This window comes from Carassius auratus, unplaced genomic scaffold (genome assembly GCF_003368295.1).
Source record: "Carassius auratus strain Wakin unplaced genomic scaffold, ASM336829v1 scaf_tig00025095, whole genome shotgun sequence".
Lineage (NCBI taxonomy): Eukaryota > Metazoa > Chordata > Actinopteri > Cypriniformes > Cyprinidae > Carassius > Carassius auratus.
The window spans coordinates 1-105,314 of record NW_020525397.1 but is presented as its reverse complement, the minus strand read 5'-3'; the positions used below and the strand labels follow the sequence as shown (position 1 = coordinate 105,314).

At 39.1% G+C, this 105,314-nt stretch overlaps 3 protein-coding genes across 3 annotated transcripts; 2 read left to right on the top strand and 1 right to left on the bottom strand.

The window, feature by feature from the left end:
• Positions 1–2,459: 2,459 nt before the first annotated feature.
• On the top strand, positions 2,460–12,566 carry LOC113078286 (ras-specific guanine nucleotide-releasing factor RalGPS1-like; the record flags this gene model as incomplete). The annotated part of the gene is made up of 10 exons (XM_026250611.1): positions 2,460–2,562; positions 5,852–5,978; positions 8,283–8,437; positions 8,800–8,848; positions 9,106–9,186; positions 9,376–9,481; positions 10,673–10,765; positions 10,889–10,994; positions 11,686–11,777; positions 11,862–12,566. Coding segments are annotated over 10 exons (942 nt in total), but the record flags the coding sequence as incomplete, so codon positions are not given.
• Positions 12,567–44,158: 31,592 nt separating this feature from the next.
• LOC113078283 (glycosyltransferase family 92 protein F13G3.3-like) lies at positions 44,159–51,879 on the top strand. Its single transcript, XM_026250609.1, has 2 exons — positions 44,159–44,214; positions 50,107–51,879. The coding sequence occupies exons 1-2, from the start codon at positions 44,175–44,177 to the stop codon at positions 51,438–51,440; spliced, it is 1,374 nt and encodes a 457-aa protein (XP_026106394.1). The 5' UTR covers positions 44,159–44,174; the 3' UTR covers positions 51,441–51,879.
• A 1,586-nt stretch (positions 51,880–53,465) lies between these two features.
• On the bottom strand, positions 53,466–104,141 carry LOC113078284 (hemicentin-1-like; the record flags this gene model as incomplete). Its single annotated transcript, XM_026250610.1, is given in 65 exon segments — positions 53,466–55,022; positions 56,907–57,033; positions 57,141–57,260; positions 57,589–57,900; positions 58,044–58,172; positions 58,254–58,379; positions 58,981–59,100; positions 59,290–59,424; positions 59,666–59,785; positions 59,924–59,983; positions 60,252–60,492; positions 61,095–61,216; positions 61,360–61,497; positions 63,966–64,118; positions 73,070–73,240; positions 73,326–73,407; positions 73,542–73,732; positions 74,059–74,193; positions 74,269–74,482; positions 74,580–74,770; positions 75,894–76,163; positions 76,253–76,387; positions 76,552–76,686; positions 76,792–76,899; positions 77,011–77,175; positions 77,426–77,547; positions 77,674–77,830; positions 77,961–78,088; positions 78,177–78,321; positions 79,321–79,462; positions 79,554–79,690; positions 80,505–80,586; positions 80,685–80,878; positions 81,262–81,540; positions 81,662–81,759; positions 81,859–82,042; positions 82,125–82,249; positions 82,654–82,813; positions 82,930–83,073; positions 83,182–83,313; positions 83,404–83,485; positions 83,934–84,130; positions 84,218–84,331; positions 84,432–84,593; positions 85,112–85,208; positions 85,388–85,575; positions 85,691–85,804; positions 85,956–86,183; positions 86,263–86,413; positions 86,645–86,787; positions 86,869–87,147; positions 88,634–88,791; positions 88,872–88,998; positions 89,165–89,312; positions 89,797–89,927; positions 90,288–90,485; positions 95,663–95,746; positions 96,085–96,330; positions 96,958–97,085; positions 100,754–100,913; positions 100,990–101,149; positions 102,485–102,597; positions 103,588–103,732; positions 103,833–103,960; positions 104,046–104,141. Coding segments are annotated over 65 exon segments (10,082 nt in total), but the record flags the coding sequence as incomplete, so codon positions are not given.
• Positions 104,142–105,314: the final 1,173 nt, after the last annotated feature.

Here is a 105,314-nt window from a genome sequence, read left to right as displayed (position 1 = left end):
ACTTCATAAACGTCTATGCCAGCTTTCACTTTAAACTACCCACATCTGTAAGACCCCCGTAAACCCAAGACCCTCCCTGGTTTTAACACTTCATTTTTGCACAGCTGCCTATACTGTTTATTAAAACATGTGCTGTCTGTGGAGTTTATGTCTTCTTGGTTTGGATAAATGGCCCACAGGCCAACAAACACCTAATTTACCGGAGACAGCTGCACCAGCTCGGCATGACTTTATGACTTTATACTACAATATAATCCCTGTTTTCCTTTACCTCAGGCTTCATAAACATGTGAAGCCCATAATGTATTTTCCTAGTACAGTCTTTTATAATATGGTTTTCTGAAAATTGTGCTATGTGGTAAGGTATGACAAATGAATGTTATGAATGAGATTTCGAGAACAGAATTTTAAAAGTATTATTTTTTTTAATGTTACATGCTGCGCATGTTATGAATTATGCATACATGTGGCTTTCTGCCTCTACAAAGACAAGCATAGCATTGATGTTTTCATTATTATTAAATGAGTTTTCCCCTGTTTCCTCCGGAGCTTTCTTCACTCCTACTGTGTGGTCCTGTCTGTCTGTCTCACAGAAAAGGGCAGGTGGTTTTATTGCGGTCCAACTTCTTGCCGTCTAGACACTTATAAACGCAACATCAGGAATTGCAAAACTCTGGATCCCAATATTTTTTTTCCCCCCATATATTTCCACGTCGAAGTGTCAGAGTTAATTTTCAGTTAGGTGGCTCTTACAAGTGGTGTGTTGAAGTGTTGTTGAAAAATATTCCTAAAATACTTTATAATATAATTTTTACTTATAATTGTTTAACAATTATCATTTTATAAAAATGCATATATAATTTAACCTACAGTAATTTAAACGGCTGTTTTGGCACCAAGTGTTGGTTTTGTAATTACTGACAAATTATTTTCTAAACTAGGTTTATATATACATATTGTACAATAACTTGTACAATATACAGTACATATCAAATGGTTAAGCTTCCCATATGTCACAAGATGTTATGCTTTATATCAAATTATTATATTATCAAAGTATTATTTTAATAGTTGGATACATTCAAAAAGGTCATGACCTCTGAAATGTAACAGGCCCAAATCAACATTTTAATGGGGAATGCAGATATCTTATCTTATTTTTTCAATGTCACGTTAAATGAAAAAAAATGTACCACTTTTGTGACAAGTGTGATGTTTTTATTCTAATCTGATTTATGCAGACAGATAAAAGACTGGAACTCAGTAGAGACTGTGATATATATCAAGATCTTGAGTCGTTTCATTTGAGAAAAGCTGGATTATTTTGCCTTGGTGTAATTTTCCTCACTGAATCATTTCTGTAGCCCCATTCTGACTGGCAACAGTAATGAGTTAAAGCTGTTGCTTCTGGTAAAACTTTCAAACACGTCTCCATATGAGAAAATAAAGAAAGGCACATTTTTGGCAAAGCGACATAATTCACGCATCTTTTCCATGCTTCGTTAAAAAATGACTTGCCTGGTTTACTTCAGTATCAGGTGAAACCTCTCAAGTGAAACTAGGCCATGCAGAGATAAACGTTTACATAGAGTCTGAACCATAATGAAAACCATGTCGTATCAAGGGTCATGGTGTAAATAAAGATATTTGTAATTATTGTATTTTTTTAATCTTCATCTGGTTCTCCAACTTCAGTCAGACAGTGACTGAGCTCCATGTGAAACTGTCTCAGACACTTTGAACACCAAAGGATACATGGCTGCCAGAGGAGGATGGGTTTGGTGGAATAGATGGGACTGCAGTATAATAGTTGTGTTTGGGGGAATGACATCATCGTCTGGCAGTCTGTGGGGTTGGAAAACCTCAGCGATCCTGGGTCACAGTCTTAAAATCCTTAGTTCATGCTTGCCGCATGTCCTGCCATCTGGCACCACTGTTACAGAGAGCTCTGTGGAGCTGGGCTCAAGTAGAGAGGACTTTTTCTGAAAGCAGTACCGGTTATGCATAATTTTTTGTTGCTAAAACCTCAAATTTTGGACAGTCACGCATTAATTTAATTAGTTATGAAAAATAACATATTTTAATGCAGTTAATGCACTGACTCCACCTACAGACCTGTACTGTACATCATCTTACATTTCATACAGATGACTGTTGACAAATATAATGCAGGGCAAAATTTCCATAAATGCAGTTAAGGCCTACAAATCAAGATATTGTTGCAAAAAATGCCCATGAGTTTTTGTCTCATGTTTATTACATATGATAAGCAATATCACATGAGCAGTGAGAGCAGTATCACACAATTTGTTATTTTTTATTTTTCATTATATTGTCCTTTTTAAACACAATTATTCAACTCTACTGTATGTATGAGCATAATGAAATACAGATGAATACAGTGACTGTGAGAGAAACTTACTAAGTTTAAACCATGTTGTCAAAAATGGTGACGTTTTATTGACTATAACCTTGTCACAACTCTTTTGTACAGACTGTCATTGAAGATTGAGCCTGGGAACAGCTCACCTCGACTGATATCCTCCAAAGAAGACATTGGAGGTAAAGTTTTTATCCCTTCATCCTTTCAGTTTACTTTCCCCAAAAATTCCTCTTTGAAGTGGTTAACTCCGCTCTTTTTTTCTGAGTTTTGATTACCAGTGGAAAAATGGAGGATCATCAGTAATTCAGCTAAAGTACCTCAGCTGTACCTGACTGGGGAGGTGCTGCAATGACTGCATTACGTCTGAAAGTCATTGATAGTTAGAGAGATTCTGCAGATGTGAAAGTTGGAGGGGCAATGAAAGAGTGAGACCCATGTAACCTAGCATTTTCAGGATGATGTAGATCAGCCCACAGACGCTTGTTTAAACAGTGACTTTTCTTCAATTATTCCATGAGCTTATTCTTCTCAGTCTGGCAGATCAAAACCATCTGCTGTCAGTAGAGTGGCTCTGGAGGAGCCGTCTTTCTGGATCATTGTGGTCTTTGGTAACTTTCAGAAAGACCTTTGAAGGTTAAAGTTAACTGTTGACTTAAAATGCAGAAGCTTAAGTCTTGTTCTCACAAACACTGAAGTTTGTGGCTGTGGTTCTTTCAAAGTATACATCCAAAATATAAAAACACAAATTGTGTGTAAAATATATGGGTAAAATATATCTGTGCCTGGAAATTACATGTTTACTGCTTCAAGAACAAGTTAATATTTTATTACTGTAACTTGGTTAATTTGTAAATTAAATGTATAAAATAAAATAAAATGTCCTAGCTAACATGAACAGAAATTAGTAGTTTTCAGTTTTATGCATTAATATCAGAAATTTGGCTTATGGATGAACGCCAGAGCAGTATAGAGTAGAAATAGGTTTTAAAAGTGTTTGGTCCTTGTACTTCAAGACAAGCATCTGAGGTTAATTGAGAGTTTGAATGAGATCATGGTGTATGTCAGTTCCTCTCATAAGAGGCAGAGCAATTAGGATGTTTCCTGTTTCTGACTATCAGATGGTGGAGTGGGAAATTGAACTGCACTGAGCATTTTATGGTTGTAACAGCTGTGGCAGAACTAGACAAACACATCTAGGTGGAAATTGGTTATGGATTTTTTTTTCCTTTTTTTTTGTGCAACTGCAGTTTTTATGTATAATTTGTACAAAGACATCATTGTCTTTCTCATAGACTCAGAAAGCATTGTGAAAATGAACGTATATTATATATATATATATATATATATATATATATATATATATATATATATATATATATTATTTTTATTTTTTATTTTTTTTTGGTAAAACTTTAGTATAGGAACCAATTCTCACTATTTATTAGTTGCTTATTAGCATGCCTAATTTTAACATATTGCCTGTTTATTAGAACTTATAAGGCATTATTAATCCTACCCAATACCTAAACCAAACAATTAACGTAATAACTATTACTAAGAACCAAATTATGAATTCATTGAGGAAAAAAAGTCATAATAAATGGTTTGTTAATAGTGAGGATTTCATATTAAAATAAAGTGTGACCAATTAAAACAATTCAGGGATGCCAAGTTTAATTATTTGTGATTGATTTACATAAAATCCTCCTTCACATCATATTTTTGTTATGGTATATGATTTGACAGTGTTTAAAACTAAGCATGTAATATAAGATACTGTTCGGAAGACATGTCCAGGTTGCATTTTTATTCTAATATCGGCAACATTATATTATATTTTACTTTTATTTTACTATTTGTGACCCTGGACGACAAAACCAGTCATAAGGGTACATATTTTGAAATTGAGATTTATACATCATCTGAAAGTTGAAATAAGCTTTCCATTGATGTATGTTTCTTAGGATAGGACGATATTTGGCCGAAAATCACCTTTAAAGTTGTCCAAATGTGTTCCTTAGCAATGCATTTTACTAATCAAGAATTAAGTTTTGATATATTTACAGTAGGACATTTACAAAATAACTTCATGGAACATGATCTTTATACCCTAACGTTTTTGGCTTAAAATAAACATTTATAATTTTGACCCAAACAATGTATTGTTGGCCAACGTTACTTAAGACTGCTCCAAGGTCACATTTTATTTAAGAATTACAATATTTTATATTGTGTGTACTAAAACCATGTGAAACAGAATACAGTATCATTCTGATTATAATTTATTAATTTGTGCATTTATTACATTTATGCATCTTCGTTTATCTTTCTAATGTGAAATCTAGAGTCAGCTGATCATAAAATAGCCCTTGACAGGTTAATCAGGTCCCCATCACAATAAAATCAAGAAACCACATACTAGAATTGCTAATACTAGAAACATTAACTTGAGATATCACTCACTTAGATTAACATTTGGTCTGGTTGTACAGATAATTTCATTTCATTTCATTTCACATTCATTTGAATACTAATGACAAATTGATTAAATATTAAAATTGGATTAACATTAAATATATTGAGGTTGCCATATCTAGTAGTAATCATATCTGAGTAATTATATCTATCATAAAAAGGTAATTAGGATTTTCTGTTGCTAAAACATTGCACTCTTGCTGTTGAATGTGTAAATATCCTTTGGTATTTCAGAAGATATTTATGCTGGTATTACTTTCTATTGACACTCTTGTAAATTCTCTGTTGGGAACTTAACTAGAAGTTTTTTGGACCCAGATATGTTTTAAAGGCCTCTAATATGTTATTTACAGGCATCTCTTAGAACTAGTCACTTCTGATTGTTTGTTGGGAACAAAGTCTGTTCTCATTTAGGTTAAGGCTGCTCTTACCCATTATGAGACTTATTAACCTACTATAAAAGACAGTGGGGAACGTCATAATTAACATACTCCTAATAATCCAAAGCCATTTCCATCATTGCCACACATCCTCTTCTGGCCTATTTTTTTCATTGGAAAAGGCCTGCAGGGAACATTTTCACTGGCTGTCCACTTATGTATTTCTTTTTTGCTACTTTGTAGTGGTATTCTTGTTTACCAGGCCGGTAATACTGTGGCTGAGTTGAGAAACTGAGCCATCCTTTTTGACACAATGCCTAACTTTCTGCTGTGGATCTATGGGACTGTTTTTTAAATGTTAGCCTTCTGAAAGCCATAATTATCCACATGCATGCTTTAATAGGTGCTAGTAAGCATTTTATGGTCGTTAGTTTTGAATAGCACAGGAATGGGCTTTTATGATTGCAGCTACATATAACGTTTTCAATAAGCAAGTAGATCTATGACTATTAGTATGTGAGTTTGTGTATCTTACTTACTTGGAGGTGTAAGTGCCATCATGAGTTTAAGTCTGTGTGTGTGTGTGTGTGTGTGTGTGTGTGTGTGTGTACAGGACCTTCAGAAGAGTCTGTCTCAGTGCGGTATAACAGACGACCAACCTGTCCTGATACATCAGTGGCTGCCCACCTTCCAACACCCTCTCTTGCCCGACACAGGAAGAGCCACAGTCTGGGTAACAAGTAGGTATCACACGAAAAGTTCACTCCTCGCAACACATATGACAACTGTAAAAAAGTACACATTAACATATGTTTAAAAAGAGTGCTTATTTCAAAAATAGTATACATGTCATATACAAACCCGATTCCAAAATAGTTGGGACACTACAAATTGTGAATAAAAACAGAATGGAATGATGTGGAAGTTTCAAACTTTAATATTTGATTCAGAATACAACATAGATGACATATCAAATGTTTAAACTGAGAAAATGTATCATTTTAAGAGAAAAATAAGTTGATTTTAAATTTCATGGCATCGACACAAGTTGGGACAAGGCCATGTTTACCACTGTGGGGCATCCCCTCTTCTTTTTATAACAATCTGCAAACGTCTGGGGACTGAGGAGACAAGATGCTCAAGTTCAGGAATAGGAATGTTGTCCCATTCTTTTTAATACAGGTTGCTCAACTGTCTTACAGTAGGTCTTCTTTGTCACATCTTCCTCTTTATGATGCACCAAATGTTTTTTATGGGTGAAAGATCTGGACTGCAGGCTGGCCATTTCATTACCCGGATCCTTCTTCTACGCAGCCATGATGTTGTAATTGATGCAGTATGTGGTCTGGCATTGTCAAGTTGGAAAATGCAAGGTTTTCCCTGAAAGAGACGACATCTGGATGGGAGCATTTGTTGTTCTAGAACTTGGATATACCTTTCAGCATTGATGGTGCCTTTCCAGATGTGTGAGCTGCCCATGCCACACGCATTCATGCAACCCTGTACCATCAGAGATGAAGGCTTCTGAACTGAGCGCTGATAACAACTTGGGTTTTCCTTGTCCTCTTTAGTCCGGATGACATAACGTCCCAGTTTTCCAAAAAGAACTTCAAATTTTAATTCGTCTGACCACAGAACAGTTTTCCACTTTGCCACAGTCCATTTTAAATGAGCCTTGGCCCAGAGAAAAACACCTGCGCTTCTGGATAATGTTTAGATATGGGTTCTTTTTTGACCTATAGAGATTTAGCTGGCAACAGCGAATGGCACGGTGGATTGTGTTCACCGACAATGTTTTCTGGAAGTATTCCTGAGCCCATGTTATGATTTCCATTACAGAAACATTCCTGTATGTGATGCGGTGCTGTCTAAGGGCCTGAAGATCAAGGGCATTCAGTATGGTTTTGCGGCTTGACCCTTATGCACAGAGATTGTTCCAGATTTTCTAAATCTTTGGATGATATTATGTACTGTAGATGATGATAACTCTACATTTTTTACTCACAATTTGTACAGTGTCCCAACTTTTTTGGAATCAGGTTTGTACCTAAGTGTGAACTGAACAGACATATTGTATATTAATAGAAATGTGAGAATGTATGTATTATAGTTTACATTTATGTTAAATGCAATTAGCTGAACTGTAGTGTGCTTTATTGACCCACTTAATTGGGCCCTACATTAAGAACTTTTTAAAAAAATAAAATAATTTCATAATTATTTCACTTATCTTTGAAACATGGTTAAAGGGATAGTTCACACCCAAGAATGCAGATTCTGACATCATTTACTCATCGTCAGGCTATAAACCTATGAATATCTTTCTTCTGCTGAACACAAAATAAAATATTTTGATGAATGTAACCAAACAGTGGCTGGTGGCCTTTGACTTCTATAGTATTTTTGTCCATACTCTGGAAGTCAGCGGGGACCAGCAACTGTTTGGAGACCAACATACTTTAAAATATCTTTTTTTTTTTTTTTTTTTTTTTTTTTTTTTTTTTAATGTTTTTTTTATGTTTGTTTTTTTTATGATCTACAGAAGAAATAAACTCATACAGGTTTGGAACAACTTGAGGATGAATACATGACTTAAAAATAATTTATATATATATTAAATATATTTGTAATTACAAAGTTGTAATAACGATGTTGCAGTTTAGTGCTTTTAAAATATATTAACCTCAAATGTATCATCTAACATTGTGCTTTGGTATGCTAGTCAACACATCAAAATAAGTTTACTTTAAAGAATGACAAAAGCATAATGAAATTAAAGCATAATGATTTAAAATGTACTTAAAGTAAATCTTTTAATTTTATATTATTACAAAGTACACTTTGTGTGAAGTGAAAGTGTGCTCTCTTTAGGTTCTAAGAGGCCTTTTATTGAATCAATCTGTAAGTAGAAATATACTTGAAACATCTGAAGTACACTACAAGTACATATTCAGTGCAGCTAAGTGCACTTCTTTTTCACAAGGGAACACGATGCCTAATCTGAGTGACTGTCTTTGTGTTTCAATTCTGTCGTCTCTTCTCAGTATGATGTGCCAGTATGGTGTGGTGGAGAGTAAAAGTGCCACATTCCCTGCAAAAGAAAAAGCTCGACACCTACTGGACGACAGCTTCTTAGAGTCTCACAGCCCTGTCAGAAACCACACACATGATTCAGTATTTACCAATGGCATCACAGTTGGTACTACAGTTTATTCCTGTTGTACACACCCTCATATCGCAGTCTTTGTCCCACTGACACAAGATTAATGTGTTAATATATCTGTGTAATAATTTAAAGGTATTTCACCTCCATAAAATATGTCTGCCGTGTTGAAACTTGTTTGTAGTTATGATTTTTCTCCACTAGATGACAGTAGTGTTCAAAATTGTGTTATTTCAGTGTCATATTGTCCTTTGCAGACACCATGTTGGTTTATTTCTAAATAGACTTGACATCTTCACCATGGAACATGTCTGCAGTCACCTTTTATTCATTTATTTTAAGAGAAAGAAAATGATTTTGTTTTGTCCTGACCTTCACATTTTTCGGTCTGTCTGCAGGTAGTAGAGAGAGCTCTTTTAGTGATGAATTATCAAGTACAGTTGAGAGGTAAGGCAAATTATAAATCATTATTATAAAGTAGAATAGAAAATGAATTGCATTCATTATATTTATATATATATATATATATATATATATATATATATATATACACACACACACACACACACACACACACACACACATTCTTAAATCATAACACATCTCAGTTAATCTCAGCTGTTAACACGTTTCTTATTTATTTGTGACGCTTTTGTTTTCTTAACACAAATGAGAAACACATTCCTCTTCCTGTCCACTTTCAGAGGACGTATGTATGCCACACTTGGTCCAAACTGGCGAGTCCCAGTCTGTAACTCTCCCAGAAGTAGAAGTTATATTTATAGGTAGGAATATAGCTTTTACTTTTGAAGTTAATGCTGTTGTCTTTCTTAAATAATTATTTTGATCTTCTTACCTTTGTTTCCTTCTTGATTTACTGTACAAAGCCTTATCACATACTAGAGTTGTTCTGCTGCAGGACATCTTAATGTTTTATATGACCTGAGGAAAAAATGATTTTCCTGCTTCCCCAGCACCCCAGGGGCAGTTTCCAGCTATGAATGCAGTTCTCTGAGCAGTATAACCATTGAAGGACCCCTGCGAAGAAAGACACTGCTGAAGGAGGGGAAAAAACCCACTGTACGTGTGCATTTAAATTGACCTGTAAAATGTTTCATGTTAAACATAACCCAGTATTTTTGCGCTTTAGACCACTTATGATCAATAGGTTACCTTGGATTAGATTAGATATGGCTTTTTATGCAGTTGTACATCACTCATTTTTATAAAGTTAAGTTTATTGTCAGTATAAACATGAAATGCATTGTAAATTTTATCTAGATTTATTTCTAGTTTGTTGAGGCTTATACCTACTACTCTTTGTTTTTATCAAACATGCAGGTTTGATAAATAACTTATTGAAACAAGTTTAAGTTTGCATAGTTAAGGGGATAGTTCACCCATAAATCTAAATTATGTCTCATTTGGAACGACATGATGGTGAGTTATCAATGACATAATTTAGATTTTTGGGTGAACTATCCCTTTAATCTAGATTTAAACTGCAAGAGTGTGTCTGCCTCCCGAATAATGTTTTTGATATCTGATTTTGATATCTGAGTTTTGAGTTAGTGTTGGCAGCATGATTATGTTCTGGGCAACACTCCACACGACTGTTCATGCAGCAAGACCAAGATTAATCTTCTACATTAATCATTAATGTTGGTCCTGTTCTGTTTACCCTAGGGGGGTTATTTATGCTCTCCTGGCTCCTATCTAGGCAGGCTGCATGGATGGGCAGTGAGTGTTCCCCAGAACAGAACCATAACCCCAGCCTAAACTGTATGCTAATTGTAAGTCATCTTTGACGATAGTGGTCCTGACAGTGAGGGACAGACAGGTGAGGAGGATCAACTAATGAGGAGGACACAAGTCAACTGACTAACATAATCAAACACAGGGAAAAACTAGGTCACAGAGGAATGAGGAATGAAAACAACAAAAGTTCATGAGAACTAAAAAGAACAGAACATAAGTGTGACATGAAAGGGGAAGATGTAAAATATGTCTCCGATGTCCCCAGAGTGTGAATTTTTATCTCCAAATACCCCACAGATGATGATGTCCAAAACCACTTGTAGTGCTGCCAGTCTTGGCCAGGTCTTCGTTGTTGGAGGTCTAAATTTCAATGTGACTGCCCCAGTTGATAGTTAATAAAGAAATTAAGATGGGTATTGAGTCCATAAAATAGTCAGGTCTGTTTGAGTTTTTAGAGAAGAGAACTTAGTATGTCTCTTAAGCTGATTTGAACTTATAATTTCTTCATATCAGCTCTCATCCTGGAAGCGCTACTGGATTGTCCTGTCTGGCTCCATTCTCATCTATTTTGGTTCTAAAGCTCTAAGAGCAAATGAGCGAAGACATGTAAGTGATGAATTATTCTCTCAATTCAATGTGAAAACAAGCTACTAGGGGAAATTTCAGTACTCTTTTGAAAATCAAGCTTCTTGGCTTAACCTCTTATTAATTCTGCATTTTTGTCTCAAGTATAAATCCAGGCCATGTAAAAAGATCACACTTACAGGTTGGATGGTGGTTCTTCCAGAAAACCCTGAACATCCAAACATTTTCCAGCTCACTGATCCTGAAAGAGGTATCGTTTTCTCATGTATGAACATATAATTTATGTGACTATTTCACACTGTGATGGAATAGCTATAAAATGATGTTAAAATGCTATTTTTCATTTATTGCTTCATACGACATGTGTATGTTTCACATAAAAATGTCTTTGTGCTTTCTACTTTATATTTTGATTCAAAACAATCATTAGTTTCGCAATCAGAAAAAGTGCATTAATTGTGTGGCATTTTAAAACTCTCACCAACTATCACTGAAATGTCATGCCACTGGTGTGAATAAGAAACTTTTGGAGTGCTTTCACCTAGTATAGCATTGTAAGTGTCAGAAATGAAAGAAAACTGGAACATTGTGAAAGATCATCTAAAAGTGATCTTTTTTTTTTCACCAGCTATTGTTGTTGTTGTTGTTTTTTTTGTTTTTTTTTATTTAAATGAAGAGTAACAGGTCATGATGAAGTTTCAGGAAAAAGTTTGAATCAAACCGCACTATCTTGATGTGTTAGCACTTGCTTAATGTAGTCCTAGATATTTTTATAATACAAATGATCTTCTACTGAAGGATGACCAAATCCAGATGGTTTGTTTAAACGTGAAAATATTTGACATAAAAATACATAGATTTGATTCAGCAAATTACTTTTTGGCTTTATAAGTGGCAGATTTGCAATGAATAAACCCACACAAGTTCAATCTGTGGTTCAGGTAATGTTTACAAGTTCCAGACTGGATCACGTTTCTCTGCCATTATCTGGCACAGACATTTAGCCGAGGCGTGCAGGAGTACAAGACCACAGGTAAGGTGACACAAAAAATTATCAAGTCAAATAAATATGTGTTATTAACAGGGATATGGAGGAATGTCACAATGTTTTCCACAGATACCAGCGAACCTCATGTCCTTTGAATAGCTGCTTTTCGGGAACTGGAATACAGATGAAGGGAATAAACTTAATGGAGAAAGACATTGCAGAAGAGTTTATGCGAGGTGCCAGCATGTTGGAACTAACATAGTGTCATAACTTTTTCAGCTCTCTGTTGAAAAAGTCCAAAAATCTTTCAGATATTGTAGATACAGCTGCACTGAGAGAGGATGGTTTTGTGTCTTCAGTGATAATTCTTTACAATAAGGTTCAATTTGTTAACATTAGAAAAGGAATAGTTCACTCAAGAATGAAATATATACACCCTCAGGCCCTACAGTAGATAAGTTTGGTTCTTTAGAACAGATTTGGAAAAATTTGCATCACATCACTTTTTCAGCAATGCATTCTCTGTAATGAATGGGTGCTGCTTCTGGCCAAAATACCAGTTTATAATCCATAATAACACTTCCTTCAGTGAAAATGTCCTTCCCATGTTTAGAAATGTAAACAGCGCTTGATCTAAGCATAGTTCTATTCTGATTCAGAATGCTTCACTGAAAAAGCAATATCATGGCTAGAGGACTCATATTTTAGCTGGAAGAAAGTTAATGTTTGTTTAAAAACGTCTCAGATTACGAATGTATCCATGGTTCCCTGAGTAGGGAACGAGACACTGCATCCTCTAGGGGTCGCTATGGGGAACACCTCGTTGTGACCCGTGTCTAGGGATGGGTACCGAAACCCGGTATTAAACTGGCCCCAGGGCTAAATTATGAAATACCATAGTATCAGTAAGATCTGACAGTATCGGTTCTGCTTTCGGTACTAGAGGGGGAAAAAATAATGTAATATGTATTTTTGCTTAATAATGTTATTGTGCACATTTTATCTCACCAAACATTTCTAATGTGCGATCAAATTAAGACATTTGTCTATGAGATTTGCGAGATCTCTCATGCGCGCTGCGGAGGCTGTCTGTCAGTCACACACACACACACATACACACCACAACGAGCGTGGCGCTCACACACAGTACGAAAACTCCCACTTAATAATAAAGAGTGACAATGGCGAAGAGATTTGCTTAATAATGTTATCATGCACATTTTCTTACCAAACATTTCTAATTTCAGCTGAATTAATAAGACGTTTGTCTGTGAAATCTGCAAGATCTCTAATGCACGCCGTGGAGGCTGTCTGTCAGTCACACACACACAACAAGAACGAGCACGGCGCACACACGCATAAGGGGCCGTTCACATATTGCGTCTTTTGCACGCTCAAGTTCGTTATTTCAAATGTAGGCACGTGGTATGCGCGCTCATAATGGAGTTAAAAACATCTCAACTTTTCAGAATTCCACAAGTGCACTGCAGGTCATGTAACTTCCTCACCTTTTCCGTAACAACGTTGAAAGCTCAGCCAAGATGAAGGAACAGCTGATGATAGCTGTATGTGGATTTTTTTATTAATTTAGTAGCAGAGCTACTGCAAGCAGTTTTTAGTGCTGCAAATCCATTTATCCATTGCTGAAATTTCTGCGTCTTCATGGAGAGAGCAGGTCATAGTTGCTTAGCAATGGCAGAAGCCTCAGGAGCGCAAGTGCTCGAAGGCTTGGGGGGAAAAAAAATCAGAAAGCGGCGTGCCTAGCGTTTCCACGCGTTTTTAGACACGATATGTGAACGGCCCCTTACAGTACGAAAACTCCTGCTTAATACAAAGAGTGACGATGGCGGATACAGTAAAACGTTCCAATGTGTGGTTATACTTCACTAGAGTTGATGCAGACTACGCTGTTTGTCATAAGTGCAACAAAATTTTTGCATGTAAGGGCGGAAACACAAGCAATCTGTCAAAGCATCTTTCAAAAGTGCATTATGTGCAGACAGAGAAATGCAAGAAGTTTTCGACTGCCTAACACAACACAAGGTAACACTACACAAATTACCGATAAGAATACCGTTAAAGTACCGGATTGTTAAGCAGTATCAGTAAGAGTGGTAATACCGTTAAAACCTTAACGATACCCATCCCTACCCGTGTCTGGGGGCTGGGGACAACCTCTGTCGTCATTACCGGCGCGACTATAAATAGGCACAGGGAGAACACGTCATTCACTTCTTCATCTGAAGCTTGCATCCGAAGCATGGCAGGGAGCTAGAGGACGCAGTCTCTCGTTCCCTACTCAGGGAACCATGGTTACATTCATAACCTGAGACGTTCCCTTTCAAGGGAATTTCAAACTGCATCCTCTAGGGGTTGCTATGGGGACACCATGCTGAGGAGAGTGAAGCCGGATGGCTGGTGCTGATGAGTGTTAAGTAAACACTGTAACTGAGAACTGCAAAGGAAACTCACAGAGTTTATTAGTAGACACATAACCACCAGAAATGTATTACACATAAGTTTATACATAAATGGTTTCATACTCACCCACCCTCCTGCGCTGTAGCCCTGCTCAAGGGACGCTTCCTTTTAGTCCGGACCATTAGTGAGGTGGTTGCTATGAACATAGAACCAGCCAAAAACATCATAGGTCCAGTATAGGAGACTGTTATGTGAGAGGTTTCCACCTAACCACGATCAGGTGGAGAGCTGGTGGTTACAGGGGAATTAGGAAGGGGAGGATGAATGCAGAAGTTAAAAATTCCCAAAGGGTATGAGTAGATACCTAGGTATCGCTCTGATTCGGACGAGAGCTCTGCCTCATCTGGATCACATCCCTTAGATTCTGCTTACCTCCTTGTGACCCACGATTCCTCTCACCCCTGCCCGCAGGTGGGGGAGGAGCATGAGTCATGGCATTAGCCTTCTGTGCCCTTCTCTGGTCCTCAGATCGAGACAGGCCAGGACCCAGGACTATGTTGTTCGGGCTCAGACCTGGACCTTTTTGAAACGAAGGATCTGAAAGCAGAGGAGCGCACCTTCGTTTCCCTGAACTTCTCGATCACTGTCTCAACAGAAATACCAAAAAGTTCAGAAAACTAAGCCTGAGCATCGTGATGTCTGCCAGGTTCATCCACAGATGTCTCTCCGCTACCACCATGGCCACCATATTCCTGCCCATGGCGGAGGGGGCCTACTTGGTAGCATAGAGAGATATCCGTGGTGCAGTGCAGCTCAGCTACCTGATCCTCGCCCCTATCCAGGTCTCTTAGCAGATGAGTCTTTTATGCTTGAAGCACCACCCTCATGTGTAATGAAGCCACAGCCTGACCTGCTGCTGCGTATTCCTTGCCATTTAAGCAAGATGTATTTCTTGAGGGGGCTTAGAGGGCAAGGAGGGAGATTAAGAGAGGATATCTCCCCCACAGAAAGAAAGCTCTTTCTAAAGGGACCATCCTCTCATAGCCACTTTTGCGCATCGCCTCGATGTCGGTATAACGCTTATGCCGAAACCGATGGATGTGAGAAGAAATGGCCTCTTCCATTTCTTTTCGATCTCTGTATGGAGATCAGGAAGAAATGGAAGGCTCACCTGAGTCAGTGTTAATTTCGACAGGAAATTCGGATTTAGTCTTAGTCTTAGTCTTTTGAATAACACACCATTTAGTTTTAGTCACATTTTAGTCATCTGAAATCTTTTAACCACAACTAAATATAATGTAACAGGGAACTACACTAACTTTTTCCATTGGTGGCACTTGCGCTACTAACTTTTTCAGTTAATGGCGCAAAACATGATTTGGTCGCATAAATTATTTATAATATAGTAATTACTGGATAACAATGAACAATAATGAAACTGTATTGCATACAGATGTGCTTTTTGTTTTACTTGCCATCTTTTAAACCACATGCCTTGTTCTATTTCTTACAGTACACACAGTGCATTGCTCCGTCTTGTAGCTGGGGTAAGAGGGGCCCATGTGGAAGTTGTACAGTGGGCCCTGTTTAAAAGGGTTTAATTTGTATTGTATGTTCATTCTATTTATTTATTTGTGCTATTTACACAATGTTTAATTTTTTTAAGTTTGTTTTTGTTCATTTAAAATAGCACTGCATAGTCTTTACTGAAAAATAAAATACACAATCAAACCAAAATGTATTCAGACACCTTCAACATTTCTTACATTATCACAGTTTATCTGCTGTAGTTTAGAAATTGGTAATAAAATATGACAATAACTCAGGGTTAAACTGTATCAGAACAACAAATTCATCTTGATAATGCCGGATGCAATGCTTAATTTGGTTCAGTCTGTAGTGTGAAAAGGTTGCATTAGCAAATTAAAGAAAGACACACTTAAGCAAAACATGGTCAGGTCCCTAATATTTTTTTGTTGTTGTATTTTTTAGTCACTAGTAAAACAATATAATCTGATTTTTGGATTGACTTTAGATACATTCTTGTTAAAACTACAAAGTAATTCAATCAAGAGCAGTGAGTGATTTACTTTCATTTTAATACATTAAAGACACCGACAGCAGAGCTAGTAAATTAGGCGCGGTCACTTTAAGAGACAAATGCCTCCATTATAATGATACACATCCGATTTCTTTCTCAACTCTTTACTTTCACTTAAGACATAACCACATACTTTTTCGAACACACTTTCCAAGACGGGTATTTCGACATTTTTAGTATGTATTTGTTGTCGGTACAAAAGCAAGACGACTTTGAGATGCGTCTCTGCTTGCTCCCTGAACACCAGAACACATGCTGAATTTAGCTCTTTCGCTTTTCGCTCTTTTTCTTATGTTTATTTAAACTGCGATTTGTATTTGTTCGTTCAGGTGCAGGAGGACGCAAACGAGAGCCCGGTTCAGTGTTGCGCGAGTAACCAGCTGCTCAGTTCAACTTTCCCGCATCGCTGGGCTGAAGCCAACTTGATGTGTTGAATTCTCGGAGCACGTTATAAAGCGTATTCTTAAAATACACATTTCTGTTTCAATAAATGCTCATATTAAAACATAGCATTACACATAAGTAGGTACAAAAATAATCAGTGATACATTTACGCCCCATTAAAATTTGGGTCGCAATGGCATTTCAAAAGGTCACATATGCAACCATTTTGGTCACAGTGTAGTTCTCTGTGTAAACAACTTAACTGTTATGAAAACATCCTCGAAACTGTGCGAATTTCTGCAAACTCATCTTTGTTCTCTTTTCTGTGTAACTGCTGCTGCGTTTGTTTAGCTGTTGCGCTTGCATTTGCCGCGGCTTTTTAAAATGGCTCGGCTGCTTTTGCATAGATCAACCTACCCTCAAAGATTCACTCTGATTGGATCTCTTCTCCATTCGTCCCTCCCATATATTTTCGTCTCATTTTTATTCGTTGACTAAAGTGTCAGTTATATTTTGTCACGTTCTTTGTCATCATATCTGACTTTTTATTTAGTTTTCGTCCATGAAAAAGGTTAGTTGACGAATATTTTTCGTCATAGTCTTCGTCAACTAAATTAACACTGACCTGAGTTGAAGGGCTGTGGTCAGAAAGATAATGCTCATCCAGAGCCGGATTATCCATAAGGGCACTTGGGCCAGTGCCCAGGGGCACCAACCATTCACAACAACTAGGGGGGCACCACATGACACAAGCTTTAAAAATATTTTTCATAAATTGTTTTATTATTAACTTGAAATTCTTGAAATACCATACATAACTTGTTTATGAACACTAAGTTAACAAAAACAATAATACTAATAAATTATAAATAAATAAAGATTACATGACCACTATCAGTCCCCCCCTTCCATCCCCAATCTGTGAGAGTTGAGTTGGTCCACAACAAGTACGCGCAAATGTGTCTTTTTTTAACGGCTACAGAAAATGAATTAAAATGGACAGACGTCAATTGAGTGGTTTTGCAAAAAGAAAGTTAAAGAAAGACAAGGACGCTAGACGTTTAGCTACAATTCAAAATGTTCCAGGGATCTAAAGTTTTTTTTTAAAACGAGTGAAGAATGAGCTCAGGATGACAATGACACAGAAGCGATCCCTGTTTCCCATTGAAGTTAAAGTTAAAACATTACCGTCTTCAGCCGTGAGAGGGCGCTCTATACTGCTCAGTGCTCCTGTAGTCTACACTGAAAACATAGAGCGCTCTCTCGCGAATGTAGACGGTAATGTTTTATCTTGGTTCTTGGTTCTAAATAAATGTGACTTATAGTCTAGTGCGACTTATGTTTTTTTTTCCTTGTCATGACGTAATTTTGGAGTGATGCGACCTATACTTGGGTGCGACTTGTAGTACAAAAAATACAGTAGTTGGACAAGTTAAAAAAATTACATTTAAGGCACCAGTGGCACCACACTGTCTTAATACGGCCCTTTGCTTATCAAGGTGGTCTCACGGCGTCACCTTGTTAGCGCACTTTTATGGCAAGTCCGACTTGCCATGGCGCAATCCATAACCTCCAACAGCTCTAAATACACAGGGCAAGAGGATTGAGAAGGCTCATCCTCAGCTTCTTTACCATCCTCAAATATCTCTCGCTTTTCCTTGGTAAAAACCAAGCAGAGCACTAACCTCAGGATGAGAAAGTGTTAAAGATATAACATCATCCTCCCAAGGCTCTCTCTTGTCCGCCGCCGATGAGCGAGGTGTTCCCAATAGCGACCCCTAGAGGACACAGTTCAAAGTTCCCTTGAAAGGGAACTACTGTTAGTCCTAACCATTTTTTTTCATAATACATTTATGTTAATTTATACACTCATATATAACTGATGTTAACAAATTGAAACCCTATTCTTAGTTTTACCTGACAAGCCTAAAGGTACATGTGAAATATGTTATAAATAACATTTGCCAATAGATGACTTCATGTGATTAAGTGCCAAAATTACGACCTTTGTTTTATTTAATCACATAGAATTATGTTCAATTCATGTTAGATGTTAGATAGCAAAAGTGAAAGCATTAAATCCCTGGATGATGAGCATGCATAAAACGTTTATGATGACACTTCGTAAGAGGAGGAGCCCTGTATGAAGGGAAATTTGTTACACAAAGGGAATTGCACATTGACACAATAATAGCAGTTTAATGGAAAATGTGGATTAAACATTAAACTTGTAATGTCACAGGGATAAGGAAATAAGTCACAATGTTAATGTGGTGTAGTTCAACTCAAAGTTCTGTAGTGTATTTACTTTTGAGTGTATGTCTTGACATCATAAAGTGGGCAGGACCCAAAAGGTATATAGTTTTGGATGCTGATCAGTTTTTTAGAGATACTTTTGTGAAATGTACAAAACCCAGGACAATGTGAAGGGAAGAAACTGTCTTTTTTTCAGAGACATGTATTTGTTGGAGAAACGTTTTCGTGGATGTTCAGTATTTACATCTAATACTTCAGTGTAGTATTTTTTTGTTATAATTCTTTCTTTATTTAAATGGAATACATCAAAAGGTCTGTAAAAATTGTAAAGTACATGGCAAAGTCTCGTATTTTGCACAGTCACACATTTTTATAAGGTGTAGGAGTGAAGACTTATTCACTGATATTAAATCACTAAATGTGAAGAGTAGAATGCTTTGTATATTGCAAATGTAAAAATGGAGTTTCTGTAAATTGTCCAGAACATGCATGGATGCTTTGAACTAACAGGTTTTCTGTGCCACTTCCGTATCAGTATACATGCGTACACACTATTTACAGGAACTACTCCAGAAAAAGCTGTGAATCTGTTATCATGAAAAAAATTGTATCAGGCTTTGAATCTTTAAACAGTAAAGTTGGCGAACTACAAGAGCCTCTTACAACAAGACTACAACATATGATAAAGATGACAGATTGAATGCTGCTCTAAAAGATTTTGTTCAATTTTGCATCATGTAATAAGCAACCGTTCAGCTGTGGTTATATATAACATCTGTAGTACATCTGTACATACACTGATGTTATCAGCTAGTATAGTATTACTAAGTGGTAGCTACCTCTTTATTCCTTCTTTTTTGGGGGGTTATGGTTACCATACCATCTGAAAGTTCTCATATTTCTGTAAAGTATATTCCTGTCTTCTGCTATTAACTGAGTTTTAGATGTTCTAATCGGTTCTCACAATGTGATGTCATTGAAACTTTATATGGTCTATAATGAACATAGACCTTTACTAACTCAATACTTTTGTGTTTTGTCTTAATGGAAATATAAGCCTAATGAGAAAAAATAGTATGGTTTGATTTATTTCACACGTACACGCAATATGACATATTTCCTTTAATGTATATTGGTTATTTACTTTGTAGCAACTGTAAATTCTTGTCTCATGGTAGTTTTGATTGAAACTAAAAAATAGTTTCTTTTGAAACTAAAAAATAATAATTATATAAACTATATTTATATGTGTGTGTGTGTGTGTGTGTGTGTGTGTGTGTGTGTGTGTGTGTGTGTGTGTGTGTGTGTGTGTGTGTGTGTGTGTGTGTGTGTGTGCGTGTGTGTGTGTGTGTGTGTGTATTTAATTGTCATTTATTGATGCATTCAATGACCATTGCCTTTTTAGAAATCAGAATCACATTACAGTACATTCTTATTACATTTAAATTCTTATCTCATCCGAACACATTTTACTCTTATACTAAATTTAATCCATTCTAATAAATAAATAAAAAATCCCCTAAGAACTTAATGAATTTAGTTTTGAAACAAGAAAAAGTTGGCATACTTCCGTACTCCAAACTACGCGACAGAATGTTAATATGTCTGTATTCACAGTGTTCTTCTTAGGCAAAAGTACCCAGATGACCTACTGCTACCGGCAAGAGGGCTCTTTTTCTGTCCCATGATGCCACAGGAGAAGAGTTGGCAGAGACCTGACACAGTAGGTTACTTGATAATCGGAATATGGGAAATGTAGTAGGCTACACTGTATGTCTGCATCACATTCAGCCACATATTCAAAAGAAGTCCCTGTTCCAGGAAGTACACGCTTTCGGATGCAGCATTTATCTAACCAATTGAATGTATTTTGTTTGTTGGTTTTAACTTTAAAGGGGTCATATGATGTTGCTAAAAATAACATTATTTTGTGTATTTGGTGTAATGCAATGTGTTTATGCCGTTTAAGTTTAAAGTTCAAAAAACACATTATTTTCCACATAATGTAGATTATTGTTGCTCCTCTATGCCCCGCCTTTCTGAAATGTGTACATTTTTACAAAGATCATCTGTCTGAAAAGCGAGGTGTCCTCTGATGGGTCATCTATCCAGTGCATTGTGATTGCCCAAATACCTCACGTGTGTGACGAAAGTGTTACACCCCTTACCATACTGTGATGCTGTCTCCTGGCATGGTGAGACAAAACCAATAAAATCCATTACAAATTAGACATTTGTTGCATTCAGTGGGGACATAATCACTGATTATAATGACGTATACTGTGTTCCCTATCAAAAGCTACTCTCGATGCTGCGCTCAATTGCGCTAATGGGAGAACATTCTTTGTTTGACCGGTTGTGAAGCATGTGTGTCAAATACGGCAAGAATTGGCTTAAATAACCTCGGCAGGTGACGTCACTGATAACGTGCACCTGCAGGTTATAAAATAGACGTGAAACGGAAACATCCTCAGGTTTCTTTGTATTCAGAAACCGCATTGTGTGTGTGTGTGTGTCACGCTGATGAAAGTATTAGTTTAAAAGTAGGTATGTTCAGAGAGAAAAAAAAAGGGAAAGGAAAGTTCTAACTATTCTTACCGATTCTATAAGAGATGCATGCCTCGCTCTCCATGGCCGATCGCTGAAGAGAAATCGAATGTCTATTGTTTGAAAAAAACTGGTGCAGTGACCAGATTAAAGCCTTAAAATTTGATTTTGTACATTATGATTTCATAGGTGAGAGAGACGCTAGCGAGAAGCTTCAGAGAAGCTGGCAGCGTGGAAGCTACTGCCAAATATCTCCCCATGAGTCGAAAAAACTGTAGTGAAGGGCTAAAGGATTCAGTTTGCACATCGTCCTCTGCGTTTCAACAGCGTGGTCCTATGTGAAACCGGCACGTGCATATCTGTTGACACAGGAATCACAGATTCTGCTGGTCAAAGGGTCCATAGAATGTATTCCCCTGCCGGACAGAGAGTCAGGCTATTACAGTCTGTATTTCTTGATTCCCAATCATAGATCTAATGGACATGTATTTTCATTTTGAAATATTGCCACAACTCAGGAGGTCCCTGAGGTTCGCTTTCGGGGTTTTTCAGGTTTTTCCATTCGGCCTAGCTTTGTTATCCTGCACTTACACGAAATTCATGGATGCAGCTCTGGCTCCTCTACGACTCCAGGGCATCCACATTTAAAATGTATATAAATGACTGGCTGAATCTGACCCAATCTCAAGAGCTTGCGCTTCGACATCAGCATGTCGTCCTAGCTCATCTCGAATGTCTGAGGTTGAGACACGACGCCAAGAAAAGCGTTCTCTCTCCTGCTCAGAGGACAATGTATTTGGGTGTGGTATGGGATTCGATCACAATGCAGGCACAGCTGTCTCCTGCATGTGTCGAATCCATTCTAAACACCCTAAAGAACATCAAGCTAGGCCAGAAAGTCACTGTTCATCACTTTCAGAAGGTTTTAGGTCTCATGGCAGCTGCATCCACGGTGATACCTTTGGGCCTCCTGCATATGAGATCGTTTCAATTGTGGCTCAGAGCCAGGGGATTTCATCCAAGGGCCAATCCCCAGAGGCAAATAAGGGTTACGCGCCAGGGGCTTCATACCCTATCTATGTGGTTCAGACCCCGGTTTCTGACTTTGGGTCCCACTCTAGGTCCGTGTTGTCATCGCAAGATGCTAATAACAGACGCTTCCCTCATGGGCTGGGGAGCGGCCTTAGTTGGCTGTCCAGCCCAAGGGATCTGGAGAGGTCATCTTCTCGAATTGGCACATCAATTGCCTCAAAATGAAGACTGTATTTCTGGCCCTGAAATACTTCCTCCATCAGTTGAGAGGCTACCATGTCCTAGTGCGTGTGGACAACACATCTATAGTGTCTAACATAAATCGCCAGGGCGGACTGCAGTCACGCCGCTCGAACGAGTTAGCCCACCAGGTTCTGCTTTGGGCACAGGACAAGTTCCTGTCCCTCAGGGCGATTTACATTCCTGGGCATATGAATTCTGGGAGCGGACTTGCTGTCCAGACAAGCTATGAAACACGGGAAATGGAAACTCCACCCCAAAGTAGTGAGTCAAATCTGGGAAAGATTTTAAGTAGCACAAGTGGACCTCTGTGCTTCACAGGAGATGGCACAATGTCCCCTCTACATCTCTCTGACTCATCCAGCTCCCCTGGGTCTGGACGCTGTGGCCCAGACTGCATCTTTACGCCTTTCCTCCGATTGCTCTGCTCCCGGGAGTCCTGGCCAAGGTCCGTCAACAGGGGTCTCGCCTCTTACTGATAGCACCCCGTTGGCCGACCGGAGTTTGGTTCTAAGATCTAATATCCCTCCTCGATGGCTCACCATGGGCAATTCCAGACAGGAGAGATCTTCTCTCTCAGGCACAGGGGACAATATTTCATCCCCAGACTGAGCTCTGGAACCTTCACGTCTGGCCCCTGGCCTTCCAGCCAAAGTAATAGAGACTATTCTAAGTGCTAGGACTCCCTTCACTAGAAGAACTTATGCCCTCATATGGAGTGTTTTTGAGGGCTGGTGCATGACACACCATGCAGACCCAGCTCACTGCCAAATTGTTTCAGTACTGGAGTTCCTGCAAGAGAAATTGTCCTCAGGCACATGCCCTAGTACTCTCAGAACTTACATGGCCGCTAGTTTGGCTTGCCATGTTTTATTGACTGGGTTTCTGTGTGAAAGCACCCTCTAGTCGCCCACTTCATCTATGGGGCTCAGAGGTTGAGGCACCCACTAGAGCTATGGCCCCTTCAGAGGATTTAGCCGTAGTGCTTGAAGGGCTGGCTGGCACCCCTTTTGAACCATTAGAATCAGCACCTACAGTATTCTGGCTCTAAAGATAGTTTTTCTTATGGCCATTACCTCTCTAAGGAGAATTTGGGATTTACAGGCTTTGTCAGTCCTGCCATCCTGTACCGATTTTGGCCCTGGGCAAGTCAAAGCTATTTTGCATCCTCGCCCTAATTATCTTCTGAATGTTCCTTACTATATTTAGTACGTGATCTTCAGACTTGCATCCACCGCACTAGCCAGTGGCGTGAGACAGAGCAGCTTTTCATATGCCATGGGGGCCGCAGTCAGGGGTGCGGCTGCCACCAAGCAAACAGTTTTACATTGGGTGAAGGTTGCTTTTGCCCTAGCCTACAAAGCGCATGGTCAAACTTTGCCTCTAGGAGTTAGTGCCCATTCAACCAGTGGGGTTGCATCTCCAATGGCTTGAGCAAGAAGTGCGCCCTTGCAGGAAGTGTGTGATGCGGCAGGTTGGTCCTCTCCGCACACATTTGTCAGATTCTATAGTTAAGAATCTAGGGTCTAGACACTTACAGTGCGGCGGCGTTGGTATTCTCGTTCCCATTAGTGCTATTGAGCGCAGCAACGAGAGTAGCTTTTGATAGGGAATGTCTCGGGTTACTTTACTGTAACCCTGTTCCCTGAAAAAGCAGGAACAAGATGCTGCGCCTCAATGCCGCACTGTCGACATGTTCAGACGTCTCTTCAGACAAAGGGGTAACCTGAGGATGTTTCCATTTCACGTCTATTTCTAACCTGCAGGTGCACGTTATTAGTGCATCACCTGCCGAGGTTATTTAAGCCAATTCTTGGCATGTTTGACACACATGCTTCACAACCGGTCAAACAAAGAATGTTCTCCCATTAGCGCTATTGAGTGTAGCATCTTTTTCAGGAAAAAGGGTTACAGTCAAGTAACCCGAGATGTTTTTATGCATTGCTTTGTGTATCGTACTCCGTAAAAAGACTGGGCAACCATCATCTTTCAATGACATTTCCATTCTGCAGAATTACAGAGAGGGTATAGGGTGTTTGCTGTACACAAGATTTTTCAAACCGGTTATTCAAGATTCTGTGCCCACTTCTCTTAAGATCTTCTTTGGCATGATGAAGCTATTGAGTTTCCCTGTGATCCATTGTTTTTCATTACTGAATGATCGAAATGTCCTGGTAGGAATGCATTTTTGACATCAAAGTACTGTGAGAGCTATTCAATTACATTACAGTCAGTAATTTACCAGATGCTTTTAGTCAAAGTGACGTAAAAATGAGAACAATGGAAGCAATCAAAATCAACAAAAGAGCATTGATATACAAGTGCTATAACAAGTATCAGTTAACTTAACGCAGTACACATAGGAAGAGGTTTTTAAAGGGGGGTACAATAGTATTTCATGTATTCAGAGTTGTTCACAGTGTTAAAGAAATGGATTCTCATGCTAAACATGGCCAAAGTTATAAAAAAAATATTATTTAAAAGAATGACTGAGAATTTCTTTGCCGAAAATCTTACTTCTGGGTTGGTACAAGTTTCAGATGTTTTTGTTTTTTTTATCATGGAAAAGCGAGAGCGAGACCGCACACATCAACGCGCTTCATCTGGAAATCGTCTGCAGTGCTGCATAGGATTTGTTTTAGAATGGTGAGGACAAATGCAGAAGTTAAAAATCCCCAAAGGGTATGAGTAGATGCCTAGGTATAGCTCTGATTCGGACCAGAGCGCTGCCTTGTCTGGATCATGTCCCTTAGGTTCTGCTTATCTCCTTGTGACCCATGATTCCTCTCACCCCTGCCCGCAGGTGGGGGAGGAGCATGAATCACGGCACTAGCCTTCTGTGCCCTTCTCTGGTCCTCAGATTGAGACAGGCCAGGACCCAGGACTATGTTGTTCAGGCTCAGACCTGGACCTTTGTGGAACGAAGGATCTGAAAGCAGAGGAGCATGCCTTCGTCTCCCTGAACTTCTCGATCACCATCACAACAAAAATATTGAAAAGTTCAGAATGCGAAACCTGAGCATTGTGAAAAAAGCCTTTTCTTTCTTCCTGATGTCTGCCAGGTTTATCCACAGATGTCTCTCCGCTACCACCATGGCCGCCATATTCTTGCCCATGGCGGCCTACTTGGTAGCATGGAGAGATATCCGTGGTGCAGTGCAGCTCGGCTACCTGATCAGGAGAAAGTTTGAGATTAAGAGAGGATGCCTCCCCCGCAGAAAAAAAGCTCTTTCTACAGGGGCCATCCTCTCATAGCCGCTTTCGATGTCGGCATAACTCTTATGCCGAAAACGATGGATGCGAGAAGAAAGGGCCTCTTCCATGTCTTTTTAAACATTAAACTTGTAATATCACATAAGCAAATAAGTGCCAATGTTACTGTAGTGTAGTTCAACTCAAAGTTCTGTAGTGTATTTAATTTTGAGTCTATGTCTTGACATCATAAAGTGGGGCAGGACCCAAAAGGTATATAGTTTTGGATGCTGATCAGGTTTTTTAGAGATACTGTTGTAAAAGTACATATTAAATGAAGTTCTGGGAGAATGTGAAGGGAAGCAACTGTCTTTTGGTCAGAGACATGTAACATGTATCCATTGGAGAAACAACATTTTAGTGGATGTTCAGTATTTACATCTAATACTTCAGTATAGTATTATTTTTGTTATTATTTCTGTCTTTATTTAAATGGAATACATCAAAAGGTCTGTAAAAATTTTAAAGTACATGGCAGTCTCATATTTTGCAGTCACAAATGTTTATAAGGTGTAGGAGTGAAGACTTATTCACTGATATTAAAGCACTAAATGTGAAGAGTAGAATGCTCTGTATATAGCAAATTTAAAAATGTAGATTATGCTTTTTTGAGTTTCTGTAAATTGTCCAGAACATGCATGGATGCGTTGAAGTAACAGGTTTTTTGTGTCACTTCAGTATCAGTATACATGCGTACACACTATTTACAGGAACTACTCCAGAAAAAGCTGTGAATCTGTTATCATGAAAAAAACCAGGCTTTGAATCTTTAAACAGTAAAGTTGGCGAACTACAAGAACCTCTTACAACAAGACTACAACATATGATAAAGATGACAGATGGAATGCTGCTCTCAAAGATTTTGTTTGATTTTGTGTCACATAATACATACACTGATGTTATCAGCTAGTATAGTATTACTAAGTGGTAGCTACCTCTTTATTCCTTCTTTTTTGGGGGGTTATGGTTACCATACCATCTGAAAGTTCACATATTTCTGTACAGTATATTTCTGTCTTCTGCTAATAACTAAGTTTTGGATGTTCTAATCAGTTCTCACAATGTGATGTCATTGAAACTTCATATGGTCTATAATGGGCCTGACCTTTACTAACTCAATACTTTTGTGTTTTGTCTTTATGGACATATAAGCCCAATCTTTCATTCATTATCTGACTCGGCTCGGCGTTCATCTTCAGTTCTCTCTTCACAGGAGTTCAGTCAGTGTACTGTTTGAGTACATGAATTAGTCTGGGATATTGTTTTGTTTTAACTCAGAGGGAGTGTCAGCCACTTTAAAAAGTTAACAGCTTAAGTCATTTGTGGATTAATGCGTATTGGAGACGCGAGCCGTTTAAAACGATTCAGTTCGATTCAGTGAACTGGTTCAAGAAGATCCAGTTAGATCGAGTGATTCATTTGCGAACCGATTATCACTACACTTGAACGTGCTCACAAAAGACCCAGAAGAGAAGACAGTGCTGAATAAAGTCAGAGGTGTCAAGTAACGAAGTACAAATACTTCGTTACTGTACTTAAGTAGAAATTTGGGGTATCTATACTTTACTTGAGTAATTATTTTTCAGCCGACTTTTTACTTCTACTCCTTACATTTTCAGGCAAGTATCTGTACTTTCTACTCCTTACATTTTAAAAATAGCTTCGTTACTGCTATTCATTTCGGCTTGTTTTCATTCCGGCTTGTCATCATTAAAAAAAAATCCAGATAAATCGCGCCATCCGGATGGAGTGAATTTGATTGTGGTTGGATGAGAAGTATAAACAGATACCATTCCGACACCCTATTGGTTTGTACGCGATCCATCGCACCTGCACATGACACAAATCACATCACACTCCAGCAAGGACATAGCCAGTTTTGGGTTCGTTTATCAAAAAATATATTTCTTTAAAGTAGGGTTGGGTGTGGAACCTGTATCCGATCGCCTCAGAGTCAGTCCCCTTAAATTTCATTTGAAACCGGCGTCAGACCGGTCTCCCGTCTTTCAGCGCGCTCTTCAATCCGCAGACCGCGAGCGGAGCAGCGCATGCGTTGCGCAAACAAACAGAGGAAACAAGGTATGCGTTTATCGATAGATTGTTAGAATATCCGCATCTGTGCAGTTCTTTGTCATAAATACAGTTTACAAAAGGTCACGAGGAAGCAGTCGGTTTCTCATCTGTAAAGTTTTCACTCATCACACCACAGCCGTTTCCTCCAGCGAAAATCTAGCCCTTAACACATATGAACGACCACATACTTTAATTACACTTATTTTTAATATACTTAATTTAATCATACGTACTTTATACATACACTACTGTTCAAAAGTCTTAGACACGTTAGTATTTTCACTTAAAAGAATGGTGTTAGGCCAGTTATTTATATATTTTGCTGTAGTGTGTCAGTATAAAATATCAGTTTACATTTCCAAACATTAATTTTGCTGTTGTCAAACTGCTTGTGCATTCGAAATCGCACTAGATTATTATTAAAATTAATGGCAAACTGATATTTCCTACTGACACACTACAACAAAAGATATAAATAACTGGCTTAAAACCCTTTTTTGGGGTGAAAATACTAATTTTTCCATAAGACTTTTGCACAGTACTGTTACTGTATTTTAAAAACGAAATTGTTGCTACTTTATAAAGAATGAGCATACAGTAATTCACAGAACTGATTAAAGACAGTGACAGACAGCACTCATCTGAACTAAATATCAGAGTGATTGACAGAGATACAGTAGAAACATTATGTGTACTTTTGTATTAAATAATGACCCAGATTGTGAAATACATTTATTAGCCTTAGATTAAGGGAAGCATAACTTGAGAAATGAGAGCATCCAGGGTGAAAGCTATGGATTTATTTTAAATATTTGTAATGTTCTTTAAACTTATCCATAGTTTTTTTTTTTTTTTTTTTGTGGTTCATTTTTTTTTTTTAAGTATCGGTTCAGGCACAGTTTAGGTGCATAGCAGATGTACCGAATACAAGAAGCTATCAATCAAGAAGGTATCAGGATTATGACTTATTTTTCAGTTTTAGTTTTTGATTAATCACTTGAAATAATCATTCATTTTGACAGCACTATAATGTTTATTGTAAATAGACAACCATACAAGTGTAATTGTCACTAAGCCTGCACCAATGTTCTTGTCCATTGCCCTCGCAGATTCCTGCAGCTAAGCTTGGATGTAGAGTACATTTACATTCCATTAAAGGTTATTGATGACATGCCTCTAAAGTTTGACTTTTTGGACCATAACAATAGTTACTGGTAACTAGTCATCATATCTCTAGTCCTTTAATGTATTTGCATTGTACTAAAGTGCGTTCATTTTAAATGGGCATACAGTATTGTTCAAAATAATAGCAGTACAATGTGACTAACCAGAATAATCAAGGTTTTTAGTATATTTTTTATTGCTACGTGGCAAACAAGTTACCAGTAGGTTCAGTAGATTGTCAGAAAACAAACAAGACCCAGCATTCATGATATGCACGCTCTTAAGGCTGTGCAATTGGGCAATTAGTTGAAAGGGGTGTGTTCAAAAAAATAGCAGTGTCTACCTTTGACTGTACAAACTCAAAACTATTTTGTACAAACATTTTTTTTTTTCTGGGATTTAGCAATCCTGTGAATCACTAAACTAATATTTAGTTGTATGACCACAGTTTTTTAAAACTGCTTGACATCTGTGTGGCATGGAGTCAACCAACTTGTGGCACCTCTCAGCTGTTATTCCACTCCATGATTCTTTAACAACATTCCACAATTCATTCACATTTCTTGGTTTTGCTTCAGAAACAGCATTTTTGATATCACCCCACAAGTTCTCAATTGGATTAAGGTCTGGAGATTGGGCTGGCCACTCCATAACATTAATTTTGTTGGTTTGGAACCAAGACTTTGCCCGTTTACTAGTGTGTTTTGGGTCATTGTCTTGTTGAAACAACCATTTCAAGGGCATGTCCTCTTCAGCATAGGGCAACATGACCTCTTCAAGTATTTTAACATATGCAAACTGATCCATGATCCCTGGTATGCGATAAATAGGCCCAACACCATAGTAGGAGAAACATGCCCATATCATGATGCTTGCACCTCCATGCTTCACTGTCTTCACTGTGTACTGTGGCTTGAATTCAGAGTTTGGGGGTCGTCTCACAAACTGCCTGTGGCCCTTGGACCCAAAAAGAACAATTTTACTCTCATCAGTCCACAAAATGTTCCTCCATTTCTCTTTAGGCCAGTTGATGTGTTCTTTGGCAAATTGTAACCTCTTCTGCACATGCCTTTTTTTTAACAGAGGGACTTTGCGGGGGATTCTTGAAAATAGATTAGCTTCACACAGACGTCTTCTAACTGTCACAGTACTTACAGGTAACTCCAGACTGTCTTTGATCATCCTGGAGGTGATCATTGGCTGAGCCTTTGCCATTCTGGTTATTCTTCTATCCATTTTGATGGTTGTCTTCCGTTTTCTTCCACGTCTCTCTGGTTTTGCTCTCCATTTTAAGGCATTGGAGATCATTTTATCTGAACAGCCTATCATTTTTTGCACCTCTTTATAGGTTTTCCCCTCTCTAATCAACTTTTTAATCAAAGTACGCTGTTCTTCTGAACAATGTCTTGAACGACCCATTTTCCTCAGCTTTCAAATGCATGTTCAACAAGTGTTGGCTTCATCCTTAAATAGGGGCCACCTGATTCACACCTGTTTCTTCACAAAATTGATGACCTCAGTGATTGAATGCCACACTGCTATTTTTTTGAACACACCCCTTTCAACTAATTCAACTAATTGCCCAATTGCACAGCCTTAAGAGCGTGCATATCATGAATGCTGGGTCTCATTTGTTTTCTGAGAATCTACTGAACCTACTGGTAACTTGTTTGCCACGTAGCAATAAAAAAATATACGAAAAACCTTGATTATTCTGGTTAGTCACATTGTACTGCTATTATTTTGAACAATACTGTATATGCGGCTGATGTAGACCTGAAGGTCGAAACGTTGCTTGATTAAATTCCTCTGGAGCAGTAGTTTTCAGTGTTCAGATTAGTTCTTTATTTGTCTATATCATTCAGTTGTCTTGCACCTGTGTCCTAATTGGATGTTTGGGATGTGCACACCATTTTTGTATTTTCATATATGTGGCTGAAACAGGTAGCCTAGTGCATCCCAAATTTTTCAACATGAACATTTTAATATAACATTATAGTCATTATGGCCTTCAGAAAAATGTTTTTTGAGGAGGTGGGGTAGTGCACAATAGGCCCCTGTGGTGCGGCCTAAGTTTTGTTCTTAATGGCATTTTTTCCCCCTTACATTACTTTTACTTTTATACTTTAAGTAGTTTTTTAAACCAGTACTTTTACACTTTTACTTGAGTAAAAAGCTTGAGTTGATACTTTAACTTCTACAAAAGTCTTTTTAAACCCTAGTATCTATACTTCTACTTGAGTAATGAATGCCAGTACTTTTGACACCACTGAATAAAGTTATAGTTTTTGTTGTTTTTGGAAGTAACAAAAAAAAAAAAAGTATCCTTAAAAAAAAAATTAGGAAAACGCATCTCTTGGTTTTATTAGTAAAAAGTCCTCATTATTTTCTATACAACACTGAATCACAATTTCTTTAATGAACACATTATTTTTAATTATCACCTTAATTTGTGTAATGAAAATTACAAGCATGATTAATTTTTTACAGTGCTCCTTTTGCAGAATAAAGACTGTTATAAAGTTTTATTAACAGATGTGGTGAAGCCATTACATAAATGACATTTAGAAAAAAACACCTGTATAAATATAAAATACATGGTCATGTTTAAAGAAAAAAAAAGCTACATAATGTCTACTTTGTTTAGGGAAAGGCCTACTGATCAACACAAGCAAGCACGTCATGGAATTTCTGTGGTAATATCTCTTATGGATCTAAAAACCTGTTATAAAATCATATATGAACAACAAAAGCCAAGTAGAGATTTATACTTCATGGACAAACCCAATGAAAGCAGTCTAAATGTTGGGAGAAGAAACATGCTTCCAAATCAGTGTGACCAGATATTCTGATTTATTCCCATTGCAGAATAAGCCATTCAAGAATGACCCACATGTTTTTAATATTAGTAGAATATCCACCAATATGCTCTTTTTTTCCAAACCCCTTTAAACATGTTTTATTAGTTTGTAATTGGTTTGATTACCTTTAAATTTATTGATTCAAAAAGTGAGGATTTCAGGAACAAAATGTAGTAAAACTTTAAAACTGAACACTTTTTTTGTTCGTTTGTTTGTTTGTTTTTTACATTTGATTTGTTTAACTAATACAGTAATAATGTACACATTCTGTTGGTCGTCATCCACCATCCCCTGCACTGGATAAAAAAACAAACACACAACGTTAATTCTGAAAATGTTTACCCATGTCTTCATGTTATGTGTCCAATAGTGGCCTCATATATAACTTCAGAAAATTCAAGTCTTCCCCATTATAAGTGCTGCTGCAAACTAGGAAAACAATAACAAGCAAAAGTGCAGGTAGCAAACTCTGACCTTTAACAGCCGCACTTATCACGAGGGCACAGCAAGACAGACATTATTCATGAGTGTCAAGTTTTTTTAACATAAGTTATAAATAAATTTCATTGTAAAAATTACACTTTTAAAAAGTATTTTTGTAAGTATGTTATACCTCACAGAAACTAAAGGACCGATGGAAAAAGGCAAATTGTTTCTTTCACTTTGAATTTTTCCTTTTTGCATAAGTTATAACGTATCTGATTCTGAATGACTTCAAGAAGTAATCACAATGCCTAAGTATAAGTTAAACAGTGGGAGAGTGACTCAACTCTCAAAACATGAATGCAATGGAGTGCAATGTCTGTCACTGAAACACCGAAATCATAGCACATTTTAATTAATGAATCAAAACCGAGAATAAAACTACATATTTTAGTTTATACGATCCTATCTTTCATCTTTAGAAGAGTCCATTGATAAATCCTAAACTGCTAGACTTGATTAGTTTTGACTGCAAAGTTCTGTATTATGTTCTATAGACGGTTTCAACGGCATCAACATAAACAAACGTTAATGCGCGTGAGCGCTTTTGTGGACCTAACTTAACTTCCGGTAGACTCCAAATAGAATCAATAACAACAGCCAAGTCCCTCTAGAGTAGATATTTTTTGATAACAAACAAAATGTGTTTTCTGTGTGGATCAGGCGGACATAATGAAAATGCTAATTCATCATTTGCCAGCAGGACATGTTTTAAAGCATAGACATAAAGCGCGAGAAATAGAGGTTTCCCCAGTAACAGCTGTAAACAAAGCAGAGCTGGTACGCTCACACGCTGCTTTATCAGGCATATAACATGCACGTCTTCTTTCAGAAATACAGTGATATAAAAACACCCGTGCCTCGTTTTGATATTTAAACATAAATGTAAGGAATTATTATTATTAAACGTGCAGTACGTTACGTAACGTTACGTTACTCATGTTTATTAAGAAGCCTTTTTGAAAATCGATCAGTTTTAAAATTATTGCAAGTCTCCAAAAATAAATAAATGTATGGGAAACACATCCCGCAGCACAGCCACCTGAGCCCAACTTCAGTCTACTCATCACCTTGGCTTTAACTGCGTTTGTAGATGGCACCGCAGCCAGACCGATATACACAACACAGACCGGAAGTTAACTTAGGTCCAGGCGCGTGCGCCCGATGAAACCGTCTATAAACTTAACCTTCCACTAGTTAAATTATAGAGCGATACAAAGCATATTATTGTTTTTATTGTAATTGTGGGATTTCAGGTTGCAGCAAACTCAGATTGTGCAGAAGAATAATCTGTTTCCTGTGCTCTTGTCCCGGTGGTTGTCTGAAACAAGGTCTTTACAGGGGATCTTTTCTCTGGGGCTCTAGTTGTCCTGGTCTCCCTTTAGGGCTGTATACGTATATCTGGTCTGGATACCAACTGGCTCCGGGTGACTGCAGTGACCATTTGATCTGGATACAGACTGGATCTGGTGGCTACGGTGACCTCGGAATAAGAGAGAAACAGACTAATATTAGTGTAGATGCCATTCTTCTAATGATGTAGCAAGTACATCAGGGGCCTGTACCATGATGGTAGCTGAACAAATTCAGAATTACAGGATTAGTTTAGAGTTGACAAAAACAAACCTCTCCAATTTGGCTTTGTTGGTACCACGATTCTGTAAATCACCCTTCTTTGTAACTCAGACTTTGATCCAGAGTTTGTGGAGTGCATGCACATGAATCTACAGCCAATCACAAGCCTTGCAACACAAAGCAAATTCGATTTACTTCTCGCGAGAGACCCAGCGAGATTCAAAACTAAAGGTTAAAGGTTTTGCTAAAGGTTAAGAGATTGAAGAATATGACCAATTTTAACGTCATATGAAAAATGGAGGACAAATAAAATAAATAATCTTGCTCTATCAGTACAGTGACAAGTGAGTCTTGTTGACTTAGTTTATACATTTGAAAATATATAGTGATTAAAGAGATAGGTCTTTAATGTAGATTTAAACTGACAGAGTGTGTCTGCCTCCCGAACATGTTCGGTAGGTTATTCCAGAGTTTAGTTACATGAATAGAAAATAGACCAAATAGGAAAAGTATGTGCCGCCCACAGTTATTTTGATATTCTAATATCAAATTGCCTGAGTTTTGAGAACAAAGCAGACATGGAGGATTATAATGTAACAAGAGCTCATTCAAATACTGAGGTGCTAAACCATTCAGGCTTTATAAATAAGCAACATTTTTATACGCTGTTTGATAGGGAGCCAATGCAGTGTTGACAGAACAGGGCTAATATCAGGTTAAACTTCCTGGTAGTAAGAACTCTTGCTGCTGCATTTTGGACTAACTGGAGTTTGCTTACCAAGTGTGCAGAACAACCACTCAATAAAGCATTACAATAATCTAACCTTGAGGTCATAAATGCATTGATTAACATTTCTGCATTTTCCATTGAGAGCATAGGCCATAATTTATATATTTTTGAGATGGAAAATGCAGAAATGTGGCTTTCTAAGGAAAGATTGCCATAGCACACCTATAGGTTCCTGGATGACGATTTGCCCCAATTTGATCCTTTACTTGGAAATGTATATAACGCTATATTTATTTTGTCTGCATTATTTTGATTTAAGGAGTTAAAAAGGGCACTTATCAACCTTGATTTACATATTCCATCACATTATTTTGACATTTAAAATATGGGCATGTTTTTGTGATCTTTTGGACTGGAAATCATCCATCCAATCTGGCATTCTTGCAGGTGAAGTGCTTTTCAACCTCATATATAAAAGCATACAAACATTTAAAACAAAGATCTCCCAAGACTAACATGTGAAGCAGTGATCTCAAACTCAGTTCCTGGAGGGACACACTCAGCTCTACACAGTTTAGCCCCAACCATCTCCAAATCACACCTGCTGTTTCTAGTTATCCTGAAGATCTTGATTAGATGGATCCAGTGTGTTTGGTTAAGGTTGGAGCTACACTGTGCAGAGCCATGATCCTCCAGAATTGAGTTTAAGACCTATAATGTAAAGCAGTGGTTTTCAAATTGGTACTGTGAGCACCCCCAACATTTTCTGTGTCTCCCTCATCTACACCTGATTCAACTCATCAGCTCTTTAGTAGCGACTGCAAGACCTGAAATGGATGTGTTAGATATAGGGGGACATACAAAATGTGAGGTGCTAGGGGTGCTTGCAGGACCCATTTAAGAAACACTGCCTATAGCCATAGTGCAGGGGTCTCCAACCCTGCTCTGTCCTGCAGATTTCAGCTCCAACCCATTCAAACCAGCTAATCAAGGTGTTCAGGGCTACTTGATAATTACAGACAGGTGTGTTGGGGCAGGGTTGGAACTGAAGTCTGCAGGGTTGGAGATCCCTACTATAGTATATTACAAGAGCCACAGTAAGTATTCGCTAAGAGAGCATATTGTCTTTAGGAAATAAACCTGAGAATGAAGTCTTTTATTCGGTAGGTCTATTTCAATAAAACTGCATTAACTCATATTTTAAAAATACCCTAAACCAGTGGTTTTCAATCCTGGTCCTGGGTACCCATGGCTCTCAACATTTTTATGTCGCTCTTCTCTGAAAGACTCTTATACTTCTTGCTTAAATGGCAATTAACTTCTTAGGAGCATTATCGCCACCTACTAACGGAATGTAGCTAAATTAAACTTACAGTACATAGGTGAGCAGCCTGGCAGTTTAGTGCAGAACGGTGCACGGCTCGCATGAAAAATCGCTAATGTGAACGCGGTCATCGGACCCTGGTGCGCACTGGGGTACCGAACCCGAGACTACCTGGAGAAGGTGGTCTGGTGACACACTGGCTGCGTGGCGTCTCTGCTGCGTGTCAGGAGCGTGGCGACTGCCTCGCGTTTTCTGTGTCTTTACACACTAGAAGCGTGCCTGACGCAGCGCTGGCACGCTGCTGCTGCTGTAGGTGACAATAGAGGGAGGCCGCCGACAGACCAGATCTTGTCTTCATGACAACATCACATTTTTTATTTATTTTTTTTAACACACCTACGCCTACTGATAAAGGACACCGTCAACAATATTGACGGCGAAATAGACTATGTTTGACAGGTGCAATATTTGAAAATCGATAATTATTATTTTTATTACATTTAGGCTATATCTGAATTTGTCAACGTATAAACTTTCAAATATCAATGTCATGAATTAATCTGTATTTGTGTACAAAACGACAAACATATTTTCCTGTTATATTTTGCCTGGAAACGCTTCCAACACGCACGCCTGTCGCGTGAAAAATAGGCATTTTATTTCTAGCATGCACCGGTTTTCCGCGCGTCTCAAGCAGGCAGTCTGCAAGCTCTAACCTGTTAACATGGGGGCCGAATTTCAAAACAGACACGCCACGCAGCTGACACACTTGCGCCACGCATTCAGTGTGTCGCCGGCCTCAGGTGTGCACTTATTCAGGAAGTATCCCGCGCATGCTTAACACTGTCGATATCATTATTTCCTCAACACACGAGAGAGCCGAGGTTGATTCCACACAGTGCCGGCCCGAGCCTCTTGGGGGCCCTAAGCAGAATTTGATTTGGGGGCCCCCCTCCACGTGGAGTCACCTTTGCTTCAAGATTGACACAAATGTCACACTATAATGTTACATTATAAATGAATACAGTGAGGTTATGTATTAATGTAACACCCAGGGGCGGGCTATGCTTTGACTAAGCCACACCCCTTCTCAACTTCCACCTCGAGGAGGTCCCCAAAGCCAACCCAATGGCCAAACAACACGAGAACAAGTAAGTGATAAAACAATCTTTATTTAAATATTTAAAAATAGCTTGGGGAATAGGGAAAGGGCAATTAAAACTAAACTCTGACTCGGCCCTCCAGGTGGACTATGGCCGGGAAGAGGTCAGGGAGCAAGGGGGCCACGGGGATCCGGGGCGTGGGACTCGGGGCCCGGCCAGAGTCTTAGGTATCCGTAGCGCCCTCCTTCTTCCTCCTCTTCGCTGAATACAACTCACGGTAAGTACTGGTTCACACAGTTCGTTCTCGGGGTGCTCACTCGCTTTCTCTTCCTCCACAGGCAACGGCTGGGACACAAAGGCACAGTTAATTCGGCTTGGTTTTGCTCTCACCTCTTCGCTGATCGCAGCTCACAGTAAGTACTGGTTCACACAGTTCGTTCCTTGGGTGCTCACTCGCTTTCTCTTTCTCCACAGGCAGCGGCGTAAGTACAGGTTTCCTCGGTCTCTCCTCGTGTTACCCACTCTCTCCTTTTCTCTCCACAGGTATCAACTTGGGCACAATAGCACAGTTAGTTTGCTTTGAATGGCTCTCACCTCTGGGCTGGACACAGCGTACTGTAAGTACAGGTTTCGCTCCATTTCTCCTCGCGTTATTCACTCTCTCTCCTTTTCTCGCCACAGGTATCAACTTGGGCACAAAGCACAGTTACTCTGCTTTGGATGGCTCTCACCTCAGGGCTGGACACAGCGTACTGTAAGTACAGGTTTCCTCTGTTTCTCCTTGTGTTACTCACTCTCTCTTTCCTTCACTCTCCACAGGTATCAACTTGGACACAAAGCACAGTTAGTTTGCTTTGAATAGCTCTCACCTCTGGGCTGAACACAGCGTACCGTGCTATCTCCGGAGATCTGAAGCACGCTCAACATATACTGTACTGAACTAGGCTAGAACCAGCAGTCTCCTTGTCCTCCCGCGACGAAGTGCGTGAAGGCGGGGGTTTATCTGACAGGACACACGGCAATACACAGCAACCCACAGCAATATACAGCACCACGTCAAAATTATAGGTTTTCACAGCACGAAGACTCACCCACCACACTCAGTGTACGAAAAGGACACCCGTCTTCCTTCACTTCTCTTGGTTCGGATCTGGCGATGGAATATGCGGCCTAGCTAGTGATGTCGTCGTTGTGACTACTTCAATAAGTATTCCTTCGGCTCTCCCACCACGCTATATTAGGGGTAGGGCCGCCCTCCTCCTGGAGAGATCTACACAACGCCAGGTCAATATACAGGGCACTTTCGGCTTGCTCTTAGTACTCACATCAATGCTGCTTCCAATCCCCTTTTGCACGTCGTCTCAATTCGCCGTATAATCCGTTCACTTCTCAACCTTTAAGGTTCGCGATGTCTTCACAATCATACAATTCCAGCCTGAGGGAGAGAGAGAGTTAGACAGCCACCAGCAGCGCACCAAGACGGGCACGACACAGTGCTTCACACACACCAGAAAGAGCTCCCAGACTGTGAAATAACTTGGCCTTAAGTACTGCCTTGTCCAGCGTATCCTCCAATCACCAACCGCTGTCCCTAACTAGGCACAGGTGCATCGAATTCCCTGATTTACCCTCTTACGGCGCTCCGTGTTTTTCCGGTCCGGGCGGAAACACTTCCGGGCGGAACCAAACTTCCCGAATTTTGGTTCCGCCCCTAAAGATCGTCACCTTGTGACATCAACACAAAATAAATAAAAAAAAAATCAATAATTAAATAACATACTTTACTCTTAAACTTCTGAATACAAACTGTCACAAAACATGAAATAAATAATTAGCAATTGTCCAAATGCAAATGTGCATTAAATGTGCAACCTTTTAAATGAAACCAAAATAGACAAACATTAATATAATAAAAAATATAATGTTACAAAAAATAGTTAAAAACTTAAATAATGAAAGCAAACATGAGAACAGCTAGGATTCAACAATGACAATTCTACAAAAATGACCTCAAAATTGTTCATTCCTAGCTTTTCAGGAGGCAAAGTCACTGATGACATCAGGACAGCAGGATTGTATTGTTGTGCCCCCCTTCCTCAAATATAATGATGGAAAAAAAAAACTACTTTAGGGGTGAAAATAGAACTTTAATCAAATAAAAAAGTAAAAGAATAAATTGTATTATTTACTAATTACAATTGTACCATTCAACATTTACCTGTGGCTATAACTTTATTATGACTAACTTATTTCATGGTCTTAAGCATTCAGAAATCATGCAAAAGGAAATTAAGCAGTTTTACTATGATAAAACCATGGTTTATTTTTGTAAGGGTTGTGATATGCACGTTTTTTTGTTGAAGAAATTATAACAGTGTTATTATTAACCAATCATTATTGCCTCATAGTTTTTTTTTTTTATTTAATGCATTTTAAGTCATTTTAAAAGCTATTGATGGCTTAGGTCTGTTTTTATAGCATCATCAACAACAAAAAAAGATTACAGTATATTAATACTTCTTTGGAAATTATTATTTGAAGTAACAAAACCATGGTTAATTTGCAGTTACCATGGCTACAAAAACAATGATTTGTGGTGTTATTGTTAAAACCATAGGTAATTTTCGTAAGGGAACCAGAAAAAAAGAAAAGAAAAAAAGAAAAGAAAAAAACTTTCACAGGAATGTTCCTGAAAGTGATAAACGGGCCTCGTTTTTACCTAAATGGTTTATACTTTATTTTAATATGTATTAAAAATGTATAAGGTGTGCATTGTAGCTGACACCTAAATGAACAAATTACAATTGTTTTATGACTGCAAGTCTATCTCCTCAAATGCTATTGAGCTTCAAATTTGCATTTGAGTCCATGTGAAAGAGTAGAATAATTTACATATGATTTACAGTTTATTTTAATAAATATTAAACATTATATTCAATTGTGCATTATAGCTGACACCTAGATGAACAGTGACAGTTGTTTTATGACTATAAGTCATTCTCTCAAAGGCTACTGACATTAGAAAAGTGTATACCAATAACTTTAGAGACGGTCCCTAAATTTGAGACTCTCGAACGTCCAACGTCAAGCCAACTTTATGTCCTTTTCTTCATTCTCTTTTCGGCACCAGAGGGATACATCCTTTTTGTGACATGACTTATCATTTATTAAGTGACGCGCACTTGCGCGCCGGCGCAAATTGTCAATGCACGCGAGGTGTCTATGCCCAACTGCGTATGACTCAAACGCTACAGACACAGCAGCAGTTGTCAGGAAATAAGAATTTTCTTATCTTGAATTTTTAATTTATTCGTACATTATTCATTCACTCATTCATTTATATCACTTGTTTAAGTTATTTAATTGTAAAAAATAAATAAAATAAATAAATAAATAAAAGCCATGATTGAGGGACCCCCTGTAGTTCGCTTATGCCTCGGGCCGGCCCTGATTCCACACACTCCTGAAAGTCAGAATTAAATCAATTAAAATGTTTACAACTATGCTCATTCGGGATGTGATTCTCCAGGCGTTTTCCGTGTACGTTTGCGATGACGTAAGGTGACTGAAACGATTGAGTGCGAAAGCAGACCAAAGCTGCGGGCGGCGCCAGGAACAATCGCGCTCGGGCTCAGACCGCAGCAAACGAGCCTTTGAGAAGGGGAATGATTGAGAAAATAAATAAATAAATAATTCTTACAGATTCAGTTCAGGAGTTCCATTCTAGCCTAGCTGATGATCTGAATCAGGTGTGTTAAATAACGGAGACACACAAAATGTTCAAAGTGGTGAGCTCCCAGGACTGGAAATACTGCCTTAAACGATTACTTATATCAGTGCTTCCCAAACCTTGTCCAGGAGAACCCCTAACATTGCATATTTTAGATGTCTCCCTATTCAAACACACCTGATTTTACTCATCAGCTCATTACTGAAGACTCCAAGACCTCCAGTCAGATCGACGCGCGCGCACAGCCTGGAGGCCTATTTGCAAAGCAAGGGTAAATAAATAACTTTGAATAGTACGGTATTCCTTTTCTCAAACACTATGTAAAGGTTATTTTTTGTGTGTTTGAAGAGTGGAGAATGATTATTATTATTTTTTTTTCATCTACCCAATATACTTTTGTACGTTTAAAATATCCTGTGCGTAAGTGCTTAATCGTTTATATCATGAGATTTTGGCCAAGTGTATTAAAGCAAAATAAATAAATAACCGTTAAAGGTGATAATGGCATATAATGCGCTGCACTTTCCCCAGATACGTACAAGACCCAGATCCCCTCATTCGCCGGCTAAAGACATTGTTAACTCTATTTGTTTTTCATATAGCCTGATGTTAATTGCAAGTGTCTGATACAACACCACGGACGACCCACGGACGACGTAGTGTTGTTTAATTATTGATTTGTTCCCCTATTAGTAGTGTGCCATGAAACGGTTTTATTTGTTAACACCCATCAGACATCATATTGTTTGTATTTTGTTGCTAAAACTCAACAAACCACGGAAAGTTACTCTTATAAAATACTCGCGAGTCAGCTTTATACGCACGAGCTTTGGATGTGACTGTGAGAGCAAATAATACAGTCTTTGGAGCGCGTAAGTACCAAATGGCTTAAAATTCTTAAAAAGGTGTGCAAATCATTATACATTTGTGACAATGCAACAATGACCCAATTAGTGAAGTGACCGTTCTGTCAGCTGAAATGTGAGTGAGTCTTGTATCGCATCGTGCAGGACAGGTCACTAATCTTAGATTTTGTGTGGATGTATTTTATTTTTCAAACATACAAGCTATGTTGAATAAATGCAGGAATTTCGCTCATTCTAAACTAGAAATTTGCGAGATTTATTAAAACCATGCGACACATAGTCCCCCTCAGAAAAGTGTTTAGGCCTGGAAATTGTTGTTTTAAAATCGCATGGCATTTCCATGTTATTCATGACCTTACAGACCTATAAGGCAACTGATGCACGCTCTTAATCACCAATGTGATTGCGCGAGTGCTCCGTTACCTCTCCCTTCTGTAATCTCTTGCCGGATCCGTTGCCCCGCTTTGTTTTGGCGTTGTGCCCAATTTTGACCCCCTGCCAAATTATTACCCCCCTCGTTCAAATCGCAACCTAATCCTAACCCCACCCCTAATTCTACTGTAATAATTTGGCAGGGGGTCAGAATTGGGCACAACACAGGTACCTCGCAAGTTACAAATTAAGCACGGGTTAATTCCCTTACACATCTTTTTAAAAGATAATGTTGTAGACAGAGATCTATTTCTGCTGTGGTCAGTAACTCGGAAGTGTGGTCTATCAATACCAGGTGGTATTTTGTAGAAATGTAGAAAGGCTTCAGTGTAATTTCACTTTGAACATAAGTTGCACATTGTTCGACCCCTTCTGTTGGGACGTAAGTAACACAACAATATAAGAGATTTATTTTCTGTTACTCTTATTTTTCTTAAGTATACATGATTGTGACCTTGTTAATATGTAACTGCAAGCATATTTTGTCCTTTATCTTTGCAAAAAAAAATTATATTTTCATTTTAAATGTAAGTTTCATCAGATGTCTCAAGCTGACTGTATTTTTTTATTGTCAATCTCAATGTATTTTTTTTTATAAAACATTTTTTCAACAGAATTTACATTAGTATATTACATTTGCATAACAAAACTCTAAACATAATGTAACAGTAGGCCTATTTATGTTTCCATCCAGTTGTTTTTATTCATAAATTGAACATTTGCATTTAAACACCTGGAAACACTGCAAATTCATAGGTGGAGGTGTAAAGGCTATGGCTAAAACCTAAATATAAATGTGATGTAGCAGCTGCCCAGAGAGTGATGTTCATCTGTGTCCAGAAACGCCCTCTCATACACATCTGGATAAAACCAGACCTCTGTCTGTCTTTCTTGCCTTCACTCAGACATATTGTTTTGGTATAATATGACAAACATTTTAATAAATAATGCAATCCACCGAAATTCACAATATAGCTTGCACTGGAACAAAATAAATACTTTTTGTCACTGTAGCGCAGGGATCCTCAAATCTGGACCTCGAGATCCACTTTCCTGCATAGTTTAGCGCTAACCCTAATCAAACACACATGAGCATGCTAATCAGTGTCAATCAATGTCTTTGGGATCATTCGAAAATGGCAGACAGGTGACTTTAATCAGGTTTGGAGCTAAACTCTGCAGTGCATTGAACCTCCATGGCAAGATTTGAGGAAGGGGGCTGTAGCGGGACAAAAGTAACAACTGTTTCGTCCCGACAGGAACTCCTGACGTTTAAACTCGATTTAATTTTATACTGAACAAATCTGAAAAAGAAAAACAACACGACAAGAAAAACAACACGACTAATTTGAAAAAATAAATAAATAATAATAATTTTAAATAATGTACTTTTTGTACTCGAAAACAGTTTTACGGACCTAACTTCAGGAAACGATTAGGAAATCACATGATATTTCTCAGCTCCGTCAAGGATTGGTTGCTGAATATGCTGTCAGCTGGGAATGCAAATGCAGAAAGAGGCTCTTTTACTGTCTATGGGAGAAAGTCACTTTGTTAGGCTACTTTCGTCCCACCTTACTTCCGACCCCCTCTCCCCTAATCACACTACAGACACTACTAGACAATAATGCTATAAGAAACAGAAAATATTAATTCATTATCTACATGAGTCTTCAGTTTATGATCGGCTCACAGTTGATCTGACATGTCCATGGCTCGAAACCAGTTGATGCGCGACTGAACGAATCATTCCCCGAGACGACTCGTTCATCTCGAGTCACATAAAAGATTCGTTCAAAATGAATGAATCGTTCAAGAGCGACCCATCACTAGAATCTACTTGGACTCCAGACACATCTAAGGGAGTAATGTTACGTGTTAAAAGTGACGCTACTGCCGGCATTGTTGGTAGATATTAACGATTTTTTTTACATTTACATAGACTATATGTATATTTACGTAGCTTATTTAACGACGTATTTCATTATATTGAGCGAATTTTGCCGAAATGTTTTAAGGTGCATCGTGCTCTTTAATAATTACAGATCTACAAGGGTGATGCATCAAATGATCGTTTCACATTCTGGGAGGCATACAGTAATTCCTTAGCATGACTTCAGATTACTCGGGCTACAAGTGTCTAGTTGCGTGCGTCCGTTTAACACAAAACGGTTTTGTTTTCCATCTTGTTCTACAGATTTTTGCGTGTTAATTTTTTTTAATCTCTATGGAATCCCAACGTTATTTGTATGACGAGTAAAGGTACTGTAACTTTTTCTTTTCTTTTCTTTTCATTTGGGAGTAATGCATCTTGTTTCCTTCTGGAGCATCAGTAAATGTTTGAATCTTTTTAAATAGTTGTGTTTGAGTCCCTCAAATGTCCTCAGTCTGAAAAGATGCATCTCAAAATCATACAGTCACTGCTGGAAAGGGTTCAAATATGCAAAGATGCTGGAAAACATCTCGGTTACGTATGTAACCTTGGTTCCCTGAATAGGGAACGAGATGCTGCGGTGACGTCACCACGTATGGGAACACCTCCGGTGTGACGAATGTCTGAAGCCCTATACCATCCCGCCAATCCTATTGGCCAAATGGCGCATAGCACCACCCTACGCATGCGCACGCATGATATACCTGGGTGCAGCGCGCCATTTATCACAGATATCATCCATAGAAGATCCACTGAGAAAAGCTTGAGAAGAAGCCACAGCTCAAGTGGAATGAGCCTTAATTCCTAAGGGCGAAGCGAGTCCGCGCGCCTCATAGGCCAAAGAAATTGCCTCCACCAGCCAATGGGACATGCGCTGTTTTGGAACCGCATGGCCCTTACTTTTATGTCCAAGACAGACAAACAGCTGGTCAGATTCACGCCAAGGGGCTGTACGATCCACATAAGTCTTTAAAGCTCTCACAGGGCAAAGACTTAGATCTTCTGATCCAGCCTCAGCAGGTGAAAAAGCTTCCAGGAACACTTGCTGAAAGCGAAAGAGGTTAGATACGACCTTAGGAACATAGTTAGGCCTGGGCCGCAGCAGCACCTTCACAGAGCCCGGTGCAAATTCCATGCATGAGGGTGAAACAGAAAGAGCCTGTAAATCCCCAACTCTCTTGAGGGAGGATAAAGCCATGAGAAGAAGTGTCTTGAGTGTCAAGAATTTATCCGATACGGTCTCCAAGGGCTCAAACGGATGCCCTGATAAACCTAGCAACACAATGGATAAACCCCATGAAGGAACTCGCACAGGGCGGAAAGGCCTCAGCCGTCGCGCACGCTGTACGAAACGAGAAACTAGTGGATGACGCCTCATAGAGGCACCGCCTATGTATTCGTGGTAAGCTGAAATGGCTGCCACGTAAACCTAAAAGTGGCTGGTGTTACGCCATCCGAAAAACAATCCTGGAGGAACTCCAGCACTGAAGCCACTGGGCAGTAAACTGGATCCACATTACGATTGCCACACCAGGCTGTAATCAGTCTCCACTTGAAAGCATATAAGCGTCTCGTAGAAGCTGCTCTAGAATTCAATATAGTCTCAGTGGTTTCAACAGAAAGACTGGGACATACTAATGCACTCCGCTCAGTGGCCACGCCCACAGTTTCCACAGATCCGGCCTCGGGTGCCAAATCAGCCCCTGTGCTTGTGATAATAAATCCTGTCTGAGGCGAATCTCCACGGAGAGCCTGCTAGCAGACTGATCAGATCCGCAAACCAAGGCTGCGTGTGCCATCGCGGAGCCACCAGAAGCAGCTGTTCCACTCTGTCCCGCCGTATTCTGCATAATACCGCTGGGATCAAACGAATCGGAGGAAAAGCATACAGACTGGTCCTGGGCCAGCTGTGAGCTAATGCATCCACGCCCAGGGGCGATGGGGGGCATAGGGAGAACCATAGCGGGCAATGCGTAGTCATGTTTGACGCGAATAAATCCACTTTCGCTTGCCGAATATCCGCCATAAAAGATTCACCGTCTGGAGGTGTAATCTCCATTCTCCCTGTTCCAGAGCCTGTCTGGATAGCATATCTGCTCCGAAGTTCAAACGTCCGGGGACATGAACAACTCGGATCGACAGAAATTTTCTCTGAGACCAGAGAAGAACATGTCTCGCCAGCCTGCACAGGGGGCGAGAGCGTAATCCTTCCTAATGATTCAGGTATGAGACAAACGCTGTGTTGTCTGATCTGAGCAGCACAAGACGGCCGATCAGCAGATTCGCGAATTACTGGAGAGCCAGAAAACTGCCAGTAATTACAACCGGTTTATATACCAACTGCGTTGTGCAGCTGTCCACACTCCATGGGCTGGTAGCCCTTGACAAACAGCTCCCCAACCGGTCAAAGACGCATCCGTCGTGACGGTCTCTGGGAAAGCTCAAATCCCCAACCGAACCCCGGTAGGAGAAACTCGGTTGGCATCCATAGCTTTAATGACATCACACAACTCCGTGTCACCGAAATCGTCGGATGCGGAAGACAACGGGGTGAAATATTTCGTCTTTCCGCCCACTTTTCCACTGAAAAGGGCGCATGTGAAGTAACCCCAGACAAATTACGGGGAATGCCGCTGCCAATCGTCCAAGTGGTTAACAGACGGACGCCCTGGAGCCGCAACGGGGCCAGAGCTACATCCATGCCTTGAGAAGTACGGGGTCTACGACTTCTATAGCCCCTTTTGCTCAGCAGAGTTGACATCTCCTGTCACAACACTGCTATTACCATCACTCTACCACCGTGGAAAGAATTCAGCGGAAAGAGGCGGGCCTCTAAAAAACGAATTGGTGTATCCGTGACAATTGTGCGTAACACCCATTGAGAAATGCCGGGCAAGCGTTCCACGCGACCCAAAATGATACTAGCAGTCTCAAATTTCCGCTTTCTGCAACGCTGTCATAGACATAATGTCCGTGCACGGAAAAGCCTGCGGCATTCGTGCACAGGGGAAGTGTATGCATAAGAGCTATTGCGTCCCGTTGTGTATATTCCTGAACGTGTCCACGGCAGGAATTAGACCAACGAATTGAACATCAGGCTCTGCCGCTAACTAAAACGGCGGCTGTGCGAGCCGTCATAAACGGGTTGTCTGTGTAAGACCCTTGAATCGCCCCTCAAGATCTGAAAGCTGGATTGCGCAGTGTCTGAGGGATTATTATTTATTATTTACGCCTGGCGTTACAGCCCGATCCAATGCTGCTCGAAGCGCTGTTTGCTGCGAGACAGTCAATGTTAGAGCGTAGGGACTGCAGTGAGAGTGTTGGATGCGCATTAGCGGTCCAACAGCACTCTATAGTGGAGGGCTCAGTCCCTGGCGAACATGAAGTAAAGCGCATGCGTAAACTTGCTGCGTTTCGTTGTGTATAATCCTGAAGCGTATCCACGGCAGGATTTAATTCACCAAGATAAAAATCGGGCCACGTCGCCATTGCGAGAACGTGGCGGCTGTATGAGCAGTCATAAACTGGCCATCTCTGCCAGCCTTTTGTGCCGTCCCTCAAACTCTGAAGGCTGGATTGTGCAGAGTGTCTGAGGGGGCGCTCAAATGATAGCTCAATCCAATGATGCTCGAGGTGCCTTTGCTGCGAGACAGTCAATGTTAGAGCGTGGGGACTGCAGTGAAAGGGTTGGATGTGCATTAGCAGTCCAACAGCACTCTCTAGTGGAGGGCACAGACCCTGGCAAACATGAAGTAAAGCGCATGCGTCAAACTCGCTGCGTTTCGTTGTGTATAATCCTGAAGCGTGTTCACGGCAGGATTTAATCCAACAAGAAAACATTAGGCCACGCCGCTAGCGAGAACGCGGCAGCTGTGTGAGCCGTCATAAACTGGCCATATTTGCCAGCCTCTTGTGGCGTCCCTCAGACTCTGAAGGCTGAATAGTGCAGAGTGTCTGAGGGGGCGCTCAAATAACAGCTCAGTTCAGTGACGCTCGAAGTGCTTGTGCTGCGAGACAGTCAATGTTAGAGCGTGGGGACTGCAGTGAGAGGGTTGGATGTGCATTAGCAGTCCAACAGCACTCTTCAGTGGAGGGCACAGACCCCGGCAAACATAGAAGGAAATGCATGCGTCAAACTCGCAGTGTTTCGTTGTGTATAATCCTGAAGCGTGTCCACGGCAGGATTTAATCCAACAAGATAAACATAGGGCCACGCCGCTAGCGAGAACGCGGCAGCTGTGTGAGCCGTCATAAACTGGCCAAATTCGCCAGTCTCTTGTGCCTTCCCTAAAACTCTGAAGACTGAATTGTGCAGTGTCTGAGGGGCGCTCAAATAACAGCTCAGTTCAGTGACGCTCGAAGTGCTTGTGCTGCGAGACGGTCAATGTTAGAGTGGGGGAAAGAACGAGAGGCTTCTCGTAAAGAACCGTAATAAGAGAATAAAATTTGCCGAAATAGACACGACTCGATACGTCTAGACGAGACTAGGTCGCGGCGGAGTTTGGCGCGATCCGTTCGGCTAGAGAGGTAGTCAAACGGCATCGCTATATAATAGCAGTCCGCCATGAGCACACTGAGGAAGGGGAAGCGCGTTTCTCCTGTCCGCTCGGAGGGAGAGAACCGCTTATGCAGGTCAGAGCCTACTCTGAGTAGAAGCTGCGGTTAGACAACATAGTAAAAAGCAAAACTGCTCTGATCAACGCGCTCGAGTAGGGGAGAGCGAGCAAGTGGAAAACTCCAGTGCATCACTGTACTCATAGTCAAGCCGCACATATCGCCCCTAACCAACACCTCGTGCGGGGCCTCGGCGACCGCAGAAGCGAACGGTGGGGGTTAGACGCGAGGCGACTGAAGAAATAGACTCCAGAGCGCCGATACTTTTCTTATTTTACCATAGCCGTAGGCTATCACAGAGAGAACATGAGAGAGGCTGCAAACGAATCTCTCATGAGTGCCTCCCTGTGATAAACCCATATACGGCTCTTACCTTTCGTTGACTCATCGCGTCCGCGAAAGAGGAGTTAACACTGCTCGAAGAAAATCGCTGGAGAACGCGAGATGATAGGGCACAGATGATTCGCTATTCCTGAAGGAATGAAATCTGAGCGAAATGGCGCGCTGCACCCAGGTATATCATGCGTGCGCATGCGTAGGGTGGTGCTATGCGCCATTTGGCCAATAGGATTGGCGGGATGGTATAGGGCTTCAGACATTCGTCACACCGGAGGTGTTCCCAAACGTGGTGACGTCACCGCAGCATCGAAGTGACCTATGATAGGGAACTGAAGAATCTGCATGACCTTAAAGATTTTTCTGAAGAACGCTTGAAAATTACTCATATTTTCACAGATTCTGCAAGGGGTGCCCAAACTTTCGATCCCCACTATATATATATATATATATATATATATATATATATATATATATATATATAATATTTTCTCTCTCTTGAGACTGTTTACAATGAGACCTAGAGACTTATCTTGAAACAATCAAATTCTTAATGAAATAAGTCATTGTAAAAATGTAAAAAGTATTTTGGAATCACCCTAATAGATGATGAAAGCATTGTGACATCAACTGGCCCTGAAAATTGCACAATAGTAACATAACCATTAAGAGAGAAGAGTTTTCAGGAAGTCTTTCTTTCTTGTTTATCATCTGCCTTCATCTGGTTGTTGCGTGAGACTTTTGTTCTTGTCATATTTGTTTGTTGTTGAAAGTACAATGTGAGACCAGACTACTGCATATCTCATAAGTGTGGATACAACTAGTTTAGTTCTGTTTTAACAAATATCTTTCAACCAAAACCATTGCGTTATAATTAAGTATTTTGGATTTTGACATTTCTTTGCTTTACTCCACAGCAACTAAAGGACAGATGGAAAAAGGCAAAGTGCTTCTTTCACTATTAATTGTCTTAAGTATTATTGGCATTCTAGTTTTAGTGTACATGATCGGTGATGCATATTACATACAAGCTCCTACAGCAATAAAAGCTCCTCTGTCAAATAATAAATTCAAAATCCTGGAAGCTTCATATCCAATAACACCCATTAGAGACTCGGAGCATTTCATGGTGTCTGCGTTTATCGACCACAGACTGAATGGGTTCATTCGAGTCATCAGCATAATCAACAGAAACTGTCTTCAGCCGCTTTACTGTGTTTACTGCAATGCTGAAAAAGTCTGCAAAACTGTTCACACTAAGGTCCAGATACACAGCGACCATTTTGGCTTCCCGTATGGTGCCTCCGATGTGATTTGTACAGGTAAACCCATGACTGATGCAACTCATGTCCTCATAACTGTCAAGAACGATTCAGCTGACCTCAAAATGGAATATCTGCCAATAAAAAATAAGGCTGTACAAGAGACTTTCAAGTTTAACTTCACCGTTTGCATTTCTAACCTTTTTGGTGACTACAACAATGTACTGCAGTTTGCTCAAACGATGGAGATGTACAAGCTTCTGGGAGTACAGCATGTGGTCATCTATAACACTAGTAGTGGACCAGACTTGGAAAAGCTCTTAAAACATTATGAAATGGAGGGGATACTGGAGATCGTTCCATGGCCTATCGACCAGTTTCTGAACCCTTCTTCAGGCTGGAACATCAAGCTACACAAGGGAGACATTCAGTATTATGGTCAGTTAGTAACACTCAATGAGTGCATTTACAGGCACATGTACCAGTCAAAGTACGTTCTCCTGAATGACATTGATGAAATCATCATGCCTTACAAACATGCCACTTTACAATCTTTAATGGAGGATCTCCAGTCTGCTCATCCCAGTATAGGAGTGTTCCTCATAGAGAACCACATATTCCCTAAAACACAGTTTGAGGAGAGTGGGAAGTTCAAACGAGCAGAATGGAATAATATCCCAGGTGTCAATATCATGGAGCATATCTATAGAGAACCAAGTCGAAAAAATATTTACAATCCCACAAAGATGATTGTCAACCCAAGGAAGGTGCAGCAAACTTCAGTACACTCCCCTTTGAAACACTTTAGAGGCAGTGTTCTTGTACCGTTTAATGTATGTAGGATTGTACACGTGAGAGTCCCACTGCAGGGGAGTCTTACCAAAGAGCAACTTGTTGTAGACAAAAGAGTCTGGGACTTTGAGCAAGAACTGATACACAACATTGACCACACTTTGAAACTTTCTGGCTTCTTGAAGGCTTCTGTTTGATATCGTTGTATAGCATTAATAAAAGTATGCAAATATAGACAACTATATTTAAAACATTTTTTTAAACTTGAACACATTCGTTAAAATAATAATGCATTTGAGTTGTTGCCACCGGCTCAACTGTCAAATAAAATGCTCTTTAAAAAAATAAATAAAACCATTAACAAATGAGAAAGCATTGGTATTTGTCAAATATCATCAAGCCAATAGTTTATGCATAATTAATGCATAAGTAGGGGAGACCAGGTATAGTTGTAATACGGGGAGAGTTGTACAATACCAATTCCACGAACCAGAGATAAGATAGGAGTCATGTGACATTGTCAGTTTCCTCAGGCTTCCTTTACAATCTCACATGGAGGTTTTCCAGTCTGTGTTGCTATCTTTCCTGAAGCTACAGCAGAAAATCTAATTCTGAGGCAAGAAAGTAAAAAAAAAAAAAAAAAAAAGATAATATTTTGTTTAGTACTTCTACCGTTGTAGATAATCTTGTATGAGTTATATCAGGTCAAACTGTAGTTTCTCTAGTAAAGAATGGTGTATCAACCTGCTAATTTCAAAGCACCATGCTAATACAGCTAGCTAAACAATAGGTGACAGTGGCGGGGTAGGTTGTAACACGTGTTTTGAAAGTGTTACAACCATCCCCTAACATACAACTAAGAACACTTTTGTGATTTTAATAATTCTACAGAATGCCTAGACCTTGGGTGAGAAAAACAGATCGTGGAGTCAATGCCAGTCTTTTAAAAAGAGCCCACCTGCACTCTGATGAGATGCCGAGCACCTCGGGGTCCATCGTAGGTCAGTCGTTCAGTCCTTCACTCATTAGGCCATTTGCAAAAGCAGGCCCAAGCAAAGAGACAGGTAGGGGTAGGAAGAAGAGGTGCTCGTAAATCCTCACTGATACACCAGTGAGGCTGGCATTGGAAGAGTAGTCGAAAAGGGAAAAACATCAGAAAACAAATCTCGGGGAGTGAGAAAAGCAAAAACAAGAAGGTAAAAAAAACCTTCCGGGAAAAGGGTGAAGGCTGATAACTCCTCTTCAGAAGAGGAAGATGTGTGTGTCGTCTGCATGAAACCATTCAGAAATTCAAGATTCAAAGAAGTGTGGGTCAAGTGTGTTTTATGTAGCTTTTGGGCCCACCAGGAATTTAATTTGTTTGTTCTTGTCACCATTGTGACTGATAAAGAATGCATTTAATTTGTTCATTCTGTGGAGTGGGGGTAAATATGTGTATGTTAATTTGCTCTCACTCACACACACACACCCATATGAATGTGCACGTACAGACATGCACACACAAACGCACACGTGCGCATGCACAAAAACACACAATATGCTCATACACTTCCCATATTCACACAGTGAGTTGTGGGGTAGGTTGTCTTGTAACAAAGGACCACCTTGTATTTGTCATCATCTCACGAAGTTTGTGATATAGTTGAAGAAATTAAAACTGTTTCCATTTGTAGTAGAAAGTTTCAGACATGTAGCTAAAAAAAAGGTAGTTTTGGGTGCTGAAGACAAAAGTGTTACAACCATACCCGGTCTCCCCTATTTTATAATGCAAAAATATGACTTGTTATACTGTATTGATGTGATAAAAAAAAAAAAACCTTGATACTCTCAATATATATACTGTAAAATGAAATAATTTTGTCAGTGACAGAATGTTTCGTTTTTTTTAATTATTTTTTTTATGGGGTTTAAGACATTCTGATTATGTTCATAAAGATTTCACGTTCATTATGCAAAAAACTGGAAAATAACCCGCTTATTGATAGCCTGTATTAGTTTATATACAAGCTGCATATGACATTCAAATTATGATCAAATGCAAATTTATTGCAACCACAGAAGTGCAGTTGATCTGACACGTAGAGGATCCTGTGTCATCTCTTCCTATATATTTTTTGACCTTAGGCTTAGCTCATTTATGCACACCTGCTCATTGTGGACTGTAATGTGCATATACAAACTTTCATGTAGTTTTTGCATCTGTTGAAAGAATGATTCAATTGTAATGTATTTTGTTGTAATTTAATGATTTAAAATAAAATCTGATTGAACATCACTTTAACAGTCTAGCAGTGGGAAAGTAACAAAGTTTGCCTTTACTTGAGTTTTACTTACTATACACTGAAAACAGATGCATTTTTATTGATGCATATTATATAATACACAGTGAAGATAGTGTATTCGGACACTGACTCATTTTCATACACACCTGCAAAGGTGTTAAATAGGTACTTAACCTACCTTAACCTATTATGTTCAGGTTTACTGGAACTCGCAGCTGGGGGATGATTACCTATATAGTTTTTAGATATTTAGCTTAGAGTGGTCACTTCCAAGGATGTGTCAGGTAAACACCTTTAAGGACTGCCCACTGAATGCCTATAAAATACAATGTATGCCTGTCTTAGACTTTTGAACACTGCAGAGCCACAGCATGTTCTCAATAAATAAGTCTTCTGAAGATACCCAAAAGTTTCATGGTCTTTAGCACCTTAAAATTCTAAAGCAATGGATTCTTATGCATCTCCTGACATACATTTCTTCCAAGGAATGGTATTTAATGTCAAAAGATAGGTCTGATTGACTAAAATAATCACTTTTTTTTTTTTTTTAAGAATTTTTATAATCTACATGTTAGTTTCAAGGAGTCATGAGCAGAGAGAGCACAACCATCAATATTCACAGATAAGGCAAACACGCTAGCAATAATTCATACACACACACTCTCATTCTCATACGAGAGTACACTCAATAATGTACAAGAATATAGCAATACAACATATGATAAGTAAATATATCTAAACATACCAGTAATCAGTTTTAATGTAGGTAATGAAGCCTGCTCAAAATGTCAGTGGGAAATGTCTTCTGCTATTATTTTTGTTGTTTTAATACCAGATGTATCCTGATTCATTACCAAAAAAAAAAAAAAAAAAAAAAAAAGGAGAAATTACAGCACATCAGTGAAAATAAAAGAGACCAGGTAAGATTCCAAAGCTACTACAATACTTTAAAATAACAGTAATTATAAAAGGTGCAATGTATTTATTATCCTGATGATAACTCATTAATCCAACATTCCGCTCCACAAGAGGGCACATAAATAGGTGGGAATCGAGTTCATTTACTAATGCTCCTCCCATGTCCCATTAAGCAACAGTACATCCTGTGCAGTCTTGCACACTCAGTAGGGGTATTTGGATATGGAGATGTAGATAATAAAGATACTCTGGTAGGTTATGCGCCCCTGGTCTGACAGCGTAGTGGCTTGTACCCGAAGTCGCACCAGGCCGGGCCAGTCTAAAGGCTTTACTGTGAATATGATGCCTCTTCCTGCTTCGTCCTTGATGCCAAATGGCCTCTCTCCATTTCCCCCTCCTTGCTCCAGGATAGTGAAGGATGTGTGGTCTTGGAGAACACCTGATTCAGAGAAAGCTGACAAACGGGCCAAGTTGTGGTGTGCTGGTATTCCCAGAGGAAGAGTAAGGAGCTTGTACTGGAGCAGAGGAAAGCCTGTGGAGCCACAATCTAGTCTGGAAGTGCAAGGCTTGTAGCAGGTGCTGGGGTCAAAGCAATAGAGCAAATGAATACGGGTCAACAAGAGTTTCCATGTTAAGGAAATGGAGAAAAATAACTTGTTGGTAATTATTCAAGGAATGTTTTAATGTGGGTTTGAAAACCTTTTATAGCATTTGCAAGAAAAATGTAATGATTCTAAAAAGTGTGTACTAGGGCTGCACTATTAATTGAAATTAAATCGCAAAAGGCAATAAATAAAGGCAGAACCTGTGACTGTCATGCGTTTCTTCAGTGAAGCACGGTTCTGTGATCAGCAGTAAATATCCATCCAAAGGATCTCATGCTGAAAATCCAAATTTGCCTCACTACAGCTGAATAAACAAGATTTAACTGCTTTCATTGATTCAATGTGACTAATTATAAACACATGACTATGGCAATATATAGTTTTTTGGAGGTCTTATACTTTATTATGATGAAAATTATAATAATATCTATAATGAAATATTAATCGACATCACTGCTCAGAATACAATTAAATATTGTGTGCCTTAATTATTCTGTTTAAGAAGCCGAAACATCTCTCAGAAGGATTTATTTTAAACACTCGACTGATGTTATGAAGTGAATTTGGAGTTCAAATGTTATTAAATGTGGTATTTTCATGTGCTCTCAGATGGAGCAGCATTTACTACACAGAGTCATAGTTCACTGTGAAGATACGCAGACATCTGTCATTATCGCAAACAATTTACTTGATTTCATAATCCTACAGTTATATCGCCTGCAATTATGAACGTGATTTTACATAGCTTATCAGAGAACTACTGCTACGTGTATAAAATGCTGCTCCAGCTGAAAGCAGGTGATGGAAATTTACTGCTAAATCACAGAACTGGCTTTACTGACTAAATGTGCATGACACTCGTGATTAGAAGTGTTAGATTAATCATGCATCGCTAATGTGTACACATAAAAAGAGTGCACACATCTTTACATCCTTTTCATGTTTACGTTTCCAAGTAATTTTTTACATCATGAATTATTAATTCATAAGTAATAATAAAAGTAATAAAAAATATAGCTGCAAGCAGCAATTATCAGGGATCAAAGCATTTAAGCACATAAGGATAAAAACATTACATATTATTTAGCTAGCCTGTAACTCAGTGGTTCTCAAACTTTTTTGGTCAAGCCCCCATTTAAACCTATCAAAAAATCTGGTGCCTGAGTTTTCCTCAAGGCTTTATAGGATTTGGGGTAAATTTGGACAGGCCACTTTTCACCCCTGCTCACGACGGACGGTACCCCGGTTGGGAAGCGCTGGCCTTCGTTAACCTTGTCAAATGGGTACTCAAATTTTGTCTGCCAATGGCGCCCTTTTTTTTTTTTTTTTTTTTAGATACACAAATGTGCTGTAGACACTTGTGGCAGTTAGGACCAAGACCGTGCACACCGATTTCCCTGTTGATAGGAGAAATTGTTGCACGGTTATAGACATTTTAATTTTTTCCATCTCTTATAGCACCACCAACTGACCAAATTCCATGATTGTTTTCCTGTGAGTTTGGCAAAGATAACTTATTCCATTCAGTAGTTATAGGCACTTTACTAAAAGTGACCCTGCCTCTTTCAAACATTCTTGTCAAAAGATGAACTTTTTTTGATAATTATTGATATTCATCAATAGATTCTACAGAGAATCTTTCTGCACTGGTTTGGTTCCATTTGGGTAAAAAACCTAGGAGTAGTTTGCAAAAGTATTTTCAAAATACCCCAAACGTTTGCCAAATCTGAGTTATGTGTTTTATCCGGCTTGAGCCAATGATTCCAACGACTTGAGCCTGTGACTGTTAAATAAAAATTTTTGTTCAATAATTTATATTGCCGAGACTTTCATTCATTATATTACAAGCAAATCTTACCCTGGATTGCGTCCTCTTTGGTAGCTGGTAGGACAGGGTGTGTCAAGACACTGGTAGCCCCCACGTGTGTTAAAGCACATTTGGTTTGGGCCACACTGAACACCTTGCACAGTGCACTCATCAATATCTATAATAAAAGTAGATTTTTTTACACAGTAAAAAAGGCTTTATATACAGGAATGTGTATCTGAGTTAATGAAAGACCTTTTATAATAAAAAGTGCAAACGACTCACCTTTGCATGTTCGGCCATTGGATGATAGTTGGTATCCTGGTGGGCAAGTGCACTGGTAGCTTCCTATTGTGTTTCTGCACTCATGTTGGCAAGGCTTTTTAAATGCACATTCATCGATATCTTTGTGAAAGAAGTAAGATTGTTCTGTTAATTTATAGTCTTGAATATATAAATTAAAAACAAAATAAGTCTATAAGTCCAGGTTTGAGTGTTTTATAAGTCCAGGGTTGAGTGTATTTAAGTCAAGTAGTTTAAATAAATTAATCTAATAAAAAAATAAAATAAAAAAGAATATAAAAATAAAATAATCTAATAAAATTCAATCCTTTGATGCAAATTCAACCCTTTTGAATGGCCATCCATATCGCATGTTTCCTTGCTATTGCTGGGATAGGCTCCAGTCTCAGTTAGGATTAGATAAAATACAATATAGTGTAATGTTACACACCTATGCAAGTACCATCCTTGCTGGTGTATCCAACTGGGCATTCATGCCTGGGACGACGTGAAGATCCAAGGTGCTCTGGTAGGACTGAGAGGCGAGTGAGGTAAGGTCGCTCTAAAGTAGATACCAGTTGTGGCCGCAGCCTGGCTTGTACCCGGGTACTGTTGGTAAAGATATGCCCTCTCTCAAGTCCAGCACATGAGCGACCATCTCCCAGAAGAACCGTCCCTGGTGGACAAATGCAGCGGAAGCTGCCCGGAACATTCCGGCATTGAAAAGCACAAGGGCTGGGCACCTGCGCACATTCGTCAATATCTGCAATGCCAAAAAATAATATTCATTGGTTTTACATAGTTTATAAATGTATATTATTTTATTTTTTTAAATTAGACTTTAGCCTGGATTCCACAGACAGGGTCACATATTTGAAACTGCTTGACTGTGTTTATGACCCTTACCTAAGCAAGGTCGACCTACACCTTGAGAGCGGTAGCCTCGAGGACAAACACATCCATACCCACCAATGGTGTTCTGGCAGATTTGACTGTAGCGGCACATGTGACTGCCATCCTGGCATTCGTCTATGTCTGTGAGGAACAGATGGCATGTTTCATTTAAAATAAACTGATTTGTTGAAGTAACAGGGTCTTATTTGTGTGACTCCTTACCTACACACACTCCATTTTCCGCTGTGGTCATGCCAGATGGGCAGCTGTCAAAACACTGGTATCCTCCATCTGTGTTTCGACACTGCTGGTGTGCTGGACACACATTCCTCAAACACTCATTTATATCTGGTTATAAACAAGCATAAATGATGATAAGTAAAATACAAACTTACTAAGCTACAGTTTTGATTCTGTTAATATCTTATGAGCACAATATTGCCATTCAAAAACTCATTCAAAAACTTTTTTGCATCTTCCACCCCTGGGGTGTTGGTTTGAATTTCCTCATTACTGCACACTAAACAAATATTAAGGAAATTACACATATAAAATATATATATTTAAAGTTATAGTCTGAAAAAAAAAAACGTCATAATTTATATCAGTCCAAACATGTCTGACTTTCTTTTGCTGAACACAATAGATATTTGTCTGTGTCAGTGTAAGTCAATGGGCTTTCAATGTTGCTTGTCTCCCGCTGTTCTAAATATCTTCTTTCATGTTCCAGTTTTAATTTTGGTATGACAAGAAGGTGAATAAATGACAATTTCATCTCCTAGAGTGTAAAACTAAAGTAAAAACGCATTTCTATGCATTCCTAACTGGTCCAATGGAAGTCTTAGAGTCTTTAAAGTGTAAATCCCATGATATATGCTATTCAAAAACTCCACTAACCAACACCAATGGACCTGTGAAAGTCAGTATTGTTTTACAAAATTACACTGACCCAGGCAGCGATGTCCCACTAGCTGGTATCCTGGATGGCAGGTGCAACGGTAGGAGCCTAGAGTATTGAAACACTGCTGCTGGCATGGAGAGACTGCTGATTCTTGACACTCATCCACATCTGAAGGAAGAGATTGGTCATTTAACTCCTCTACATTCTGGATAGTTTCTGTATCTAGAATAATTCAGTCTAGTTTCATTGGGGAAATCTCAATGACTTTTCAAATTGTTGTTGACTTGGGATTTAATAATGCTAATAATTTAATAATGCTCCATCCATTATCCATTGACCACCATATTTTAAACTAACCTTCACAGCTGGTGCCAACTAAACTGGGTTTGAAGCCCAGGCCACACTTGGCTTGACAGCGATATGTCCCAACAGTGTTCACACACTGCTGGTTGGGGTGACACAAGTGGGAACCTTGTGTGCACTCATCAATATCTGAATCACAATAGAAATCACAGTAAGCAACTGTTCTGTTTCCAAGAAAACAGAGATTAACTTTTCACTGCCTTCCAGGCGAATGTGGTAATGTCATCTAGGAACATTTGAACTTTTGAACTTGAATACTGTATCTTGAATTTTTGATTTGAAAAGTGAATTTGTATTAAACCAAAAAATTTTTAATATAGATAATAAAAAAATAAAAAAATGCAGAACGTCTGATTAATATAGATCTGACCTTGGCAGGTGTTAGACTCGGTAGAGATGGTGAATCCAGAAGGACATGCGCAGGAGAAACCACCCATGATATTATTACATGAGTGTGAGCAGGGAGAGTCAACAGCACATTCGTCCTCATCTAAAAGACAAAGACGACAACAAAATATTCCAATCACATTCTACAATAAATTTTGTTTTAAAATTGGTAAAAGAATGTGGGCTTTCATAGCTAATATGCAGTTGCATATACATTTTAAAACAGTTTAAAAGTACATACCGGCACAGTAAGATGCTGTGTCCAATACAAAACCTTTTGGACATGTCTCTCCATCACCCTCTGCACACAAACAAATCATTGATTATGTATTTTTAAATTGAAATATTATATATATATATATATATATATATATATATATATATATATATATATATATATATATATATATATATATATATATATATATATATATATATATATATATATATATATATATATATATATATATATATATATATATATATATATATAAAATTCTTGTGTATATGTGAAGATGCGTCTTTTTACACATTATCAACTAACTGAATAAAACATCCCATGGCCTGACCTGGTATGAGTAAACTGGCAGTCATCTTGAACTCCAGGCTGAGAGTGAAAAAGCTGTAGGTGCTTCTAATTCCGGTCAGTCTGAGGAGCTGCAGCAGGGGCCCCTGACGGTTCTCCGGCCCTTCATAAACCACAGAATGATTGCATCTTAGGGTTAGAGGAGCCCCGTCCCACATGTGATTCTGTGAGGACCAGGAGTAAAGCTGCCCGGAGCCTGTCTGCACATATGACTCGTCAAACTCCTAATGAACAGATAGAAAGAAAATCAAATACTTTTGAAGAATTCATTTTGGTATGATCTATCACTTTAAGAGTATTTCAAACTATACCTACCTATTTGGTAAATTTTAATTAACTACTTTTCTATTAATACATTTGTATTACATTAAATGTATCAATTGTGGCATTAAATTGTTACAAAATATTTTTATTATTGGTTTCATTAAAAATATTAAGCAGCACAACTGTTTTCAACACTGATAATATTAAGAATTGTTTCTTGACTACCATATCAGCATATTAGAATGATTTCAGAAAGATCATGTGACACTGAAGGTTGGAGTAACGATACTGAAACTTGCATCAATATGGAAAGGTCTGAAAGACATCACTGGAAGGCAACATCCCCCAGCACTGAGGCAAATCAACAATCACCTGAAGACCTGAATGAGTTTTACTATACTGGTCTCAAACCCCACACCTGATCTTACACAACCATTAACACCACCAGCAGCCCCCTTCCCCCGCACTTAAAATAGATTCAGATCAGTAAAGACCTTTTTTAAAAGTTGTGTCCATAAATGCAAGTTAGATAGACTTACATCCATGAGTTTGAAAGACCAACCTGCAGATTGAGATTAGAAGTCAACAGCATAGGAGGAACAAAGCCGTTGATCACAATGTCCACAAGCAGAGCCCCTTCTGCATCCAGACCTCTGGCCACATGAGTCAGCTTTAAGACCTCTCCTGTCATTCCAAAGCAGAAGACACATTAAGTTGATAGAATCCAAAATGAAGTCCTTTTATCAACAGATTATGTTTTTGTCTTATATACAACAACAGATATGTTAATTAAGCTCTTTTAACTGGCATGTATGGAAATCTGTAACCTGTGTCAAACTCCAGCTGAGATTCCTGTCTGAACTGCCCTTGATTGAGAGAGAAGCCATTTTGGGTTTCCGGTGATTGATGTACAGTTGTCCAGTAAATTGGGGAAAATACTGACACAAGAACTCGCAACAAAGGACCTGTAATGCAGGAAAGTTTCAAATAAAAAAAATAAAAAATAAAACAGCAAGGTCTCATTGTCAGAGAAAGAACATTGGCAGTTTAAATGTGTTGTCTGGTACTGAAATGAACCCATTTCTCCTGTTCTTGTCAGCTTTAAGTCAACATAGCTTTGAGCATGACTGCTTGCTTAAGTACAACACCAATTCCAGAAAAGTTGGGACGTTTTGTCAATGAGCAAAATAAATAGATGGTCAGCAGTTTGTGATTGTCATTGTCTGATTCTCCTTTTCATGACTGGTCATACATTTTCAATTGGAGACATATAAGGTTTGCAGGTAGGCCAGTCCAGCACATTCACTCTGTGAGTCGACAAAACCATGCTGTTGTAGCATATAAAGAGTCTTGATCTAATAACAATGGACTTCCCATGAAAGACATCATCTTAATGGCAGTATATTTCTCTGTACTATCCCAGTTTATTCCTCCATGTGAATAGTACCTTCGCACATGTGGCAGTCACCCATGCCGTTTGTCCTGGTGCACAGTAGGGCTCCAGACTCATTCTTCTCACTTCTTGCTCTTTCGCGACTAAGGCCGGTGACACACTGGCTGCGTAGCGTCTCTGCTGCGTGCCAGAAGCGTGCCGGCTGCCTCACGTTTTCTGTGTCTTTACACACCAGAAGCGTACCTGATGCGGCGCTGGCGCGCTGCTGCTACTGTAGGTGACAATAGAGGGAGGCCGCCGACAGACCAGATCTTGTCTTCATGACAACAATATCAACTTTTTTTTTTGCACACCTACGCCTACTGATAAAGGACACCGTCAACAGTATTGATGGCAAAATAGACTATGTTTGACAGGTGCAATATTTGAAAATCGATAATTATTTATTTATTTTTAAAATTACATTTATATCTGAATTTATGTCAACCTACAGACTTTCAAATATCAAAATGTTATGAATTAATATGTATTTGTGTACAAAATGACATATAAACATATTTTCCTATTATATTTTTCCTGGAGACGCTTCCAACACACGCGCGTTGCGTGAAAAATAGGCGTTGGTTCTATTTCTGAGATGCTCCATTTATACCCAAACATGATAACTTGATCAATTACCAATTCACCTGCTTAATGTGAACTGTTTCAAAACAGTTTAATCTGTCCAGACTCTTTTGGAGTGTGTTGCAGCCATCAAAATCAAAATTTGTTCACATGAATAAAATACATTTATGTTGGTCAGTGAGAACTTATGGAAATATTTTCTTTTTAACTTTTATTTAATTGACAAAAGTACAGAGAATGAACAAATCAAATATTCTTGATTTTATTGTATTTTATAAAATGTCCCAACTTTTCTGGAATTGGGGTTACCGTATTTTTCGGACTATAAGTCACACCTGAATATAAGTCGCATCAGTCCAAAAATACGCCATGATGAGAAAAAAAAACATATAAAAGTCGCAATGGACTATAGACGGTTTCAACGGCAACAATATAAACAAACGTTACTGCGCATGAGCGCTTTTGTGGACCTAACTTAACTTCCGGAAGACTTCCAAATAGAATCAATAACAACAGCCAAGTCCCTCTAGAGTAGATATTTTTTGATAACAAACAAAATGTTTGCTGCGTGGATCAGGCGGACTTAATGAAAATGCTAATTCATTATTTGCCAACAGGAGATGATTTAAAGCATTGACATAAAGCGTGAGAAATAGAGGTTTCCCCAGTAACAGCTGTAATGAAGCAGAGCTGGTACGCTCATACGCTGCTCTCAGGCATATAACATGCAAGTCTTCCTTCAGAAATACAGCGATATAAAAACACCTGTGCCTCGTTTTGATATTTAAACATATAAATGTAAGGAATTATTATTATTAAACATGCAGTACGTAACGTTACTCATGTTTATTCAATGAAGCCTTTTTGAAAAAAGATCAGTTTTAAAATTGTGGCGAGTCTCCAAAAATAAATAAATGTATGGGAAACACATCCCACAGCACAACCACCTGAGCTCAACTTCAGTCTACTCATCACCTTGCCTTTAACTGCATTTGTAGAAGGCACTGCAGCCAGACCGATATACACAACACAGACCAGAAGTTAACTTAGGTCCAGGCGCGTGTGCCCGATGAAACCGTCTATAAGTCGTATTTATTTAGAACCAAGAACCAAGAGAAAACATTACCATCTACAGCCGCGAGAGGGCACTCTATGCTGCTCAGTGTATACTACAGGAGCACTGAGCAGTATAGAGTGCCCTCTCGCGGCTGTAATGTTTTCTTTTAGTTCATGTCTCTTAGTTCATTTCTCTTGGTTCATGTCAAACTAATTTTGATAAATAAGTTGCACCTGACTATAAGTCGCAGGACCAGCCAAACTATGAAAAAAAGTGTGACTTATAGTCCGGAAAATACGGTACATACTCTGGCACATGGTTAAACCACACTGTGCATACAATCATGTAAATACACTCACCAACACTTGGAGGAATGTTTTCTACATGGGCTTCCAGCGTGCTGGTGCCATCCGCTTCATTCTCTGTGATATTGGCTTCCAGATGGGCCACTCCAAACTCCTTCTCATTAATCATGCCTATCAGACTGCCCCGTGCACGCCGTGGAGACTCGCCTACACAAAAGAGAAGACAGGTTGTAAGGGTTATTTTAGTCTATAACATTACAGACAGTGTGAGGTACATTTTACACTAAAATGGTGAGTTTTTTGGTCTGCTAAAGGTACTAGGAGTAATGACACATGCTACAATGAGTGCTTTTGAATATTGTTTGATTTTGGCAACAATAGTATCATAAACCACATTATCTCTTCACAAGCTAGGACCACGCCACATACAAGCTATGGAATAGTTAATTTAGATGTTGTGGAAGAGTGGAAAGAGGATGAAGGGGTAGATAGAATGGGTTGATGGTCCGCAGAGTTTGGAATAACGGCGTTTAAAAGAACTAGTTAGGTAGTTAGGTAACGACGTTATTTTTTCAGTAACACTGTAATCTAACTAATTACTTTTCCCGTCGTTACAACGCCGTTAACGTTACTGAACATTATATGCGGTGCGTTACTATGCATTGATTTAATAAACTATGCAATCCGAACCGACCCCTGGCTCACACAGCGAGTGAGCAGGTGGGTTAATGGTTAATGACGAGATATGTGGTTGTGATTGGCTAAGGCAGAGTCATGTGTTTCATGGTAGCCAATCAGAGCCAGTGTTTTTACACACATGCCAGCGGCGCCAAACACACACACAACAGCTACACACACAGAGATTCGCAGAAGAGATGGCGAGTCAGGAGCAAGTTGGCATTTTCAAAGTGAAGATATAAGCACTACTTCAAATTCATTGTGATCAAAGGCAAGAACGTGCATGTAATGTGTACATGTAATGTGTGACACGCATCTACAAAGCTAGTGGCCAAAAACACTTTTCTTACAAAGATAATACTTGAAGGGCAGGATAAAACTCTTGCTGTCTGTTGACATGCAATAAATATTGAAAGTTATGTACCTGTCTGTTCTACTCATTTCAACCTACTTGTGAAAACTGCAAAAAAAAAAAAAAAAGTACAAATTCTCTGACATGTAGCAACTTTTTTTTTTTTTTTTTTTTTACAGTAACGCAAATAGTTACTTTCCCTAGTAACGACTTTTATTATAGAGTAATTCAGTTACTAACTCAGTTACTTTTTGGAACAAGTAGGGAGTAACTATAACTAATTACTTTTTTAAAGTAACATTCCCAACACTGATGGTCCGGTTGATCAGGGCATCTAGAAGCGATGGCCCAAAGAGACTCAGGGTGAGGGGTATCGTCTTGATTGTATATTTATATGATTAGGCCCCCCCGATAAAACTTGAAAGAAAGAGAAATATGTGCTAAATGGGTGTGAAAGGGAGGGAAAGGGTGGGTTCGAGAGAAGGAGACAAACAGTACGGCATGAGGTGGCCCGATACATGAAGGTGTGGCGAGTGGAGCGGGGCCAAGAGCCGTGGGAATGGAGCGATTCCTGCCTCCTTCTTCCCATTAAAGAACATTGTTACATTGGTGCCGAAACCCAGGAGGAAGGAGGGACCCACCAATGTAACAACGTTCTTTCGTGGGAAGAAGGAGCCAGGAACCGGCGGACAATCAAAATGAAACTTTGATTACAAACTAAAGACAAAACAGCATGGCAGCACCTCATGGATGACTGCCACGAACACAAACAATAACCAAACACAAACAAAATCCAGGCCCTCTCTCGTCATTCACTGTCATCGCTCCTCTTTTGTATCCTTCCATCTCCTCCGTGGGACTCAAGACCGGCAGGTGTTGCTCATTTCCAATCACTCCACTGGCCTCACTCCGTTCCCACGGCTCTCATCCCCGCCCCACTCACCACAGAAGGTTTGGGGAAGGTTTATACATGAAGGTTTATGGGGCGTGGCCCTACTCCCGAACCTAAGTTAACAAGTCAACTCCCTTTCAAGAACTAGGACCACGCAACAAACAAGCTATGGAATAGGTAATTTAACAGGATGTTGGGGAGAAGTAGAAAGAGGACGAAGAGGTAGATGGAATGGGATGATTGTATATTTAGGCCAGACAATTAGGACTCCCTAAGTTAGGAAGGGCTGAGTTAAACACGGGATTGATTGAGGTCTTCAAGTTTGTTTGAATACGTAGGCGAGTTATACTTGTGATGACCAGTGGTCGAGAATTCTGATAGTTTCATTTGAGATTCAACATCTAATTGCTGATGTTGCTGCCCTGATGTAAATAATAATAATAATACATTTCATTATGTTACACTTCAACAATGTAAATAAAAAAATAAAAATGCTAAATTCAGCGTAGTCATGAAAAGTAATTTTAAATAGGTGGGTTTTCAACAGTTTCTTTTAAAGTAGATTGTCATTTGGAACAGGTGACTTTGTATCTCTACATCCATTGTGAATTTCTAGAGAAGTAGACAAACAGCACGGTATGAGGTGGCCCTATATATATATGAAGGAGAAGGACAGCAGCTTGTGAGTGTTTTGTTTCGTTTTCTCATTAGACTACTGTGTGATCGTCATTGCTAGGAAAGTTTTTGGTTTAAATTGTGTGTCTTACCCTGGTAAATACGTGCTGAAAGTGGCGCTTGGTTTTGCATTTGCCTATCGCGGGACTGCCCAGTTTCGATCTGCTAAATAGTGAGGCATGGTCAAAGCCAGTGAAAGTACTTAATTTGCTGTTTTGAAAGCACTTGTCAGAAGAAACAATCGAGCAACAGAGAAGGACAGCAGCTTGTGAGTGTTTTGTCTCGTTTTCTCATTAGAATACTGTGTGATTGTCATTGCTAGGAAAGTTTTTGGTTTAATTGTGTGTTACCCTGGTAAATACGTAATCGCGGGACTGCCCAGTTTTGATCTGCTAAATAGTGAGGTGTGGGCAGCTGACTTCAATCACAGGTAATCAGGCAAATACAAAAGCAGTAGGTTTCACCACGTCAGTGGTCGCGGCAGGCCTCGTGTAAGCCCTCCTCGTGTGAAGTCAGACGAGTGTAAAGACAATCGACCTGCACGACCGAGCAAGGACACCGACAGAGCACTTGAGTATTGCTTTTTGCCCCTTTCTTTACTTTTTGTATAGCTTGTTCTCAAATATTTATTACACTTGTAGTCACAATGTGCTTTCAGATCTCTACTATCACTACTACCACTCGAAGAGCACGCTACGTACATCGCAGGAAGGCCTGTCTGACAAACCTACGGCCTGTCCCTTTGACCTCTACTACTACGCTCTCTATTCCAGTTGGTCTCTGGAACTGCCAGTCTGCAGTTAACAAAGCAGACTTCATTTCTTCTATTGCTACTCATTCCGGTCTCAACCTCATGGCACTGACTGAGACTTGGATCAAACCTAAAGATACTGCCACCCCTGCAGCCCTCTCCACTAATTTCACTTGTTCCCACACTCCTCGTACCACTGGGAGGGGTGCAGGTACAGGTCTCCTTATATCAAAAGAATGGAAATTTGATCTTCAGCCATCACCTACAGGTAATGGTTCATTTGAATCACATGCCATTACTGTAACCCAACCCTGTTAAAATCCACTTTGTGGTCATTTATCATCCCCCAGGTCAATTGGGAAACTTCTTGGAGGAGTTGGATGTGCTGCTATCAAACTTTCCTGAAGATTGTACTCCTCTGGTACTGCCTGGTGACTTCAACATCCACCTAGATAAACCTCAGGCTGCTGACTTCAAAACTCTGCTCACCTCATTTGATCTCAAGCTAGTGTCTACTACAGCGACTCACAAATCAGGCAACCAACTGGACCTTATCTACACGCACTGTTGCTCTGTGGACAACTCTTCAGTTGCTCCACTGCACACCTCAGACCACTTCCTCATTACTGCTACCCTAGCACTTACTCCTGAAGCGCCTCACACTCCAACGCAGGTCACCTTTCAATGGAACCTAGGCTCACTCTCTCAATCTCGCCTATCTTCTGTGGTTTCATCCTCGCTTCCTGCACTCTCTCAGTTTTCAGCTCTGGACACGAGCAGCGCTACGGACACTCTTTGCTCCACTTTAACATCTTGCTTGGATAACTTTTGATGTCCAATCTGTTGGATTGGATTGAAGATGGCGCCTGTGTGTTTGGCATGCTGTCTGCAGCTCTCGTGTTTTCTTCTCTTTCTGTCTGATGTGTCGTTTACCTGTTGTACGCGGCTGGTGTACGCCCGTCAAGCTCTCCTGGACATCCGCATCTCCGTTGGGGATTCATACGCGAACTTTCACACCGTGGACGTGGAATGCCCACTTCACAAACCGTACGAGCCTCCCCAAACTATCTTCCTGCACGATATCTGCCGGTGGCCGCTAAACACCGTTTTGAGAAAGCGAAGGAGGAAACGAGGTTGCCGCGGAGGTTACATGACGAAACTGAAAGCTTATTTACAAGCTGACATTTCGTTTGGACGCAGATCTGTAGCATGGCACCCGCGGGACGTGGTTTACCGATGTCTTCGTCCTGTTTTCCCTCTACATCTGAGTCTTGCCACTCAGGTTGATCTCCGCAGTGTTGGCCGACGTGCCCGGCGGAACGGAGTAAATCACGGAAATCTGCGCTCATTGAGAAAAGCGCTGTCAACTCACGTGTCTATTCCTCCACCTAAGTTGGCGCTAATAAACGCCCGCTCCGTGGTGAATAAGACCTTTTTATTAAACGACTTCTACTCATCACACAACTTGGATTTTATGTTCATCACAGAATCATGGATAAAGGTCGGTGATTTAACTCCCTTATCAGAACTGGTTCCAGCAAACTGTACATTTTTTAACTCTCCTCGTCCTAATGGACGCGGGGGTGGGATTTTAACCATTTTAAATAACTCTCTCTCACGCTGCCGGCTGGTCCCTGCAAGGGCCTTCCCCAGCTTTGAAACTCAGCTTCTCCACCTAGATTGGAATGGTCCCATCTGTATAGGGGTGATATACCACCCTCCACTCTTCACTAAGGATTTTATACTCCAGTTCAAAGACTCACTTACAGCTTACCAGAACACTTCTAAATCAGCTAAAGCCTCATACTTCTCAAACTTAATTGAATCCAATCACTCTAACCCTAAGGTCTTGTTTTCTGTCATTCATTCTGTTTTAAACCCATCTGCTAAATTATCTGTTGCCTCAGATGCTCTATGTGAAGACTTCCAGAGATTTTTTATTAACAAAATCACTACATTAAGGACCAGTATCTGCCCTAAATTAACTCTCCCCCCTATTATGCCGCGTACCTCCTGTGTTTGGGAGGCTTTTGTTCCCATTAACCTCCAGACACTGAAGGATGTGAGCGCTAAGCTCAAACCTTCATTCTGCCCAAATTACATCATTCACCCGAGATTTTTAAAATTAATCACCAACACGGTGGTCCAGGTATGCTATCGCTTATTAACAAGTGTCTAAGCACTGGATCTGTTCCGGCCAATCTTAAAGTGGCTACGGTCACTCCTTTGCTCAAGAAGCCTTCACTGGATCCTTCTGTTTTAAAAAAATTACCGGCCCATCTCTGTCCTACCTTTCATTTCCAAGTTATTAGAGAAAATCGTGTTGAATCAGTTCCAACACTTTTTGTCAAATAACTGTATATATGAGCTCTTTCAATCTGGGTTTAGGACTGCCCACAGCACTGAGTCCGCTCTCCTGCGAGTGCTAAATGACATTTATCTCTCCACTGACTGTGGAGACACTGTGGTTCTAGTTCTCCTATATCTGTCGGCGGCTTTTGACACCGTTGACCACCCCACTCTGTTAGCTAGACTAGAGACGTGGGTGGGCATAAAAGGTTCTGTCCTGTCATGGTTCCAGTCCTACCTTACTGACAGAAAGTTTTTAGTAAAAATGGGAAACTTTTCCAGCTCCATGGCAACCCTGAGATGTGGTATTCCACAGGGCTCTATTTTGGCTCCCTCTCTATTTTCTCTTTACATGCTACCGCTGGGCACAATTTTTAGGAAACACTGTGTATCTTTTCACTTTTATGCAGACAACACCCAAATTTACATTCCAATCAAGCGCAATAATCCTGCAGCACTAAACTCTCTTCATCTATGCTTAGAGGAGGTGAAGGCATGGCTAGCTCAAAATTTCCTATCCCTTAATGATGATAAGACTGAGGTCATTGTTTTCAGCCCGAGTGAAAGGTCCCAGTGCACATGCCCAGACTTGGGAGGTCTATTTCCCTTTAAATCTACACAAGTGCGGAACTTAGGTGTTCTTGTTGACCAGTCTTTAAAGTTTGATAAACACATCTCATCTGTAGTCAGTTCTGGTTTCTACCAACTTCGCTTACTATCTAAAATCAAAGAATTTCTCACTCCAATAACTCTGGAAATGGCGGTTCATGCTTTCATCACGTGTCGACTGGACTATTGCAACTCACTTTATTGCGGTATATCAGATTCTCAAATCTCCCGTCTTCAGTTAGTCCAAAATGCGGCGGCCAGACTCATCCATAATTGTCGCAAATATGACCATATCTCTCCCATCCTCAGATCTTTACATTGGTTACCAGTCCGGCAGAGAATAGATTTCAAAATTATTCTCTTTGTCTTCAAATCTTTACACAACCTAGCACCAGTTTATCTCTCTGAACTTATTCATCCGTACATTCCGTCCAGAAGTCTCAGATCCCACGACCAGGCACTGCTGGTAGTCCCTCGTGTCAGACTTAAGCGTAGAGGGGAGCGTGCTTTTGCGGTGGCAGGGCCTTGTCTGTGGAACACCATGCCTCTAGAGATCAGAACTGCTCCCAACCTCTCTGTTTTTAAGTCTCTGGTCAAAACTTATCTATTCTCGTTAGCATACTGATTACTTATCTTAGACTGTTCTTATTATTTTACATTTGCTTCTTGATTTTATAATAAATCTTAGCTTAGTTGTTCTCTATGTGCTTAAGTGTGTTTTGCTGCTTTTATTTTTATATGCTTGTTCTGTAAAGCACTTTGGTCTGTCTAGTGTGGCTGTTTAAATGTGCTATATAAATAAATGAACTTGAACTTGAACTTGAACTTTTGCCCATTGTTGTCTAGACCAGCACGCACCACCCCATCTGCCCCCTGGCTGTCCGCCGTTCTCTGTGAACATCGCTCTAAACTCTCTGCAGAGAGGAAATGGCAGAAATCAAGAAACTCTACCGACCTCAGTGTGTATCAGTCTTCCTTCTCTGCAAATGTATTCACGGCTAAAACATCATACTACCACAACAGAATTAACAGCTGTTGTGATGCTCGGACACTCTTCAAGACTTTCTCTTCTCTTTTTAATCCTCCGCCACCACCTCCTCCATCAACTCTTACAGCGGACGACTTGGCAGTTTTCTTCACAAATAAGACAAGAACCATCAGTGACCAATTCTCCACACCGCAGACTGAGGACAACTTCACAATGACCGACGCACACTCTTTCTCCTTCTTCTCCCCACTCTCAGAGATGGACGTTTCCAAACTTCTCCTGTCCAATCATCCTACTACTTGTCCATTGATCCAATCCCCACTCACCTCCTTCAAGCGATCTCTTCTTCAGTCATACCTTCGCTTACTCATATTATCAACTCCTCTCTTCACTCTGGAAAATTTCCCTCAGCATTCAAGCAGGCTCGGGTAAGCCCACTGCTCAGGGAAACCATCTCTAAATCCAGCGCTTCTTGAAAACTACAGACCGATATCCCTTCTTCCATTCATTGCAAAGACACTTGAGCGAGCTGTGTTCAACCAGCTTTCTATGTTCCTTGTGCAGAACAACCTCCTGGACAGCAACCAATCTGGCTTCAAAAGTGGCCACTCAACTGAGACTGCCCTGCTCTCGGTTACTGAAGCCCTGCGACTAGCAAGAGCAGCTTCAAAATCCTCCGTACTCATCTTACTGGACCTGTCTGCTGCTTTTGACCCTGTTAATCACCAGATTCTCCTGTCCACCCTCAGAAAGATGGGCATCTCTGGTACCGCACTACTGTGGTTTAAGTCCTACCTCTCTGACAGATCTTTCAGTGTGTCTTGGAGGGGTGATGTTCAAAGCCACAACACCTTGCTACTGGGGTTCCTCAAGGCTCAGTACTTGGACCACTTCTCTTCTCCATCTACATGACGTCATTAGGATCTGTCATTCAGAAGCATGGCTTTTCTTATCACTGCTATGCTGATGACACCCAACTCTACTTTTATTCCAGCCAGATGACCCGATGGTAGCTGCTAGCATTCAGCCTGTCTCAGTGACATTTCTAGCTGGATGAATGACCATCACCTTCAGCTTAACCTTATGAAGACAGAACTCCTGGTGATTCCAGCTAACCCATTGCTTCATCACAACTTCTCTATACAGCTGGGTTCATCAACCATTACTCATACGAGGACAGCCAGAAACCTAGGAGTTGTCATGGATCATCAGTTAAGCTTCACAGACCACATTGCTACAACGACCCGGTCCTGCAGTCCAGTAGCCGCTCGCATCAAATTCAAGGTACTGATGCTTGCCTACAAGATGACCACTGGCACGGCACCAACATACCTAAACTCACTGGTTAAATCTTATGTGCCCTCCAGAAGTTTGCGCTCTGCAAGTGAACGATGCCTTGTTGTGCCATCCCAAAGTAGTTCAAAATCACTCTCACGGACCTTTTCCTGGACTGTGCCCAGCTGGTGGAATGACCTCCCAATCTCAATTCGTACAGCTGAGTTTACACTCATTTTCAAGAAACATCTAAAGACTCATCTTTTCACCTGCACTTAACCAACTAATACTAGCACTTTTCCTTTTCTTGTCTTTTCATTCATTTCAAAAAAAAAAAAAACCTGGCTATGCATTCTATACTAGACTAACTGAGACTTGTCATGGCACTTGTATACTGTTTTTGTTCTCTTGTTGACCTGACTGCTTCTATTGTTCTCATTTGTAAGTCGCTTTGGATAAAAGCATCTGCTAAATGATTAAATGTAAATGTTAATGTAAGTATTTCAGGAAGTAAGGTAAGAGATGTAAAAAATACATCTCTAATTAGGATTTAAAACTACATGGTTTCTTTCAATAAACACAGATGCACCTGGACACAAAGAGGCCTGACATTTCCTGGAATCCACATTTGGACCCACGCACGATGGCCCACCATTGGCTGGAGGTGGGTTGTTACAGAATCTGATTCGCTCCTGGATGCCTTGCCCACAGGTAGTACTGCACGGGCCCCACTCCTCCCAGTCTGAGTAGCCCCCTGGAACTGCAATAACAGTTCATAATGTGAAATTACTTTTAATGGGAATCTAAAATATACAGATGAACATGGCTCTAATAAAATAATTTACCTTGTACTTTCAGAGATATTGTTCTCTCCACAGCGCCTGCCTCACTTTCAGCAACACATCTGTACTCTCCTGAATCTCCAATCTGGAAAACACACAGATTTACCTCTCACACATTTGTTTAAATAGAATGTGCAGTGGTAGGCTGGTCAAATAGCCTTTGATATCTTGAAAAGGCTTTAAAATCCTACTCAATCATTTTCACACAAATAAGGTTACCGTGGCACTATACAGAGCCAGAGAGCCATTGCGGAGGGGATGAAACCGCAGAGAGCCAAGTATCGGCTGGCCATCTTTGTACCACCGCAAGGAAGGTACAGGATCCCCAGTGACAGCGCAGTCCAGCATGGCAGCTTTACCCTTAACTACATTCTGAGTGGTCTTGGCTTCCCCTCTCAGCATGGGAGGTTCTGTAAAGACAGAGTGTATGCTTAACTTAACTCTATAAATTAGGAAAGTTTCATTTTTAATCACAAGACACCATCTAGAACAGAGTTTTCAGCCTTTTTGACTTTAAAGAACCCAATATGTAAGCCAATAAGTTTTTTGGTCATATTTTATTTTTTTACATAAACTAGGGCTGTCTGTGGATTAAAATAAGCAACTAAATAATTCAAATAAAAATAATTAAAATGAATAATTAATAGATGAATTAAAATAAAACTAATTGTTCTGAAAACAACTGAATACAATTGTTGAATAAAAAAATAAAATAAAAAAAAGAATAAATGCATACCTCTGACACGCACAAACGAAAGAGCCCTTATGGATCCTACAGTGTTCTCTGCAGTGCAGACGTAGGTGCCACCATCACTTACAGTGACATTGTCAATAATCACTGAACTTCTGCCAGATCCATCAACACTTGCACCTGTGGGCAAAAACAAGGTAATTATTTTTATGCTGGAAAAAAAGATGAAGAAAAGACGATAAACTCCTCCCATACCTGTATAGGGCCTGTTGTTGGCAGTCCAGGTTATGGTGGGAGGTGGAGTACCCTGAGCATGGCAGGATAGGGTGAGACTTTGCCCTTTATTCAACGTCACGTCACCAGGTAACTCTTTAAAAGCAGGTCTCATGTTGACAGACAGGCGAATGTCCCTTCGAGCTGTTCCAGCAGTGTTGGTGGCTACACATGTGAACAGACCCGCATCACCAGACTGCAAAAATACATAAAGTAACATCATGACTTAATATGAAGGTAATTTTAAATGGGCGTTCTGCTCATTTATATCCAATGAAATGCATATTACTGACCTCAGCCCTTTCAATAATCAGTTCTCCTGACCTCAGCAGAGTGAATTTGCCCGGGAGAGTTGGCACAAGGACTCCCTGTTTCTCCCAACTCACCCTGGGCTCTGGAAGACCCTGTGCTGTACATGGCAGAAGCGCTTGAAATCCCTGGATGACGGACATCTCTGACTGACCAACAGAAATCTGTGGTGGGGCTAAGAGTAGAGGCATTTGATGATCTTTATGAATACAATGTATATTAATGCATTTCATTAATAGTCATTAATAATAGGTTTAAAATGTGCAAGACCACAGTTTGATAAATGTAATGTTATGCTAATTGCAGTGTCATATATCTGTATACTGGCATGCATGGCTGTGATTCAGCTGTAGGCACAAGGACACAGGAAACTACATTCTCACCAAAAAAAAAAAAAAAAAAAAAGTCTTAAAACTACATTCCAGGACACTTTCTGTGAGAAATACTGCAAAGAGGTCATCGGATGCAAAATTCACTTTTACATGTTGTTTGAACTGAAATGTGTCTTGACAGTGTGTGTACACAACCACCCAAAAATGCTAAAAATCCACCCAGTGTTTTTTTTTTTTTTTTTTTTATCTCGATAAATTTAATCCTCTTTCTCAAATCAAGCCTTTACAGATTTTCTTGCCAGTGTGACATCACACAGGACAAGGCCTCTCCCACAATAGTTGACTGATGCTGGATTTTTAACTTAGACCCACCCTGATTGGGCTGTCAACAGTCTGCCATTGATTCGACACCGCAGCAGGACTAGTAGACAACAATGGCTCATAAGCAATCGAGGAGTTTAGTTGTTGGATGTGATAATGAACATAGCAGTTGTCATTTACTCCTGACATCTGAGCCACTGAAGACGCAGTGGATTACTTTTGTTTCTGAAGGGAATGCGCCCCCTGATCTACCTAAATGCATCTATGTTCGTGCGAATCATTCTTGAGCTTCACCTCGAGAAGTTTTATTTTTATTTTTATGAGTTTTGCAAATTGCCTTTCCTAATAATGTTCTAGTTAGCAAGTTTTACGGTGAACGCAGCGAAATGAGTGAACTGCACATCACCCCATGGAAGAGAGGGGCGGGGTGAGCAGAGCTCATTAGCAACTAAAAGAGAAATGTAAAATGGCTTGCTGTAAACAGAGCTGTTTTTGACAGGTTGAAAGAGTGTTGTTTTACACTACCATTGAGAAGTATGTTATAGACTTTTCATTAAGATCCTAAAGAATCATATTATACTTGTGGAAAATAGGCATCTGATGAACCCTTTAAACAATGCTTCTCTTGATATTAATGGAACTCACTTTGCAGAATTACTCTGATGTCATGGCTGGCTCTACCAACATTGTTTCGGGCAGAGCAGGTGTAGATTCCTGCATCGCTGCGTTGAGTGGCAGTGATGTGAAGTGTGCCGTTAGAGAACAGTCTCAGGTGTGTGCCCTCCACCACAGGCCTACGCTCCCTGTGCCACGTCACTTCTGGCTTTGGCTGACCATCCGCAGTACACTCCAGACTGACCGGCTGGCCAAGAACTGCTGTGTACTCCAGACGAGGCACAGACAACACCGGAGGAACTGTCACCGAAACAGTGAGATAATTATGCAACTGAACCTTTAGTTTGAGATACTGTATAGGCTGACTTCCTTATATAAACATGGCGTACCTTGTAAAATGAGGTTGGTTCTTCCCATAGTGGTTCCTGCTTCATTCTGTGCTAAACACTGGTATGTTCCGGCATCTCCAAGAGTGACCCGTGAAAACTTCAAAGCTCCATTGGGGAGTACGGTCAATCTATGACCTAAACATATTCACAGCCACAGTATATACTGTATACTAGATCTTTTATCAGAAAGTCTAATATAAGCACTTGTGTCACACATTATCTATAATATTAATATTTCCTTTTTTATCATTTAAACTGGTAACAAATCCAATTTCAATAACCGAACCAACCAAACCAACCTGTCGCCACAGGAACACCTTCTCTCTGCCATGTAATGGTGGGTCTTGGGAATCCTTGTACTTCACAGGGTAGAACCACTGAGTGATGTAACACCACCTGGACTTCTTCTGCCATGGGTCTGATCTCTGGAGGCTCTAAGAACCCAAACCAAACCATGTACTTTATTTATTGCAGATACTAAATGTGCTTAGTATTCATAAGATTATTTCAAGCAATATAACACCACTATTACATCTTACCCTGTACAGTAAGTGTAACGTGTTTGTAAGCCACTCCAACAGAATTGCGGGCAGAGCAGGTATATTTGCCAGCATGACTAGGTGTTGCAGCCAAGATCTCCAGTGCACCTACAACGCAATGAAACAACTACAGTGAAATCATCTACCACAGCATAGGTTCAGGAATATCAGTAATATCTGAAGTGTGTAGCTTATGGTGGAAATTTGTCTTAGATTCACCTGTGGGCAGCACACGGTAACTGCCCCCTCGAGCGCCCAGCTGCATCCAGTTCTTGTTCCAGCTGATGACAGGCTCTGGACGGCCCGTGGCATGACATGGCAACACGACAGGGGACATTTTAACAGCTGTAACACTGCTGACATCATCTTTAATTACAGGAGGAACTGAGAAAAAAAAAAAAAAGATAATAATGAATATGCACACATAGTATGAGTTCACAATATGCTACAGTTACCCCAAAAAACATTTGGACACTTTACCTTTCATTATAATAAATGCAGCTTTTTTATATTTTATAAATTAAAATACATTTGTAAATATGGCAGAAGCCTCCAAACAGTTTCTGGACTATAGTATAGGAGTGTGAATATGTATTTTATATTTCCTATTATACACAAATCTGTCACACAGTACCTTGCAGAATGACCTCTATGACCCTTCGCTCTTCTCCAACCTCATTGGTCACTGTGCACTCAAAGTAGCCCTCATCCTCAACAGACGGCGAGGTAATGATCAGAGATCCAGAAGACATTAACCTTCAAAACAAAAAATAATAAGATTAAGTAAAAATACTAATCGTAAAATATTCTTACAAATTACACCAGTATAGATTACATATTAAATGATTATAATCTTTTGGCATTTTAAATATCTCTTCAAACCTGTAAGCGCCAGACTGGAGATCCACATTGAGGGGTGAGCCGTTCCTTTTCCAGCTCACCTGAGGAGCAGGTATGCCAGTGCTCTCACAACTCAAGACTGCTCTCTGACCTGTGACCACCGTCACATTAAAGGGGCCAGGGCTGATCGAGGGCCCAACTGAAAGGATAAAAGAGGATAGGAAAGAAAAAAAATGCCTTACAACTAGTCTGAACTCTTTTGGGGGGGGGGGGGGTTGGTGAAATGTCAACCTGTGCAACCTATAGAAAGTGTAAGTGTTCTGCAGTACCATAGACTTTAAGGTCCATGCCGCGATGGTCTGATCCTGCCTGATTTGATACACTGCAGTAGTAACGCCCAGTGTCGGACAGCTGCACTGACGCAATGCGCAAAGAGCCTTCTGATAGCAAGGTGAATCTTTAAGCAGACAGAGATTGAATTTAGTTATACATTCAGTACAGGATTAAAATGGCTGTTTATTTGATTGTTTGAGGTTCAAACTTACCTGCCATGGTGAAATGGGACTGGACCGCCATCTTTCCTCCACAGGACAGATGAGGAGGGCCCTCCCTCCACCTCACATGGCAACACTGCATCCTGATCGACATGTGCTATGATCAATGGACTGCCCACTCTGATGACTGGCGGCACTAAGTGAACAGAATCAATAAGCCGTTTATTTCCTTCGAACCGAAGACTGACTAATTGAGAATGAACAACAACATGTTTAGCGTTAAATGACCACTCCCCCCAAAAATGAAACTTGTGGGAATGACTTTCTTTTGTGGAACATAAACAAAGAGATGTTTTGCTCTGCAGGACTCTTTCCCATACAGTGAAAGCATAGGATCTTGAAATGTAATCTGTCATTATCATAAACCTGTCATAAAAGTTCAAACATTCGTAGGTCAATATGAATTTGTATACTTTTTTTTTTCTTACATTTTAATTTAAGGTGCCCTTATTACAGTGTAGTTATACATTTAAGTATTGAGTAATATTAATTTACTTCTTACTATATGGTTAGGGTTAGGATTTGGCTTAATTATGCATAACTCATTGTTATTATAATAGTAAGTACATGTAATGTGTAAAAATTACACCTTAAAATAAAGTGTTACCTTTTTTTCTATCAAATCTTTTGTTCTATTTTCGATCTATTAAACTAATCAAAAGTGACAGCAAAAGATTTCTGTTTTATAAAAATGTCCTATTCAAAGAATCCTGTAATTTAGTTTCTATACAAATATTAAGTAGCAAAATGTTTTTTTTTTTTGAATTCATAATAATTAGAAATGTTTCTTGAGCATCAAAATCATCAAATTAGAATAATGTCCTAATGATTATGTGACTGAAGACTGGAAGTAATGACAATTCAGATTTTCCACCACAACAATAAATGATATTTTAAAATATATTCAAATGGAAAACTGCTATTTGAAATGGTAATATTTAACAATATTTTCTTATTTTGCTGGATTTTTTGTCAAATAAATGTACTCTTGGTGAGTATGAGAGATGCTTCTTTCAAAAAACTTACCAACCCCAAACTTTTGAACAGCAATGTATATGCTTATGTGTATATGGAGTTCCATGCAAGAAAGTAACACAAGTTTAAAACAACACGAGAGTGAGTGACACAAACTTACAGAGAATCTCTACAGTGAAGAACAGACTGGTGCTGCCAGCAATGTTGGTGACCACACAGCTGTACTGTCCACTATCTTGGGTCCGGACATCTTGAATTTCCAAATACTGTCCACCAGCAATGGACTGAATTCGACCTCCCAACTGAGAGAGAGACAGAAAGGCAGAATAATGTGATTGTGATATGTGAATGGAAAGTTACAAATACATCCAGAAAGTACCCTGAACAACTCGCCTGTAGTTTGACATCATCCTTGTACCACTCAATCTCTGGTGGAGGGTCACTGTCGGCCTGACATTCCAGTGTCAAGTGACCTTTAGCTGGAACTGATACAGTTCTGATGTCATTAGAGCCGAGAAGAGTGGGTGGAACTGAAAGTGATCAGACAAATGATTCACCTGTTATGACTGTGGTCTTTATATTTGACCCTGGAACACAAAACCAGTCTTAAGTGTCAATATTTTTTTTTTTTAAATTGAGATGTGTACATCCCCTGAAAGCTGAATAAATACGCTTTCCATTGATGTATGTTTTATTAAGATCGGACTATATTAGGTCGAGATACAACTATTTGAATATCTGGAATCTGAGGGTGCAAAAAATCTAAATACTGAGAAAATCACCTCTAAATGTGTCCAAATTAATTCTTAGCAATGTATATTAATAATCAAAAAATAAGTTTTGATATATTTAGGGTAGGAAATTTACAAAATATATTCATGGAACATGATCTTTACTTAATATCCTAATGATTTTTGGCATAAAAGAAAAATCTATAATTTTGACCCATACAAGGAATTATTATTATTTTTTTATTTATTTTTTTGGCTGTTGCTACAAATATACCCTAGCGACTTGGGACTGGTTTTATGGTCCATGATGACATATGACATTTTTTTCCAGAGTTGTCTATTTTACTATACATTTTAAAATGTAATTTATTCCTGTGATGGCAAAGCTACATTTTAGCATATCTACTGTAATCTAATTCTTCATAAATGGGTCAATTTGGTGCTCAAGAAACATTTCTTATTATTATCAATGTTGAAAACAGCTGTGCTGCTTGTTATTTTTGTGGAAATTTCATTCATCATGATTAATAGAAAGTTCAAAACAACTGCATTTATTTGTAATAGAAATCGTCTGTAACATTAGAAAAGTCTTTACTGTCCCACATATACTCACGCTGAATGCGAACCCAATGGTTTCTACCATCCTCTCCTGCTGGGCTACTAGCAATACAGGTATACAGACCTGCGTCCTCCACCTGTTTCAAAACATACTGGTATAACCACAAAACCACAAACAAATGCGAGTCTAGGTATATATTTCAAACAAGCCAAAAAGCTTCATTTGAATAAGCACCTGAACTTTGTTGATTCTGAGAAGCTGCCCATCTCTCTCTATTACTGCCATGCTGTCCTGTAGTGGACGCCCATCTTTCAGCCAGCTGAGGGTTGGAGGGGGAAGACCCGTCGCGATACACTCCAGCTCCAGCACACTGTCCACTGCAACCAGCTGCTCGTCAGGGGATGAAGAGCCAGAGATCTTGGGGGGCTCTTATGTGGAAAAATACGTCATCAGATTTAATACTAACATCAGATACTATGCATTCATATGTCCCTTAGAGTAAATACAATATGAAATGGGGAAGTATTGCATTTTAAACTGACATACTCTGGCAAAGGTATTGCTCTTACCTGAGAAACTCAAGAGTTCTCCTGCAAAACATTTGCATTTTCATGCAAAAGCATTGTGTGTCCCAAACAAACTTTACATTCTCTCATAAAAGCATGGATTTCCATTACAAAATATTGGCGAGCCAATGCAAATGTGCACAAAAGATGCTCAGAAACTCATTTGAGCATCAAAAAAAAAAAAAAAAAAACATTTTCAAATTTTACAAACTTCTCATGTTTACATTGCTTTCGATTGCAAATACCTAGCACGGTCAGGTTGAAAGTCTTGGTACTGCTTCCTGCCTGGTTGCTTGCCACACAGCTGTAGAGGCCTCCATCACTGGGACCCACATCAGAGAGCAGGAAGCGGGTTTCCTGTCCATCCAGCAGAAGATTACGGTGCAGTGAAAGTGGTTGGCCATCCTTTAGCCATGATAGAGTTGGAGGAGGCACACCGCGGGCTTCACAGGTCAATGTTACCGAAGAGCCCTGGACCACGGCCACCTGCTCAGTCGGCTCTGTACGCTCAACCGCAGGGGGGGCTGATGAGGGGGAGAAACAGCGATGGTTAAAACCTGCAGGTTTGTTGTTTCTATTTTCATATATTATTTGTTAACTGATTCTGGTTTACAGAAATTCATCAATTAAAAAGTTCTGCTGTACCTTGCACACGGAGGTCAAAGTTGAGTTCAGCTGATCCAGCTCTGCTACGAGCCACACACGTGTAGATGCCAGAATCAGACAGCTGTACCGATGCAATCCTGTTCAGACACAAGGACACAGGACACCGTCAATCAAATCTATATTATATTATATCTATAATATTAGAAATTGTAATCTGTTGTGCATTCAACACTGACCTAAGAACAGTATCTGCAGAAAGCAGACGGAGACGGGGTGACAGGAGTAAAGGATGACCGTCCCTCAGCCAGCTGATTTGAGGTTGAGGAGTCCCAGTGGCTTTGCACTCCAGTGTGACCACACTGTGCTGAGTGGTGTGCACCTCACGGGGGACGCTGGTCTCCCCACTCATGGAGGGAGGAACTGTGATGCAAAAAGCATGGCAATTATTTAACAGATTTGTATCATGTTTGCTAAAACAGTATAGAAAGAAAGCTGCTCTCACCTAGTACAAACAAGGTATAGATCTTGCTCTCTTGGCCAGCAGAGCTGACAGCCAGGCAGGTGTATGTTCCTGAGTCTTCTGGCTTTATATTCAGAAGTGTTAGAGTGCTCCCATCAGGAGAGATACTGTAACACACCAGTATATATGTTAACGTGCAACTATAAACAAGCTTTTCTTCGCCAAGCAGAAAAATAAAATATGCCTTTATTATGCAGTATGGTCAAAAAGTCCTACTAGTGATTTTTTTTATACAGTTTAATACTTTTTAGTAAAATTAATTACAAATACTATTATAAGCAAAACAAATAGACTGAAAGGTGTAGGAATTGGACAATTTAATTATTTTTCATGAACAATCTCTCTGATTAATTATTATTATTGTTTTTTACATTTTCAGTGTGTTCTAAAATAAACAAGTGCTATTATATTAATGATGTTATATTACATTACATTACTATATTAAACATTTAGTAGTCGTAGTAATAGTAGTAGTAAAAAAGACATTACTGAATCAGTGCAAGAGTCTTACTCAATATGCTCTGTATTTCCATTCTCAAGAGTCTTTCCGTTCTTCAGCCAGCTCACTTTGGGAGTAGGTGTACCCATCACCCGACATTCAAGAGTCAGTTCCTCCCCAGCAGGTGCACTGACTTCTGATGGGTGGCCAGAATCTAGAATTGTGGGTGACGCTGATGGAGCCAAATACATTTGGTTATTTTAGAGTTAATAATTTGTGAATTCCACAAAGTTTGAATCAAGAAACAAGACTGAGAGTAGTTGAGATTAGAGCTACGTGCAGTTTTACCAAATATAGTAAGTGAGTAGTCTTTCTGCGTCTGGCCTTCACTGTTTTTAGCGATGCATGTGTAAGTGCCAGCATGAGAGATCTGCAGAGGGCCTAACTCCAGTCGGTTTCCTCTCGCTGACCAGTTCCACTGCAAACTGGTCTCTACACAAAAGAACAAACAATAAAATGCAAAAACATGAGTAAAAAACACAGACAAACACACACACACACAAAAAAAAAAACTCTGAGGGTATGCAGCATTTAACTGACCGATAGGAGAGCCATCTTTTAGCCAAGCAATGTTGGGTACAGGTATGCCAGAGGCCTCACAGATGAGGGTGATGTGTGACCCCATGTTTTGAGTCAGGGTCTCATGAAGAGGGCCCTCCATCACGGGAGGCACTAAAAGTGAAAGATAGCAAAATCGCTTACTGCACCTGTAAATGTTAAAAAGCGTAAATGTTTCAGTTGCGCTCTGTTTTTAGGACTCACCATGGACTGTTACTCTAAAGGTGCGATCTACTTGACCTGCAATGTTGGACACTTTACAGGTGTACACCCCGCCATCAGCCACCTAGGGAAAGTCAGAAACCATGTAAACAATGCCAACAGAAATACACTGCTTATTTATACATTTACAACTAATGTTCAAAAGTCTGAGGTCGGTTTATTTTTGTTATGCCTCCCCAGGCGGCATTTATTAAATCAAAAAATATTGTACAAATATTATTACAAAATGAACCTTTTTTTTTCATTTTCATTTAATTAATTTCTGTAAAGCACAGCTGCATTTTCAGCAGCCATTACTCATCAGTGTCACATATTCCATCAGAAAACATTCTAATGTGCAGATTTGGTGGTCATTACAGTCACTTTTTTATAAATTTAATGCTTTCTTGCTAATTACTATTTTCTTTAAAAGAATTATGACCCCCAAACTGAACAGTAGTATGTAACATATGCATTTCAAATTATCTACATGTGGGAGCATTTGCAAACCTCCCATAGAACATCTTTCTTACCTGCACCCCAACTATCTCAAGTTGCTGCCGCTCTATCCTCAAACCATTTCCAGCAGCCAGCTGAAGTCCATTACGATACCATGTGACCTCTGGTTCAGGGGTGCCGTTGGCTTCACAACGCAGAATTAGTGATGACCCGACCTGAGGTGTCATGACCTCTGACTCGGATTCAAGACGTGGCACCAGTGAAGGCAGGGCTAGAAATCATAAAAAAATACAAAATTAATCTGCTATATTAATCAACTGAAGCAATTAATTAACAAAAACTCCCATAGTCTTCTAACCGTAGACGGTAAGGAGAATGCTCTTCTGGTCTTGTCCGGCTGAGTTTGTGGCTGTACAGACATACTGGCCAGCATCTTGCTGTCCAGCCCTGGGAAGCTGCAGCATCTGACCACCTTTGAACAAGGTGATGGCACATTACATACTGTACATGCATACATGCTTCACAAAGCATTAGTGATACATACAGAGAGTTATATTTAGACGGCAAATCACCTGGCAGTATGTGGATGCCAGTGCTGAACTCCAGCACCTGCCCATCTTTGGTCCAGATGATGTCAGCAGGTGGGTATGCCTGCACATCACACAGCAGAGAGATCATGTGACCCTCCACCACACTCATATCCTCCTCTCGGCGACCCACAATCCTTGGTGGAACTAAGAAAAATACATACTGTATTAACAGTGTATTAGACAAATAGCAAATTAGTTATGCTCCTATGTCAATTATTTGACAACTTTAAAACAATAATATAATTTAAAAATATTATAATTTAAAATAACTTTTTTATTAGTGTAAGAGATATTAAAAAGTCGTTTATTCTTGTGATGGCAAAGCTGAATTTTTAGCATCATTACTCCAGTCATAAGTGTCACATGATCCTTCAGAAATCATTCAAATATGGTGAATCACTGCTTAAAAAACACTTCTTCATTGGAAATAAGAACAGACTCAAAAATGATTTGACATTAAACACTACTATGGCTTGAAAGAGCATGTTCTTTTCCCCCATATTACCATAGTTCAGACTATGAAATATTTTAGAGGAGAACATAACTATACATCATTAGTGAAATTTCCGTTTTTGAGGGAGTTTTTAATCATTTTGAAAAACACAATTCCCTGATGTTTCCTGGTTTTCCATGATTGTTGGACCCTGGTTGACTGCTCGTACCTTGAACAGACAAGCTGTAAAGTCTCTCGACAGCTCCAGCCTTATTCTCTGCCACACACTGATAACTGGCTGCATCTGACACTTGCACATTCAGTATCTACAGAGACACACAGAGGAGTTATATAAGGCAAGGCACTTCATTCTTTCTCTCAGATTATCAAAATCTTTCTATCAGCCTAGTAATATAAATCAATGCTAACCTACAAATCAAAGATAGTATGTTTAATTAGGAGAGAAATGGGTCAAAACTCTTGTTTCTGAGCTCATGACCATCACCTCCAACAGTTTCCCATCCTCTAATATCTGATGGTGAGGGCCGCTGTAGAGGGGCAGACCATCCTTCAGCCAAGATACAGATGGAGTGGGGTTTCCTGTGACATCACAGCGCAGTGATATAGTCGAGTTGACCACAGCATCCACGTCCTGCATGAACTCATCAGTCTGGCCATCAAGCAAAGGAGGAACTGCGTAAACAATGTAAAATGAGTCATGTTTATACAGATTAGTCATGCTCATTATTAAGTAAAGTATATTAATTTGAATGCCATAGAGATCTGCTTGTTGGATGTACTTCCTTACCCAACACCTCCAGGTCATAGTGCATTTTATCCTCTCCAGCTTCATTCACAGCCTGGCAGGTGTATTTCCCAGCATCCTCAAGCTGAATCCGTGGGATCTGCAGGACGTTCCCTCCTGAAGAGAAACACACACAAAAAAGAAATGTACTGTATATGTACTGTACTGCATATGCCAGTGTTTTATCTTTAAATTCAAAACTGATGGCATTGTTTGTTTTGAACTACTATAACTAAAGAGAATCAAAAGCACATTTCACACCACTCACCAGGTAACACAACTCCATCTGAGCTGGAAAGCTGCCTGCCTTGTCTGTACCAGCTGAGTCGAGGAGGAGGAATAGCATTGCTCTCGCAGGACAGACTGATGGAGTGTCCCAGTACCACCTCGCGTCGTTCAACCATCCCTTCAGTGCCGTCAGGATCCTCTTCATCTTCCCTCTCCCCCAGTGAGAAACCAGCAGCACCATTTATTACCCGGTGAAAGATCGGAGGAACTGAGGAGGTAGTTCAAGAAACAATCTTTAATATCTACACACATCAACTGAAGTTAATGTGTGTAGAATCTGCACTGACCCTGTATAATCAGGTGGAAGTCTCTCTTGTCCTCTCCAGCAGAATTGGTAACCACACATGTGTACTGGCCCTCGTGAGACAACATGGCATTCTCGATGAGGAGCATGTGACTGTTCACTCTCAGACCGGTGTGTGTATTCCCATTTAACAGCTGTGGAACAGAGTGAATAGAGAGGGTTTGAATATTAGTGTTTCATTCATTCCTCCTCAAAAGATGATTCAAAGAGCCAAGGAACTGGAGGAATAAAAATACACATTAACTGTGTTTAAAATGTAAGTGACTCAATATTATCTTCTTGTTTATTCATTAACAACTGCATAAAAAGCAATGTCTAGACATAACTATGGAAGAACCTGAGAGACATAAAACGGATATACAGACCTGTCCATCTTTAAACCATTGTGTGACAGGCTCTGGAAAGCCTTTGGCCAGGCATGACAAAGTCAATGTCCCATTAATTCTCACTTTCTCTTCTCTTCTGCCAAAGCTGAGAGTCGTAGAATCCCCCTCAATCTGTGGAGGTACTGAGGAAATGGCACAGTATTAATCTTAGCTAAAGGTTGTTTGTCTTTGTCAATGTAAATGTCTTTAGCTTGCATAGTTACCCATAATTCTTAGTGTGTGGTGTCTGTGCGCTGTTCCAGCTGGGTTAGTTGCTCGGCAGGTGTAAGCGCCTGCATCCTCACCACGGGCCGCAGCCACACGCAAAGACTGTCCACCCTGTGTGTACGTGAGCTGAGGGCTGGACACAATGGGCTGGTTGTCCTTTAGCCAGGTGATAGTGGGAAGTGGGATCCCCTCAACTTCACAGTGAAGGACAGCAGGGAAGCCCAGAACAACAGTCACCTTTGAGTTCTCATAAGCATCACGAATCGTGGGAGCAGCTGTGGAAAGACAGAGAAGAAAGATTGGAGAAGAACTGGATGAAAGTAAAGATGAAGAAAACCTGGGTGTTCAAAATTCTAAATGTCACTTTTAAGTAAATCAAATACGTACATACAGAACCAATGTAGTCGGTGTCTTGAATGCATAACTCTTATGAGTTTTTAGTGAATCAAAAACATACAGTAACTAGAAGAGTTTGATTCCCAAATTTGACCCTGGACCACAAAACCATAAGGGTCAATTTTTTTAAATTGAAATTTATACATCATATGAAAGCTGAATAAATAAGCTTTTCATTGATGTGTGGTTAGGAGGACAATATTTGACAGATATAACTATTTGAAAATCTGGAATTCAAGGGTTCAAAAACAAAATATTGAGAAAATTGCCTTAGCATTACATATTACTTATCAAAAATAAATTTTGCATATATTTACGGTGGAAAAATAACAAAATATCTTCATGGAGTATGATCTTTACCTGATTTTTTGCATAAAAGAAAAAATTATAATTTTGAACGATACAATGTATTTTTGGCTATTGCTACAAATATACCTGTGTTACTTATGACTGGTTTTGTGGTTCAGGCTCATGAATGAATGACTCTAATAATTTTGTTCATTTAGTAAATCAAAACCATAGAGCACAACCAGTATAGTTTGATTCTTGAACAAATGATTCTTTTGATTCAGTTATTATTAGTGAAACAAAACAATACAGCGCAAGCAGTGTAGTCTGATTCCCATATGAATCACATTTATAATTATTTTTCTTTTTTAATGTCAAACACATATGACTTAGAATATATTACATAATTTAGGAAACAGTAATATATGGTGTCTGTGAGAGACATGGTCGGTTCACTTAGTTTTGTCATGGCGAGGAAATAAATGAAATGAAATCGTTTGTAAATGAAAACACAACGCTCATTTACCATCACATCATGTCAAAAATTTATTGGCATGATTGTCAGATAAATGATAAATGAGCCTGTTGTGTTTTCATTTACAAATGAATCTAGGGGCTAAGCAAGTTTTTGATGGGGCTAATGCCGCCACTGGCACGTAATAAAGTCCTGTAGCCAAGGCATATGGTTAATTTAATATTTAATAATAAAACATTTTCTATAATAAATAATATAATATTTTCTTAATTCAAAATAAAATATTATAGTGAATACATCTCTGATAAACCCAGGTTGCTATGGTCATGCAGGTTTGTCAACATAACATCTCGAGGCCACAATATAAGTCTGTCGTTACCACATTAAAATGATCTCGTGGCCACAACATAATATGACGTTCCCATAAGTTAATATGACGTTCCTACAAATTAATATCTCATGGCCACAACATACAGTATTATCAAGTTCCCACAAATTATTATTTCGTGGCCACCACAACACTAAGTGAACCCACCATGTCCTCTTCCGGGCACCATAGTATTAGGAGCTGGATTTAGAATTCCTTGTGATTTCCACTGTACCTTGTACATTCAGCCTGAACTGCCGTGTCTGAGTCCCAGCATTGTTACTGGCCATACACTGATATAGGCCACGATCCCTCGGCTTGACAGTCTTGATCCTCAAAACCTGCCCCTTCTCCAGAAACTCCACATGAGGGTCTCCATTAGGGGATAAAATTCTGAGGAAGGTTGTGAAGAGCTCACATGAGCACAAAAGCTGGAAGACAGCAGCATGTAATTGTGTGTGTCATTGACTCACTCTCCATCATGACTCCATTCCACTATAGGCAGTGGGCGGCCACTGACTCTACACTGCATGTCCACTTCCTGCCCTGCCATGACAGTCATTTCCTGCACTCCTGAGGTACCTGAAATTACTGGTGGAGCTAAACGTACACACAGGACATATAAATATAAATGAGAAACTAAAGGAATTTGTATCAGATGTTACAAGCTAAATATAAAAACAAAGCCTAATATTTATCCTTTGTTCCATACACCTCAAGATTTTTAGTTTTTTTAAATGACACAGCTTTTGTGTCTATATTTCACCTTGTACTTCAATAATATACTCCCTCCTGGCTTCCCCAGCAGAGTTCTGGGCAGTGCAGGAAAAGTGGCCAGCGTGATCATGCTGAACACGGTAAATCTTTAAAAGTCTTTTTCCATTCTGCAGATACACCCCTGGAGTCTCCAATACCTAGAAGCACAAAGCGGGTAATTGATTTCCAAGAGTAGCAGCCAAGATTTGTGTGGAATTTCATGGCCACTAGGTGACACTATGTTACCATTATACTGGACGAGAGTCAAAATAAAATAAAATAAAATTTGTTTATTTTAATAATAATACATGGCTCTCTGGATTATTTGGCATTCTGCAAATATTTTTGTACAATGACAATTAAAATATATATTTGACCATTTTAATACATCATACTAGATTTGTGTCTTTCACATCACTATCAAAATTAATATTCCATGTTTTAAAAACATGGAATATAATAAAAAAATATATAACATAATAATAATTATATATATATAGATGACAAGCAGCTGTGTAATAATCTGGATAATGGATCAATTTTATGATGGGGGCCCTGATAACCCTGTTGGGTTTTATTTTTCGATAATGATAGCGTGACTATACATTATTTATCATATAACATGAGGAGATCTTAACCTACAGGCCTGTTGTCTTTAGACCAGGTAATGGTCGGGGGTGGGATACCGAAAGCATCACATCCCAGTGTGAGGGGCTGCTTCAGTGTGACCGTCAGATTCAAAGGCTGCCCATCTTCTTGGATCTCTGGTGGAACTAGATTTGTGAGAAAAAGAAATCATTCAGCATAATTCAATCCAGCACTAATCCTTGACAGTAATTTGATTGTATTTAATTAGGCATGTAATCAAGCAATGAAAATGTACTGTAAGTGCCTACTCTAAAACAACACAAACCAGAAACCCATTCCTATTAACCTCTATGTGAACTATACAGGGTAATTAAGAGTCACCAATACAAATTTGGAAATCTTGCACACATTTAACACATTATTGTTTCATAAATTGTAATCCAAAATTCAGTGATTATAACATTTTAAATGTTAGACCAAATAGAATTTAATTTCAAATGTATCGTAAAGCTATTAGCCATGTGGAAATGGTGCAAAAGTCTCACCATTGACCTTTAGCCTGGTCTTCCTCTCCACTGATCCTGCTTCATTAGTGGCCACACACTTAAAATCTCCACTGTGACTGGCCGAAGCGGAGCCAATCACCAGCGAGCCATTCTCAGCCAAAGACACACCGTGCTCCGATCGCTCCATATAGATCTCCAGGCCATTTTTGAACCATCGCACCCAAGGAGCAGGAGATCCTAGCCAGGGGATGAAGAACAGTATGTGTGAAAGAAGACATCGATCAGAAAAAGACATAATCACAATACCCTCTGCACAATGAACACGCGGCTCGCCAGAGCTTAAAAACAAAACCAGATATCCATCCACCTGAAAGCGAGGCAACATAGTGCAGAAACAAAGAGATGCCAGTAAATTTCTATCCTCAGAAGTGGATCAGTCGATGTCCTGTCAAACAGTGCTTCAAGGTGAAACACACCGAGTGAAGATGCCAGACACAGTATATCAGAAGAGAACGGATCAAGCGTAAGAACAGCAGATTTATAGCTCAAAGACAAAAGTCAAGAGACTTCAGGTCAGCAGTAAGGGGAGTAGTTCAAACACACCAATGAGGTCCTATATCAGCCTCCAAGACCCCTTTAACAGATGTGTGATGAACTTTACTAGGTTAGCTTTAAGTGACGGGGCAGGGGGTAACCTTGAACTTGTTTTACAGTCACCTCTTAAACCTCCTCAAAGGCCATCTGGGCAGGAATGATAGATACTGAGAAGTTATTTGTGTTTGGTTTCACCCAGAGCACTTTAGATGAAACTCTCCTGTGACATGCAGAGTCTATAGTGATGGAAGGAATATACTTTAATAAGGGTTTAAAAAATACAAGAAAAGAGGCCCAAAAGAAGTATTTGGACACATTTGGACATTCAGAACTATTAAGAATAGTTCATCCAAAAAAGAAAATCTGTTGTCATGGTCTCACCCGTCAAACTTTGGTTAATCTTCAAAACATAGAACAAATAAGACATTTTTAATGAAACCTCAGAGGTTTCTGAGGTTTTCTTCCACCGAAATTCCAGGTAACCAAAATGTGGAAGATCTAAAATGATCATAAGGGCATCATAAAAAGAATCTGTATGAATCACACGGTTTAATCCAAGTCTTGTGAAGAGAAACAATCATTTTTATCTGATCAAATTTATAAAACAGATGACCCCCCCCCCCCAACCCCTAACCCCTGTGGAGTTTCAAAAGTGTGTGACTTTTTTCTTCTGCGAAACATAAAAGACATTTTGAAGAATTTATCAGTTTTTCTATTCATACATTGAAAGTGTCCCTTGTTGTTTTGAACCCCATTTCAACCCTGGCCCACTGGAAAGCGTGCTGAAAAGAGTGCTAAAAGAGTGTTCAGATTTAACCGATACAGATGAATGTGAATCTATAAACATTTTAGCATTTGTTGTACATATTGCTGCAGTTGGGAAATGAAACACCCAGTCAGTAGCACTAAAAGATTATTGCTCTATCACATTTGAAAAAACTGCACCACCTACACAACCCCCCACACTGAACCTAACCAATCCGTATAACCAAACCAATTGTGAGATAAAAACCCATTGGCTGAAGCAACCATGATGTTTTAAGTTAGCTCTACAAGTTTTTAAATCTTTTATCCTGACGTGTGTTTCATAGGACCTTCACATCAGGTACAACTATACCAGGTGAGCTAACAAGCAAGTTTACTACATCAGAAAAGATGTTTACTGCCACTAGTGTTTATTTTAGCTGGAAACTGCAGTAGATTTTATGTACAGGCATGTTTATGGATTCTTTGCAAAAATGTTGGTAAATGCACCTTTTTCTAAGGAACCTGAACTGACAAAAAGCAACTGAAACATTCCTCGAAATATCTTCTGTTATGTTTCACAGAAATAGAGTGTGACAGAACATATCAAACCAGGTGTCATCTGCAAATGAATTATGTAGGAACTTTTCTCAGAAGTAACTTTGCTTGCAATGACTTGCAACCAAATGAGGCCAAATTCGCCCAGGTGTCTTATTAGAGTACCCACAGTTGAAGTTTGACACATTAACTATCCACTAATTTTTTTAACTACAAAGTATATAAATGCTGGTTGTCTTCACTTTCTTACAAACTTTTTAGTAAAGCATTTTATTTCAAATGTGTGTTTGTGCTAGCTTTAAAATAAATGTCACTTGGTGTAATAATTTATTACGGAATTCAAAGATATTCATACATTTTTAAGTGCATCTTAAGTGTCCAAATACTTTTAGGGGGCCGCTGTATACAATAAGTCAGCCACTTTTTTTAACAGGCCAATCAGAATTGGAGGGAAAAGAACTCCCAGAGCAGATGTCTACAGTCATAATGTTTGGATTGATTGTTTTTGTTACTTAAAGAATGGTGTGCAGCTGGTCCCGTTTACATTACAGGATAACATTAGGAGCAGTTTATTTGTCAAAAATCCCTTGAACAATACTTCAGATGATGCACGCTATAAAAAGAGTCTTGTGTGTGTTCCTTGGGTGGGGTCATGTCTTTAGTGCAAGCCAGATTAAATGGATCTATCTGAAAAGGACAGACTTCCTCACTCCTACTCCTTTTGGCACGTCTTCTTTATCTAACACACCTGTAGGATTGAGGAATTCTGCAATAAGAAAGCAGTGTGTGTTCTATGTAGAAGTTAACATTTTTAAATGTACAGTACGCGGCATTAACACCAACAAAATTATGATTGTTTGCAAAAAAACTAAAATTATGCAGTTGTTCTCAGCCGGTCTTAAGATGATTTGAGTTTGGTTATATTAATATAATCTTAATAAAAATACTAAAATAATAAAATTAAATAAACATAGAATTTAGTATATATATATATATATATATATATATATATATATATATATATATATATATATATATCGAGCTGCAAGTCAACAATACATATAAAACAGGAACAGTTATTTTAATCCTATTTTACAATATCGCTGTATCCTTTTACAGCCTTAGTGAACGTGGCTTGCCGACCCCAAACTTTTAGTGTAGAGTGAAATCATAACACAAAACCTCTAAATCAGCTGTAAAGGTTGTGTTTGAGTTAGCTCATTTCCTATGAAGTGGGATTATTAGGCATGTCACTTTATTTTAATAGACAACAACTTTCGCTGGAGCCTAATGATTACCGTCATCTGCCACCAAACATGCACGACAGCACAGCCGCTTACACTTATTCACTGTCATATCTGTATTAAGTACCTCTTATTAAGTGCTACACAGATGTCTGAATTCTCAGTCGCCATAACAACATTAGAGATACTACACAAACAGAAGAAAACAACTAGCAATTCAGCACAATTTGCACTTAATAGTAAGGATGACTCGACCATCTTTGCTTTGATTCAAGACAGACTGATAACCGCCTGTTAAAATGACCCATCAAACCATTTCTTTCCCTGTAATCTCGCTCTTAGACCTCCTCCTCTCCGCCTGCAACAGCCCCTAATTAGGATTCCTCTCCCAGTGGGCCATCGCATGCAGGAAAGCAGATGTGGCCCTCAGAGACAGAGGAGAAGAGTAGTGTTCCAGCTGCTGCGCACGCACACACATACACACACACATCATGTCATATCCGCGACACGCAGGGTTGCCATGGCAGGTTTCCATCAAAACAACACCTATTAGCTTACAGTGTGCACGGGAAGAGCTGGGTATGTATCAGTGTAGTGTGTTTCATAAACAGACACAGATTCACACTAAACACCTCTCACTTCTAACAAGTGAAGGCATAGAACTTCCTTTCCAGGTCTGTTTATGTGAAACGAGCTGTTAAACCTGCACAAAGTGTTCCCGAATTAAGATGTTGCCAGCAGCCAAAATGAGGCGACGGTGAGAAAAGAGACCATATGGTGAGAGAGAAAAAAAAAAAAAAACTACCAAAGACATCTTTCAGTACAGCTTTTATCACATCACTCTCTATTTATTATATTATGTAAGTGTATATGCCTTTACTTTCAACATTATATTTTTATTAATTGCTAAAATTATTTAGAAACACCACCTGTCAAAAGATTGAGGTCAGTAAGTTTTAAAGGAGACCTATTATGACCCCTTTTACATGATGTAATATAAGTCTCAGGTGTGCCCAGAATGTCTGTAAAGTTTCAGCTCAAAATACCCCACAGATCATTTATTATATTATTTTGAAAATACCTATTTTGAGTGGAAGTGGAAACATGCTGTTTCATGCATGTCTCTTTAAATGTAAATGAGCTGCTGCTCCCCGCCCCCTTTTCCAGAATAGGGCTTTGACTTTACAGCTCCTATCTCATGCTTCGTTCACGCCAAGTCAAAACTGTAATTCCGAGATGACAACACATGACATTTTACTCATGTCCTCGGACTCTGAGTTAGCGCCTAAGTAATAGCTGTACTGGTCTAAGCCATAACTCTCAGAACATTCCGAGCTCATAAGTCATAAATCCAAGTTCTGCAGCATGTGAGGGCTTTGGCGTTGATAGTGTTGCCATAGAAACAAATAATTAAGCTCCAAGTAGAGTGTCACATGTTGTCATCTTGGTATTATGGTGATTACGACATGGTGTGAACACAGCTTCAGATACACTGCTAAAAAACATCGGTTTGGTTTCGATGACCATGTCTATTGCATTCCCATAAACCATATTAATTTAAACTTCTGATATAGGGTTTTGGTACATGCATGTACCTGATTATAGCACTTAAACATGGAACAAGTTTTTCATATGTCACCTATTAAATGCTTATATTCAGCAGGGATGCATTTATTTGAATTTCTATTTACAATAAATGTTTAACCCATCCATATAGAAAATTAGACAGAGAGAGCCTACGAATAGCTTGTTATCGATAAACTCACTTAAATTTCAGAAATATTTTGCATGTATTATATGATACAGTACATTCTACAGCTCAGCCAAAAATTACAGAAATAAAATCTGACTTTACATAAATATATGTTGAATATTTCTGGAAATGGAGAGACAGTTAAACAACTTGTTTAAAATGTAATTTGGCTAAAAAATATCAACTTAGACCAATATAGATGTCCCTGTCGTTTTGGGGCCAGTTTACGCTGGCTCCATGCTGGTCTTGCTGAATGGGCACAGTCACACTGTTTAATAGCAAAACGTTTTTTTTTAAAAAGCTAGCAAAGTTGGTTAACAAAAGATGTTTTGGTTGTTGAACTAGTTTAAACCACCAACACACTAACACCTCATGTTTAAATTAGATTTAGTCTTTTAAAACATTTGTTTATCTTGCAAATGGGATTAAACCAAGCATTAATTAACCCATGGAAGTAGAGAAGAAAATACACCACAAATACAGTAATAGTGACAAGTGACAAGCTAAGCTAGTTTACCTACCTCTTGCAGGGCAAGGGATGAGCACTCTGCTGTTAGCCACAGTCTCAATAATGGTCTCTCCGTTTGTCTTAAAATAGGGGCCCTCTGTAACCACAAAGTAATTATACTAGAGTCAAGCCATTTGAAGAAGTAGTTACATTACAAAGTACTAACATCAAGTACAAGGTTAACATAAAAAGCCCAAAGCCAAAGCTCAACTCAAGGGTCAGAGTGTGAGCACAGGAACACAGGGATAAGTGATTTGAGACCATATCCATTGGTTTACAAACTCATATAAGTCATGTTTAGTCATCATTCAGATTGGCTGGGGATCATGATATATTGCCTGCCTTAAATGATTTGGTTACCAAAGAGTTTTCATGTGATGACAAATGTTTACAGTTGAACAATGTAATACTTGCAGTTTTGCTCAACAGACATACCTAAAATGTTCAGAACAATCTCGATGGTATCTTCTCCAGCACTATTCTTGGCTACACAACTATAGGTGCCGCTGTCCGAGTGCTGGACCGCCTGGATCTTCAGCATCCTATCACTGCCCACAAGAAGTCCTTTATGAAGCCAGCTGATCTGAGGGCTTGGCTCTCCTTGGACCACACATGGCAACACCACCGTCTGGCCAATCAGAGCCTTGAGAGATGGAGGTGCTGGCTGGATCCTTGGTTTAGCTGTTAGGATAAATCCGGTACAGAAAAGTCTGGTTTCTGTGTTGTCTGGTAGTTCATTTGGCACATGAAATTGAATTATAGAATTTTAAGAATGTAAATGACTACAAAGACCACACTATCATTTTTATGCACTAGCATCCAAAAGTTTGAGTTCAGTTTTTAAGATTTTTAATGCTTTTGAAAGATCTCATATTCACCAAGACTGTATTTACTTGATAAAAATACAGCAAAATGGTCAAATATGAACTGTTTAATAACAGTTTTCTATTTTAAAATATTTAAAAATGTAATTTATTCTTTGATGGCAAAGCAGAATTGCCTTCAGTGTCACTTAAGAAATCATTTGAATATACTGATTTGCTACTCAAAAAAACATTTCTTACAGTAATCAATCATGTAAAATAATGATGGCAATACTATCTGATACTATCACTGTATCATAGTTCTACCACAGCACTTTTTGTTTTTTTGTTATAAGATCAAATTCCATTGTCAAACCTCAAAAGAGAAGTTGTCATAGAAAGGATGGATAACTGTATGAACTATGAACACTCCTAAAATCTGTATTCTATTTCATGTATTTTAAGAGTTTTTCCACAGATAAATCCTGAAGTTATTGGATTGTACCTTGTACTTGCAAATTGTAGGTGAGTGAGACGTTGCCAGCTGGGTTAGCGGCAGAACAGGTGTAGAATTTACTGTCTATCAGCCTGACATCACTAATCTTCAGAGAACCAGACGGCAGAATGGTGAACCTGCGTAAGAAGAGGTCAAAGGTCAGATGCTGAAGTCTGAAAGAAGCATGTTATATAGTGTCTGCTAAAGAGTATGTGTGGTGTATACAGTATGAATGTGTGGTCTTGTGTATATGCATACAAGCTGGTTCCTAACTTTTGCAATTGAAACCAATTGAGAAAATCAGCTTGGTTTCATTTGGATCATAATCTTTTGAACATTTGCTTAGCAACTTTATTATGGCAACCCAAATACAAATACAACTAATAAATCTGAAAGGAAGCTACAAGCTTCTATATTCAACAAACCCCCTTTGGGACAAAGTACTCCACCTCCCACTTTTTTCTCACAAGTCTTGCACATGTGGACTAATGCTGAGATCACTAAATAGTGAGTCGCGGCCAAGATTCATACCCAACACTGACTTTACACAGATTGCACACAATTTCTAATGAATTAACAGAATTCTAAAAGTTTTGTTCTATAAGTCATATCTGAACAGCAAAAATGTGAACGTGAACTGTTATAATGAAGCATTTTATTTATGATAAAAACTTTTTGGATTTTTCTTTTAAATAATTTCTGATTCTATGCTAGGCTAAAATGCACTCTTCAAGAGAATATTTTGACTTTTTTCAAGGAATTATGTCTGTAAATGGCTGCTAACTTGAAAATGTACAGTGCATATTTCTGAAAGAGCATCAGTTTCAGAGTTAGTATTTCTTTGTTTGTTTTAAAGTATTATGGATACCAACTTGAAAGTTTACAGTGAATATTTCTGAAAAAGCATCAATTTGGAACTGACCATTTCTTTAATTCCTTGTGTCTGTGTGTGTGTGTGTGTGTGTGTGCACGTGCGTGTGTTTTCTTGAAACTTGAAAATGTACAATGAATATTTCTGAAACAGCATCAGTTTCAAGTCACTGGTGCTTTTGGCCTTTTTTTTTTTCTTTTCTTTTTTTTTTTTTACATAGCATTATTGTTCCCAGCTTGAACATTTAAAATTTAAGGGTTAGCTCACCCAAAACTGAATATTAAGCCATAAATTACTCACCCTGAAATAATCCTATGTGTACAGTATATGACTTTCTTCTTTCAGACGAATCCATTCAGAGTTATTTTCAAAATTTTAATTTATGGGTGAACTAACCCTTTAAGGCTGACAACTTTAAAAAAATTACAGTAAACATTCATGAAATGCGCAATAATTTTTACATTTCTCTGCCATATAACATACTGCCACCTTAATTTAGAGATTGGATTTGTTGAATACCTGTGTTCTGTATTGATTAATTGTACACTTTTAGGTATAGGTTCAAATTCACCAAACAAATTCCAACAAACAACAAATTCTAGTTGGATCAGTGTGTTGATCCTGTTGGGGCAGTTTGAACCAGCTTGAAACAACACTTGTGCAAGCTGGCAAAATTGAACTGTGGGTTATTAGTGTAATCAAGAGTGCTGGAATGGGCCAGAAAGAGAAAGAGAATGAGGCTAAAAAAGCAGTTCACAGTGAGATAAAGCTTCAGACTCACAAAGGTTAAAGCAAGCACTGGTGCCCCCAACATCCCTCCAGCCACCTGATTCTAGATTAAACACACTTTCCACTCACAATCTTCTTTCCTGTGTGGCAGATGTCTCTGGAGTGGAGTGTTATTCGCGTCAGACAGACTGAGACATCGACATGCTGTTTTATGAGACAGGAAGCTCCTGGAGACTCAAACATTATGCAGGCTACACTTCTTCCTTTGTGACTATCACTCAAAACACACACACACACACACACACACGTCTCATTCCTTGCTTTAGTAGGACTAGAGTGTCTCAACATTCCAATAATTCCGTTTTTACAGACAGACCACATTACCTAATCCTAAAGCTGTTATCCATAAACCCTTGCAATATCTATCTGCTGCATCCCTCTCTAACTAATGCCATCTACAGTACATGCTCAAGCACCTACATAAAAAAAACCCAGCACGCTTCTCTTTCTGATCCTAGCACCTCCAGCCCCAGTCCCATCATCTGTTTACTGAGCAAATACATCAACCTTGATGTAATGAACTTCACATCTGTTTTCCATTGAACCTCATGTGATTTTACACCTTGCATTTCTGTATGCAAGTCCACATGACCATAATGCCTGGGAAACTTTTCTGCAAAACATGCTTTTACAGGTTTATGGTATGATTTTTTGTTTTCTTTTAAAAAATACTCCAAAATGGGGCTTAAAATGAAGTGAATGAACTTAAAAGCAGTAATGTGAAACTTATTTTATAAAAGCACCTATTAAAACTTGTGTATTCTTTGAGCTGTAAATCTGTTTAAATCATCATTTTTTTTTTAAATAGTTGTTTTAGGGCTTATATTATGTTGTCAAGGTAATAAAGTTGTAAAATTGGATATAGCTTCACATAGAAAAGCTTAGTAGTCTTATGTTTTTTTTTCTCACTAAAATCATGTTAACATTAATATTGTTTGTCTTGTGGCTGTAATATTGAAACACTGAGAATTGTACTGAGTAATGTTTACAGACTGGCGTCATTCAATTCCATTACGAGTGACTCATGTAACCCAGTTTTTTGTAACCCAAATTATATCGATTGAGCTAAACCGATATTAAACCAGGATTTTTTTTTTTTTTTTAAAGATGGCAAAAATGTCAACTTTAGCCAGCATAAGAGAGTCTCATCTCCAGTTACTTTTACTATGTGACATCATTGTACTCCTGGGTAGTTTACAATCTGGCTTATGATAGATCACCACAATTGAAAACACACAGCTATATCCAACACTCTCAAAACATGAAATTATCGAGAAAAAAGATGCCTGCAGATGATGCTTTCACTTATGCCAAATAAATGCAAAGCATCAGTCCATCAGGATGAAATCTAATGTGTCTCCTTTATAACAGAGCACCGGTGGCTCTTGCTGAAACTGAGCTGGCTCTAGTTCTTGTCCAGGGGAGTTAGAATGAGGCAAGAGAAGTCAGCTGGGGTAAATTTTGACACAGCTGAAGCCTTTGATAGATGGTTACATCACCTCACGAGGGCCCATTCCTTCACAGCGAGAAAACCTCATCACTCATAAGGACATATTTTTGCCATTTATTATGTACGAAAAAAGAACTGTTCTAAAAGCAAAAACTTAAATACCACATCATTTTCGGCTTCATGGTTTGTGACACTGTCAAGAGTATGAGCACATTTGGTCTTTGACCTTAGGCTGTTTGGCAAGTTATGCTGAAAAAATATAAAAATAAACAGAAAACTGGGAAAACCTTTTACCAAAAGTATGTGCCAGAATTGGTTAACATGTCCTTTCACACAAATTGTGTACCTCAAGATTCTTTACAAACAATTTCAGTCAAATTCTGTCATTTGCACCTCATGTCCTTCCAAACCAGTATGATTTTTTCTTTCTTATATGGGGCATTTTTTACAGTCCTTAATATGGGTCAAATTTGACAGGTGGGCTTAGTTAGTCAAAGCTGTATTTTAAGAAGCCATTACTCCAGTCTTCAGTGTCACGTGATCCTTCAGAAACCATTCTAATATGCTGATTTGTTGCTTAAGAAACATGTAGTTATACTAGTGTATGAACGATAGTTAGGTTAGGTGTCTTTGTGAATTTATATAATCTATATGGTGCATGCGAGTACAACACAAGACGATTAATATTTTCCTACCAGGCTGTGACAGGAGGTATCGGTTGCCCATTTCTGCTCCAAGTCACCAGAGGTGTAGGACTTCCATGAACTTCACATGGTAGGATGACCTCTGATCCAACCTCAGCTGCCATTTTAACCACTGCTTGTGACCCGTCAGCACCAACAATTCTTGGTTTGCCTATTGAAATGAGAGACTCAGAAAACACTTCTACACTTAATTGTTTTATTAAATCATCCATCTATATCTCCCTCACTGTTAACACTCAGATGCATCTCTCTGCTGGTGTAGCCCACAGCACTGGTGGCGGTGCACACATAAACCCCTGCATCCTCCGCTGTGGGACTGGGGATGTACAGACCTCCATCAGCTGCCTTAAGAGGTGCAGACACAGGCCTGTTTGAGGGATCTCGACCCTGGGGAGAGAAGAAGTGCCTTTAAGTCCTCTTGGGAAAGTTTGAGCTGTGAAGCTAGGAAGCTCAAATCACTTCGGTTAGAACAGGATGGTAATACACATTTTCTAGATTTTTCAGATTTTTCACTCTACATCTGCAAAATGATGAATAAAGAATGTGCACTGGGTGTTTTGCAAATGTAAACATTACATCTTATTTTGCATCACAGAAGTAAGCAACCTTTTTCTAATTTCTACCACAAAATAAAAAAGGTAATTGCAATTTTTCTTTATTTCTCATCTTGTGGCAGAAACAAGCTTCCATAGATTTCAGTATGAAAAAAAAAAAAAGTTATAGTTCTAGCTTTTTAGCTCACAATTTAGACATTTTTTCTTGCAATTTCAAATTTACTCACTATTCTGGCTTTCTTCTCAGAATTGCCAGTTATAACCTGGTTATAATGTAATTGTGAGGTAACATCTTGCAATCTTGACTTTTTTTTCTCTCAAAAGAGTAAGAATAAATTCAGAACTGTAAGAAAAAAGTTGCAATTATCCCATTTTTAATTTAAAAGCTTCCATAGGAAGTGAATGAACCTGGTAGCTTTGCACATTAAAGTTACAAATGGCTGCACCTGCTCTCAAAAAAATAAGGTGGATATTCTACAGTAATTGTACAATACTCAAGTACACAATTCTATTTTACTCTAAATAACAAATATATATTCATGAATTTACTATTAAAACAGATGATGCACCTATTGGGTTTGACATGTTTTCATGTTTTCTCAGGGCTAAAAGAAAATTTAGAGTTTCCCAATCGCAATTAGGGCTTTGTGGCGACGTTCATGTGCATTCAACTTGTATATACAATTTTTCCGACGCGACTTGAATGCACCATTGGAATGCACATCCTGTCCGAAACCTCTGAAGCAGCTTCTCAGGTTACCAGGAATCAGGCATTCCTCATGCATATCCCCCAGCCCCTTTTTGCTCTGAAACAAGATGACTTTAGCAGACCTTCTTTCATGTGACCAGAATAGCAATTTACATGCCTCGAGTGAATACTGCGGACAATACACCCCCAATCTATCGTTTTGTGAAACAGCGGTGGAAAACTTAACCTCCCATAACAGGGGCAGGCGGACGGGAGCATGCATTCATTTGAAAGGCGATTGGGGAAAGCCATGCATCAACAATGAACATGCTGCATCAGCACTTCTCCTGCCTCCATTATGCTAAATTATTCCAGCTAAGTGTATAACAAGGTGCGATCTGTCACTATTTGTCACTGCTGGGATGGTAGCACAGCCAGAAGCAACATTACTGAATAAAGACCACAGTAAGAGTGATGTACCTTGGACCAGACAATGGTGGGTTTGGGGACCCCACTTGCTTCACAGGACAAGGAGATGGGTGTGCCCTCGTTGGCTGTGTAGTGCAGAGGACCAGCCTTGATATCAGGAGGGGCTGGAAAAGTAGGTCAGAATAGCAGCTGTTCACGAGGCCTTAACAACCAGCGGTTCACAATTAGAACTTCACGCCAAAGATACTTCACAAGGATTCCAGCTTAGCGCTTCTAAATATGAAACTCTCATATTAGCGTCTATTTTAACTTCATTAAGGACCAGATGGATTACTGTAATGCTGGATGTACTTCAAATAGATTTTCTTTGTACATATTTCCACTAATAATAAAAATAATCTTAAGATGAGATACGGGTTTGATGTAACAAATCATATGTTTTCAGAGAATACAGAAAATTTATTTTAAGCATAAATCTCAATAATTTCCCTTTTTCATTAGATTTTTATAAAAAAATACCTTTTTTTCTCTGAATAAAGAAAATCTCTGAAAACATTTGTATTTTTTAAAAGTAAATTTATCATGATATGTAGATAGATATGAGATTAATTTTGCTGATCATAAGTTGGTTAAGCCTTCATTTGTATTTTTATTAATTTATCATTTTTATTTTCTTTCTTTCTCTTTCTTTCTCTTTGTTTGTTTGTTTGTTTCTTTCTATATCAATGTGTGTCTGATTAACATCTTTATTATCATTTTAATATAATTAATAATTAACTGTATTTTATTTAATAATGTATTTTTCATATATGCAGTCATGACTTGATTGTAGATTGTAGCTGGAAACTCTTTTCTGACTTATGTAATAAGATTATAATTTTACCCGTTGCCATTAACGGTTCCCTTTTATGAAACATAAAATAAAGATTTTAAAAATCATATTCATTTAAGTTTCTAACTGTTAGGCAGTTAAACCATAAATGATGAGGGATTGTTTGAAACCAGTTGTACTTGTTCTTTTAATTTGGGTGTCTAAAAAAAACTTTCTTCCATCATCTCCTCATAACACTCTTGCTATCATCATGGTGATAAATCTAGCCATGAAAAATATGTAAATCAATTATACTCTATGATAACAGGCCCTGCCTACTAACCATGAACTTCCACTGTGACGGTTATATTGGCTGATCCTGCTACATTGATGGCAGTGCAAACATATATCCCAGCATCCCCTGCTCCAGCTCTATCTACATGCAGACTGCCGTCACTCCTTAGAAAGACTCTTCCACCAACACGCACCTAGACACAGAGTGATCACAATAAAAGAATAAGTGTAAACAATGTCTATTATCCCTGGATTTCAATTTCACACCTAGTAAGCGTCTCCCTCGTCACTCACTTGTTTTCCATTGTGCGTCCAGACTCTGTCAGGAAGAGGAATGCCAATCTAACAACATACAGGAAGGTTCAGAGGCTGACCGGTCATCACTGCGACAGCTGGTGCACCTTGAACTAATAATGGGGCTTCTGCAAACAGGACAGATAATTATTATGACAGTTTATGGTGATAATATTTGTCAGATTTGTTAAGGAGAACAATATATGTTCATACCCAAGCCAGTAACAGTGACTCTGGCATGAGCCTTGATGGATCCAAACTGGTTTTTGGCCTCACAAACATAAACACCTTCATCATCAACCCAAACACCTGGAGGGAACACAGGAACACTGATTAGAACATAAAGGACTCTTTTGTATTTTCCTTTCTTATAAACATGTAATTTCATACTTAACTCATTAACAAACCATTTCAGCTTAATTCTAGTTTGCTGTTAATAATGTGAATGGATGTGTGGTCATTAGATAGATCACATATGGATGTGTTTGTGCGTTTTTTTGTTTTGGTAACGGCTTTACTTCATTAATAAAGAGGTATCTTGACCTTTGCATCAAAGTCTGGATAAAAACAACATACAGAACATTCAGTCAGGAATGTGACTGGTTTAACGATACACACAAATAATAACCTACAATATTTTTCTAATGTCTCTTATTTTAGAGTCATATACTGTAGTAGTATAGATTAAGTAGCTTTTAATGTTTATTACTGCATTTTTTCATGTTTCTTATGTTTAGATTACTTTTGTCATCATCTCACACTCACTTAAATGCAATTAACCAAATTCACATTACTAACAATAACAATAAAAAAGTATGTTATTTAAAAAATAATAATTATATAACTCTTAAACCAAGATGAATCTGAGAACTTTATGACGATTACATGTAAATGGTGTTATTAAATTATGGTTACATTTAACAGCTCAGTAACACCAACTGTGATCTTTAGCATATAAAATAACCTAAAAATAATAATGACCTTATTGTTTGGACATTGTTTTTTTTTTTTAAATATCAGTGCATTCCCAATTTATAACTTGTTTCTCCACGGTTTTCTACCTCATGCTTTGATAATAATAATAAATAAATAGATGCTACAGATGATGACTTGGATCTTAAGTCATCGTTTATGATGAATGTTTTTTAATGACACACATCTGCACGTTTGTTACAGATCTAATTAATCAACCATTAAAGTTTTACATTTGTTAAAAGACGCATTCGGTTCTTGGCGCTGTTGGCGCTTTTGGAAGAGAAAGAGAATTTATAGCCATGCTGGTTCTCTTGTAACTTACAGTCCAGCTATTAATTCCATTGTGATGACAGTTCTGACTTCATTAGCGGCTATTCATTTTTGTTTGAGAGCATTACACACTCACTACTTTATATGCAAATGTTCATCTGATTTTATGTTGTGCAATAGTCTGCGTGTGTGAAATTCATACAATAGTCATTTGCAATCACATAAGTAGCTGTTGAA

What these genes read in the sequence shown, in the direction of transcription:
- LOC113078283 (XM_026250609.1), top strand. Translation starts at nt 44,175, where the DNA reads ATGTTACGTGTTAAAAGTGACGCTACTGCCGGCATTGTTG. An exon ending in CGCTACTGCCGGCATTGTTG is followed by an intron (nt 44,215 to 50,106) that starts GTAGATATTAAC and finishes TTTACTCCACAG; the next exon opens with CAACTAAAGGACAGATGGAA.